This window comes from Ochotona princeps, chromosome 2 (genome assembly GCF_030435755.1).
Source record: "Ochotona princeps isolate mOchPri1 chromosome 2, mOchPri1.hap1, whole genome shotgun sequence".
NCBI lineage: Eukaryota > Metazoa > Chordata > Mammalia > Lagomorpha > Ochotonidae > Ochotona > Ochotona princeps.
The window spans coordinates 86,034,686-86,178,864 of NC_080833.1; the positions used below are offsets into that span (position 1 = coordinate 86,034,686).

At 39.2% G+C, this 144,179-nt stretch overlaps 2 protein-coding genes and 1 non-coding gene across 4 annotated transcripts; 1 reads left to right on the forward strand and 2 right to left on the reverse strand.

Moving 5' to 3' along the window:
• Positions 1–24,100: 24,100 nt before the first annotated feature.
• EXTL2 (exostosin like glycosyltransferase 2) lies at positions 24,101–48,294 on the reverse strand. Its single transcript, XM_004582005.3, has 6 exons — positions 48,034–48,294; positions 47,292–47,450; positions 44,692–44,768; positions 28,540–28,967; positions 27,994–28,064; positions 24,101–25,803 (listed from the first exon to the last, which is right to left on the reverse strand). Exons 3-6 carry the CDS (start codon positions 44,694–44,696, stop codon positions 25,315–25,317), a joined length of 993 nt encoding a protein of 330 aa, XP_004582062.3. The 5' UTR covers positions 44,697–44,768; positions 47,292–47,450; positions 48,034–48,294; the 3' UTR covers positions 24,101–25,314.
• A 119-nt stretch (positions 48,295–48,413) lies between these two features.
• Positions 48,414–118,522, forward strand: SLC30A7 (solute carrier family 30 member 7). Of its 2 annotated transcripts, none has more exons than XM_004582004.4 (11): positions 48,414–48,648; positions 48,896–48,997; positions 57,779–57,892; positions 62,533–62,620; positions 63,216–63,342; positions 68,439–68,582; positions 73,095–73,145; positions 78,574–78,709; positions 102,979–103,069; positions 108,674–108,823; positions 117,936–118,522. In XM_004582004.4, exons 1-11 carry the CDS (start codon positions 48,569–48,571, stop codon positions 117,981–117,983), a joined length of 1,131 nt encoding a protein of 376 aa, XP_004582061.2. In that variant the 5' UTR covers positions 48,414–48,568; the 3' UTR covers positions 117,984–118,522. The 2 variants fall into 2 exon arrangements, with proteins under 2 accessions (XP_004582061.2, XP_058515657.1); XM_058659674.1 differs by lacking the exon at positions 48,414–48,648 and adding an exon at positions 55,490–55,547.
• Positions 85,071–85,171, reverse strand: LOC118758767 (small nucleolar RNA U13). Its single transcript, XR_004995849.2, has one exon. It is a non-coding gene; the product is annotated as a small nucleolar RNA U13 (small nucleolar RNA).
• Positions 118,523–144,179: the final 25,657 nt, after the last annotated feature.

Here is a 144,179-nt window from a genome sequence, read left to right on the forward strand (position 1 = left end):
GGAATTTTTAGAGGCCGTATGTACAAGAAGAAAATCAGAAGCAGTCTTTCATGTGGACATGAACTATAGAATGTATCAGAGAAAGTCAATCTAAATTGTACACAGGATCACCATCAAGTAAAAGAACTCAAGTTGTTGTAGACCACCTAAGCAAGATGCTGTTCCACACACTTCACTTACAGAAACGCAAATCAAAAACTCAGCTTGGTTAGGAAGGAAGTTGGAAACGATGGCAGCATTGATAGGCTACTTGCATTGTTTTGATTTCTCTCTAGTGCAAAAGCTGTTGTGTGCCATCTCCAGGAACTGGACTATTTTTAACAGAAGTGAGTAATTGTGAACAGCTGTGTCTTCAGATAAAGTCAGACCTAATTATTCTGATATCTTCCATCTACCTGCTAGTTTATCCTTGTTAGATTATAATGCACATATGAGGAATTTCAAAAAGCTTATGAATAAAGGAACAAAGTTTATTTTACTGCAAAATAATTTTAAATCCATGCATAGTTTTTTCATAGCACACATTTACCATAAGCTTTTTTTCTTTTCTTTTTTTTATTAATTATATTGTATTATGTGACATAGTTTCATAGGTACTGGGATTCTCCCCACCCCTCCCCAAACCCTCCCCCCATGGTGGATTCCTCCACCTTGTTGTATAACCACAGTTCAAGTTCAGTTGAGATTCCCTCATTGCAAGCATATACCAAACATAGAGTCCAGCATCTTATTGACCAGATAAGTTCAACGGCTTCTTAGGGAGACCTTCTCTGGTCTGAAGGTAGAGCCAGCAGAGTATCATCCCGATCAATTAAAAGCTCCAACCTACCATCAGCAAAAATTTACATTATTATGGAATTAATTGACATAGCAATAAGCTTTTAAAAAAGATTTTATTTTTTTATTAGAACAGCAGATTTACAAAGAGAAGGAGAGACAGAGAAAGATTTTCCATCTGCTGGTTCATTCCCTAAAATGGCTGCAATGGCCAGAGCTAAGGCCAATCCAATTCCACAAACCGGGGCCTCTCTGGGTCTCCCATTTGGTTGTAGTGTCCCAAGGCGATGGGCCATCCTCTACTGCTTTCCCAAGCTGTCAGCAGGGAGCTGGATCAGAAGTGGAGCAGCTGAAACATGAAAACATGAACCGGTGTCCTCATGTCGTGCTGGTGCTTGCAAGGTGGAGGATTGGCCGGCTGCACGATCATGTCAGTCCCTACAGTTAACATTTTGAAGACTACCTGTATGCATGGATGTCAGATTGATTTGCCCTGAAGTAAAAATAAACTTATCTTTCATCTCATCTTCTCAAATTTTTTGAAGTGCTTTCATGTGGTAGCTTCAAATATTTAAGCAACTTTTTCTTGAGTTATGGTTGGATTAATACTTAACTATTTTTTAGCCATATGCATGACCACTGAATGGAAATATTTTGTTAATACAAAGAAGATTGAGAAGAAGTAGCAATTTTAAATCTGTTAAGCTCTTACTAAGTACCAGGGAACTAAAAATCAAAATTTACTGTTTCATGCTTTCTATGATTATATTATTATCCATTTCAGCTGATAGACGATAAGTCTCAGATAAATATGCCTAGGCCCACATTAATAATCGTTGAACAGAAATTCAAACACAGCAAGTATGATTTCAAAATTCTTTCTCTTGAATTTTGATTTTTTTAATAGTGAAAATGTTTGAATATAAAAAACTGGAGTTTATTATAGTAAACATCTGTACCTCAACCACTCAGAACAATCATTGTAGCTCGCTGATTTGAACAATTCTAATTTTTACAAATACATTTTGCACCTTCAGTTATCTTTGTTTCTTTTTTGGGAATCCAATTATATGTATACTAGATCATCTGACAAGTTTCTTCAATTCATGATTTGCTCATTTTCTGAAAAATTTTAGTCTTTTCTTCAATTTAAGTAATTATTTTAGCTATTCTTAGGTTCATTTATTTTGTACAATGACCAGTCTGCTTTTACATATACAATGAAATGTTTATTTCAAACGTTACAATTTTCAGTTTTAGAACTACCCAGTTTTTGTTTCTGGGTTCATTTGTGACTAGTCTAATCATATGCCTTCATACCTCTGCCTTTTTTTAATGTTATCGACTATTGAGCTGGCAGTGAATTATGCTGCATTTTATGACAAGAATGTTTTCTGTTCACTTTCTGAACTTAGTTTGGCAGGGACCTGGATTCTCATTACTATAAGCATCCCAAAGAATGTATTCTCAGTCTCATCAACCTTTACTTCATTTTCAGAAAATATTCCAAGTGGGTTAAAACATTGTCAAGCCAGCAATTTGCTTGGTATTTGGGACTAACTGGAACATTTTGTCTCCTCACACTTATGCTTAACTGACTTATAATCTCTTACACATATTCTCTGTGACAGTGCAGTTTCTCCGTCCATTCACACCTGGGGCAGCCCCTCCTTTGCAGTGCTGAAGCAAGTTGCTTCGAGTGTAGAAGCAACTCCTTTCCCCCTAATCAGCAATTTTGTAACCTTTCATCTTGTCAAACTCCAAATTCTGATTTTTCATTTTTGCTTGAGTTATTTTTTTCCTGTTGTTACTGTAGAAGCAAACTTCTGTCACTTCCAGCTATATCCTAACTGGAGGTGGAAGCCTCTCCTGGAAGTTGTGTAACACTGCATATACAGTGCGCTTGGTTGGCATTTGAGATTATATCTGTTTGCCATTGCCCTTAAGAGAATATACATGGCCTGGAGACTAAAGTCCTCACCTTGAACACACCAAGATCCCAAATGGGCGCCGGTTCTAATCCCGGCAGCTCCACTTCCCATCCAGCTCCCTGCTTGTGGCCTGGGAAGGCAGTCGAGGACAGCCCAAAGCTTTGGGACCCTGCACCCGCGTGGGAGACCGGGAGGAAGTTCCTGGTTCCCGGCTTCGGATTGGCACAGCTCCGGCCGTTGCGCTCACTTGGGGAGTGAATCATCGGACGGAAGATCTTCCTCTCTGTCTCTCGTCTTTGTATATCTGACTTTGTAATAAAAATAAAATTAAAAAAAAAGAGAGAGAGAGAGAGAGAATATACCTAATGTCTGAGCGTTGTGACTGCAGTCAGAACCTTTCTAAGGCACTGTCATCAACAGGTACTGAAAACTTCTCAAATAGGTTTCTAATCATAGGAAGTAATTACATAACATCTGAGACTTCTAGTTTTTAAAATTTGTATCTAACCAGTCTTATTTTACAAAGAATAGGACATATTGATGTATAATACTACTTACCATTTATTAAATTTGTATGTGAAACGCCATGCAAGTTTCTTTATATATTGTTAATTTATATAATCCTGTAATAACCTCATCATCATCATTTTAAGCAGATGAGACTTTTTAAATAGATTGCATTTAAGCTTCTTAAGGTCACAGAGAGCTCAGATTTTAATTCCAGTCTGTTTTAATCACTGTGATAATTTAGGTCACAAAACTTTGTAGAAGGCATAGAGACTCTTTGCCAGGTTACTTGTTCTGGGCCCACACAACCATACACCAGCTACTGGCATGATGGTTTATCCCTGTGTCTCTGGGTACTGCCTTGCCCATGGTTAAGCCCCTCAGGGAGAGACCAATAGCCAAGAACAACCTCTCTGCCTTGATTCCTTGCCTCTCTGAAGGGTTTTCCTGACTCCACAGCCACTCATATCTTTTGCTGAGACTTAAAATTTCAACAAACCCATTTCTGATCAATTTTTCCTTTTGTGCTAGCCTGGCTCTTCTCTTTCTTGCAAGACTGTCTCCTAAGACCACGTGCCAATAAACTGCACATCTCTTACAGACTGAAGGTATGTGTATTTCTAAAATTCCTACATATGGCCCTAACCCTCAATGTGATGGCACTTGCAGGCAGTCTGTGGGAATGTTTAGATGACGGTGGAGCCTCATAGTAGGATTATTGCCCTTGTGAGAAGATACCTAATGTGTTCTCTCTTTCTCTTCCTCCCTGGCTCCCTCTTCCCCCTTCTCTCTCCTCTCACCTGCCTTGTGGGATCAGTGAGAATGTAACCATTTGAAGCCAGAAGCAGCAGCCCTCACCAGAACCGAGGTGTGCCGCCAGCCTGACTGCAGACAATCAGCCTCCAGAACAGCAGGTTTAAAATAAGCCTTGGTTATTTTAGTCCCTTTGGCCTATGGCACTTCATTGCAGAAGCCTAGTAAAGCATCTACATCCAGGCAGTCCAATCCAAGGAATATACATTCATTTGATAATATAAATCTGGTAATTCTATAGAGACTAAACTATTAAAAGTAATGAGTAATCCAATTTCATCTTACCTCAAACAAAGCAGCAATCTAAAGGGACAAAAAGTGTTTTTCTTAGCCATTTTTAATCACATGTGCCAACTTTCTTGGTCCACACGCTTTCCTCTTGACATTATTTTTAAATGATCTTTGCATTAAAATACCACATGAAGAGCCCAGCACAGTGGCTTAGCCAGCTAATCCTTAGCCTGCAGTGCCCTTATCCCATATCAGCGCTGGTTTGTGTCCTGGCTGCTCTGCTTCCCATCCAGCTTCCTGCTAATGCCCTGGAAAAACAGAAGAGGAAGGCCTAACTCCTTGGGACCCTTCTCTCACGTAGAAGCTCCTGGTTTTTGGCTTCAGATCAGTTTAGCTCTGGCCATTGTGGCCATTTGGAACTAGTGGATGAAAAACCTCCCTCTGTCTGCACAATCTGCCTTTTAAATAAAAATAAATGAATCTTTTTAAAAAAAAAAAACTCATGATGTAATATTCCATGTGTACAAAGAAATTTTGTAACTTGTATTTTTCTTATAAAGACAATACAATTAACTCTTGCCAAATCATTATTGTTTCAGAAACTTTATATCAAACTGATATTGCTGAAGCGATCATTTCTTTCTTAGTCTATTGCTGTCCCCCTTCCAGAGATAGCCCCATGTCTTCAGATTGGTGCTCACTTGAAGTCTTCCTAAGGTTTTCCCACAAATTTTTGAAATTCTTAAGAATGGCATCTCACACCCCACAAGAATGCAAGTTCCAAGCACAAATTTTTGTTCACTGATGTATCCCAAGTATATAGCAAGTTGTGGCATATGAGGAGAGTTCAACATAATTTTGCTACCTGAGTGAATGAATAAATACATCTTTTAAATAGTACTGTCCTTCTTCTGAGATATGCAAGCTGGCAGTTAGGCTGAGTTACCTACCCAATTTGTCAAGATTGTGAAATGAAGTTTACGTAGGTTACAACTCCACTGCAGTTATTTCACTGGTCTGTGAACTAAATTGTTGTATATAAATTCAGGAAATGTAATTTTCTTTCTGCTTGACCTCCACCATCTAAGTACAATTAACCCAAGCCAGAATTCTGAAGGAAATTTTTGCACCAATCGTAGATCAGCAAGGATAAAATACAAATGTGCATTTCTTTCTGCTGCTAGATTTAATCTCTTATTTACTTCAGTGATGCATGGGCCTTATCAAACATCATAATTATTGTCTCTTAATGTCTATGCTGTTTTTCTCTATGTAATCACTGGCTTACTTTGCACATTTTTAATGCAATTTCCTTGAGGCAAATGTTTTACTTACACAGAAAAATTTTTGGCAAATTGACTGTTTAAAGTTGTATTTGCTATCTTTATTTTTCCTCTTCCTCTGTACTTAGTATGAACAAATATGCATATATTCTTTATTGGTACCACAGAAGCTTTGTTGAAATTTACAAGTGAAAATATTTCCAAGTTATGGAGTGTTACTAACATCTGCTAAGGCACTAAGTGCTAAAGATACTGGGATGGGATGCTCAGTTTTGTTATGTTTTATTTTCTTAGGAGCTATGCAGTGGAGAACACTGGTTTGTGATTCATGGCAGTTATTTAATGAAAACAAGGGAGGCGGTCTTTGGTGTTCCTCTCATGTTTGCTATGGATTTCTATTCATTAACAAAGCATTCCTCTATATTCTGTTTTGCAAAGCTGGAAATTCCCCGAGAAATATCCAAGAAAGCTGTCATAAAAAGGAAAAGAAAACTGAAAGTAAGGAGAACAAATGTGGCAAAAAAAAAAAAAAAAAAAAAAACAATCTGAGAAAATATAATTGTGCCATTCTTTAAAGTATAACATGTTTGAAAAATATAACAATGTTAACTCTTAGACACAAGCATGCATATTAATCATCCTTGATATTGCTATTTCCTCTTTTCTCAACAATGAAAAGCCATCTATTAAATGCATAACATTTACTTAGCTCTGCTTGAGACACTCCAGGTTATCTTAAAGAATAATTTATGTAATCACTACCTTTCAAGAGTCTACCATTGAGTAGAAGGGGTAAAATCAATAGACTGAGGCCACCAGCAAGGCAAAATGGTACTTAATTACTTCAAAGTGCTAAATTAGAAAGTACTAACTGCTAGTACTATGAAACTCCTTGGAAAGGGACACCTGAGAGAGGGCTCCCAGGGTTCCAGATTCAATATTCTATTTGCTATCTGTGGTAATGACATGAGTAGTCTTCTTACAATCAGTTGTATACCTAAATTTTATTCTCTTGTTTATCTTATAATCCACAGTAATAATGGTAAAGGGAAAAAAAGAGAAGACATGAATAAGGCCTGGAATAAGTAGAGCAAATATCTGTAGAGGAAATAGAACTGAAGTTGGTCCCCACAACTGGCACAGAGGAGAGAGCAGAGCAAAACAAAGGCATACATAGCATAGCTCTGGTGGCTGCAGTAACTGTAGCATGAAAGGAGAGGATGCTGATCAGAGTAGACTTCGTGTTTGCCTTGTTGAATAGGGAGGTGAAACAGTTGAATTAAAGTTGGGTGGGCCCGGCGGCGTGGCCTAGCGGCTAAAGTCCTCGCCTTGAACGCCCCGGGATCCCATATGGGCGCCGGTTCTAATCCCGGCAGCTCCACTTCCCATCCAGTTCCCTGCTTGTGGCCTGGGAAAGCAGTCGAGGACGGCCCAATGCATTGGGACACTGCACCCGCGTGGGAGACCCGGAAGAGGTTCCAGGTTCCCAGCTTCGGATTGGCATGCACCGGCCATTGAGGCTCACTTGGGGAGTAAATCATCTGACGGAAGATCTTCCTCTCTGTTTCTCCTCTTCTCTGTATATCTGACTTTGTAATGAAAAGAAATAAATCTTTTTTAAAAAAAGGAATTAAAGCTGGGTAAGGTGAGAGTTGAAGATTAAAGAGGCTGAAGATGTTGAGATGTAAGTGAACAAAGCAGTTTAGACTGATGCAGTCGGACATTCACACACGGTGAGTTTTACACTACACAATAAACTGAGAATGATGGAATTTAAGATAAATGAATGTAGCTGGCATCGCCTTTTGGATGAAAATAGGATGGACATTAGGTAACAAAGAGAATCAGAGACTGGATTGTGCAGCAGTGATGATCTTCTCTCAAGGCAACGGGAGAGGAAGTGTGTGTAAGAAGCACTGCCGGGGAGGACTTGCTCACGCCCAGGCACTTGACAGCAAGGAGGATTAGCAGGACAAACAAACCTCATTTTTAAAAATAAATCCAAAATGGTGCCAGTAATAGAGAAGCTTGTGGGAGTAGTAGGTTAAGAATCGAAGGCAATTTTGAACTTTCATATGTAGAATCTGAGATGACAATAACACCTAGGCAGTGGCAGTGTGGGAATAGAAAAAAGGAACTTAGAGGAATCCTGATCAGCATCCCCAAATATAAAATATCACAACCAACAAAGAATCCCAAGGTCATGCTAGCTGACATTGGAGTGTTTCCCCTTTTCTTTAATGCACACCTCAATGCACTAATGTCAGCTTCAGAATAAACAGGAACCATCTTGTTATAGCAAATAAGAATTGTCCTCCACTGTGATAACTGATACTATCTTTTAAGAACAGCCAAGCAATAATAGATCTAAGTGGCAACTAGAATAACATGAAGTACCTAAATAATAGTGTTCTAATACAGAGGCAATTTTCCTCCCTGAATTTGTAGCCTGGTTTACTCGTATTCCTGCCTTTCTGTTTCTGACAGATCTGTAAATAACTGAGTTCAAAAATAAGGCCTGTGTATTTTATTGGGAGGTAAAGGGGGAGAGGTAAACATTCCAGCTGATAGTGATCCCAGGAGGACAAACCATTCTTAAATAATTTTGATTTTGTGTCTTTTAAAACAAGCTCAGATAATTATACTATAGAAACAGAAATGTAGAGAAGTCCAAAGGGCAAGATAGAGTCAAGCAGGCAAATTATGTTTCAGTGATAAAAATCACTTTCTAAAAATGTGAGCTACCCATAAATGGAAAAGGCAAGTACATTCCTCTTCTGGAAAGATTTTATCAGAAGCTTAACTCTCTGTAAGGATTCTATATATAGGGTTCCTACTTTGAGTCAGTGATCAGACTAATAAAGCATTTTTATATTTATTCTTTTCCTCTCATTTATCAAGGACAGGTGAGCAAAGATTTGCATAAAACTGATGAATCTGTTCGTTTATTTATTCTAGCTATTCAGAGTTTTGTCCTTTTGTTATGAGCCAGGTACTAGAGATGTGCCAGGAAACATTCTGTTTTGGGTAATCTTGGGTAAACTCTAATTAAAGAGTTAGAGTGGAGAGAATCAAGATGGCGGAATAGGGTAAGGACACGTTTATACAGACAGAAAAACATCTAACCAGGATGAAGCAGAGAGGACATATTTCAGGAAATAGGAAAGGACAGAACAACAGCAGAGGAGTACCTGGAGACTGACAGACACAGGAAAGCAGCGGACACAACGGTATGGTGTTGCAGAGGCTGATACTCCAGCACAGCGATCTGAACTCCACAGCAGCCGGAACTCCACCAGCAGCCAGGTGGGAAGGGACTTTCACTGGGAGCTCGGGTGGTGAACCCTGACAAAGAACTGTCCGTCCGGCTGGTCCATTTGATTTGACCAGGAGGAGAGACAGAGCAGCAGATCTCAGATGGGCAGTGCGAGAGCAGAGTGGATTTCACAGTCCAGTCAGCCCCCTAGAGCTGAATTGGGCGCCATTTTGTGTAAGGAGAAAAGGGCGAGGGAGAGGACTGAGTATGCGCTGAGCTGAGAGTGAGCTCATTTCTGACTCAGTGAACTGCAACGACACGGCATTCTACAGGTTCCACTCAGGGCAGGCCTGGGATAGCACTCGGATCTGACAGCCAGCAAATCAAGAACTTTAGTAGTTGTACGGCAGGCGCCATTTTGGGCACTGTGGCAATGGCTTTGGGACTGCAGGGGATCAGCATGTGCTGATCTCGCGAGAACTTGCTGAGGTCCGTGGATTGCATTGGGCCCTCAGGAAAATAATACTGACTGTGTCATCGTACGGGTCAAAATAGGTCCGTGTGGCACCCAGACCTAATGTCCAACAGCATCAGCACCACCAACAACCTAATTATATAGGACACCTGGTGTCTCTCTAATCCTGGGACCTGCTCCAACCAGAAGTGGGAGAAAGGTTGCAGAGACAATGGTGCAGCCACACCATGGTATCACAGGAGGTGGGGAGTGGTGAGCCAAGAGCTGGGGCTGTGGAGACCACAGTGGAAATCTGACTTAAGAACCCAGACCTGGAACTTGCTGGAGGTTGTGGCACAAGTGGCTGCAAGAAAAGAAGTGTACCAACCGCAATAAGTAAAATCGCATTGTAGACCTGTGGGTGACAAAGCTTAGAAACCTGCCCCAAGGAGAAGACTCTGCTAACCAGAAGTACAATGATCAAGAGCAAAAGAAGATACAGAGGCAAAATGAATATTGCTGAAAACTCTCCTGCAAGGGAGCAAAACCCTATGCCAATCTCAGAGTTCACTGAGGAAGACATCGAGAAAATAGGGCACACAGAATCCATAAAACTCATTTTAAAGCTTCTGATCAACAATGAGAAGCTCATGTAAGAGTTCCAGGAATTTAAGGAAGCAACAAAACAAATCAAGGCTGGTATATCAGAAATTAAGAACACAGTAGAGCAAATTAAGAGTACAGTGGAGAGTCTCCAAAATAGAATGAAGCAAGCAGAAGAAAGAATCTCAGAATTGGAAGGTATTTCCTGTCATCAGGGGGAAGCAAACCAAAAGCTGGAAGAAGAGCTGGATCAGGCCAAAAAAAGTATTTAAGAATTGAAAGACACTATTAAGAGGCCTAATAAAAGAGTTATGGGAGTCCCAGAAGGTGCAGAAAGAGAAGCTGAGTTTGCAAATGTATTTACTGAAATAATAAAGGAAAATTTCCCTAATCTGGAGGAAGAAATGGGAAACAAGATCCAGGAGGGGCACAGAACTCCCAACAGGCTTGATCAAAAGCAATCTTCACCACGACATATGATCATCAAGCTCTCTTCAATTGAACATAAGGAAAAAATCCTTAAATGTGCACGTGCAAAAAATCAGTTGACATATAAAGGAATGCCAATTAAACTCACAGGAGATCTCTCGCAGGAAACTCTACAGGCAAGAAGAGAATGCAGTGACATATTCCAGATTCTAAAAGAAAAAAATATTCAGCCCAGGATAACATATCCAGCAAAGCTTTCTTTTGCCTTTGAAAATGAAATGAAATTCTTCCACAGCAAAGAAAAGTTCAAAGAATTTGCCTCTTCCAAACCTGCCCTACAAATGATACTTCAAGGTGTTCTCTTGACAGAGAAGAGGAATAGCACCTACCAAAACCAAAGGCAAACGGGAAGAACATCCCAGTAAAATGACAACAGAAGACTAAACCAATGAAAAACCCATTTCTAAAATGACAGGACCAACGTAACACCCATGTATATTATTTTTTTTAAAGATTTATTCATTTTATTACAGCCAGATATACACAGAGGAGGAGAGAAAGAGAGGAAGATCTTCCATCCGATGATTCACTCCCCAAGTGAGCCGCAACGGGTCAGTGCACGCCAATCCGAAGCCGGGAGCCAGGAACCTCCTCCGGGTCTCCCACACGGGTGCAGTGTCCCAAGGCATTGGGCCGTCCTCAATTGTTTTCCCAGGCCACAAGCAGGGAGCTGGATGGGAAGTGGAGCTGCCGGGATCAGAACCAGCGCCCATAACATCCATGTATATTAAACTCTGAATGTAAAGGGCTTAAGCTCAATCAAACGTCATAGATTAGTAGAATGGATTAAAAAACAAAACCCATCTGCTTATTGTCTGGAGGAGACACGCTTCAACAAAGATTAGCGGAAACTATATCACATGGGTTTTGTCCTTCTGACTAAATCATTCAATGACTCGTATATAATTCGTAGCATCATTTTCTTCAAGAAGGTTCTTGATTTTCATTTCTTCAGCTACACATTAGTCATTTAATAGCATGTTATATGACTTCTTGGTGTTGTTAATTTCTTTTTTCTTCCTGTTGTTAATTTTGTTTTGTGGCTCTTCATTTAAGGGGATGTACAGTAGCTATGTAATGGAGACTGTCATATCTAGTAACATGTCATTTAACTTCAGGCATTGTAAATTTCTATTTGTTGATTTTGTATCATGACTTTTCATTTAAGGGGATGTACAGTAGCTGTGTAATGGAGACTGTCATATCTAGTAACATGTCATTTAACTTCATGGCATTGTAAATTTCCTCTTTTCTATTGTTGATTTTGAAACGTGACTTTTCATTTAAAGGGATGTACAGTAGCTGTGAAATGGAGACTAACATTCAGATGTGAGGATGTAGTGCGGTATGCATTTCTGCTTCCAGACAAAGATGGACTTACAATGAAACTGTTTACTATATCTTGACAATAGGATTCTGGACTCTCTGCCATTGTCCAGGCCCGCAATGATGGACATATGACTGAGTATGAAGAACTATATGTTAGTAATGATATAGAGGAACTGGGGGGGGGGAGGGAACTGGGGAGGGGATAAGGGAATATGAAACTGTACTATAAAATAATAAGAATAATAATAAAATGTATAAAAAAAGAGTTAGAGTGAACTGAGTGCTAGCTACTGTGACAGACAGGAATACCTGGAAGACAGAAAGAACACTGTTCATTCTGAAGGAGCCATAGACTCTTGGGGATAAATGGCAGATAATCTGAAAGATTATTAAACCAAATATGTTAAGGAGAGAAGAGGGTTAAGTCCTTTCCCTCAGTTCACTTGCTCAATATTGACTGGCTGACTGTAAAAATCCCATATAAAATCTACCAACAACCAACGAAGCCTAAAAGACTTCCAGTATGACACAATGGACCATAGACCCAGAAATGTAGCTTGAGTCTCCAGAAAATTTTAATTCACCTGGGATCAAAATGATTTATAATCGTATTTCAATATTAGTTTACTAAGGAATTTTTGAAGAATCACCAAGAACTGGGGATAACTCAGATGACTAAAAACAACCATAGAGCATCCTATAAGTAAGTATTGTTCATAATTGCTCTTCTTCTATGGATATTATAATCTATCATTGAAGAAATATGTACAAGCATCTTACATGAGCAATGTAGATTTTTAAAAGCACTAGTCATGCCAAATAAGCAACAATCTTCTTAAATTTTAAATTTACAAAGTAAAATGATAAAAGTGACACTGGTATTCATCACCTATCAACTTAATAATAGTGCTGCCCCAAAATATTGATGCAAATTTTATGTGAACTTGGGCAAAAGGCCTACAAATAAATAAATACACACTCAGTGCCTGGCCTAGTAAATATAGTATTTTGAAGACAGAATACAAATGAAAAAGGCTCATTTTCCCCCCTCAACTTTTAATTGTCCTATTTTTCTCATTTGCTAGTTCATTTAAGAAATAAACACTTTTAGAGCCAGATTAATGTAGGAAGTTGGGGTTTAAATTTGATAGTGCTTTATTCTCCTTCCCAAATATTCCTTGGGCTATCATCAAACTTCCAAGAAAGAATTTACAGGGTATACTTCCTATAATTCAATTCTGATGAATGACATACTAGAATTTTCTAAAGCTTTATTTCTAAAGGTTGCACTCTCAAGGCAATCCAACATGATCACGATGCATCATGATTATTTTGGAAATTATGCATTGCTAGCTATAGTTTGATGATTTGGGGGAGGGTTCTTACATCTACATTCATAAGTAAAATTGGCCTATAATTTTCTTTTCTCCTGCAATCCTTGTCTAGTTGTTACCAAAATGATATTAAGCTCACAAAATGTGGTAGGGAACGTTCCTTATTTTCCTGCTTTCATTTAGGAGTTGGCTGAATATGAGTCTTTTTCTTTTTTTTTTCTCTTTTGCAGATGTGGAAGAACAAAGCTATGCAGGGCTGGTGCTTTTTTTTAATGGGAAGATATTCAATTACATTTTATTGTCTTTAATTATGATTAAATTACTTCTATAGACTTGTCTGTGTGTTCAAATGTTGGAATAAAATTAACCAAAAATACTTTCTTACTATCTTTTTTACCTTGATAGGTATAAAATTATTTTCATTGCTAATATTACTTATTTGTCATCTCTTATTTTCTTTACTATTGTTACTACAGGTTTACATATTTCAAGGCTCCAAATAACCAACTTTTAACTTTATATAGCTTCTACTTACCATGTGTTCTGTTTTTTAAACAATTTTGTTCTTATCTTATGAGAGTCTTAAAATTTATTCTGTATCTTTCTTAATTTTTGGGTTGTATATATAGCTCACCTGTTCATTAGCCTAAGCCTTTAAGGTTATATATTTTTCTCTAAAAACCACTTTCGCTCCTTATGTTTGGTGATGTGGTATAGTATGTGAAACCATATTCCATTAGATACCATTTCAATTCCTGGCTGCTAAACCTCCAACCCAGCTCCTTGCAAACAACCTGGGAAAAACATCAGAAAATGGCCCACGTGTTTGGATCCTGTCATCTATGTGGCCGACCCAGATGAAAATCTTAGCTCCTTGTTTAGTCCTGCCTCAGCCCTGGCTGTTGCAGCCATCTGGGGAGTGAATCAGTGGAAGGAAGATTACTTGTGTGTGTGAGTGGGTGTGTATCTCCCACTCTCTGTGATTTTCAATAAGTAAAAATATTTAAATAGAAAGTGATGTTTATTGGTTATTACAACATGCTACTCAATACATCTTGCTACATCATGCTAATTCACATGGTCCTTCAATCTACTCCAAAGCTAATGAGGTAAACAAAATCAGTATTTCCATTTTTATCGATAAGAATACTGAGCAAAAGTAAAGAAACAATATCCTGCCCGAAGCAATCAGGCTGAATGCAGGTCAACTGGGCTGAAGATCTCCACTTCTTAGCCACTGCAAATATTGTCTTTATTTCAGTAGATTTTACATGAAGGATAAAGAAATTTGGGTTTATTGAGGTCAAAAAGATATCTATTGTTAATTATAGCAGAGTTGGGAAAAGTGGAGAGATATTAGATAATCTTGAAAATCACCAAGTAATTTTATATCTGGAAGTAAGGAACAGGAGGAAATGAAACAAACAAAATAGGTATCAGATTTTGAATCTGGGCAGCTTTTTAATTGCAATGTCATTCATCAAAACAGGGACCACAGGAAAAGAAGCAGGGAGAAGATGAGTTTAATTTTGGATATGCTGAGTTTGAGGGATGTCTGATGTTTCCAGAGTCATGTCACAGCTTGGGATCCAGGTTTGGGAAAGAGGTCTGAAGATACAGTCTAGATGGACCTACTCTTGAGAAAAAGTGTATAGAGCGAGTTGAGAATCTGAACACTGATCACACTCTGATGACAAATCTAGAAGCAGAAGAGCAGATAAGATGGAAGGCTGAAAAGAACTTCTAAATAGAGGTAAGCCAGAGCAAGAAAGATTTAAGAAGATGATCGACAAGAAACAGCCACAGGAAAATCAATCAGGGTACGGACAAAGATATACCAACTGGACTATGTAATTTCCTAGACAGATACAGCTAGAAAAAGGCAAAATGGTTAAGTGGAGTGATTAGGTTATACACCTGTTGTAATGGGGTAAAACAAACAAGAGATAAGGGGATAAACATGGTGACTGTGCAGGAATGGAGAGAGGAAGTGGCTCTACATTTAGAAGGAAAATCCTCATGGTCCTTTACTCTTCATGACTGCCAACATCTTAATTTCCTTTTGGATTCATAGGCTCCCTGAGCAGATCAATAATTGGGTTGAAAGAGTCTGTGTATCTAAATAGGAGGAAAAGATTGACCAAAATTGGGTATTTCACGAGCCTGAAATTGAACATTTCCTCCAATTGTGAATTTAGGCAAAACAACAGAAGATTCGTAATAGCTGTGACTGTCAAAAATATTTTTTCATATCATATTAGAATTGTCGCAGATTTCTCAAAATATCATTTACAATTATCTTTTATGAAACAGCAGTAATTTTAAATCTGCTGTGAGATCTTACAAATGTTTAAAATATTTTGATAACTGTATTTGAATGTAATTTATTGTCATTTTGTGTATTTTCTGGTTTTAAAACATTATTCTAAGAAGGAGTCCACAGGTATCCCAAGGTGCTAGATCTTCAGCTTTCTTTAGCACAAAAAAGTTAAGGTTTCTTGCTTGTTCGAATTACATAAGCACTTAAATCGACTCCATTATCTCATGCTTTTGACTGCTATACACTTCTGACATTACTTGTTTCCATAAGACACAATTACCATATATATTCTAATGGGCAAAATAAACAGCATCATGTATCTCTGTGCTTTCCAGTTGCTCATACTTACACCCTTCGCCTGTTCTGGTCTACACTAGATTCAAATATTCATGCACTTGTTTTTTCTCCGCCAACACACAATATTGAGCACAAGGAACTATGCCGCACATTTGGGTATGCAGCATTGATAGCTGCCACGATGTTAATACTAGGGAAATGGCCAAAAAAGAAGGGACACTTTTACATAAATACCTACAAGAAATTGTGGATAATGCTTTATGTGGGATATGCATACATACATACAGTGTTGGAGACCCCAGAGGAAGGATTCAGGCAGGAGGTGACATTGAGAACGAAGAGAATACCATTAAAGCGCTCAGATTGCCAACACAGGGTAGTTTTTGTAAAATCATTAACCTGCTTCCCAAAAGCCACTGAAATATCACGCAAAATGGAGAAGGAGTTCTGTTCGTCTTGGTAGTTAACTAACATAGGTGATTAGAGCTGAGAAAAAAGTTTGAACAGATAGAACGCTTAGCACATCTTTCCTCTTATGGAAGATTTATATGGTTAAATTATGTTCATGATCACTCTAGACAAAAATGTTAGCCACCCAATCATTTCAAAAAGCATTTTGATATTTAAAAAAATAATTGTTTTATTATAAATGCATGCATGACACCTGCTGGTCAAATTGTATCATTTCCTCTCCATAGGTAGAGGGAGTGATAGCTTATTTATTAACTTGATTCTCAACCAAAGATATTTCTTTTCTTTTTTTTTAAAGATCTATTTATTGGAAAGTCAAATATACAGAGAGGAGGAGAGACAGAGAGGAAGATCTTCCATTCGTCAATTCACTCCCCAAGTGGCCACAACAACTGGAGCTGCGTTGATTTGAAGTCAGGAGGCAGGAGCCTCTTCCGGGTCTCCCAGGCTTTGGGTCGTCCGCGGCTGCTTTCCCAGGTCACAAGCAGGGAGCTGGATGGGAAGCAGGACTGCCAGGATTAGAACCAGGGCGCATATGGGATCCCAGCATGTGCAAGGTGAGGCCTTTAGCCGTCAGGCTACCGCACTGGGCCCAACCAAAGACATTTCATGTGTGGCCTAGGCTTTGCCTCAGTAACCAACAAAGGGAGAGATTTTTAAATGATTAAGTTGATTGTTTATTTCATTTTTCTAGTTTGAAAAGCTTGACTTTCAAGGAATCTAAATATATTTTAAAATTTATTTGAAATGGGGAGGGGAATCTCCCATTTAGTGATTTACTCACCAAAAACCAACAACAGCAGGGGCTGAGCCAGGCTGCAGCCAGGAGCCAGGAGTTTAATTCAGGTTTCCAAAGTAGTGGGCAGGACTGAGCCTCTTCGGACATTACCTGCTGCCTCCCAGGTTTCACCGGAGCTGGAAAATGGACTTGGTACTTGGTATTGGAGTCAGTACTCAAACCCATGTATTCCAATATGGAGTGCAGGTACCCCAACCAAAGCTTTACCTGCTTTTCCAAACACTTGTCCCACAGGTGTTTAAAAAGGTGAAGCAATTTCTTTAACAGTAAGTAAACTGAGACTTGTAGAGAGGTTATCCCTCACTCGGAGTCACAGAACAAGTGAGATGGCCAGCTAGTCCTAGAGTCCCTGGCTTCTGTTCTCCTGCAGTTCCAGACTAGGAACAATTCAAGCTAACATCTCCCCTATTTCTTCTCATTGACTCGACTATTTTGAAATTTTATTGCTGGTGCTATCACTCAGGCTTTATGTATGCCTAATGTCTTTCCCTTTTTATTTCTTTAAAGCTTGGTTTCTTGAGATAAAAGAAGCAACACGCATCAATTTTCAGTGTGCAGTTCCAGATTTTGACTAGCGTATAGCTCAGATTTTGAGGCAGTGGGGTAAACACCATCAGGATCTATCATTCCCCAAAGTTCTCTCACACGCCATTTTGTTGTCAATTCCTCCCTTGACCGCTACCCGGCTTCTGTGTCTATAATGCTGCCTTTCCCAGAGCTTCATGCACAGGCAATCATGCAAGCATTCAGTCCTACATGTGTGTCCTCTTTCGTGTTCATTTTAGCATTTTTCAGATTCAGCCATGCTCTTACAAGCATCACTAGTTGGCTTCTTTCGTCTTTCTGAGTACCAGTCTACTGTATGGATAAATCACCGTATGAGGCTATGTTAGCAAGTTTGTGGAAAATGGAATTTAAATGTGAGGAAACAAATGTTGAAACCCAAGCAGTTTTTTTTCTACATATATGTTTTCTGTGGGTTTTTGGAGGTTTCTTTGTATCTTCACTATTTGACTGGTGGAAATTTGGGTTGTTCTCCACTTCGGATAATTCCAAATAAAATCTCAAAAAAATCTGTGGACAGGTCTTTTGCAGATATATATTTGTATGTCTTGCGTAAATGCCTAAGCATGGAATTGTTTTTAGGAAAATGTGGTTTTTGCATTTAAAAGGTAATTTTACATATGTTCCCTTACCATTTAAATTCACTTTTAGTGTGTCTCACATCATTTCATGTCACATTTTACAGAAAATATAGCTTTAAGTCCCAGTGTAACAGAGAAGCAAGGAGAGAAGCCTTTTCAATGGGGGGCTGTGAAACAGCATTTTAAGCCTAATGTGATATTGCAAAAAAGGGCAGGCTGAAGGCGCAGAATCATTTGCAGTCTGTCACTCCGGCTTCCTGTGTAATCTTTATTAAAACTGCCTACCATTTATGAACAATTATTGTATTTGGAAAATGTAGACAATACAAATATGTGTATTACAGGGCTGTTACTTAGCTTATATGGGTGAATGTGAGGTGAGCATATAATAGGTGCTGCTATTACTGTCATCAGACATAAAACTGTGGCAAAAAGGAAAAGGTACCATTCTGTTGATGCTTCAATACTCATTATGTATTAATGAGCTCCTCAAAGTATTGTATGGGTGATTGTCATCAAGAGACAAAATAGTTTAGCTAAGGTTTAGTATCATGATGCATGAGTTTTTAAAATAATGCATTAATTCCAACACTTTCCCACACATTAACATTTGTACTTGAGGTCATGTCTTTTATATGTCACTGCCAAGTACAATTGTCACATAAATTAAGATAACAATGTGTTATTATTACTTATGCAATATGCTTTATCTAGGCAAGAAACTCATTTAATGTTGGAAAGATTGGTATTTTTCTAAACTCCATTTAAGAAGATATTCCTGATCAAAAACATTGACATTAGTGTTTTAACCTTGCTATTTTAAGACAATTTTTTATGCAGTTTGAAACTGCTAAAAATGTTAAGATAGGTTGCACTGACATCTGCTGGCCAAAGAGTATATTTCATAGAAATGATGTTAATAAGCTTAAAACACAACCAGGTCTTTTAAAATCTGTATTTACATTCTGGGTTTAACAAATTAGTCACTGTACATGATCATTTCTGACTCGTAGTTATACTGCTTCAAGCAGTTAGCCTCTGGCAAGTCTTTCTGTCTTCTTCAAAGGGCCAGCGGTACCTTTAAATAGAAGCTATAAAATAGAAGCTGTGAGTAAAATAAATAAATAAATATTTTAAATATTCATCTAATTTTTCTTTGATGCAAAGTAACGGAAGAGACAGAGAAACAGAGGGAGAGATGGGGGGGAGAGAAAGAAAGAAAGAGAGGTCTTCCATCTGCTGGTTCACTCCTCAAATGGCTGTAGCACCGGAGCTGGACCAATCCAAAGTCAGAGGCCAGGAGCTTCTCCCTGGTCTCCCAGGTGGGTGCAGGGGCTCAAGGACATGAGCCATTCTCCACTGCTTTCCCAGGCCATAAGCAGAGAGCTTGATTGGATACAGAGCAGTCAGCACACGAGTTGGGCATCATATGGAATACTGGAACCAACAGCAGAGGCTTAGCCCATTACGGCACAGTGCCAGCCCCAATGAGTAAAATACCTTTCAACACACAAATTCTTCTGGTTGATCTTTATCACTGAATGATGACATCGTAGTTGTTGATGTAGTAGTTGATGTTAATTAACTTACTGACTTAATTGCTTTTTTAAAGATTTTTTTTTTATTGGAAATTCAGACATACAGAGAGTCAGAGAGGAAGATCTTCCATCCGTTGATTCACTCCTCAAGAGGCTGCAATGGTTGGAGTCATGCCGATCCAAAGCCAGGATCCAGGAGCCTCGAGCCTCCTCTGGGTCTCCCACATGGGTGCAGGGTCCCAAGGCTTTGGGCCTCCTTTCCCAGGATTTCCCAGGCCAAAGCAGGGAGCTGCATGAGAAGCAGGGCTGCCAGGATTAGAACTGGTGCCCAAATGGGATCCCGGTGCATGAAATGCGAGGACCTTAGCTGTTAGGCTACCCTGCTGGGCCCCCTTTTTTTCTTAAAGATTATTTTAAAAGAGACAGAGGTTTTCCATCTGCTGGCTTACTACCCAGATGATTACAAGGAAAAAGGGCTAGGCCAGGCCAAAGCCACAAGCCAGAAGCTTCTTCCAAGTTTGCTATAAGGGTGACAGGGGCCAAAATACACGAATGGGCCATTAGCAGGGAGCTAGATCAGAAGCAGAAAAGCTGGGACGTGAACTGGGGCCCATATACAACGGATCAGAAACAAGAGCAGAACAGGCTTGAACTGGGACGCTGTTATGGAATGCCAGCCTTACAAAGGCATCAACTTCTGCTGTGCTGCAACCACAGCCCCAAGTTAGCACTCAGTTTGAGGAAGTGTTCCTGGAAAAAGATTCTTGGGTAGGAGAAGAAGCAAGGCAATAAGAACTGAGTACTAGGGGCTTATTATTATAATTTTCAGTAAGTGTAACATACCTACTTTAAAACCTACTAGCTCAATACTGATTTAATTTTTCCATTTTACAAATGGAAAGAATTCTACTGATTATTTTGTTTGTTCTTTTCTTTTGTACTTGTGGAAATTGAGGCCCAGATAAATTTAAATAGTTTGATCATCCAGCTGATACCAGAAAGAGGTTCTGCGACTCTCCAATTTCAGGATTCTTCATCACTGTTGAAACTGTCTTCATAAGTTGTATTTAGAAGTGTACTGTTTAAACCAAATATATAAAAACATATAAAGTATGCTTATTCAAGAATTTATATTTAGCTTATTTCAACTCAGCTATCACAACTTTCTCTAAGGATGCTATTCAAATATAGGATATTATGTAATGCTGCTCTGTGATGCTTCCGAAACATATATTTATTTATCTGTCCTTCCTAGAAAATCAAGTCCTATTTGTCAATTTTTTTTCCAGATATAGAAATAGGAAGAGGCCTGTGGATCAGAAAAAAAAGTCAAAAATAAACCTGAAATGAAAATATCTGACTCTGATCACAGCTATGATCTCAGAATCATACTTCAATTACCTTAATAATGTAGCCACATATCCCATTTTCTGTTCCAATTCATACCTCTATACAGGATAAAACTTCAGAAATCCAACTTGCCTTTTAATAATGTGTGTGTATAGGGCCCGGCGGCGTGGCCTAGCGGCTAAAGTCCTCGCCTTGAAAGCCCCGGGATCCCATATGGGCGCCGGTTCTAATCCCGGCAGCTCCACTTCCCATCCAGCTCCCTGCTTGTGGCCTGGGAAAGCAGTCGAGGACGGCCCAAAGCTTTGGGACACTGCACCCGCGTGGGAGACCCGGAAGAGGTTCCTGGTTCCCGGCATCGGATCGGCGCGCACCGGTCCGTTGCGGCTCACTTGGGGAGTGAAACATTGGATGGAAGATCTTCCTCTCTGTCTCTCCTCCTCTCTGTATATCCGGCTTTCCAATAACAATAAAAAAATCTTTAAAAAAAAAAATAATGTGTGTGTATAGATAATTAGAAATTAAATCTTCTGTAATACAATGTTAACAACATTTTTTTCTCTACTTCAGCATGACCACCATTTGGGGATGCTAAATGTGCACTGTAGCTCAACATCCTCCCTGGCCTCTCCTCACTAGAGGAAAGCAGCATGAACTCCCCCCACCCTGTCCTGCTGTAACAATCAAAAAGGTCTCCAGACTTCAGACGGGGGGTTAAGGCAGCAGGGCAAATCAGTTATTTTCTTTTCAAATAAAATATGTACATATGAGAGATTCAGGAGTCATCTCTAGATAAATATATCATTTAAATATCCCTTTTGAGCTTAAGTTGATTCCTTAAATTGCTTTCAGTATTTGCATATTTATTCTTGTTTCACATACTTTGAGGCATAGCTGAAATAGTTATTATTCACAATTAAGTTGTTTTTTTTTAACTCTTGGCTAAGCTGATCTTTATTTGTGGCTTTTTTAAAATATTCTTTTATTTTCTTGATAAATGTGAATTTCTGAAAACAGGTTTTTGGAAACATAAGCAATCTAGTAATTTTAGAGCAAGTATTTTTATGCCCAAGCTGCTGACGGGAAAATTAAGCTTCAGGACATCTTTCTAGAATCTCAGTTGCTTTAGTTTTACCCAATGGAAGCAGCTTTTCTTGAGTCTTACAGTGAGAAGCCTTCACGAAAGAATGGGGGGAGGACAGCAGGTCGGGGAAGAGTAGAAGCAGAGAGAAGGAAGAGGACAGTTGGCACAACCTGCGGGCTGGCTGCCGGTGTAGTAACTCTTGCAGCCCGTATCAGAAGGCCGGTTCAAATCTCAGCTGCTCTGCTTTAGACACAGCTCCCTGCAAACGTGCCTGGGAAGGAGGACAGGGACCAAGGCTCCTGTCACCCTCATGGGAGCCCAGGAGGGTGCTCCTGGCTCCTGGCTGTGGCCTGGCCCAGTCCTGGTTTTACAGTCATGCAACAGTTAACAAATAGATGAAGTTCTGTCTCATACTCTATCTGCCTTTCAAATAAATAAATAAGTGTAAACTTTGGCAGAACCCTAGAGTGAAGATCTACAAAAGTGGCATGCGACAGAGATCTAATAGGACCATTTAAGGTGTTGTAACAAAGCTTAACATTCAGCACCTCCACTGCCTTCCTCCATCCTTCCTTTCTTCCCCATGGTAGCTACCTCCTACTCCAAATGCACATGTTTGTATTGGCAATCTAAATATCTCACTTGGTGGAACCCGAATTTACACACCCAGTGGTAACCTGTAGGATTAACTTTGCCCTTTTTCTCAATGACACTATTACACCAAAAACTTCTTTTTTAGATTGATTTTATTTTTATTGGAAAGTCAGATATACAGAAAGGAGGAGAAACAGAGAGAAGAATTTCCATTTGCTGTTTCACTCCCCAAATGGCTGCAATGGCAGGAGCTACGCCGATCTAAAGTCAGGATCCTGAAGCCTCTTCCAGGTCTCACACGCGGGTGTAGGGTCCCAAGGTTTTGGGCCATCCTCGACCGCTGCCCCAGGTCAAAGGTGGGGAGCTGAACGGGAAGCAGGGCCACCGGGATTAGAACTGGTGCCCAAATGGGATTCTAGCATGTATAAGGCGAGGACCCAAGCCGCTAGGCTACTGTGCCAGGCCCATGCCAACAACTTTATTCACTGCATATCTACAATGGGCAAAGCACTACGCTATATATATATGTATATATATATATATATAGAGAGAGAGAGAGAGGATATCTCCTCCATTCCCTAAAACTAACCCCAGGCAGTATCATTCTTTTGCAAGTGAGGAAACTGAGATTTTCTCAGTGGTTTTAAGTGCACACGAGGTCTAGCGAGGATTTGAGATCAAGGAACAATAGCAAAGCCTGCATACTTAACCCTGACACCGTCGCTTCTTTTATGCAGTTTCAAGTCTGAGTATCTTCTTTGAACCATTTGGGCAGAAATGTGTTTAGAAAAAAATAATTTTAGTAGGGGCCTTGCTATAATTCAAAACTCTTTGCAATCTATGTTGAACTGCAGTTTGATTTAGCATTTGCTCTGTAATATCTGCAAATATGCTGTGATTAATTAATGTGATACATAAGACAAGTTTAAAAACACAAGATGGGGGCCCAATGCAGGAGCCTAGTGGTTAAAGTCCTCAACTTGCATCCACTGGAATCCCACTTAGGCACTGGTTTTTGTCCTGGCTGCTCCACTTCCCATACAGCCCCCTGCTTGTGGCCTGGGAAGGCAGTCGAGGATGGCCCAGTGCGTTGGGACCCTGCACCAGCGTGGGAGACATGGAGGAAGCTCCTGGCTCCTGGCGTTGGAATGGCTCAGCTCCAGCCATAGTAGCCACTTGGGGAGTGAACCAACAGATGAAGATCTTTCTCTCTGTCTCTTCCTCCTGGTAAATCTTACTTTCCAATAAAAATAAGTAAATCTTTAAAAAACAAAAAACAAAGTAAAAACACAAGATGGGAAACGAAATCTGGGCATAAGGAATATATGTAATGCCTCTATTTATTCTTAGTCATATATTAGAACATAGAGATCTATAAAAACACTGACCATATAAACATGAATCTCCCTAATAAACACAGAACCTGGATGGTAAAATTTTATTTATCTGCTACTATAATCCCAAGAGGAAAACAAACAAACAAATAAAATCCCAATAACAAACAAACAAACAAAAAAACAACTATTGGTAAGTTTGAAGTTGAACAAAGAAGACAGTCTACATTATTGATCTTTACTGAAGTTCCAAGCTCGTTTTTTTTTCTTAATTTGATTTGCGTTAAGACATGCATATACCAATGTTAAGAAGGTAACATACTCACTACACTAACCTAACTGTACAAATATTTCATTTTTGTAACATTAACTATAATATTCTCACAGCTTTGAAATGCTAAAAGTATACAGAATTATGGGAGGAGATGGAGGAAAAGCAACAGGAAAACCCGGAGGAGAAAGTAGTAGACAGAGGTATAACTGAGCATTCCTTGCCACACATGGGCTGGAACAGACAGTAATTCACATACAGAGTCTCGTTATTAAACTCATGCAGAATTCCTCTGCTGTGACTCAGTTTTAAGTTTTTCCTGGATCTATGTAACTAAAATGTCATGATGACCAATAGCCCAATGTTGCCTTGGACCTTTTCTGGAAAAAAAATTTTTTTGGTTCCACTGTATGTGTATGTATAATACACACTACTTTTAGTATTCATAAGATAACCTGTTTTAACAATAATGATCTTTTGATACTAAAGGTTTTAATTTCTTCCAGATATTACTTAATCATTTCTTATAAAGTGCTTCATACCCATTTCTTAAACAACACACACTTTATATAAAATGTTAGAATTATCATAAATTCTTAAGGTCAGATTCAGTGACAAAATGTCCTATTTAATCTAACAACACAACTACTACTTGCTAAACATTAAGTTGCATATAAGAAACATAGGCTGCAATATTCTGTGACTCATGCAGTAAGTACAAAAGCCAAGCAAACATCCAAACATCCTTCAGCTACTAAAATTGACCTTCTCAGTCACAACAGACTGATATTAACAAATATAAGGGCACTGACAGTTGCATCAAAATCGTGCTGGGATGAATGAGTTTTGGAAGTCTGCGAGAGCCACAAGAGAAGGACTGGCAGCCATCAATTTTCCTCATGTTTTCCTATGGGATTGAGACCCTTCCCTCCCACATGGCTTTTCCCTATACCAACAGGCTTTTGTGAAACAAGCATTTTGGGCTTCAACTAAAAAAAAAAAAATGATGTTGTTTTAATCAGTAACAATCAAACAACAAAGCATACAGCATGGAAGAGCTACTCAACTGCCACCCAGGTTTCAGGTGTGTTTTCGTTTGCTCTACTTTCACAATTTACTTCTATGGTTGGCATATGGAAAACCAAACTGTGAAATCATAATGTTGGAGTACTTTAAAGGCATGCTATCATAGATATTAATTAGCTTATTGATACAATAAGACCTCTGCAGAAAATGTTCAGCTCGATGCCACATTCCAGTATAACCACCATTGGTCTCTTTTTCCAAATTGATGAGATTTATGGGTTTCACAAATATCCCTGATGTCTTCCCAATGTGCTTGGCAATCATAAAATTCATGGCAATATCATCACAGTTTTGAGTTTCATCTATCAAAGCATGGACAGCTGCAGGTTGCCTTTGAAAGAGTTCAAGATATTTGCTATTGAAGAATGAGGCTCCAATCAGCACCATAGAGTACTGGTCACCATTTCCAAACCCTGGAGTTTGTAATTCCATTCCTCCATAGCTATAGATACCTGATGAAGTAGAAACATGCTTTCTGGGAACAAATCCTACAATTTGATCAGGAAATTGCTGAAAAGAGGAAAACAGAACACCTGGATTATACATTTCACTAGAGCACACAACACACTGTGAAACAGGCAGGTTATTACAGAGAAAACCAACTTGGCAATGTTTCCTTTCTCCTGTTTTCTGTATCTTAGCTTCATCTAATTCTAGACAACTTTACAACTTTGAATCTTGGTAAGTTTACAGGCTAGACTGCATCACAACCAAATCACTTAAGAAATTTTTTAACCTCGTAATTGTTCCCTTAATTAAAACACTGCTTTGATATTACCAAATTTCAGTAGCATAAAACTGTAGTCTTTCAAAATTATGTTTACTGAAAAAAGTCTATATGAATGCTATTTATTGTAGAAGATACAATGTGATAATTTGGAAAACTTTCCTAATCTCTCAGGAATATTCTAGAGGTACAAGTCCACATATATGATTTTATTATTTTTCAACACTGACTTCAGTACTCATGAAAGTCTGTTGATTTTAAACACTATATTATTTTATACCTTTTCAGCTTGGGTATTTCCTTTTTTAATGATTATAAATAAACATCAATATAAATTACATATGTATAGGAAATATGTCAGGATCTTTGAAGAAAGAATAGGTATCACAAAACACTTGTTATAAGGATAATGAAAAGAAAAGAAAAGCCTGCAAACACCCAAGCAGTGGAAAGAGGTAACAATTTAGAATTGAAAAATTAAGTTTGCTCTGTAAATAATGTGAGTTCATTTGCTGAATAGACACAGAACTAAGGACACAGATACACATAGAAATGAGGCTGAATGAAATCCAGTCTCAAAGAAATCATAGACTAGGAATGTTATGATTCAGATACTTGAGCAAGACTTAGAGCACTGTGGCAACACTGTAAGTGCACCCAGGCAATCTGATGGCAGCCCTAAGGGCAGAATGACAACTGTGGTGCCGGAGGCAAAGGAAAAGGTTGGGGGTAGGAAAGCGGAAGGTTGGGGGTAGGAAGCTTTAGGGAAGTACCATTCACACAACTTGGAGAAGGGAAAGGCATTTTATTACTAGCCAGGGGAAGAAAGAGAAAGCACTAAACTGAGCAGCCAGCAGGCAAGCCTAAAGTCACAATGAACGCCTGCTCCAGGCTCACCTGCCCATGGGCCCAAATAATCACACCACAAAGGGGCACTAAAAAGCCAAGCTGACAGTCAGATTACCTGGGGACAACAGACACTGGATAAAACATAAAAACATAACTCTTCATCTTTAACTATTGGATTACTTGGGCTCTTTTCATTAACTACAGCCTTGTATGCTCCTTTCCTCCTTATATTCTGAGTAAGCTTTTTTTTTTTTTTTAACAGAAATCTCACATTAGACTTTTTTTGCCTAAGAAGCTTCTGTTTACAGGACTGGAAAAACCTGCTGAGATGGAAAAAAAAATCAATGTGTTGAGCAATGTACTAGGCATGAAGTAAAAACTGAAAGTGGTAGAATGCTAACATCTGCAGACCACTTACCACTAACATCTCCCGCTGTTATGGCCCAAGCAACGAATTCCAGGGCTGCTATTATGAAAATTAGACTATTTATTGGGTAACAGGAGTGTTCAGTTATTTGCCAGGGATTACAAGGTATTTATACATAGTACTGGGCCCAAGAACTGTGGTGCAACTTGCAGAAACAGCTATGATTAGTACATATTCAAGAAAAGAGAGATACTTTTATAGAACATCAAGATGCAAGCTATGCCTGCTTATCCAAGCTAGGATTCAGGAAACAAATCAAACAAAAATCTGCCACCACAATGATAGTATTACAGCAAACCTTCTAACTAACGGTATCATTACTAGAATTATGTTCTGTGAAGGCTGTAAGTGCTATATTGAAAAGCTGCATATACTATCAACACAGAAACTCATTTCTCATTTGATACACAAGTCTGCAACCTGTATAAAACATCTCAACATTGCAGGCTGCAGTTTCTGCTTTTCCCCCCAAAGCACAGCAAAATATAAAAGGAAATAAACATAAAAGTTACCACAGCTTTTAAGCTGACTTATCTAAGCTCAGGAAATTTGAAAAAACTGTAACAATTTTACCTATCTTTTACATAAATATTGCCTACACTGTTATGGGTAATCCCCACAGTAAAGCATGTTGTCTCAGTTAAGCAACAGGTTTAGACCTTATATAGATGTTTTCATAAGGATATATCAACATTACCTGCCAAACTGAGAAGGCAAAAGTGAGGTCCTGTGCACTAATCAGCGTGTCATCATCTACCATTAACACCGCTAAAATGAAAAGGAAAAAAGTTCACACTGAACAGTTCAGAAATGAAATTAAAACAAGTAACATACCGTAATATTTCCAAATAAATAAATCTTTAAAAAAAATTCAGGGCTCTTTAAGGCAAATTAAAGCCTCAACAAACTGAATTTTATGATGTTCTGTAATGCAGTAATATATAACAGTAACATATAATTAGGGCATGCTCACTTTTTTTTTTACAATATTGACTTCGTTGTTATTGTAAGGTGGATGCTATCTTCCCTCTAGGAAACTGTTTCTAGATACTGCTACCTTGGAAACTTCCCTTCAAGCTTTTTAAAGAGCCTTTTTATGATTAACTTTCCCACCAAACACACCCTCCCCATCCTCTACCACTACCTTTTTGCCTCCAGACAGCTAAGACAAGAAGTTCTGACATGCCTGCCCCAACTCTGGTTGGCTGTAGCCCTTCTAGACCATAGGTCGGGTGTATCTTACCATTGGTTTCCACTTCAGGGAAAACCTGGAGTCGATTCCTCATCCTGTTTGTTGTTTGTACTTTGAAAATCACGGGGACTGGGTGAGGCCCTAAAGAATTCCATACTTCATCTGGTCCCTTTTCCCCAACATTATTCCACACTACAATCACTTTATGCAGGTGTGGTATGGCTTGATAATGATTCAAAAGTCTCAATAAGAGATCTGTCCTGTTGTATGTCTGCATTATGACAGTAAAGGAATCCAGGGTGGACTTGCCCTGGGGTTTTATTTCTCTACGTGAAGAGAGCATCTTGTCATCTTTGATGTTGGGGAGTAAATTGGTCAAAGCCCCAGCCACCAGTAGCAACACAAGGATGACCACCAAAGAGAAACGAAGTACTCGAATCCCCATCACTCTCCCAGGAAGCTTGCAGATGTGGCAACACCTGGAGTGGAAGAGGAAATAAAATATGAAATGTCAGCATTTTTATTAATACTGAGCTTTTATTTAGGTTTTTAAAAGAAAAAAGATTAAACTAATTTTAGTCGATTCAAACTTAGTTCTCCTTTTCTCTTTGATAGGCGATTTAGCATAAGAGATTAAAAAGTAGAGTCTAACACTGCCTTCCTTTGATGAGGACAGAGACCTGTAGGCAAGAGTACACATCACATAGAAAGAAGTAAGCCATTTAAAAATTTGTCTTCACTTTACCACTAAAAATCTGAAAGTAAGATTACTTTTGAAATGTAGTTATATTTTCCTTAATGATAAATGAATTTTCAACACGCACTTTGCTAGCAGGTTTTTTGCCCAAATAGATCATATGCACAAAGCAGATCAAAAATGGGGAGCAGCAGAAAATCATTACAACGGGTTTTAATGTTAACCAGACCCTGTATATGTGCTCCATATGCCATGCTCTGTCCTTATGTAGGCAACAAGTACATGGTACTGAGTACTGTGTGTCAAGTACTGTTCCGAGCGCTGTGAATATGGCAATGAGCAAGACAAGGTGATTCTTGGTAGGAGCAGAGGCAGCATCAAGGAAACAGAAACACAGTGAAAGATAATTTGGAACTGCTTACAGTGAGATTTTTTTTTTTAAGATTTATTTTTATTGGAAAGCCGGATATACAGAGAGGAGGAGAGACAGAGAGGAAGATCTTCCATCCGGTGGTTCACTCCCCAAGCGGCCGCAATGGCTGGAGCTGAGCCAATCCAAAGCCAGGAGCTAGGAGCTCTTCCGGGTCTCCCAGGTGGGTGCAGGGTCCCAAAGCTTTGGGCCGTCTTTTACTGCTTTTCCAGGCCACAAGCAGGGAGCTGGATGGTAAGTGGAGCTGCTGGGTTTAGAACTGGCACTCAAATGGGATCCCGCTGCGTGCAAGGTGAGGACTTTAACCACTACGCTATCGCGCCAGGTCCTAGAGATTTTTTTTTAATATTTATTTTTATCAGAAGGGCAGATATACAGTGAGGAGCAGACAAAGAAAGAAAAATCTTTGTCCTGTTGCTTCACTCCCCAAGTGGCTGTAATGGCCGAAGTGGCGCCGATCTGAAGCCAGGAATCAGGAGCCTCTTCCAGGTCTCCCATGTGGGTGCAGAGTCTCAAGCCTTTGGTCATACTCTACTGATTTATCAGACCGCAGGCAGGGAGCTAGAAGGGGAGTGAAGCAGGTGGGACATGAAACTGTGCCCAAATGGGATTCTGGCATGTGCAAGATGAGGATTTAGCCACTAGGCTATGAGTCGGACCAGAGAAATGCTTGTGAAAGAAGAAATTAGAGTAACGTAATAAGCAAGGGTCAAATTGTGTGAGGCCCTGTTAGTCCAAATCAATAAGGTGGATTTTGCTCTAGGCGAGAGGAAATCCTTTACAGTCTTGATTATGAGAGTAATACAATCCAACTTACATTCCATTACTCCCATTTAATAGTTCACAAAATCAAATAACAAAAGTCAAATAACTCCTGCAAGCCTAGTAAACAAGCTAAGTAGTGGACCCAAAACAATCTGCCCCTGGAGCCCAGGATATTCCTGAGCTGTAGGAGCGTACTGCCTGAATCCAAATTCAGGCTCTTTTGTGCCTTCACTCATGACATAAAGTATACACTCTTTCTTAGCTTCTTTATCATCCCTAAAGGATCTTACGAAGATGGTCATGAGGACAGTGGTGAATAAACAACTGAGGAGCGTTGCTTTCCTATTCATTGGTCAGAAGACCATCTTTAATCAAAACTTTCAATCATACATTTTTATAGGGCCTGGTGTGGTAGCCTAGTGGCTAAACTCCTTGCCTTGCAGGTGTCAGTTCATGCCCGGGCTGCTCCATTTCCCATCCAGCTCCCTGCTTGTGGTCTGACAAAGCAGTGGAGGACGGGCACCTGCACCAACGTGGGAGACTGGGAAGATGCTCTGGGCTCCTGACTTTGGATAGGTTCAGCTCCAGCGTTGGGACCACCTGGGGAGTGAACCAGCAGATGAAAGATTTTCTCTCTGTCATCTCTCCTCTCTAATTCTGACTTTTCAGTAAATATATAAAAAATCTTAAAAAACAAAAAAAAAGGTAGATCTCACAAATTGCTATTTCCTGGCTTCCACACAATTTTATTTTTATGCTTGCAGCCTCCTATTACATCACCATTGTCTTTCCATTACTTCTGTTTTGTAATTCTTTCGCTATTTCTGCTTCTGAATCCACAGTGCTTTCTTCTTATGAGCCTACCAAATCTTCTTAGATAAATCCTTATTGTGAATTTTTGGCGACTGAGTGTTCATACTCATTTTAGTATATCGGCAACCTATTTTAGTACTTTATTCAAGTACAAAAGCCAGAAGTTAGAAGAAACAATTGCTCAAATAAATTTACTTACAAAAAGGTTGCAAGCAAAAAAAAACCAAGAACTTTAAACATCTGAAAAAACAGAATGCTCAGATTCAGAAATAATAGGATCTATATTATTTTTGATGATATAATTGATTCATGATCATGTATTTCAGTCTATTGCTTTTTATTCCTTTTGATACAATTTTTATCTTAAGCTACACGGCAGATATCTTTATCTATTACTTAATACAGGCAAATGCAATAAAGCCTGAAAAGACCTGTCACTGCAAACCCTTGGTAGCGGGCCGGGAGGGCTGCTGTTCTTTCTAATACTGCCTTTTAATTTTACGTTGTGTTTTTGGTCCTCCCCATCTTCTTGGAAAACTGCCTTGTGCACTTATATTCACATCTATGGTTGAAGTTAGATATCATGTTACAGGCAATCCTAAGACTGTAGTCTATGTCTTCCTGTCCAGGTAAAACATTATATTCCAAACTACAGTTCATTTTGCTTTCCAATGATGCCCAATCCAATCATTTTTCACAGAGATTTTGCAATGGGTGTGATAGTGACCATTATATTCTGGTGATTTTGTTTAATGAGGCATGTTACATAATTATAGAAATGTTTCTATCTAGTTCAATGACATAAAGAGACCATGCAGGTCACGAATTTAGCATTTTTCTTTGAAGTTTCTGAAGATGGAAAATTCTGAGAGACAGAGGCACACACTCCACGGTGGGATGGTGTGCTGAGGCACCCATGAGCAAAGAGCTTATCTACAAGGACAAGCCAATGCACATGGTCATTGAGCAGCTTTCCCGTTCAACAGTCCAGACTGGAACAGTAGTTCTACCCTCACTGTATATTTTATGAAGAACTTGCAAGCGTATTTTCTACTGGACTTTCTCAGTAGCTTATTCTATGAAAAAGCACAATTTTGTAATTCTGTCACACTTCCACTGCAAGATATGAATAAAGTGAATTATTTTTAAAGTAAATTCAGATTTACCATGATTATGCTTCAAGGACAATTTAAGGCTTTAAAGAACAATGGTTTTATTTTATGTTCTTTGTTACAAAAACAACAATAAAATGTTAGTATGTACAGTCAGCCAAAGGTAAGCCATTATGAATTAACAGCCATGATTTAAAGGAAGTGAAAATTCTTTAAAAAAGCATCAAAGGCAGGTCCCACCAAACACATCTTCAGTTCTATACAAAAATGACCTCGCATATGCACTCAAAAAAGAATCATCTTAATTGGTTAAAATCCGCCTGCATCACTGGCATCCCATACAGTCTGTCCCAGCTGTTCTACTTTCCATCCAACACGCTGCTTTTGGCCTGTGAAAATGGTGGAGAATGGACCAAGCTCTTGGGACCCCGTACGCATGTGGGAGACTCGGAAGAGGCTTGTGGTTCCTGGCTTCGGACAGGCTTGTTTCTGGTTGTTGCAGCCATCTGAGGAATGAACCAGCAGATGGAAGATCTGTCTCTCCTCCTCTCTGTAAGTCTGCCTTCCAATAAAAATAAATATTTTAAAAAATTTTTTAAAGAATAAAGAATCATGTTAACAAGTACATTCAAGTTTACCATGACTAAGATCTTTATACCCATTTTCTTCAGCTGAGTAGGAATAGCATATTCAAAAACTTTCACAGAAGGATTTCTGTTCTGTAAAGTAGAAACTAATAATATGGTCAGTTTTAGTCCTGATAAAACCAATAAAGATTAACTATTAAACTTATTGCAAAAACACAAATGGAAGACACGTGTGACTTTTCACTTTCATCTACACTTTTAAGTTTATCCCTATAGAAATTTTCTCTTCCAGATAACTTCTAATCCCCTATATTATTTGTATCAGAAAGGTCTTTGCATATCTAAATAATTTATACCTTTAGAAATAGAGTATGAATATTTTATGGGGTATTTATCATATAGTGCAGCTCAATAGACTTCGATAAATATTTCAGTTTGTATGACAAAGCAAGAAGAGTCAGAGCTTGCAGACTCAGTGCAGGTGGCATGCAGCACTTTGAGAATGACTGAATTACACAACTCCACTGGGGGCCCAAAAGAAACAAGTTTGTTGCAATGTAGAGTATCCCTGACTTCATTACAACAGGGATTTCAGTTTATGGCTTTCTTCTGAAGTTTTTCAGAGAAAGAACCTAATATCAAATTCACAGCTTTCAGCCCTGAACAGGAGATATGAGAGAGAACACCTGTGGATGACCTAAGTGTTGCATGAACAGAACTAGGAGGTAAACTGTAAGCACCTTCCAGTTCTCTTGCCATCAGTTCTTAAGCTTTCCTTTTAGTTTTGGCTTTTCCATCAAAAAAAATTTTTTCTGTATATTTGTACTGATACCTATCTCATTCCAAATGGTAGCTCATAGTGGATTCTGTTTCTGCCCTTCTTTCATTCCCATGACTACAATAGATTAAATATAACTTTGAAAGCACAGGAAATGTCACGAAAAGAAACCAAATGTCTATCCTGTTCTCATCATTGGAAAATTCAGAGATTGCGAGGAAAATCAAGATGGTGAAATAGGGTAAGGACACGTTTAAACGGACAGCAAAACATTTAATCAGGATGAAGCAGAGAGGACATATTTCAGGAAATAGGAAAGGACAGAACAACAGCAGAGGAGTACCTGAAGACTGAGACGCAGGAAAGCAGCGTACACTAGCGTGTGGTGTTGCAGTGACTGATACTCCAGCACAGCGATCTGAACTCCACCAGCAGCCGGAACTCCACCAGCAACCAGGTGGGAAGGGACTTTCACTGGGAGCTTGGGAGGTAAACCCAGACAAAGAACTGTCCGTCCGGCTGGTCCGTTTGATTTGACCAGGAGCAGAGACAGAGCAGCAGATCTCAGATGGGCAGTGCAGGAACAGAGTGGATTTCATAGCCCAGTCAGCCCCCTAGAGCTGAATAGGGCACCATTTTGCGTAAGGAGGAAAGGGCAAAGGAAAGGACTGAGCATGCATTGACCTGGAGGTGAGCTCATTTCTGACTCAGTGAACTGCATCAACGTGGCATTCTACAGGTTCCACCTGTGGCATTCTACGGGTTCCACCCAAGACAGGTCTGGATGGCCCTCAGATCTGCTGGCCAGCAAATCAAGAACTGTAGTGGTGGTACGTCAGGCGCCATTTTGTACACTGTGGCAAACGCTTTAGGACTGCAGAGACAACAGTGAACTGTGCATGTGCTGAGCTCATGAGAACTCACTGAGGTCCGTGGATTGCACTGGGCCCGCAGGAAAATAATACCGACTGTGGCATTGTATGGGTCAAAATAGGTCCGTATGGCACCCAGACCTAATGTCCAACAGGTTCTGGCAAGATCAGCACCACCAACAACCTAATTATATAGACACCTGGTGTCTCTCTAATCCTGGGACCTGCTCCAACTGAAAGTGGGAGAAAGGTTGCAGAGACAATGGTGCAGCCTCAGCACGGTATCACAGGAGGTGGGAAGTGGTGAGCCAGGAGCTGGGGCTGTGGAGACCACCGTGGAAATCTAACATAAGAACCCAGAACTGGAACTCGCTGGAGGTTGTGGCACAAGTGGCTGCAAGCAAAAAGTTGTGTACCAACTGCAATAAGTAAAATCGCATTATAGACCTGTGGGTGACACAGCTTAGAAACCTGCCCCAAGGAGAAGACTCTGCTAACCAGAAGTACAATGATCAAGAGCAAAAGAAGACGAGAAAAAGGCACAATGAATAGTACTGAGAACTCTCCTGCAAAGGAGCAAAACCCTATGCCAACAAGAGCAAAAGACGAGACAAAGGCACAATGAATAGTACTGAGAACTCCCCTGCAAAGGAGCAAAACCCTATGCCAATCTCAGAGTTCACTGAGGAAGACATCGAGAAAATGGGGCACACAGAATTCAGAAAACTCATTTTAAAGCTTCTGATCAACAATGAGAAGCACAAACAAGAGTTCCAGGAATTTAAGGAAGCAATAAAACAAATCAAGGCTGGTATATCAGAAATTAAGAACACAGTAGAGCAAATTAAAAGTACAGTGGAAAGTCCAAAATAGAATGAAGCAAGCAGAAGAAAGAATCTCAGAATTGGAAGATAGTTCCTGTCACCAGGGGGAAGCAAACAAAAAGCTGGAAGAAGAGCTGGATCAGGCCAAAAAAAGTATTTAAGAATTGAAAGACACTATTAAGAGACCTAATATAAGAGTTAGAGTCCCAAAAGGTGCAGAAAGAGAAGCTGAGTTTGCAAATGTATTTAATGAAATAATAAAGGAAAATTTCCCTAATCTGGAGAAAGAATTGGGAAACAAGATCCAGGAGGTGCACAGAACTCCCAACAGGCTTGACCAAAAGCGATCTTCACCAAGACACATGATCATCAAGCTCTCTTCAATTGAACATATGGAAAACATCCTTAAATGTGCACGTGAAAAAAGTCAATTGACATAAAAAGGAATGCCAATTAAAATCACAGGAGATCTCTCACAGGAAACTCTACAGTCAAGAAGAGAATGGAGTGACATAGTCCAGATTCTAAAAGAATAAAATTGTCGGCCTAGGATAACATATCCAGCAAAGTTTTCTTTTGCCTTTGAAAATGAAATGAAATTCTTCCACAGCAAAGAAAAGTTGAAATAATTTGCCTCTTCCAAACCTGCCCTACAAATGATACTTCAAGATGTTCTCTTGACAGAGAAGAGGAATAGCACCTACCAAAACCAAAGGCAAATGGGAAGAACATCCCAGTAAAAGGACGACAGAAGACTAAAACAATGAACAACCCATTTCTAAAATGACAGGACCAAAGTACCACCCATGTATATTAAACTCTGAATGTAAATGGCTTAAGCTCAATCAAACGTCATAGATTAGTAGACTGAATTAAAAAACAAAACCCATCTGTTTATTGTCTGGAGGAGACAGGCTTCAACAAAGATTAGCGGAAACTATATCACATGGGTTTTGTTGCTTTCTGCTGGTTTCACCTCTTCAAAACACTTTCTTCTGACTAAATCATTCAATGACTCGCAGATCATACAGTAACATCATTTTCTTCAAGAAGGTTCTTGATTTTCACTTCTTCAGCTACACATTAGTCATTTAATAGCATGTTATTTAACTTCTTAGTGTTGTTCATTTCTTTTTTTCCCGGATGTTGATTTTGTTTTGTGGCTCTTCATTTAAGGGGATGTATAGTAGCTATAATGGAGACTGTCATATTTAGAAACATGTCATTTAACTTCAGGACATTTTAAATTTCTATTTTTCTTCCATTGTTGATTTTGTATCATGACGTTTCATTTAAGGGGATGTACAGTAGCTGTGAAATGGAGACTAACATCAGGTTGTGAAGATGTAGTGTGGTATGCATTTCTGCTTCCAGACAAAGATGGACTGAGAATGAAACTGTTTACTATATGTTGACAATAGGATTCTGGACTCTCTGCCATTGACCATGCCCGCAATGATGGACATATGACTGAGTATGAAGAACTATATGTTAGTAATGATATAGAGGAACTAGGTGGTGGGGGAGGTAGTTGGGGAGCGGATAAGGGAATATGGAACTGTATCATAAAATGATAGCAATAATAATAAAATGTCATGAAAAAAGAAAATTCAGAGATTGCTATGGTGACATTTTCTGCATGTGTGTGTGCTGATGTTAACTTTTTAGTTCTTAATACTCTCTTGGTTACTTTATTTTTATTAATTGCTTTTTAAAGATGGATTCATTTTTAATGGAAAGGCAGACCCAAAGACAGAAGAAAGAGAAAGATCTTCCGTCTACTGTTTCACTCCTCAGATTTCCACAATGGCTGGAACTGAGCCAATCCGAAGCGAGGAACCTTTTCCAGGTCTCCCAAGTGCATTCGGGGTGCCAAGGACGTGGCCATTTTCCACTGCCTTCCCAGGCCATAAGCAGGGAGCAGGATGGGAAGAGGAGCAGCTAGGACACAAACCAGCCCGTATGGGATTCTGACACTTGGATGTAGAGGATTAGCCAGTTGATCCATCACACTAGCTCCCATCTTTCTGTTATTTTGATATACTGTTACTCAGCATCTTCAATGCCAGGGGTGTTTTGCCTCCGGCAGACTTTTGGTATACTCTGTAACATTTTTGATTGTCACACCTGGAGTGAAGATGCTAGGTCATATGGTGAGTAGATCTCAGGGATGCTGCTAAACATCATACAGTGCACTGGACCCCAGAGCAACGCATTATCTGCTCCAACCAGCGTCACAGTTGAGGAACCCTGCTCTACCCTTCAGTTGGTAAACTTCCTTATTTTGTATATAAAGAATATAAGGCCCAGGATAGGGAGCTTGCTGAAGGACCAGCAGTGACATGTAACTTAGCAGGAGCAGAGCCAGGGCAAAAGTCTAGATATCTTCACAGCATAGTCCATGACTCTTTCCCCTAGGTTAGGGTACATTCTGGAAAGATGTGTCAAAATATTCACACAGGATTGTCCCTAAGATAACTGCATGATAATGCAGTAAAAGCTGTAATTGGATTTCACATAGCACATATTTCACTCATTTAAAGTACTGGTATACTTCCAAATGCTTAAAACAACTCACTGGGCCAAAATAAAGCAAGAAGCTTGGGACTCAATTTGCCTTTACCAAATAAATGGCAAAGCCTCTAGTCCTTACGCCACCACTTGCTGGCTCCCAGGTTGCACACTACCAGGAAGCTGAAACTGAGAGTAGAGGTGGGACTCAAATCCTGGAACTTTGATATACATCTCAAATGCAGGGCAAATGATCACCTCCAAAAAAATTTTCAAGACCCCTTATCTGTATGTATTTCAAACTTTTCTGCATAAAAGTAACCTTAGCTTTTAGTTTCACTTTCCATGAGCTTTTTAACTATCCCAGTATATTAGAACTTCATTCTTTTCTACTACCAAAAAAATTTTCATTAGGGTCCAGCTCAGTAGCCTAGTGGTTAAAGTCCTCACCTTAAACACGCTGTAATCCTATATGGGCACCAGTTCTAATCCAGCCATCCTGCTTTCCACCCAGCTCCCTGCTTGTGGCCTGGGAAGTCAGTCAAGGACCGCCCAAAGCCTTGGGACCCTGCACCCGCATGCGAGACCTGGAAGAGGCTCCAGGCTCTTGACTTTAGATTGGCGCAGCTCCTGCCATTGCAGCCACTTGGGGAGTGAGTCAGTGGACAGATCTTCCGCTCTGTTTCTCCTCCTCTCTGTATATCTGACATTCCAATAAAAATAAAATAAAAAATTTCATTGTATAGATAAATCAGATTTCATTTCTCTGTTCATCATCTTCTGTACTTTAGAACTGATTTTACATTTTGGCTATTACAGATAATGCTACCAAAAAATTATGAACAAGTTATTTTTGGTTTTGATTTTAGTTATTTGAGAGGGAGGGGAAGTGGAAGACACACACACACACACACACACACACATACACACATGGGGAGAGAGAGAGAGAGAAAGAGAGAGAGAGAGAAAGAAAGAATATCTTTGTATCTTTTCCATCAGCTAGGTCACATTCCCAGCAGCTTGGGTGGGCCAGGCCAAAGGAAGACAGCAAGCCAAGAACCTAGCCTGTGTCCGCCAGGCTGGGATATCAGGACCCTGATCATGACAGCCATTACCTTTCGTGTTAGAAATCAGAATCTTGGGCCCAGTGGCGTGGCCTAGTGGCTAAAGTCCTCGCCTTGAACGCGCCGGGATCCCATATGGGTGCCGGTTCTAATCCTGGCAGCTCCACTTCCCATCCAGCTCCCTGCTTGTGGCCTGGGAAAGCAGTCGAGGACAGCCCAAAGCTTTGGGACCCTGCACCTGCGTGGGAGACCCGAAAGAGGTTCCTGGTTCCCGGCATCGGATCGGCGCGTACCAGCCCGTTGCGGCTCACTTGGGGAGTAAAAACATCGGATGGAAGATCTTCCTCTCTGTCTCTCCTCCTCTCTGTATATCCGGCTTTCCAATAACAATAAAAAAAAATCTAAAAAAAAAAAAAAAGAAATCAGAAATCAGGAGTGGAGCCTAGATTTTAACCTACGGTGCTATGGTGTAAGATACAGATATCTCAACTGGTGTCTTCACTGGTGGGCCATCGGCCCATCCTCATGCACAAGCCTTTCTGTGACTATACACGTTTTCTTTTTCTTGGTTATGTATCTAGGAATAGAATTTCCTGGTTATTACATTATGAATATTCAAATATCTGACAACTAAACTAACTTAGAAGAGCATTATTTGAAATTATACGAGTTTTTAAAATGTGGATATAAGATAGAGGAAGAAAGCAAATAATACAGTCTATAAAGCAATACTAATTTCCTCATGTATATCTTTAAATAGACCAGCAATTGGAGTTTTAAAGATTTGCTATTCATTTATTTACTGCACTAGCTATCAAAGTACCCTAGAAAGAACAATGCAGAACTCTTTCATCAGAGCTATTTGCTTCAGATTGGAAGACCAGCAATTATCCACAGAGAAGCCATAAACCAACATGCCAGAGCGTAGCATGAACAAAAATTAGCTGTGTTTTCTGACGCATAAGGTAGAAGAGCGATGAGCAGTCGGGCATTGTGCGATGGGAAGGTGTCATTTTCATTTTGATGGCACAGATGGTAGAATAGCATAACTATCTGCCATTTCTCCATGAAATGTTGCTCTTACTGTACAGACTGTTTCTCCTCTGGCTCATCCCCCAGACTATGTACTTGCCCTAAACGCGGAAATAGAATCTAGATGCTCAGAAAGGGCCTTTAGTTGCCAAGAGCCAACACCATGGAACAGAGCCTGATTTAGAACAACAGCTTTCCTTTCGTGCAGACTACACAGCTGATGGGCTGTTTCTGGCCAGGTTGGTGGCATGCGCATGAGCATGTGCATTGTTCAAACTGAGGCAAAGGAGCCAAATTCCAAAAAGACTTTTCCCCTCATTGATACCTACATACAGCAAGTTAGTCTATGACCCCAAGTTTTGGTCCAAGCTATTTTCTCCATTTTACAAAGCCCCTTGCTCACTCCATCTGATAAGTTCTGCACCCCTTTCCCAGGATTCTTCCAAATATCACTCTCTCTGTGAGTGACTCCCTCATCACTCTCCATCTTCAAGGCTCTCAAGAACTCTGAATACAGTGCAAACAGATCCTATTTCTGAGTATCACAACTATCAACTGTGCCTCTAGCTCCCTTTCCAGCCCGAATAAGGCAGTCTCTGTCCATCTTTATAATTCACAATAGGGTCTGGCCCAATTTTTTAGTAAGTGTTCACAATTCTTTTAGTGGAGCAAGGGAATCTCTGTTCAAATTGCTTTATGCATCACAATAGATGTCTGAAACTTTAACAGACTACAACCAAAATTAAATGTGAATTAAGGTCCAAAGAAGATTACACAGCATCAAAGAAGACTTTTCCTAGTCGAAGAACTGGGCTATCAGGCATCGGATAGCAGGTCACGAAATGTAGACCACGCGATCAGAACGTCCAGGCAACCTCTCCGCTTGATCCTGGGGCCCAGCTACTGCATAGAAGATGTCTCAGATCTCTGACTTTTCTCACATCTTTTCAAAGACATGTCACATTAAAATATCTTTTAAGATCTTTAATTCTAAGAATAAGCTGGTAACTGAACTGATTTGCCTTGGGGTGAATTATTACTTGTTAATAATATCATCCTCTTGAATTTCTCCAGAGGAGTGTAAGATATAACAGTAAGTACAAACTGCACTACTTCACTCAGCAGCCATACGTGGTTTAAATAGACAAGAAGAGTTTGTTTAAATGATCTTTTTTTTTTTTTTTAAGTTCAGCAAGTAACAAAAACTATAGACTTCAGGATGGAACATGAAGGCATCTAAGTCACTTCAAAACTGTTCCAAACAGCCTCTTCCATTAAACTTTGAAGCAGCACAAGACAATCTGTTTCACAGGATAATACAGAATCTCAGTAGTATACGAAAGGTCACTTTTCTTCACAAGGCTTTCCCAGGTGCTAGTTAGTAATTTAGAGAAGAGTTTTTACTTTAGGATTGTACCCATTTTCAAGAAATTTGTTCTTTTCATCGTTGTTTCAGAAAAGCCATATAGCTCTTCTCATCTTCTATCAAACCTCACCCTACTTTTTAATGGTTTATTATTTTTCACCTAAGGGTATCTCTTATAAGGTACTACACTTCCCTTATGCTTTTTCCCATTTCAAATATAATCATATCAAAATGATTTATTTTGTGTTAATAATAAATACTGTATTATTTATATCTATTTCTAAATAAATACTATATTTATTGTTAATCTAGTAGGAAAGATAAGAACAGATATTTAATAACAATAATAAAAGGGTACATGTAGTGTTAGAGGTTCATCTTGTGATCTTGCTGTGTTGCTATCCAACGACACAGGTTGTGAACAGACTTCGAGAACTAGAATGTGGCCTACCTGTGTTATGGGCTAGTTTTCAGGGTTGAAGAGTTCCCTCTTTTCTTTTTCACTGATTTTGAGAAGCAATCTCACAGTGAGAGAGATACATCATCTGCTGCTGTACCCCCCTCAGACACAGGAGCCAGGCACTCAAGCTGAGTCCCCATGTGGGTGGCACAGACCCAACCACCCGAGTCCCATCACCTGCTGCCACCATTAGCAGCAAGCTGGGAGAACTTAGGCACTCTGATATACGAAACACACGGTGTCTGAAAGGCTTTGCCAAAATGCTCACCCCTGTCTTGGCACTTGACAGTATAACTGACTGTATACATGTATGACCATTGATAACCAATTTAAACCCTGTCATTTAGAAGGCCTGCTGCTCCTGTCTTTAAAACATTTTTGAGACTTGTTTTCAAAGTTGCTAAAACTTTCTGAGAAAGAGCTACAGGTATTACAGTATCACATCTGAATAGATGCCACAGCAACAGGTTATTTTTCACTAAAAGCTGTGAGAAAAATGTTTCTGTACTAATTACATTAAATACAAAATTCTCTTACTGGCAGCCAGATTAAATGAGTCATTTCTGTACAGTTATATCAAGATTGAAGGGAAAAGGACAGCATTTCAAACAGGGCTATTAGACTCTAAGTATCGGAGTCTACTTCATTCTCCCATTTCACTCCTTTATCTTTTGGCAAATGCTGATCAAAAGTCTGGGCAGCTTCTATTTATCCTCTTTCATTTCCTCTGTAAAGTATCATTTCCCTTTTCAGCACTATTTTCATGCAGCTATTATCAATTAAATAGGTTGTTTATCACTGATATAAGGTAAGAAACATAAAAACATTATGTATAGAGTCTTTTTAATGCAGTCCTTGTCTACTTGAAAACAGCCATTTGTTTCTGATGCAAACAATAAAATCCTCTTTATTTTCAAAACACAGAGGTGTGAATTATTCTAGATGATAGTTCTTTCTAGACTAACTCTCTCTTCTGGAGCTGTCAACTAATTGTAGCTATTGATGAAGGTAAGATGATGATGAGTTTGGATATAATCAGTTCAATGGATCTAAATCAGGGCAGGAGTAAGAAAAACTGGCTTTGTTTCTGATAAGAAAATCGTGACTTCTAGTAGTCAATGGATCCTAAAGAAGAAAGCTAGAAATAGAGAAGCATTTTTAGCTCAGTACAGTTCCATGTAAAATTAGTTACAGAAATGGGTCAAAAAGAAAACAAATACATGTGCAAATATATTACTTTTACCATCTCAGCATATCAGAGCTTTTCATTTAAACTCCTGTTTGCTTTAGCCTCATGAAAATGGAGAAAGGCAGGCATGGTGCAATGGCTTGATTGGCTAAATCCTCACATTGCGAACACCAGGATCCCATGTGGGCGCTGGTTCATATCCCTGCTACTCCACTTCCCACTCAGCTTCCTGACTGGGAAAGCAATAGAGGATTACTCAGAGCCTTGGGACGCTGAACCTGTGTGGGAGACCCGGAAGATGTTCCTGGCTCCTGGCTTCCTATTGAGTCAGCTACAACCATTGCAACCACTTGAGCCAGTGGATGGAAAATCTTTCTCTCTGCCTCCTTCTCTCTATAATTCTGCCTTTGAAATAAAAGTAAATAGATCTTAAAAAAAAAAAAGGAAATGGAGAAGGGAGAAAGGCAAGATTATTAGACTAGTTCACAGATCCTTAGAATATTTTATAGAACCTCTTCTATTTTACCCAATTCTGGTTTTCAACAATAAATTCACATTCTACCATGAACTCTCTAAAAGAAACAGATTTCATACATGTGATTTATGTCTTACTAAAACTTTTATAATTCAAACTTGAGATGAAAGCAACCTCAATTCTTGTGAGTTTTCTCATTCTGTAAGGAATGGTTATAATATCGGGGGGGAGGGTCCATCAGTCCACAAACATTCACTGGTGCTACCTGTGCCCAGCATCATGAGGCACCAGATGGTAATGAGTACAAGACCCAGTTCCTGCCTTCTCAGATTAGTAAGAATAATCAAAGTTGCCAGAGTTCTTGTGTCCTTTCATTCCACATAACACCTCAAATTGGTAACATTTCAAATCTTCACAAAGGATATAAAAACAACCATCTCATTTGTAGACAGAATAGTTGAGAACACGAAGTAAATTTCCTGAGTCAGAGCAATGGGTCACAACCAAATTTCCAACTCTCACTTGAGCCACTTGTCATTTTTTGTCTTCTGCATAGTCTCTATTTTCAACTTTGCTCTAATCTACAAAATTTTCAAACTTACGAGCAATATCTTCATTTTATAATCTAATATTTCCATGCATCAGACATACAAAAGCCTTGTATAATTTTCTAACCATCTGGGATTCAACTAAGAACTTTTAATTTTCAGAGTAACAGGATACTTCAATAGGAAATCACTTTTCTCAGAAAAAGAAAACAACAGAACACTGGTAGTTTGTCCATGTTCACAGCAGGATTTGTCAAACTTAAATTCAGACATAACTGAAACATCTAGTGATGGATGAATTGCTATCTATTCAGAAAATGAGACAGACACATAATAAAACATTATTCAGTCTTAAAAAGGAAGAGAATTCTGACACATGCTATAACAAAGATGGGCCCTGTGGACATTATGCTATTTTAAATAGGCCAGTTACCAAAAAAAATGAGGTATCTAGCATTCTCAGATTCATAGACACAAACTGGATAAGTTTGTCAGGGTCTAAAGTTAGAGGCATAAAGTTTTAGTTTTATAAGAAAAGGTTCTCAAGATGTGCTGTACAGATGTGAAAGTACCTAACAATTTTGAAATGCACATTTAAAACTGGTTAAGATAAATATTTTGTTATACATATGTATTTTATCACTTTTTTGATAAAAAGTGAAAAAAATGCTAGTACTCACCTCATGTTAGCAGATTTTTGTGCCTTTTTAAAAAATGTCCTTATGGCTTGAGTAATGAATCGGAACAGGCACTTGCTCTATCAAGGAAAAGCAAAGAATTTCCATAATGTTTTTGTCAATCAGCAAAAAGTTACAAAAGAACTTCAAGGCTTTAATGCCACTGTCCATAGGGCTTGAATTATTTTTGGAAATAAGAATCCGGTATTTCGTGTCCCACAAACTACACTTTGGCAATGAGGCAAGAATGACTCCCCATTCGTTCAGGCTAACACTGCCAACACTAACTTCTTTCTCTTGAAGGTCTAGAAGTAGAGTAAAAGCACAAGATCTCAAGTACCAATGTTCTCTCACTTGAAACTATTGCATATGCCGCAGAAACAACCTCTGGAAACATCAGCAATCTGAACTTGTAAAATTGCTAGATTTACATGTATTTGTGGTCTTACTCATGATTATAAACTCTTTTTTCACTCAAGCTACACAGGACAATCCACTCAAAGCACCTAAAAAAACCATAAAGTCTAAAACAGTGTTGCATGTAACAGCCAGGGTTGACTAATAAGGGCTGACAGACAGCATCATGGCCAGGCCTTACCGACTGTTCTCAGAAAGCAGTTGGAACCACGGCTGGAGACAAGCTTCTGCCCCCTTAACTCTCTGTTTTAGCATCTCATGGTCTTCAATCACATGTTTAGAAAGCTTTTTCCCCCCCTAAAGTATGCATTGGAACTTAATGCAATTAATTTCAGGATAAGATACACATACTTTAAAATTCATGGTACAAATAAATTAGTTTAAAATGTGTATTACTATGTCTACATTATAATTTTATAAATCCATCAAATGTTAAAATATGAAGGAATTAAGAATTCTGGTTGGGGGCCCAGCTCCGTAGCCTAGCAGCCAAAGTCCTTGTTTTGCACATGCTGGGATGCCATATGGGCACCAGTTCTAATCCCAGTGGGCCTACTTTCCATCCAGGGCCCTGCTTATGGACTGGGAAGGCAGTCGAGGACAGTCCAAAGCCTTGGGACCCTGCACCAATGAGGGAGAACCAGAGGAGGCTCCTAACTCCTGGCTTCGGATAGGCTCAAATTCCAGCCGTTGCAGCCTCTTGGGGAGTGAATCATCGGACAGAAGATCTTCCTCTCTGTCTCTCCTCCTCTCTGTACACCTGACTTGCTAATAAATTAAAAAATAAATAAACAAAAAGAATTCAGATTGGAAACTACCAACATATAGCATCTGATTGGAGACTTGCAAGATACTGGCTATCTGAACACAGCTGAGGAACCACTTTGATTTTGCCAATTCGTGTTATTCTATGATGATTGAAGGGGCTAAAGGAATCGTTTGGCATACACCAACTCATTAAATGATAGCATCTCTTCTCATTCTCTAAGGGCATCTCTTTTAAACCTCTTAAACATGACACAGTCTTAAAACACTGATTTGTCTGTTATCACTCATCCCTTCACACCTGTTTCTCCTCTGCATAAAATTCCACCAGAGAAAGAACTCTGACTCTCGGATTGTACTGCCTTGAGCATCTGACACACAGCTGTCCTCCTTGGAGGACTGCTGAATGAATGAGTGAAATGTTAGGAGAAAAGGTTGATGTTTTAAGATGAAGGAACAAGGGAGACACAGTGGAACATTTCCCACTCACAGTACTTTCCTTCATTTAAACAGAGTCTATGTACACTTAATAATGATACTAAAGAGTTAAATTTGGTCATCATGCTGTCCAAGACCAAAAGTAGCTAGCACTGTCAGTTTTTACAAAGAGAAGGTCCTCATAGGAAAACTCAGCGTCTATCTTTTTTGCAAAGTGGGTGGAGGGAAGGAGGAAATTTGGGAGTTTCTGGAAACTGATACACTGAAATGAAACATCAATTCCCAAACATATTTTAAAATTTATTTGAAAAAGGGCAATGCAGGCTTCTCTAGTTAAACACTTTCTCGTTTGTGGCAATATAGCATAAAATACATAACTTGTATTCACAGGAAAACCACAGGTTCTAACTGCAGTCGACCTTGATAATAGAACGCTGGAAATCAGTTCCTGAAATTGAATGATTTCTATATCACACCCAGCCAAGCACATCATACTGAAATAAAGCAGCTTTTAAGGAAAAAAAAATTGCCACGTAAAGATTTCAAAATTAACTAGTTTGCACTGAATTATGGCTTCCCCAACAGTGCAGTAGAGTAACATTCTATCACTAATACAAAATCTTCCTAAACAAACAAAAAAAGTAAATGATACTAATTGCAAGCACTTGCGTATTTAAATAAAAACAATGAGATCTACTGACAAGAAGAAAGGCAAAGTCAAAATATTCTTCCAGAGCTTAATTCCTGGAGCCTTGCTGCTTTTACACTTGTTTTAATTACCATGTGCATTAAGAAAACTGTAAACTAAGCACATTATATTTTCAAAATAATAACTAGTGAATTACGCTTCTACACAAAAGTTCCCTGAACAACAGCAAAAATGCGCATCTCCTCACTGTAAAAAAAAAAAAAAAAAGAAAGAAATAAAAGAAAAAGAAGAAAGAAAAAAAAAAATACACGAGTGCATTTCCCTGCCTCCTTACCGTCAATGCCGAAGATTGCAGGGAGGCCAGCCGAAGTGTTTGCTTGCAGCTCGGGTATCAGAGAACGGAAGGGGCGTCTCGCTGGTTCATCTTTTTTTTTTTTCTCCCTCTCCACCGAGGAGCCTTTCTGCACCCAGCCTCCTCGGCTGGATTGATAACCTGGGAGAAGCGCCGCCCGCCAAGTGAGCGCTGCAGGCAGGGGACAGCCCCCGAGTGGCCACCCCTCCCCTTCGGTGACGCACCACTTCCTGTTCCCCCAAAAGGCATTCCCAACAAGCTCGGTTTTGTAGTTTTCAGTCAGCCGACCTCGGAAAGCCAGCCCTGCTCTCCTCCATTCTCTGCCCCCTAGATAAAAAGTTTCAATCATTCCCGTGACGGACCGCCTGACTGGACCCGACCCTAAGCGTTCCCCTGAAGAGGGGCCTTGTGGGTGCCACTGCCCCGGCTCACACCCACGGGTCAGCTCCGGCTTGCAGGACCACCAAATCGGTCATGAGCGGTCTGCCTGCAACGAAAAGCGGCAGCGGCACCTCGGGCAAGACCTGGAAGCGGGCAGAGATCCTATAGGAAGCAAAACATCAAGCAAACCCTAATCCAAACACTGTCCCCAAGGGCCTCGCTCTGGAGCGCTTCATCTACATCCCCTCAACCGTCTTGCCTCTGAAAAGCGTGCGGTCTCCTCCGGGGGCTGTTTTCAGGGAAGGGGGTGGAGAACTACGATTTGGGCGCCCACTGAATTCACCTAATTAAACCTCCTCTAGGGCTTAAGGGCGGCCTGGCGGCCGGACCACACGCGGTGTGGCCCGCAGCCCCCGGCAGCGCCCCAGCACAGCCTCATGCCCACAGGGGGCTGATGGCGAAGGCGCAGCTGCTGCGCCCCTCCGGAAACAGCAGGGAGGGCGTGAGCAGACGCTCGGCCTCCCGGCACACCGGAATCCAGCCGGCCACCTCAGGGTTTGCTTCGAGAGTCCGGGTGGCAGAACTTCTCTCCGTTCTAGACATCTTCCGCTGCCCACAGCCGCAAGCCCCGCCCCGCGCAGGCCCCGCCCCCTTTCCCGTCCCAGGACCCGTTGCGCGGCCGGGCCGGAAGTCTGCGAGTTCCTGGGTGTGCGTGTATGTGTGCGTGTGTGTGTCTGGGTCTGTGTCTGGCCGCGGCGCGCGGCCGCGGATCAGCGCTGGACATTGCCGTCCGAGGCATCACGACTGTCACTGCCAGCCTAACCCTCCGAAGCCGCTTCTAGAGGGGGCTAGACCTGGCCATTCGCCAGGTGAAGAAGATGTTGCCACTGTCCATCAAAGACGATGAATACAAACCACCCAAGTTCAATCTGTTGGGCAAGATCTCCAGCTGGTTTAGGTGCGGGGTGCTGTGTTTGCGGGTGTCGGGGAGAAGGCCCAGCCAGAAGGCTGGCGCCGGGGAGGGGAGCCCCGCCAGGGACTCCCTGTCAGCCTCCTGTCCACTTTGAGGCCAGGAGCAAGTGGACAGGGGTGTTGTGCGCGCGCGTGGGTGGAGAGAGGGGCAGTCTTGAGCCCAGGGTTCCCAGCTTGGAGGATCCAGCACCCCATTCACTCTCCTGGCTCTTCCCCCACCGTGTCATATCCAGGTCCATCCTGTCGGACAAGACCTCCCGGAACCTGTTTTTCTTCCTGTGCCTGAACCTCTCTTTCGCTTTTGTGGAACTTCTCTACGGCATCTGGAGCAACTGGTAACCAAGAGGGAAAAAGGTTGGGGCGGAAGCAGGGTGGGGGAGACCCAACACTGTTTGCTTAATGCCACGTCGCTCCTCACCAGGAGGTCCAGGTCCGCCCAGGCAGCTACCTTTGCTGCTAAGAGCCACTCACGCTCCCGGACCTGGAAGGGCCATCTTTCCCGGGCCCAGGGCCTCTCACGTGCAGCCGCGCCCCCTCCCTTGGTCCCTGGTCTGCCAGAGCATCACCTCCTCTCTGTGACAATGGGAGAGACCTTCCCTGGGTGACGTTGTGCACCTTGGATCTGCCCGCTCTGCTGTAATTGTCAGAAACCTGTGCCTTGCCTCTCTGGGAAGTGGGGGCAGGGGGAGTGGCATTGGATTTTCCCCTGAAGATTCTAAGTAGGAAAAAGTGAGGTGTCCCACTTTACTAAATTGGTCAAGTTTTGGAATGAGGAAATGGTTTACAAAAGGGAACTGTATTTAGGAATTTGTGTCATTTTCTACCTTCTTTAATGCTGAAGCTGTCTTATGGTTTTCCTCTGGTCTTGACTGTGGTAGATGTTGCCCTGTAGCTTTCTAAAAGTATTCATCTCCTATTGGTTTTTGGTGTCAGCATTGGAGGGTTTTCCAAAACTGCTTTGGGAAGAATGAAAAATCCGGTGTTGCTTTGTAGAAATAAAGTTACTATTATTTAGGTAGTTATTGTTGAGTCTAGTATTATTTAGGTAGTTACTAAGGTCTCCTGAAATTGTTCAGCCCTGAGATCATTTCACATATATATGAATTTTACTGAGAGCTTCAGGAATTTCTGGATTCTCTAAAATAGATCTTGGACCCCTGGCTTGGAACCTGTACCATTTACACTTTCAAACATTTAGATGAACAGAGTCTGTCCTTTGCGGTCTGTTTTTCACAGGAAGCTGTTGCCCTTGATCTTTGGAACTGAGCAGTGATTTTAGATAATATCATCAAGTTTTGTGACATGTGTATTTTAAAATGAAAAATGATCTTTTCAATTCTGTCAACACAGTTGAATTTTATCAAAAGTATCCAGTAGTAAAAAGATGATAAAAGTTACTACTTTAGGAACCAGTTGGGTATAAAACGTGGTGATACAATGAAATCTTACCTGACCATTTGACCTGTCCAGCCACAGGTAAAGTATTGTATGAGAGTTAAATGAGTTTACTCAAAAAAAAGCTTGAAAAATTGGAATTAAAAGGTGAGTTTCTTTTGTTATGAAAGTATCTTGAAATCCATGCATGGTTTCTTTGTCATATGCATTTTCCATGAACTTGTATTTGTAAAGGATGGCCCAGGTAGACTGAGGTATTTTTAATCCCATAATACTAACACCCTTCAATGTACTATAGGTTTTAAAAGCACTACTTGAATCATCATCCTTTGTTACAAATATGTACCATTTGTAACATTTTACGTATTCTTGGTAGTTTATGCTATTAATATAGCATGTATGCTAATTTTATCAAGATTGTATCATGGTTTATATATTGTCCGTTTTGCTAGTTTCTTGTTGTGTTACAGTACTTCATATTTTTTTTAAAGATTTTATTATTATTATTGGAAAGCTGGATATACAGAGAGGAGGAGAGACAGAGAGGAAGATCTTCCATCCTATGTTTCACTCCCCAAATGAGCCGCAACGGGCTGGTACGTGCCAATCTGATGCCGGGAACCAGGAACCTCTTTCGGGTCTCCCACGCAGGTGCAGGGTCCCAAAGCTTTGGGCTGTCCTCGACTGCTTTCCCAGGCCACAAGCAGGGAGCTGGATGGGAAGTGGCGCTGCCAGGATTAGAACCGGCACCCATATGGGATCCCGGGGCGTTAAGGCGAGGACTTTAGCCGCTGGGCCCAGTGCTTCATATTTTAATATGGAATTCTGTTACATTGATCACCACCTGAAATAACTTGTTCAAGGGATTTGAATCGAAAGTACCTAAGCATCTCTTTTGAAAGGCTGGGTATATTGTTGTAACCCTCTTGATCTATCTAGTGAGGAAATTACTGAAACTGTTGTTTTCCAAGTCATTCGTCATATTTATCACTGCATCCTGAAAAGAATGATTTTGGTAAATTTTTCTATACTCTTCCAGTTTATTCTTTCATTGTAATATATCCTCTAGATTTGGAATGTAACCATAGAATTAGTTAACCCTAAGTCATTGAGCAACTATTCATCACCTCTTGCCAGGTATATTGCTTTCAGCTCCATCAAGAACCACTTAATCCCTAATCTTAATTTTAATGAATGGATATGAAGCATAGCTCATCTCTCATGTGTGTTTTGGCAGATTTAAGAAGTACCCTATTCTTTTCACAATTAGCCTTCAAGGCATTATTTACTTATTTTTCATTTGTTTATTTATTTCTAATATTGTTTACATGGTTGAGAGGGATGCATGTCCATGTGGGCCTCTCATTAGGTTGGGGGGATCAAGTATGGAGGACGGTAGGTGGGACAAATGTTTTGTTTATTTATTTTCTTCTGTGTCCCCAGGGACTGAAGGAGAGGGTAAGCGAGGGGGATACTCCTTGCTGTCAAACGATATTAGCACTTGGAGATGGGGGGGTGGTTATTTGATGACATCTTAGCGACCATGATGAAGGGAAGCGTGAGTGTTCCAAGGGTGTCCCATGAGTGGTTTTAATAGTTTTGAGACGTCAACTTTGTTGTACCAGGATTTAGAAAATCTCTTCAAGATCTATTGGTCGACAAAGCCCACCTCATGGTATCCACAGATCCAGGAGTATGTTGCAAAGCTTGGCCAGGAGAGTAGTCCAACTTGTTTTGCTGTCCATTCTCTGGTGAGGCGCTTGACGTCGTCTTCTGTTGGCCTAAAGGAACTGACTGTCACATCCCCCATGTGCATCTGGGCATGCTGTCCAATGCACAAGCATCAGCAACTGAGGATGCCCTGTCCCAGTACGTGGATTCCAAGGCTGGACCACATATATTGTGATTTTCCCTGTGGCTGAATTTGAGTCCAGCCATTTAGCTGGGGAGTCCCCCAAGAAACCTCACCCAGGTGACCTCAGACTTGACTTCTGTATGTTCCAGTAAGTGCAGGGTCAGGTTTGGTCTGTCACCTGCACCATTGGGTGCAGCTGCCTGGTCTGTTCTGCCCCAGCTCTGTATCTCATGAATCAATGGGTGCTGCAGCCTTGCCCAGCCCAACTGCCTCAAACCCAATCCTCACTCATACAAAAGAGTACTGCAGCCTAGCCAGGTTAACCCTGAGTTACTCCCATCATGCCCACCGCAAGACCTGATCTTTGTGTAAGCATGTGCTGTGGCCTACCCCATTTGTCCTGCATTCTAGCTTGCTCAAGCACACCATGGGTGCTGCAGCTTAGTGCATCTGGACCCGCCCCCAGCCCTAGCCCACACATATGCCAATGGGTGTTGTTGCCTTGGTTACCCTTCAGCCCTGGCTCTTGTGCTCACCAGTGGGAGCTGTAGCCCACTGGGGAGTACCCATAGTTCCCCTACCAGGCCTGCTCCCAGCCACAGATTTTGGGCTGGCTGGGGATACTGTGGTCCTACCTGACATGACTCGCACTCAGTCCTAGCATTTGCCAGTGGGTACTGTAGACTGGCCCTACCTAGCCCACACTCAGACCAGCCCACTTCCAGTCACAGCTTTCTGGCTCATCAGTAGAAGTAGCAGCCCAGCAAGGGAATCCCCAAAGCTCCCTCATGAGGCCTGCTTCTAGTCTTGAGTGCCATTCAAGTGCTATAGTCAGTCTGATATTACTCACCCTCTACCTCAGCATTTGCCAGCAGATGCTAAAGCCTGGCTCGGCCTGGCCTTCCTTCAGTCCCAGCTGTCACCTGTTTTTCTTGCCAGATGCAGCAGCAGCCAGGACTGGGGCAGGCCAAGCCAAGAGCAAAGGAACCAATCTCTATCTCCCACATGGAAGGTAGAGACCTAAGTACTTGAACCATCATCACTGCTCCCTGCATACACATTAGCAAGAGGCTGGATTTGGGAATGGAGCTGGGAGTTAAACTTAGATTCTCTGATACCAGATTCAGGTGTTTCAAATGATATCTTACTGCCCACTCCCTGAAGTTGACTTTTAAGTTTAGTTGTAAAATTTCATAAAGTCCACAAAGATATTTTGTTTTACCAGAATATGAGGCTGCTCTTCTGAAACCAAATTTTATCAGCATTTTATCATAGTAATCCTTTATTAAGACTGTATTTTCTTCTGATATCTTTGTTTGAATTGATATCTGTCTGTGAAATTGCCTCTTTTGGGTGTTCTAGATAATATAGGACATTGTGTGATTTTTTCCTGAGACTGATATCTTTCACTTATCGTGATTTTGGAGTTCATCTATGGTTTCTATGGATTAGTGTTCCATTTATTTCTGCTATAAAGTAATATTTTATCACTGTGTCATGGTTTAAGTTGTCTGTATTCACCAATACTTGCTATTAATCTTTTTCTGTTATAGCCTTTTAGTAAGTCCAAAATCGTTGCTCATTGTGGTTTCCATTTACATTTCCTTGTAATTAATGATGTTATTGACCATTTGTATGTCTTTGTAAAGTGTTTACTTAAATCTTACTCCATTTTTTATATTGGGTTATTTTTCTTGGGTTTTAAAAGTTCTTCATGTGTGAAGGTTTAGATCTCTTAGCAGGTGTAGCATTGCCGTTTCATTTGTTTGATAGTATGCTTTTGATGCTGTGGGGGAGTAAGTTTATTTTGATCTATTGATTTTTTAGCTGTAAACTTATGAGTTTGTTTATACTTCTAATAGTTTTTTGTTAGATTACTTAAGGTTTTCTGTATATCGACATTCCCTAACTTAACGATGATTCAACTAAAAGTTTTAGCTTCACAGTGGTAGGAAATATACATACTTTTTAGAAATAGTACTTTGAATTTTGAGCTATTCAATACTTTTTTTTTTTAAAGATTTACTTATTTTTATTGGAAAGTCAGATATACAGAGAGGAGGAGAGACAGAGAGGAACATCTTCCATCCAATGATTCACTCCCCAAGTGACCACAACGGCCGATGCTATGCCGATCCAAAGCCAGGAGCCAGGAACTTCTTCCGGGTCTCCCACATGAGTGCAGGGTCCCAAGGCTTTGGGCCGTCCTCAACTGCTTTCCCAGGCCACAAGCAGAGAGCTGGATGGGAAGTGGAGCTGCCAGGACTAGAACCGGCACCCATATGGCATCCCAGTGCGTTCAAGGCAAGGACTTTTAGCCGCCAGGCCACGCCACCGAGCCCAATACTTTCTTATAAAGTGATCTTTTTGTTAGGTGATTTTGCTCAACTGTACACTAACAAACACTAAGTGTTTGGACATGCTTAAGGTAGGCTAGGCTATGCTATTGTGTTTAGGAGATTACAATATTAGATGCATTTTCAACAATTTAAATTTTTAATGTAGAATGGATTTAACAGATTGTGACCTTATTGTAAATCAAGGACTCTATACCATATCATGTCATTCATAGATAATTTTCTTTCCCTCCCTTTCCCCCAACATGGGTGCCTTTTATTTCTGTTGCTGCTTAATTATTCTGGCTAAGTCCTCTGGCACAGATATAATTGGGAGAGACATCCTTATACCTGATGGTAACCATTTGTGATGTTGTTGTTACCTATGAATTATTGTGAATGCCATTTATCAGGCTAAAGTTCTTCTATTCTAATTTTTTAGTGTCTTCTAATAAGAGTTTGTTAAATTTTTTTCATCAGCTACTGAGGTGCTTGTGTTTCCATTGATAAGGAAGAATATGTTGATCAAGCAATTATTATATGTGAAATCAACTTTGTCCTGGTTTAGTCTTACGAGGTGATAATATAACCTCTTTTGCAGTATTGCTGGATTCCATTTGCTAGTCTTCTGCTGAGGATTTTTCCATGTGTTTTACTAAAGTGTTGTCTGGAGTTTGTTTTCTTGTAATGTCTTTGGTTTTGGTATCAAACTAACACTAGTCTAAGCCTTGGGAATTATTCCTTCACCTTCTATTTCCTGAAATAGTTTGAAAAGGACCATTATTTAGTTGTTCTTTAGCCATTTGGTAGAATTTGTCAGGGAAACCAACATTGCCATTTCTTTTTTCAAAATTTTAACTAATTCAATCCTCATCATAGTTATAGGTCTGTTAGGATATTTTTAAATACAGTTTTTTAGATTGATTTTTAGCTATTGATTTACTTTGTCTGAGTTACCTAATATCTTAGTGTTTCCTTGTAATCTTTTTTATTCCTATAAAGTCAGTGGTAAAATTCCCTCTTTCATTTTTAATTTTTAATAATTTGAGTCCTTTTTACTTGATCTGTTTGCTACAAGTAACCAATTTTGTTGATCTTTTCAAAAAATCAATTTTTAATCTGTTGATTTTTAAAGTTTTTTCCATCCTCAGTTACCTTTAAAACATTGAAGGTAAAGAAAGTTATCTTACATATTGGCTAGCATATTTATCATTTTCAGTACTCTTCATTTGTTTTTACAGATCTGAGCTTCCATGTGGCGTTATCTTACTTGAAGAACTTCTTTATTATCTAACTCAGGTCTGTTGGCAATTAATTCTCTGAGCCTTGGTTGTCTGAAGAAGTCTTTATTTTCGCTTGAAAAAAAAATTTTTAATTTATTTGAAAGGCTGAGATAGAGTGCATGTCCTTACTTGCCAATCTGTTCCTCCTTTTCTTAAAAAGGACCAAAAGCCAAAAGAGCATCAGCCAGGACTGGGCCAAGCCTTTAAGAGTATATTTTGCAGGATATAGAATTTTTAGATTGATAATTTTTTTTCTTTACTTTAAAGATGTTCTTACATTCTGGCTTTAATAATTCCTGATGAAAACTTCATAACTCTTATCTCTTAATCTTTTATATGTAATTTTATTTTACTTATGGTTTTCTAAGAGTTTTCTGATTCTTTGTTGTTTAGCAGTTTGCGAAGTATGCAGGGTTTTGGTTTTTTGTTTTGTTTTGCTTTGTTTCCCATAGTGTGAGATTAATTATGCTTTTGAGAACTGTGGTTGATTTTCTTTCATATATTTTGGAAAATTTGCATGTATTTTGCCTTGAAATACTTTCTCTAATCCATTCTTTCATTCCCCATTTTTGAAACACTGAATACTTGAGTCTCATCTGATACTCTGACAGGTTTTGAATGCTCTGTTTTATTTTGTTTTTCGTTCCATTTTCTCTTTGTTCTCCACCTTGTATGATTTCTTTTGACTGATTCTTGCTGGGTCAGGTTTTTTTTTTCTGTAGCACATGCATGTTATTCATTTTCAGTGCTTAACTTAGAATTTTTATCATTTCCGTTTGATTCTTATATAGTAGCTATCTGATAATTTGTTCATGAGTTTTCCATAGTTTTGTGTCACATATTGTAACATATTTATTAAATATTTTTTCAAGTCCTATGACAATTATAGCATCTGGCCCGTTTCTGGTTCTGATTCTATTGATTGCTTTAGCTCTGAACAGGGACTCTTCTTCTGTCCCTCCACTTTTATTTTGTGTCTTAATATTTATTGAGTGCTAGCTATTATGCTTAATACAACAATAGAGATGGAGGTTGAATGGTGATGTATTTGTATAGAAATAAACCCTCACTGGTTTGATTTTGGTTGTTTTTGTTTGTTTGTTTGCTTGGTCCGCTCTTCTTGGGACAGGAGTTTTAATCCTATTTGATCAAGGTTGGTCTTGAGCTGAGTTTTGTGCTCCTGTGTTTTGTTGTTGGTAGTTAATTTTCAACAAGCTATAGACCTAATTTTTCCAGTATTTCCTGTTACTTTGATTCTGGTATGTGATTTGGAGTGTTAAAGACCTTTTTTTCTCACACACTTCAGCTTTTATCATGTCTGGGGCACCTGCAAGGGGCTTTCTGTCTCCCTCCCTCTGACTGTATGTCTTAAAAGGTTTATCTGGAAAGTGGAATAGCAGAAAGGTAGAAACAAAAGAGGTAGATATTCCAACTAAGGTTTCATTCCCCAAATGGTAGCATCAGTCAGGGCTGGGCCAGGCAGGAGCCAGGAGCCAGCAACTTCATCTGGGTCCCGTATGGGTGGCAGGGCTCCTAGTGCTCAGCATCCTCAGCTGCCTTTTCATGCTCTTAGCAGTAGGCTTTTGTATCTGTTTTATTCAGAATTGGTAAGGGAGAGAAGGGCAGGGGGTTCTCCTGTTAGAGGCAGGAGTATGCTGTATGCTTGAGTGCCAGTGGGGGTGTTCTCAGCGTTCTTGCATTTCCTCCCTGCCTTTTCCTTGTCCCCTTCTCAGCACACACTCTGGTATCCAAGGGATGAGCAGATCAACCAAATTGTACACTTTGGATTTGTCTCAGTGGAAGAGCATGGACCCAAACAGGTCTCAGCTTAGCCACCAATAGGAGGAGATGGTTTTCTTTCTTTCTTTCTTCCTTTCTCTCTTTCTTTCTCTCTTCCTTTCCTTCTTTCTTTCTTTCTTTCTCTCTCTCTTTCTTTCTTTCTTTCTTTTAGTATCATAATTTTTGCTGATGAGCAGGGGTTGTCTAGATTCCTGTCATTTGCCTGTGGCAGATGACTTTTATTTCTACTCCTCTCAACAGCAGTTGGGAATTTTGTTTTCCAAGTAGTCAATGGTTTCCTTTCTAAAAGCTTAAAAATTGTTCTTGACATCTTTCTATATATCATATGTAAATGTTGTCTCTTTAGCAGGTTAATTCCTGATGAACAAAGGCTGAATGTTTCAGAATCCAAGACTAGAATACCTGTTCGGGTTTATTAAAATATGCCAATGTTTTGTTCTTTTCCAGCTTAGGCTTGATTTCCGACTCTTTCCACATGTTTTTCGATAGCACTGCCATTTTGGCTGGATTGGCAGCTTCTGTTATTTCAAAATGGAGAGACAATGATGCCTTCTCTTACGGGTAAGACTTCAAAAAATCTTCTTATTGAAGTATTAGACATATAGAAAACAGTACAACTCATAAGCTCAACAAATTTTGGAAGTTAAACACAATTCTGTAATTTGAATTCTTAAAACTCTCCTGCCTCTTCTAATTCCTTCCCATTCACATCCCCAAGAGGAACCACCTTCATAACGTCATGGATTAGCTTTGCCTATTCTGAACAGTTTATAATCCGACTGAGTAGCATGTGTTTTGTTTCTATCTAGCATTTTTTGTTTGTTTGTTCAAATTGGTAAGGCATTTGATTTTACCAAAAAAAGTTTAGGCAAAATTGTTGCCATATAGGTACGATTCTCAATTTCCCCTCTCCCCTTTTTATTGAGAGGAAAATGTTTTTATTATATAAAAAGTATCAATTTTTTCTTCTTGAAGGGATGCTTTGGTATTTATTTCATTTATTTTATGATATGATTTTATATTATTATGCATTTCAGCTCTGACTCTATGTGAAATACTTCTTCCCATAGTTTTGCTGATTTGGACAATAATTCAAGCATTTGGAAGATATTTTTATACTAAAGGACTAGGTAGAGTTTACTTTTTGCCACCTCTGTCTGGTTGAAGAAAACAGCGGATTTTCTATTTTCCATTATTTATGCTGCCTTTTCTTTCTTCTGCTGCTGCTGCTGCTGCTTCTTCTTCGCCCATAGGTTTTTCTCTCCACCGCACTTCACATTCCTCTTGTCTCTCTCATTCTCCTCTTCCTCTCTCCTTTGCTGTCTTCTTTGGTTTCTTATTACTTGGACCTATGCTCATGATCTCTCACAGTTTCACCGCTTCCCCTTCTTGCTCTAGTTTGCGCTTTCTTTTTGTTCTTTCACTGTGTTCTTCACCACTGTAGTTGTTGGGTCCTTTCTTTTCTCTTCTTTTGTTTCTCTCTTTCCCGATATCTTTCCTTCTTTCACTTTCTTCCTTTCCTGTGCCGTTCTCCTGCTGTATCCTATTGTTTACATACATTTTCGTAAATGTACCATCTCTTAGGCCCATTATTCTTTTCCTTTATTTCTTCCTTTTTCTTTCCAGTTTTGGTTTGCTTTTTAGCAAGCACTCATTGTCTTTTAATGGCTTGTTTCTTTTATGGATAATCGTTGTAGATCCATTGTCAGTTGAATTTTCTGTTGATGCTAAAGATAAAAAAAAAAATGAGTAAAACATGGCTGTTACCCTGGAAGAAGTTATGATCTCATGGGAAAATAGTTTTGTGAAAGTACCACAGTAGCTATAGAATGTACATGTGCAGAAAGAGATAGTGAAGTTTTATAGGAGAACTTGCTGATTTTACTTAGGTAAGACAAAAATACTAAGTATTCTTTTTTATGATAGTATAGAGCAAGAGTTCCTATATATCTATAAATTTAAACAGCTTGAAATCTCAATTAAGAAAATTTTACATGATATGACTATTTTGGTGACAATCAGATAATCTTGAGTATAGCTACTAAAACATTTTTTTAAAGTTATTTATTTGTTTATTTATTTTTATTGAAAATTCAGGTATATAGAGAGGAGAAAAGACAAAGAGGAAGATCTTCTGTCTCTGATTCACTCCCCAAGTGCCTGCAGCAGTAGAGCTAAGCCGATCCGATGCCAGGAGCCTGGAGCTTCTTCCAGGTCTCCCACACAGGTGCAGGGTCCCAAGGCTTTGGGCCGTCCTCTACTGCTTTCCCAGGCCACAAGCAGGGAGCTGGATGGGAAGTGGAACTACCGGGATTAGAACCTGCACCCATATGGCATCCCAGCACGTGCAAGGCAAGGATTTTAGCCAGAAGGCTATCACACCGGGCCCTAAAACATTCTTATAAATAAAGATTATATCTGAAGGTTAATCTAGTTGAAAAATTGGTAATTCATATGTTCAAAAATCTCATTGGAATATCATATTCAATAGTATTTTTATTTTGCTACCTTATTTCTTATCCTGTCTTTCTTTTCCTTTTGGGAAAGAGGGTATAAAAAGCTGGTGTAATATCTGAAACTGAAGAATTGCTATAGCTATAAGCAGCTACAGTAGTAAATTGCTGCTGTCAGTACATCAACATGATACTGAGCGGGCTAAGCATCAAATATATCTTTGCAAACCCCCAATTCAAGATGATCATAATAAAAAACTGGCTTTACAGTAGTACTAGTAGGGAAATCTGAACAAGTAAACATGTTAGCATATACTTAATATAAACTTTGTGACTTTTCATGTTTTTATTTTGAGATGAAAAATCCACCATAAAAGTAATATGATGCTATAGGTGGTCATTGTATATATCCATGCTTATGTACATGTCTGAATATCCTTGCCTTTTTTTTTTGGCCCTGCCCCAAGGCTGCAAACAGCACCTTCTTGAATTGCATGTTCTAATTCCCAGACTCCTTTCAAGTAATCATAGTTATTTGTAAAGGCAAGTGCATCTACTCTCCACTAGTGTTTCAGTTTAGATCTACAACTACATTGAGAAAATATTCTAAAAATAGTATAGGACCTGACGTGGTAGCCAAGTGGCTAAAGTCCTCACCTTGCATACACCAGGATCCCATATGGGCCCTGGTTCTGATCCCAGCAGCCTCTCTTCCCATCCAGCTCCCTGCTTGTGGCCTGGGAAAGCAGTCGCGATGGCACAAAGCCTTGGGACCCTGCACCCGCAGGAAGCCCCTGGCTCCTGGTTTCAGCTCAACATAGCTCCGGCCATTGAGGTCACTTGGGGAATGAATCATTCCTCTCTGTCTCTCTTCCTCTCTATATATCTGACTCTCTAATAAAAATAAAATAAATCTTTTTTTAAAAAAATACTGTCATTATTTGAACATAACAATTTATAAAAATGTATGGAGCATATTCAGTGATCCAAGAATTAAGAACAAGATGAAACTTGAAAAGCAGTTTAAAAAATTTAATTTTTTGAAAGGCATAATGACATGGAAAAGGACAGAGGTGGGGAAAAGAAAGGAGTATTGGAAAATTCTTACATCTTCCGATTCGCTTTCCAGATGTCCTTAGCAGGCGGACTCACACCTAGGCCAGAGTTAAGCCAGGAACTGGCATCTCCATGTTGGTCTTTGTTGGTGGCAGGGGTCCAAGCACATGGACACAAAAGGCATTCTTCCCTTGGATCTTGAACTCTAAGGGAACTCAAGGAACAAAGACTTTCAAAATCAAGCATTCACTATGGGATTAGAGGAGTGGATTACAAGAAAATGCTTTCTATTTTTTTTAGATGAGTAACCCTATTGATTTATTACATAAATCTTTAGGCTTAGACAATAGCATTGTGGCACAGTGGCTTAAGCTATCCACCCCTTGCAATGCTGGCATCCAAACACCAATTCAAGTCCTGGTTGCATTGCTTCTGATCCAGTCCCCCGTGAATACTCCTTGGAAAGCAGTGAAGGATAGATAGCCCAAGTGCTTGAACTCCTCCACCCATGTAGATGGTCTTCCTGTCTCTTCCTTTTTTCTGTCACTGCTTTTCAAATAAATGATCTTTAAAAGTAAATAAATAAATAAATAAAATCTGGCTATAAAATATTGAAATGAAATTTTCTGTAGAACAAAGTTAATATTTAGCAAATAACTTATTTTTCTATGTCAGAAAATGAAAATATTTGTTGAGTATATAAGCACATGCTGTGTTAGAATGCATTTGATAGGGCAAACTTTAGTGTAATTAGATACATTTGAAGAGTTGTTCTTTTTAAAAATATTTTTACACTGAAAATCATGTTATCTGGAAGCTAACATGCAAAGCTTAGACAAAGTGTTAGTTTCAGTGCTCACTTGTATTGTTTAAGGACCAAAGTGATTAGTTGCACCCTTTGAATTATGTTGAACAAATAGTTAAAGTTGTTTCTAAGGACTTTAACTAAACCAAATACACTTTTATGGAAAAAATAAAATGTTTCCCCAATGCTTCACACAGGTAGGAAGCAGAAAGCTTCAGAAGTCCCTGGAGAAAAAGGTATTTTTAAAACAGTTTAATTAGAATTCTATGAAGCTAGAATTGACTCTGAAACTAGGTAACTGAAAGTGTATGCTAAATTTATTAATCTTAGAGAAAGAGCATTAAAAATAAAATCTCAAGTTGTATCTGGGATAATTCAGAAATAATTTTATTTTCTTTCACATCAAAGCTCCATTTTACAAAGCTTTGAAAGCTGAAAGCTACAAAGCAGAAAGCGTGAGGAACTCGTAGAGAAGGAGGCATAATTCATTTTGAGAACACTCTTCCAGTCCTGTTTTTTCTACTGTTTGTCTTTGAAGACTTTCTTCTTGGCCCATATCTCTAATCTTGTTTTATTGTATCCAGTGGCAACTTGAGATTTACCTGTTCTATGAAAGGTTTTTCTAAACCTACTTACTTTCAGAAGGTATCTTGATTGGCTTGTAGAAATCTATGCGCTGTGTGGCATTCTGTTTTAAACTTAATTCATAATTAAATTCATTTTGTCATTAATTGCTACGATGTATGTAAAATAAAATGTTGTACTGTAAATACTAGGAAGTGGCTGGCCACTTATAACCAACTGTTTTGGAATCACTGAACATATGTAAATTGATCATTTGATTTGCAAGGAATAATTTAGTAATTCAGTTGTTTGCTCTCCCTTAGGTATGTTAGAGCAGAAGTTCTGGCTGGCTTTGTCAATGGCCTGTTTTTGATCTTCACTGCTTTTTTTATTTTCTCAGAAGGAGTTGAGGTATAGTAGATAATGATTAGAGTCATTTAATGACTTTACTATATAATAAAAATGCTTATCACCTAAAGCTGCGTGTAATTAACTGTTTAAAATGCTCATTAAGTATCTACTGAGAGCAGTCTTGGATTAAACAAATAATATTATCTGTATACAGGAGGAATTTAAAAAGAATTGAATTTATTAATATTGTTGGAAACTTTAAAATTGAAAATAAATGTCAGTGCTTTACAAGCAATGTATGAGGTGATGACACTGAAAAATCAAGGTTTTATCTGGATAATGAGAGCAATTGGGAATGTTCTTAAAGAGAATAAAACTTGAAAGTTTTGCTAATGAATCTTTAATGTTTGATATTTTTAAAAAAATAATGTAAATATAATGCAAATAATGAGTTTAAAATGGAAGGCAAAGCATTCTTACATATACAGTTGTTACTTTTTCGTCAGTATGTGCGCACTGATTTTGTTTCTGTAGATTATTTTGGCAGATTTTTTGAGCACTTTCAATTCTAATTTACTAGACATTTTAATCATAAGTTTTTATCAGTTGATCCATTAAAAATGTGCCAATACTGTTTGTGTCATGTATTTTCTAGAGAGCGTTAGCACCTCCAGATGTACACCATGAGAGACTGCTACTTGTTTCCGTTCTTGGCTTTGTGGTAAACCTAATAGGAATATTTGTTTTCAAGCATGGAGGTCATGGACATTCTCATGGCTCTGGTATGATGGTTAGAACCCTTTGTTTCTTCATTTCCTACCAGGTTTCTGTCATAATTATTTACTTGATAAAATGTATGGTTTTGAAATAGAAAGTATATTTTTAAGAAAATAAATTCTTACTAATGTCTTCCTGAATCTTTCTTCTTACTTGTGCATGTCCTTCCGTTTCACTGTCTTCTCAGATCTGTGCATTGTATCGTTTCTGGGGAGACTCGTATAGGCTTCTGCAGCTCATGCAGTCAGTGTGTTACTATGTATATGAAACAGATATCAGAAAGCAACAAAATTAATCTAGTTGCTAAAAAGTTGAATGTGTATACATAAAATTGTGTTGTACAGATTCTTTCTGAATCTTTCCATTTGATAATACAGCAAATGAAATACAGCCATATGAAACTCCATGAACTGGGTAACTATGGTTTGTTTAAAAAATGTCCTATGGAAACATCTTAAATTGTTTCCATGTTTTCACTAGTCTTTAGGAGACCTTTCTTTGTGAAAACATGCAAGTGTTGAGCTGTGCTGCTCATCAGTTTAAATTGTAGCTCAAGAAAGTAGAATATAAAGATTCAGTTCCTTCTTTACACTAGTGACATTCAAGTGTGCAGTAAGCAGCACACTGTAGAACATTTCCATCCACGTGGGCAGTTCTTGGCAGTGTGTTAGACTGTAGATAGAATTGCCAAAATATGAGTTACATACATGTTTAGTTCCAGTCGACATTTGAGCATTGCATTTATATTTACTGCCAGGAATAAATGCAAGGACTAGTTTCCTCCTGCTCACTTTGGTGCATGTTGTTGGTTTAACACAGCTGAAGTAGCATTAAATTGGGTTCAACATCTTTTTTATGTTTTTGAAGTAATTCTGACTTTTCTTCTCCTGCCTGTAGTTCTGTTTGCTTTTCTGTTGTCTTGTTAATATATTTATATAATCATTGTTAATATTTTCTGCCTTTATCCTTTGTTCTGCATGTTATAGACATCTTTTTCTAGTCTTGCCTATCTTTAAACTTTATGTAGGAATTCTTGCTTTAGATTAACTTGGTTTTTGTCTTATGCCTTTGTCTACATTTTCTGCTTTGTTTAAGGAATTTCCTATTCCATTCCAGGGTCACAAATCTCTTATATTTTAATGTTTTAGCAACTTTTGGTTTGATGATCTTCCTTCATCTATATGTAATATATTTTGTGACAAGGTGAATTAAGGCTTAATTTTTTTTTCTCCTCAATATAAACAAATAGTTCTTTTGTCACCATTTATTAAAATGTGCTTTATTTTGATGCTATCTACTCTGGGAGTTACAAGTAGCATCTTAAAGCAATATAGTTCCAATCAGTAGTAACTTAATTCAGTATTTCCAGAAAAACTTTACGTCATACTTCTGTTGCCTTCCTCCTCCTTTATTTTTATGTCAAAATATATGTCAATACAAGCCCATTGTAGTTTTCCTTTTTTTTTTTTTTACTACACAAAAATATCCAAGATAGGTTGTTTTATAAAGTGACAGTTTATTTTCCCTCCTGGTTCTGGAGGGACATGGGGTTGTATCTGACAGCGACTGCCTTTTGCTAGTGTAATCCCAAGGTGGCACAGGGTATCACATGGCTAGAGGCAGGGAGCATGGAGAGCTGCTCCTAATTCAGTTATGTAGTCTCTGCCTGGTGATCTTACCTAGTCCTCAAAATCTCCCAAAACCTGTATGTTAGAATCACAGTCAGTCCAGTTTGACAGTCATAGCGAAGATGAACCTTTAACTCATGAATGCTTCCTTGGCTGTACGCTCCAACTGTACCCACGCTATCAACACGAGTTTTATAACTGATTTGTGCAACTGTTTTCTTTAAAACAAATTAGAAATGGAGTTAAGAAAACAAGTGTTCTGTCTTGGTGGTACCTGTGTCTTCTTTCCAATTGTTCAGATTTAACTTACTGTTTAGTGTGTCCTTTCATCTTTTCCAAAACGATTTGCTAATTTTTTCGAGGAGCAAGTGTTTATGTGAAAGTACCTTTAAAGATTTATTTATTTATTTATCATTGGAAAGGTAGATTTATCGAGAGATGGAGAGACAGAGAGAAAGATCTTCCATCCATTGGTTTACTCCCCACGTGGTCCCAGCAGCTGGAGCTGAACCAGGATACGAAGCCAGGAGTCTCCTCTGGGTCTCCCACGCAGGTGCAGGGCCCCCGGGCCTTGGGCTGTCCTTCACTGCTTTCCCAGGACACAAGCGGGGAGCTGGATGGGAAGTGGAGCAGCCGGGATATTGACCATTGCACATAAGGGATCCAGTCCCAGTGCATGCAAGGCAAGGACTTTAGCCACTAGGCTACTGCACCAGGCCACATTATTTCTTTAAATATATTCTGTGCCTTCTTCCTCTTCTCTTTTTTAGACTCTGGTTACCCATAGTTCTCTGAGATGGTTTTCATTTTTGTTCCCTTCAGAGTAGATCTTTATTGACTCATCTTCATATTTGTTATTAATGCAACTTAGATATGTTGTCAAATACGTGAATGAATACTGTAATTCTGTCATTATGGTTTTAGCTCCAGAATTTCTATTTGGTTCCTTTTCAATGTAAATTTTTTCTCTTTATATTATCTATTTGTAAACTCATCATTGTACTACTTTCATTATTTTAAAAAAATGTTTATTTGGTCTATTTGAAGAGCCGAAAAGGAGGAGAAGTTGGTTTATTGCTGGATTGATTTTTTTTCCACTAGTTTATTTCCTAGATAACCTGCAACAGCCAGGTTGGACCAGGCCAAAACCAGGAGCCTGGAACTCCATTTTGGTCTTCCCCTTAAGTGACAGGAATTCAAGGACTTGGGTCATGATCTGCTGCCTTTCTGGGTGCATGCGCAGGAATCAGTAAAGAAGCAGTGTAGCCAGGATTGGAACTGGTACTTGGTGTGCGCCTTGGGTGTCCTAAATGGTGGCTTAACCTCCTGTGCCACTAAGCCTACCCAAGTTTCATTCTTTCGACGTGATTTTCTTGGATCTTGGAGCATGTTTGTAGCAGGTGGTGTAAAATCTGTCTACTCAGACTCAAAAGTGGGGTCTCTTCAGAGACATTGTTAACTGATTTTCTCTGTGTAAATGAATGTTTTACTATTTCATTCCTTGGACTCTGATGGGAACTGAACATTTTAGGTGATGTATTGTAACAATCCTATTATGAGATTGTATCTCACCTCCAAAGTTCATTGTTTGTGATGCATATGGGTGGTGATGGTAATTGTGTTGTTTTTCCTTCTTGTACGTCTTTCCCAGGCCAATTTAGTAGATTTCCTTTGTGACTATTCTGTAAATTTTAAGTTTTCTTATTTTTATTTGGCTCCCTATGAAATCTCATCTGGACGAGTATAATTTAGTGGTCAGTTAGTAATTAGAAGATTTCCTTAAATTCCCTGCCTGTATGTCTTCCACTCTTGCTAAAGGGATATTTGTGAGAGATCATGTTTAGGCGGTTTGCAAAATATCCTTGGGCTTCCTTTCTGCTTTTGCAGGGTTTTCAGTGGGAGGTGAATGGTGAGTTTTCTGTTCTCAAGACTTCCATCAGTGTGTATATACAATGTGTGCGATCTTTTAGACCCCCGGGAGTATGTAGGTTGTATTCACAGTTGCCTATGGTTGTCTAATGTCCTGGGCATTTCTTTTTAATTGTCAAGCCACAACAGAAAGCTGAGCCTTGTGCACATTCCTAGGAATCTGTCATGCCCTGCTCCCAACGTTTGTCTTCTTTAGGCTGATCTGGGCTGTAAGATCCATATAGTTGAAATGAATTTTTGCAGGGAATTGCAAGTTTGTACAAAATACTAATTATGAAATCCTGGAGAGGATACTAGTTTCAAGAAATCCTGGAGAGGCATCCACTGTCTCCTTACCAAGGGATCTGGCTGGATTTTTGCCTACTTTGCCCAGGTGCCAGGAAGGAACAGATACAAGTTTAAATGTCAAAGGTTTTTGCTTCCCTCCATCTTACCCAGGTTCAGTCATTTCTCTGGGAGATATGATTTTCAGTGTGTTGTGCAGCTGTGGTTAGTTGCCAGCTTTCTGGAATGATTATTGATTTGTTTTTCACAATTTTGTTGTTTTAGAGAAGGTAGTTTACTAACATCAGCCTTTCCACCAACCATAGTCATTCATTTTTTTGTTTTGTTTTCTTAAAATGTAACAATGTGTTTTTTCTCGTATTTAAAAATTTTTTTGACCTTGATTTTTCTGATTAAATAATATCCAACATTTTTCTGTGTTTTTGAATAGTCTGAATAAGAAATTTCTTTAAGAACTGATAGCTTTAATATAATTTTATAGGCCCAGCACAATAGCGTAGTGGTTAAAGTCCTTGCCCTGAACATGCCAGGATCCCATATGGGCTCCGGTTCTAATCCCGGCAGCTCCACTTCTCATCCAGCTCCCTGCTTGTGGCCTGGGAAAGCAGTTGAGGACGGCCCAAAGCCTTGGGACCCTGCACCCATGTGGGAGACCTGGAAGAGCTCCTGGTTCCTGGCTTTGGATCGGTGCAGCACCAGCCGTTGCGCTCACTTGGGGAGTGAACAATTGGATGGAAGATGTTCCTCTCTGTCTCTCCTGCTTTGTATATCTGCCTTTCCAATAAAAACTAAATAAATCTTTTTAAATCTGTATATATAATATTTTACGAATCCTTTTGCTGAAGGTAGCTGCTTCCTTGTGCTTGTCTCGTTGTGACCATATGCGCATGATTTGTTTAATCTCTGTTAGTGTGCTCAACAGTATTATTCAAGATTTTTGTCTGTATTTTTACTGCTACATCCTAGGGCCTTTAACATGCTATGTCCTAGATAAATAGTTTTTGAATAAACAAATATCATTATCTTTAAGTATTTCTGAGTATATCCTGTCCATACTGATTTTCATTTTCAGGAAAGTCTTGCTTTAACTTTTTTCCTGTTGTTTATAGTAGGATTATTTAAATTAATCTATAGCACTTTTTCAAGTAAATGTTTAGTGAACTGAGTCTGGATTTAGAGCTGGCTTTTTTTTAGTATGCCACATAATATTGTCAGCTGTTTAAATAGTTTATTTTCCTGTTCTAACACTTGTTTTCTAGGCCATGGACACAGCCATTCCCTCTTTAATGGTGCTCTAGATTCAGCACACGGCCATGGAGACCACTGCCATGGTCACCAAGTGCAGCATAGTCCAGCACACAGCCATGATCATGCGCACGGACATGGACATTTTCATTCTCATGGTGAGTGGAGCCTAAAAATGTTGAGATGGCCTTCCAAGTACACAGAAATTGTGCAATTATTTTTCCTAATAAAAGTAGCCATTACAAGGATGCTGTCGTCAGTTTCTTTAAGAAGTCAGGCTCAGTGTTTCCAGGAATAATTCATTTTTAGTGTATCATGAAATTAACTTTCAGAGTATATCATAATAAAATGCCACCATTTTAAATAAATGCTGGTGAATATTACAGTTGTAATTTAGCAAATCAAAATCATTATTTTTTTAAGTATGATAAGGGTTTTTGTGTTATAAAAATGTCAGAGGGATATTCAGCTTTTTACATTTTTATTTTAATTCTGGATGTTTATTTTCTCATGCTCATTTAAAAAATTCTCAAAATGTTGATTTATATAACAGTATGTACTATTACAAGGTATTCATCAACTTAATATTTTAAATTATAATTTAAGCAGTTTATAAATTTCAGGATTTAGATCAATAGAAACTGCTTGGGAGACACAATTTGATTAATCTTTAAATAGATTACATGCCTAAATTTTATTTTTTACTAACTTTAACAGAATCCTGAAGATTTAGATTTTGAAAAAATGAAGGGGACCTTAGGGAGTGAAAATTCCATTTCAATGTTTGAACTTTTTAACTACCTTACTGCAATATAATTAATACACAGGAAAATACACATGCTTAATGTGTACAACTTGATGAATTTGGAGATAAAAATACCAGTGAACTGTCACCACATTTACATCATAACACCATAAGGGTTCTCTTGAGCTTGATTTGTTCTGATGCTTAATTATTTATTTATATAAAAATACATAAGATGTAACCTGTTGGCAAATTATTAAATACACAGATGGTGTCAACAGTAGGCACCATGTTGTGCAGATCTCTGGGACTTTCAGAAAATTACAAAGGATATAACTGAAACTCTGTGTTTTTACTAGTACTCCTCCTTTCTATTCCCCTCCTGTCCCTGGCAACCACCGTTATAGTCTTTATTTCTACCAGTCTGACTGGTGATATCCTCGTCTAAATACTACAGGTGCAGTATTTGTCATTCTTTTCTAGTCTGTTCTCTTAGCATGATGTTCTCCACATTAACCATGGTTTTTTTTCAAGTAGCAGAATTTTCTTTTGGAAGGCTGAATAATATTCCATTTTGTGTATCTCTGTGTGTGTGTGTGTGTGTGTGTGTGTGTGTGTGTGTATACACACATCACATTTTCTTTAGACATTTGCGTGTTGGTAGAACTTTAGGTTACTTCCATGTACAGACTATGGTGAATAATATTATCATGCACACAGAAGTACAGGTAGGTGTATGAGATCCTACTTTCAGTTTTTTTGCATACGTACCTAGAATAGGATTGCTGGCCTGATGATAGTGTATTTTTAATTTTTTGAGGCAGTTCCATTGTGTTTTTCATATTGGTTACACTAATTTGCATTCTCACTAGGAATGTAGAAAGATTCACTTTTCTCTGCTTTCTCACCAACACTACATAGGTGTGAGGTGATGTACTTCATCCTTTTCACAGCCCTGTCGGCCACCTGGATGTCCTCTTTAGAAAGATTTCTATTGTGAATAAAGGAATGCAACACTTTTTAGTTACTTGTTTTTCTGGCCTTGAGTTGTGTCATTCTGTATGTGTGAGGTATTCTGTATCAGGTGTGTAGTTTACAAGTGTATTGTGCCACTGCTTCAGTTGCCTTTTCCTTTGGTTTATGTTCTTTGCTCTGCAAAAGCTTTTTAGCTTGATGTAATCTCACTGATCTATTTTTGCTATTGCTGCCTGTGTCATTCTCTGAAATTTGTCATTTTTTGTAATGATTACACTGGTTTGCATTTCCAACTCTTTGCTTTATGAATTCCCAGATAAGTTTGAAAAACTGTATGTCCTTTGTACTTCTAAGATGATTAAGTTTTTTAACAAAATGATTTCAAAGAATATGATTTTTGACATTGTAGTTGATAATTTAGAATGAGTACTTCATTATCCTACAGTGGAACCTAAATGCGTTAAGGATATAAGACACTCCATCACTATTTTACAATGTTTCTCATGCATATTAAATTATAAAGTGTGAAAAGTCATATTATGCATAGATTTGGACTTTTTTTGCATCACGTTGCATTTTAAAATTCTATTTACATAAACTTTTTGAAGTTCTCTAATATTTGAAATATGTGTCTTAACTAGATAACTGGATCTCTTTTTCTTTCTTTTTTTTTTGTAGTTATATAACACTGGCCTTAAAAAAGGTTTTTATATCGCTTAATTTCCTGTTTGTCAGCTTTATAAAAACTACAAAATCTTAAATAGAAGGAATACAGTTATAACAATTTTCACAATTCTTTGAATATTTTCATAAATAAATTCTGAAACCGACAGTGTTGTATCATCAAGGATCATTTTTATAGATTTATCAGTTGTGAGTTCGTTAGGCTATCCCCATGTTTTATTCTAAAGTGATTAATTGGGAACCACAGAGCTTATAAAAGGATTTGTTAATCTGTCGTGAGTTATTACTTCCTTTCCCTTCACCAGCATTTTCTGCTGACGCCTTGTTGCTTGGGCCAGAATTTCTTTTATACAGTCAATAGTACTCCTTCTATATAGTAAGATTCAATATAGGTTGAACAGCAGATAATTTTGATAAAGAAGAATAGTAGTTCACCAGGAAGAATTTGAGGGCACTAAGGAATTCTTAGGCAGATAGGTTTTAGAAAAGCTTTTGAAGTTTTATAAATCTAAAAATAGGGCCTGTTACTTGTATTGTTTCTTAGCTCTGGCGCTTCATTTGTCCTTGTCTTGTGCTCTGAATCACTTCATTACTGTGTGTTATCAGTGATTGCTTCACAAAATGTGCAACATGACATAATCCTGTGATGCTGGAGTTAGTACGGAGGTTCAGCTAACTGCTTATGCGATTCAACATTGACCAAATTGAAACAGAAAAGGAGAAGCTATTAACAGATTCTAACACGGAGCCTGGAATGTAGGGACAACGTATTAAACACTCACTAGGTTCGTGAATGTTTAAGTGCTATTTGCATTTGTGCATCGTACTAAATGTCGAAAGATTTTCTCCACATTCAATTCTTCTACTATCTCCAACCACCAATAAAACCAAGTAACATGGGTTAAATATTGCTTATCCAAAAAATGCTTCAGATTTTGATTTTATTCAAATTTTAGAATATTTGCAGAGTCTTTATTACCTGAACATCCCCAGGCTGAAACCTAAATGCTGCATAATCTGAAACTTTTTGAATATCATGTTTGTGTTAAAAAATTGCACACTTTAGACCATTTTTAGATTAGAAAACTGAATGTCACTGTTATGATTACTTGCTGAAGAAATATGCAAAGAGTCTACGGCCATACCACCCTGAACGCGCCCGATCTCGTCTGATCTCGGAAGCTAAGCAGGGTCGGGCCTGGTTAGTACTTGGATGGGAGAAATATGCAAAGAAAAATGTTTTTAAATTCCTAGAGAAGACATGTTTGAGGTTTTAATAACATACCTATTTTGTAGACCTGGGGCAGAAGTTTAAACATTTCATCAGGTATGTTTGTTGCGAGTTAAACAACTTTTTATTGTAACCTGATATTGTATTCCAATTAGCGTCATCATCATTACCGCCCACAGTATTGGTCATTGTTAGTTTTGAATGTTCATTCATGTGCCACGTATGTTCTAAATGATTCACTTCTATTAACTTTTTAAATCCCCCATATAATAAGCTGATGTGGTAGGCAGGGCTGTTGTTCCCGTGTTCTTAACTAGGAACGGAAACACAAAGAGGTCATAATTATTAGTAAGCAGAAAACATCTAAGTCTTGAACTCAGGGTCTGATTTCACGAAAGCAGTGAGAAGGGACCAACCAGCCTGCCAGTCGCCTGATCATCTCAAAATAAACCTCCCTCTGCTTTTACCTCGTCTGCCTGGATCCTCCTTTCACTTGTGGTCATCAACATATTTAAGTGGAAATTACAGCAGTGTTTCATTGTTTCAGCATAAGGACTGCATTTTTGAAGAGAATTTTTTATTCTATGTAAAAGCCTTGACAGAGATAAAAGGTGTTGAAAAAACAAATGTTTGTCAAGATCAAGGTAGCCTAAATTCTTCCCTGCTTTTTCATTTCTTTGACCTCTTATATCAGGCAGTACATATGGTTTTCTTTTAATTTTACACTTGTAAAATTACAGAGGATATTTTAGGAATATTTGAAAATGTTGACAATGTTTTTATTTTTCTGTACTTTCAATTTTGGGGGACAATAATGTCCAAAGTACTGAGTACCAATGATGTATTTTAAGGTTGCCTCCACTGGATTTACCTCTACTTAACTACTTTATTGAATTTTAAAAATAATTTTTTAGGTCTGATATGACTAGTCATTCATCCTTCATGATACATTTGAATGAAAAGGACTCTGAATTGAAAAATTTGACTCAGGAATTGAAGACATGTTTTAAAATAATTTAACTTAATTCTCTACAGATGGTCCCTCTTTAAAAGACACACAAGGACCCAGCAGACAGATTTTACAAGGTATGACAAGCAATTTGTAAGTTTCTCAATTTTCTAAAAGTGGATTCTTAGTTTTGAGGGTTTTTTTTTTTCCTTAAAAAGTACATGGCATAATATTTGTTTAAAATATTAGCTTTCCTAGTGATTATTTTATGTATTCTATGTGGAATTCCAGCAGATCTTCTTAGGTTTAACATAAAAAAATTTAAAATTAAGATATGCTACTTAATGTAGTATTTCTATAATAGAATGCTTGCCTTCATGGATGTATTGAATAATTTTACTTGAATATTCTTGTGTAATTGCAGAGTTTATGAATCTGGCTTTTTCAGCAGCTTCTAGTCCAATATGTATAGCATTATTTCTCCACTATTTCTTAATGAAACTTACTTTTCTATTTTCTTACTCTTAATGGGTTCCTCTGACCTGAAGAATTTATTTTTAGAATGCTTAAATGTATCTTTCAGTTGCAAATATTCTATTCATTAAATATATAAAATTGCTTTAAAACAGCATTTACTTAATTGCCTGCTATCATGCAGATTTGTTTTTTTTTCAAAGATTTATTTATTTTTATTACAAAGTCAGATATATATACAGGAGGAGAGACAGAGAGGAAGATCTTCCGTCCAATGATTCACTCCCCAAGTGACCACAACGACCAGTGCTTTGCCAATTCCGAAGCCAGGAGCCAGGAACTTCCTCCAGGTCTCTCACACAGGTGCAGGCTCCCAAAGCTTTGGGCCGTCCTCGACTGCTTTCCCAGGCCACAAGCAGGGAGCCAGATGGGAAGTGGAGCTGCAGGGATTAGAACTGGTACGCATTCAAGGCGAGGACTTTAGCCACTAGGCCACACTGCTGGGCCCTATCATGAATATTTGATCTATCTGCATTAAGTGATATAAATTATACTAAACTGAAGTTTTGATAATTATGTTGGAGGAAGAAACGATCTGCCTTTTTAACTATTTTTTTTTTAAGATTTATTTTATTTTGATTACAAAGTCAGATATACTGAGAGGAGGAGAGACAGAGAGGAAGCGGAGCTGCCAGGATTAGAACCAGCGGCCATATGGGATCAAGGCGAGGACCTTAGCCACCAGGCCATGCCGCCGAGCCCTTAACTATTTTTTTATAAAAACTTTTATAACATTAAATTTTGGGATGAGTATTTTGGCACAGTGATTGAAATACCACTTGGGCTATCCATATCTGGTACCAGCGTGTCTGGGTTGATATTCTGGTTCTTTCCATTCTGCCTTCCTGCTAATTCTTGCTCGGGGAGGGAACAGAGGATGGCCCAGGTGTTTGGGACTCCATAGGAGAGACTAAGATGAGTTCTGGGCTCCTGGCTTCTGCCTGGCCCAGCCCAGGAGGTGCAGGCATTTGATAAGTGAACCAGCGTCTGCGTCTCTTTCCTCTTGTACAATAAATGGAAATGCCTAGGGCTGGCATTGTCATGGAGTGAGTGATGCCACTGCCTACAGTGCTGACATCCAATATGGGTGATGCTTGGTATCCTGGCTGACCCCACTGCTGATGCTCCGGGAAAAGCCGTGGAGGATGACCTGAGTGGCTGGGCCATTGCCACCCACATAGGAGAATCAGGTGAAACTCCTGGCTCCTGGCTTCAGCTTGGCTCAGCACCACTTGGCTGCCATCATCTCAGGAAAAGTGTACAGAAGCCGTTTCTCACTCGCTCTCTGACTTTGGCTTTTAAAAAATAATAGAACATGGGCCCGGCGGCGTGGCCTAGCGGCTAAAGTCCTCCCCTTGAACGCCCCGGGATCCCATATGGGCGCAGGTTCTAATCCCGGCAGCTCCACTTCCCATCCAGCTCTCTGCTTGTGGCCTGGGAAAGCAGTTGAGGACGGCCCAATGCATTGGGACACTGCACCCGCGTGGGAGACCTGGAAGAGGTTCCTGGTTCCCGGCTTCGGATCGGCGTGCACATCGGCCCGATGGGGCTCACGTGGGGAGTGAATCATCGGACGGAAGATCTTCCTCTCTGTCTCTCCTCCTCTCTGTATATCTGACTGTAATAAAATGAATAAATCTTTAAAAAAAAAAAAAGATTGCAGTTTTTTAAAGAAAAAAAACAAAAATAATAGAACATAATTTTTTTTAAAAAAAGCGCTTAAGATTCTATATTTTTCTGAGTATCTAAGAATATATAGTGAGTGAAGCATCTAAGGAATAGTTGAAGAACAGAGAAAACTGCCTGGTATTAAAACCTGGCCTCATAACAACCATATGGCTACACACACATGCAAAACCATGAGTTAACTGTTTTTTAAAAAAGTACTTGCTATATCTTGATTGTGATCCCTGACTTAAAAAAAAATTGACGAGAATTAGTTTGTCAGCATTGTATAAAATCTTACAAGGCATAAATTATATAAGTAAAATATTAGTTTATATTTTTTGTGTGATTTTTTTTTTGTGTGTGTGTGCAGATACTAGAAAATAAGAAAGATTTAGATGGATAAGGATACTTAAGGGCCCGGCAGCGTGGCCTAGCGCCTAAAGTCCTTGCCTTCAATGCGCTGGGATCCCATATGGGTGCCGGTTCTAATCCCGGCAGCTCCACTTCCCATCCAGCTCCCTGCTTGTGGCCTGGGAAAGCAGTCGAGGACGGCCCAAAGCCTTGGGACCCTGTACCCGTGTGGGAGACCCGGAAGAGGTTCCTGGTTCCTGGCTTCGGATTGGCGTAGTACCGGCCCGTTGGGGCTCACTTGGGGAGTGAATCATCGGACGGAAGATCTTCCTCTCTGTCTCTCCTCCTCTCTGTATATCTGACTTTGTAATAAAAATAAATAACTCTTTAAAAAAAAAGGATACTTAAAAAAAAAGCTTTTTACCTGAAAGTCAGTTATGGGAGGTGGCGGAGGTGGGGGAAGATCTTCTGTCCACTGGTTCACTGCCTGAATGACTGGCCAGATTGGAGCTGATCCAGAGCCAAGCCAGGAGCTTCTTCCGAAGTGCCTCTCTCATGGGTGCAGGGACCCGAATTCTTGGGCCATCTTCCACTACTTTCCCAAGTCAGTAGCAGGAATCCAGATCCCAAGTAACACAGCCAGGATTAGAACTGGTGCCCATGCACAGGATTAGTTTGCCATGCCACCATGCCTGTCCGAGTGATACTTGTTCTTAAAGCAGTTTTCTGCTTAGTGAGTGAGAATCAGCTATGAACTTTCCAATCCAAGGAAAACCAAACACAAATGACTTTTCTCTTTTTCCTTTCAGTATTGAGCTGTATTCATTGCGGATTGTATTAAAATGCCTGTAGCCGTGTGGTGCGGCATCACGGCTGCTGCGTGGGGTGCCCGTGTGGGGGCTGGGTGAGGCGGCGTCCTGCTTCTGAAGCAGTGGATCCTGCCTCGAGCCGGTGAATGTGTGGCTTGCACGGGAGGCCTGCCTGAGTGCCTCCTGGCTGCTGCCTGACCCAGCTCCCAGGGGGCGTCCGGTGAATGAACCTAGGGTGGACAGTGGACAGTTTAGTCTCTATGTCTCTATGTCTCTCCCATGAATTTGAGAATTTATATATTTGACAAATATATAACTGCTGTGAATTGCTTTCCATGTTTTTCTTTAAAAAAATTCAAGTGGTTAAAATACATTAATCTTTAATGCTTTGCTATTTGAAATACCTTACAGTAGAAAATATATTGTCTAAGTATATTCAGGGAAATTCGTTTGTTGTGGAGCCACTTCTCTGAATTGGCCCATCAATGTTTCAAAGAATGATTATGAGTCAAAATGCTATACAAATGAAAAGGTACATGTACATAGTAGGGTATGAGTTATATTTGGTATGATTTAGACAAAAGTTCTACAGTAGCTGATCAATTGAAATATAACTTCCTAGAACACATTAAAATTCTAATGGACATATTAATAGACATCTTTTAAATTTTTTAACTTTAAATCTTTTTTTTTTACTCCTAGGGATAATTATTATTTACTTATTTTTGTCCAGTGGATAATAAAAAAGAAAAAACAATGTACCAAAATAGGTACATTCTTTCTATATTTCAACTCCTTTTCAGATATTGTAGTTGAGAATGTTGAAGAATATTCTATTTTTTTTAAAAGATTTATTATTATTGGAAAGCCGGATATACAGAGAGGAGGAGAGACAGAGAGGAAGATCTTCCATCCGATGTTTCACTCCCCAAGTGAGCTGCAACGGGCCAGTGCGCGCCGATCCGAAGCTGGGAACCTGGAACCTCTTCTGGGTCTCCCACATGGGTGCAGGGTCCCAAAGCTTTGGGCCGTCCTCGACTGCTTTCCCAGGCCACAAGCAGGGAGCTGGATGGGAAGTGGAGCTGCCGGGATTAGAACTGGCGCCCATATGGGATCCCGGGGCTTTCAAGGCGAGGACTTTAGCCGCTAGGCCACGCTGCCGGGCCCAAGAATATTCTATTTTTAATAAGACATTATTAAAGCTTAAATATTATCTATTTAAGTATAAATATTAAAAAATTTATTGCCTTGTCAAGTCTTCAGAACATATTACATATGAAACTTCTGGGTATTTTTAATGGTTTTCAAACACTGCATTTTGCCATTTTGATTCTTAAAAGTTCAACATGTATTTTTCTTTAACATTTATGAATTGATTTGGAAGGCAGACTTACAGAGAGAGACAGGGAGAGACATAGAGAAATCTTCCACCTGCTGTTTCACTGCTCAAATGGCCACAGCAGCCTGGGCTGTGCCAGGCCACACAGGAGCTCGGAGCTTCTCCTGGGTCTTCCACACCTTGGTCCATCTTCCATTGTCTTCCCAGACACATTGGTAGGGATGGATCTGAAACGGAATGGAACCGTTACCCAAATGATGTGCGGGCACTTCCTATAGAGGCTTAAGTTGTTATTCCACAGTGCCTGGGTCAATATGAATTTTACTTTATTTTAAAAATATTCAGATTCTTACCTTTTCTAACATTAAGATTATGTATATAGTGTAGCCAATATATATATATAACAATACTTATTTTATAATAAGTAACAAATAAGTTTGGGTAAGTCAGGATAGGAAATTCTAGTCCTAAATGGTAATAATATTTGTCACCAGCAGAGGGCACTCCGTGTACATTTTTTATAGTTAAAACGTTTTCTTGACCAGTTAGAGCTGCATGCAGTGTCTTTTTTGGAACAAATTAAACTTTAACCTCTTTTAGTCTGCAATAAATTTTGACAAGCAGTATCTTCTCGAATTCTTCCATTATATTATATGATTAAAACAAGAAAAATTTACCAGATCTTTGAACCCCCATTGATTGGAAAAATGAAGACTATTTCAGCTGATAATATTTATATACACTGCATTCTCAGTGATTTTTCAAATTGATATATTTTTTTTATCTGTACATTATAGATTCAAGAGGCTGGTATTTTATGTTAATCAGAACCTGTTTTTTATTTTTATTATGCTGTATTTCTAGGAGTATTTTTACACATTCTAGCAGATACACTTGGAAGTGTTGGTGTCATCGCCTCTGCCATCATGATGCAAAATTTTGGTCTGATGATAGCAGATCCTATCTGTTCAATCCTGATAGCTTTCCTGATAGTTATAAGGTAAGTGTTACTATGTCACTGTCTAGTGGTAAAAGGAGATTTTGGAGGTAAATGTGCTGCCTGAATTACAGATTTAAAATACAAAGTCATAATATTGGCTTTCCTTGATCTTTAAGGGATGCCTATCCAACTTACGTCTTCTTCATGTTTTTTTTCTTTCCTGTTTAAGTTTTGCCAGCTGTTTGATAGTTCTTCTTGGTATTAGAATTGAGCCTTTTGATCATAATCAAGTCAGTAATACTTTCCTTAAAACCACCCTCCTGTTATCGCCAGCGTAAAATGTTTGAGATTTAATATATTATAATGTGTTAATTACAGTTAGAATATCATTCTTTGGTATCTGCATCTTACACTTTCAAATGCATAGCGAATCAAAGTCCCTCTATAATGTTGTATGATTTTCAAGTGTAGATTCACGTTATTACAGAAGTTTATTCAAAATCCTAACTGAAGTTAAGTTTGAAAGTATATGTAAATGAAAGCTTCCTTGAGAAAATATCTGACTAATATCTGTTGGTGTTTGTGTTACTAACCAGAGAATCCATATACATTTATGGATATGGCTGTGTAAGTGTATAGATTTTTATGACTGTTTGTTAAACTATAACGTATGGTTATTATCTCTTCTAGTTCCTCTGAGACAGTTTTATGAATGGTTTAATTTTATCAAAGTAATAAAACAATTCTTACAGACATCACTTATTTAAAAGGTTACATATGTCTTGATTGGACTTTTTATTTTCCTATATCATTTTATTATCAGTAAGACTTTTATAATGTTACCAAAATCATACTTGAGGTCAGGCAGTGATTACTTTCCTAGAACGTAATTTGCCAGAAAAGATTTAATGGATAACAATGGAAGTACATTATGTTAAGATTTATCCCAAATGGATATTTTAAAATTCTTGACAAAAGTAGACCAGCAGTTTGTACAAGGAGGTTAACGGTAAGTGCACCTGTTTACGGGATGCAGTGTGTCCTTTCAGCACGTGTACTGGATAACTGATCCAACATGGGTCACCATTAATCATTCTTCAACATTACATTATGATCGGAGGCTTGGAGTTTCTTCTGTTTGTAAACTGTATCCCGGTTTCTTTGTTGCTTCCTGAGAGTAGGATCTTAATGTTCCATTTTTCTGATTTCCACCATTACTCTGTCTTGCAGAAAGCCTTTAACAGTCTGCAGCTCGACCTCTTTATCCCTCTAAACTCTTCACACTAGCTAAGAGTATCTTACTTTAATGAGGATTGTGTTACATGTAAAAATTGCCTGGCTTTAGATTTTGCTCAGTGACACTTTATTCATAGGATGGTCTGAAGTTCCTGGCAGGTGTAGGTGATGTTATCCCTGTATGCCCTGCAGTCTTAGTACCTCTCAGTTCATGCAGTGCTGTCCAACCAACTGCATTGTTTTCAGTTCCCCAAGCATGCTATGAGCTCTGCATTCTGGATTTGCTCATATTTCTTCTGTCGAAAATACTCGAACATTGTGTGCTTTATTTCCTATTTCCTTCCCCGCAAACACACACAAACACACACACATTTGAGTGTGTACCTCTCACACCTATTGCATGTGCTTTCATGGCATTTACTTGCAGTGATAACGTTTTATGATCTCTAGCTCTATGAAGCATAAATTCTATTCGCATTGTTTTACAGTCAGCCTCTAATTCTGCATAGGAAAAATGCTGGAATATTTTGAATTTGTATCCAAGGAAGTTCGTTTTCTTTAGCCTCAGAATTATCATCTCTAATCCCAAGAAGAAATGCTTACTTGATTCTGTTATCATTCATTTATTCTACAAATATGAATAAACAAACATATACAAATTTTATTACTAAGGTATATTTTAAAACAGCACAAAGCATCCTCAGCAAATATTTATTAGGTAAGCCCTCTCGTTAAGGTGGTACAAAGACAAGATTCCAGTCGTTTTCATAATGGTGAATGAGACAAGAATATATAATTTATGTATTTTATAATAGTAAATGAACTGTTCAAAAACTGAGGAATTATTTGGATTATACAGAGTAAAGATAGGATTATATAAGGGCCGAGTTGCCTCTTTCAGTTGAGTGATAAGCGAAGCCTTTTGAGAGGGGGCCTTTAGATGAAGTCTGACTAAAGAGAGCTTATCAGAGAAGGAACATTTTCCTCCAGAGACCAGCTGCTACAGAAGCCCTGGAGGGAAAAACAACTTTGGGGCTCAAAAGAAATCAGTGTGGCGGAATCACGGGGAATCAGAGGAGAACGGTTTGCAATATAGTTGGAGAAATAGGCTGGGGAAATTACCCAGGATTAGGAGTTGGATTTTATTCCAAGGAAAATGGGAAATGATTAGAGAATAATAAAATTTGATTCTTGCTTTTAAAAGTCATCTTGACTGCTGTGTAGATAATAGATTGTGAAGGGGCACAAATACAAACGGACTGACCGACCAGCGAGCTATTACAGGGACCAAGTGCGAGGCCGTGCTGGCGTGGTCTAGGCTATGAATGTTGGCAATAAAAAGATGTGGATAAAGCTTTAAAAAATGCTGTGCAGGTAAAACTAACAAGGTATGCTTGTGGAGTGAATGGGTGAAGATTGTGTGAAAGATGGGACCCACGGTTAATTCCCAGAGTTTGTGCCTGAGCAGCTGAGCGAATGAAGATAGTGAGCAGTCATGTTTCGCCTTGTTTGTGAAAATCAGAAAATCTGTCTCAGTTATTCCATGTCTGAGCTCTCTAAGCATCGAAGTGGTACGACTCTCTTATGCTTGATTTTACATTCCATGATTTCAGTTAAATGTGTCAAGCTCAGACAATATATATATATATATATAGAAAGTTTCAGAAATAAGTAATCTGTAAGTTTTAAGTTGCATACTGTTCTGAGTAACATAATGAAGTTTTGTGACCAATTCCATCCAACCAGAATGGGAATCGTCACTTTGACCAGTACATCCAAACTTCCATACGCTGCTACTGAATAGCTGTTCACCTGTCGTGATATTGCAGCGCTACTCTTCAGTAACCCTTATTTTATAGATAATAGTTGGTTCCAAAATGCAAAGAGTGGCAATGCTGGTTATTTTATTATATTCTTAGAGTATTGTATTTTATTATTCATCTTTGATGTTAGCTCTCATTGCACTTAATTATAACTTAAATTTTGTCATGTGTAGATAAGAGCATTTTTATGAAAAAGTTACATGTGTGTAAGAATTGATGGTATCCTTAGTTTAGTCTTCCTCTGGGGGACCCTTATCTATGGAAATCTTAAATAAGTATGTGTGTGTATATATATATATATATATATATATATATATATATATATATATATATATGGATTTCTTGGAAGCAGTTAGCTGAACATAAAAATCTTAAAGATGTAAAGGCATAGATTTAAAGGCATGGAGTGTCTCACCCCTTCCTTGTGGAGAATACCCCTCAATATGTTAGCCTTTCCTGTTGAAACTGCTTTAGCTTTAGGATCCCTTTCAATATTATACTGTAAACAGTCACCCCAGCTTCCAGCATAGTTCTGTTTGTCTTTCCCATCTAGGTCACACTGACCTACATATAAAAGTATTTTTTATTCATTCTTATAAATATATTGCTTCAGACTAATTGTATTTCCTTGCATTATTGTTAAGCTGATTTGCTTGTGTGTTCTTTTCTTCTGATAGCCAAAATGATGTCAAGAATTCCTGTATAACTGACATGTATAATTTGCCTATACCTGTTATAATCCCAAAGAGAAAACTTCAGGATAGCTTAAAGTCATTCAACAAATGTCTTAGAACCTAGTCTTTGCCAATAAGTAAACACAATAGTCAAATACCTTATACTCATGGAGATTTATATTTCAATGGGAGAAACAATCCATAAGGCAAATGAATATGCAAGTAGGTAATGCGATGTCAGCTAGTAACAAGTGCTAGAAAGAAGATCAGGAAGAGTGCTACTGTAGAAGGGCTTGCAAAGCCAACTGCATATGGTGATATTTGAGCAGAGACCTCCATGGATAAGGGAAGGACATAGGTCTGTTCAGAGAAAGGGTACTCAGGGTAGATGATATCTCAAATATAGGCACAGTGAGGCAGGGGCATGTCTGACATTTTGGAGACAAACCAAGAAAAGGGTAGTGCAGCTGGAGTCCAGCGAGCTAGCTCTGGAGGAATATGTAGATGTATGTGTGGGAGAGGGAGTGTGTGCATGTTCCTGGGAGATCGGGGGGAAGACAGAAAGTGAGTATCATCAGTTGATTCTATTTAGAGCCATAGGGTTGGATGGCTCGATGAGTATTTCCCAGTGAGTACTGAGAAAGAGAAGAGGTCAGAGGTCTGACCCCTAAGAGGAGGTGAGGAACAGGAGGCCTGGGAGGTGGGAGAGCACACAGTGCTTTAGAAGCCATGTAAGGAAGTGATCTCAAGCAGAAAGGAGGTGCTTCTGGGGCTGTTGGTTGGTAACTTAGTGCAGACACTCAGAAAGGGAGAAGGAAAGCCTAAACAGAATATTTTTAAGAGAAAAAAAAAAAACGGAGGGGAGGAAATAAAGATAGCAACTGCAGTCAACTCTTTTTCAAAGCCTTTTGCTGTAAAGGGGAGCATTGTGATTGCTTGGCAGCGCCAAGCGCCCACTTTGAGGTTTGTGGTCATAAATTTAAAGTGAAAACAACCAGCACAATTGCATGTTTTTCTTTGGTCTTGATTAGCTACTTGGTCAAACAAACAAACAAACAAAAAAGTAGGGAATAGACACAGACAGAATGAATAGTTTGGGGAATTTGTCAGGTGAGTACTGACAGTGAGAAGGAGGCAAGGCAAGAATTGTATTGATAAGAAGTTAATATTTAAAGGTACTCGTATATGCCTTTGAAAGATGATATCAAGGAGAAGAGGCTCTGTTTGGGGAAAAATGTTAGAATGGAAGTAATGAAAAAAAAAAGTGATCCCGAAGTAGGAAGGGTTGTTAGATTGCAGATGCTTCAAGTGGAGTTGTGAAAGTGTTATTATAGAGCCAGTGGATAATATCCGCATGTAGAGGTCAAATAGGATGGACTGTCTACATGGATATATTTAATGCAAGAGTAATGAGTAGGGTAGAGTTGGAAAGGCCATAAATCTGTTGCTAAACTCTAAAGTGACTGAAGGGTACCATCAGGAGTGGTAACACTGATAACCAATGAGTGGAGGAGAGAATAAATAATCTGATAGCAGGGGCCTCGGGAAAACTTTCCCTGGGAGGTAGGAGGAGCATTAATCTGGAACTAGTGTCAATCAGAATTGTAAAATTCAGAGGCCACATAGCCATTAGCAATGTTCCCTTATAATCATTTTAGGGAAACACATATATTTTAGTTATTGGGCTTCACTATGCCCTTATTTGATAAGAGTGGCCAGTGTCAGAGTATTTGTAAGTTCCACATAACAGATAATAATATGGCTATTATTTTAATAATGTTTGAAGATCACTAAGGTAGCAAAGGAACAATTCAGTTACAAAAACTAGAAGGTACAGAATAAATGGATTCATTCTTGTAAAAAAATCAAAATGTCAACATTTCTTTTTAACTGTTAGAGGGGAAAATGTCTGCATACACTTGAGTAAATGTCAGTTTTGGGTATTTGAGTAGTGATTTTTAAATTTTGATTTCCTAATTCCGTCAAATGGACCTACATTTATAATTTATTCCTTAAAAAGTGAAAGGTTTCTGTATAGACTACACTTAAAAGAACAGTAGAGTTTATTTTCTAATTAAGAAAACAAACAATTCACATTTGTTTACATAATAAAATATTTGCAAGGAGATCATTGTGAAGTAGTCTTTGGGTTTGTTAAATTTTCCTGATTGACCAAAACTGATTTTAGGAAATAAATGCAATCTCTTCAAAGGCTTAACAAAATAGAGTAGAAAGAAGCTATTTTCCCGTTTTTAATTCATATGTCCAAATCCAGTTTACCCAAAGCAAGAGATACTGGCATTCGTTATAAATTCTCTGAGTCAAGGATTGTTCAGTTGAAAATGTGTCATGGATATATATCTGTCCCTTCTCTGCTGCCGAGTGTTCCATTTGCACTTTCAAGAGGAAAATGATTTCTTACAAAAAGCTAGCTTTTTTTCTCAACATTTTCTAAGATGGCAATGGTTAATAGTAAATTTCTGAGTAAAAACTGGGTTAAAGTGACAAATTTATTCCCCAGTGAAAAGTAAAGAGAGTATAGTAGTGAGAGTATAATATTTTATTTTCTAAAAGTATACATCTCATAAGAAATTTCAGAATCGTTTTTGCTTTTTTCCCCATTAAAAGGTAAATTTTAATTAAATGTGGATTTGTATCCTTTTTTTTTTTTTTTTTTTTTTTTTTGCATATCAGAAGGGTAATTGCCAATGTTGTAGCAAGTTTTGGAGGGAGGCCCATGTCACACAACTATGTCAACCCAATCAGCACACTTATGAACCACAAAGGATCCAGTTGGTATCTTTTAATGCTGAAACCTGAGCAGTTTAATTTTGAATCCTAGCACAGTTTAAAAACAATGCCATTTATATAGATTGGGATTTTTAAAATTCACTTAAATAAAAGGGTTACCTGTGCATGATAGAATCACAGAGTATAATCAGGATATGTAAATGTATTGATGTTACATTTTTGAAGCTTTTCTTCTTTTTTTTTTTTCCTTCTTTTTCTTTTTTTTTTTTAAGGTTTAGTTATGTGAAAGTCAGAGTTGGGGAAGTATGGGTTGGTTGCAGAGAGTGAGAGAGAGAGAGAGGGGGGGAGAGAGAGAGAGAGAGAGAGAGAGAGAGAGAGAGAGAGAGAGAAACTGTCCGGTAGCTGGTTCACTCCTCAAATTGCTGCAACCTCTGAAACTAGGCCAGGTGGAAGCCAGGAGCCCACAGCCTTCTGGGTCTCCCAGACATGAAGGTTGAGGCCCCAAAACGTAGTCAATCCACTGCTGCTTTTCCAGGAACATTAGCAGGAAAATAGATCAGAAATGGAGTGATCAGGAGTGGAACCAGTGTCAAAAGGGATGCTGGCACTGCCGTGTTGGTGGCTCCACCCTCTATCACAGGGCCAGCCTCTGGATTTCCTTTCAATTAGTTTTCACCAGTTACTATCCCGTATATTTTAGTATAATCATTTGTAAATGTAAAGAGAAATTTTGGGGGCATATCTTTTTGTTAGACACAAATTTATTTATTTATTTGTTATTTATTTCTTATATTGAAGATAAAAATAATTTCTAGATGCAAACTGAGGTATACCCTTCAGAAGTTGCAAGTATGGTCATAACCAACAGTATGAGACAGAACAGGCAAAAAGAACAAAAGTAGGAACATGGTATTTTAAATCATAAGTGATCATCATTACTGTTGAATACAAAGTCTGAGCCTTTTTGATCCATCTTGTTGATTTCATGATTAAGCATATAATTATTTGTGGCCTATATATTAAGTAAAAAGTAAACCTTTTTTAAAAAGATATGTAGGAAGTTTTACTGTGTCTTCAGATAGTAAGTCTTATATGAGAAATTATAGAGTTCTTTTTTCAAAAATGTTTCTGGGTGTTCCCTAACAATTTCCTTTGTGGTTTGCCTTTGAAGTGGTTATAATTTATGAACTACAGCTTTGGGGACTAAGAGAAAGTTAACTAGTTAGACAAGATTTTAACTTGCTGTTTACATATGCTGCCATGATTATGAAGTTGAATATCCTGAAACATTAGTGAAAAGCAGCTGAATTATTAAAATAAAGTAAATCCATCACAGTGAACGCATTGTAAATACTGACTGTGTAGAATGTCTTTTGTCAACTGGTGTTCTAGGCGAGAATGCCCCGATTTCTTTGATCTTATTTTATTCTCACCTGTGCATCTGGGGAGGGACTGGTTATATATTATCTTCAGGGGAATTGAGAAATAGTCATTCAAATCATCTTGTGCAGTTTGATGGTTAAAGATGAGGAGAAACAGTGCAGTGGTATTTTGTACTTCAGAACCTAATTATGTGAGAACAGTATTTAACAAAAATTCAGTTGTTTCTATTGAACCAGTTGCCTTCTTCCCTATATTTTCTTAGATTTTGAAGAAGATATAGTACCAGGCATTGATTTACTTCTTAACAAGCACCCATAAATCACCTGTAAATGTATTTGAAAGTCTCTTACTCAAGAAAAACACCCATTCTATCCTCTCCTCTGTTATCACACACATCTCCCCCCATGCACAACTTCACACATGCACAATTCATAAATATGCTGTAATTGTCAGTGCTGATGAAGGATTACAATAGCTAGTTTTAGAGTCGTTTATTTCAGGGTTGGAGTTATTTCATAGCCAATAGAGGAGGCTATCATTTGAAACTGACTGACTTAAAAGAAAAAAGTGGTGCAAGCACAGTTTGCTACACTTCAAAGACAGGGTTTATTATTATGCTAGTATGCTCTGATTAAAATATCCATTATAGAACTACATTTTGCACTGCTTCTCATTGAAAATCATGATCTTTCAAACAGCTGATTTAAAAGTACCTAAAACACATCCGTACGGAGATTATCACTTGCTTTTATTCCCATATGAAATGTTTATTCGTAACTGAAGGAGCACTCTATCACAAGTCTGAAATAGTTATATGGTTGTAAAATGAAAAGAGGCCTCTGGGATAACGTCTTCTAATTTGTTCAGAAATTCATTGTTGAAATCATTTCTTTCCTTCCAGTCATCAAGCATACTGTATTTTTTCCACTTATCCTAAAGCCACAAACTATTAAAAAAAAACTCAGTAGTTATTTCATTTGATTAAGAAAAATAGAACCATAGCCTCAGTCTTTAAATACTTTTGATTTCTTACAGAAAAATAGATAACCATTATGAAAATGATCAGTAATTTAGATTTGCTTGTTTTATTAAAGGAAAATGTTATGGGCCTGGCGGCGTGACCTAGTGGCTAAGGTCCTCGCCTTGAACTTGCCAGGATCCGATATGGGCGCCGGTTCTAATCCCGGCAGCTCCACTTCCTCTCTCTCTCTCCTCCTCTGCATATCTGACTTTGTAATAAAAATAAAATTAACTTTAAAAAAAAAAAAGGAAAATGTTATGAGCCAGCAGCAGAATTTGCTATTTCTTTTGTCTAACTCTACCATTTTTTGGTTTTTGTTAAATTTAAACTATAACTTCCTTAATGAAATATTGTGTATGCATCAAGAATAAAAACTAAAATGAAGGAAGAAAACAAATAAGACTATTATTCTTTTACCCATGAAAGTTTCAAAATTGTTCAATAAATAGCAATTTAACATAGCTATTTTGACATCTGCAACTTATATTTCCATTACAAGAAGAAAAACAAATTAATGGTGCAAAGGTAGCATCACTAGACTTACGTCAGTATTTTAAAGTTTAGCAATGGTGTACATGTGCGGTTTTGATTAAAAAACCAAAACATTTTTTCCTTTTTCTCCACTCCACTTGTGCTTTATCATCATGTAGTACAGAACTGCTTGTTTTGTGTAGGTTCAGTTTTGACTTAAGCAAACTACTGTGAGTGTGGTACAGTGATCCGGAGAAAGGGAGACTAAGATAAGAACTAGACCTGTACATAAACAAAAAACAATACAGAGCTAGACTAGAGAAACAAACAAGGTGCAAATAAGCATTAAAGATAATCTTATCCAGGGCCCTCTTTCTAAAAACTGTTGGCGCCTTACTGGTGCTTCTGTAATAAATATGTTTTGATTAAAGTCCCTTTTATACTTATAATCTGTCCTTTTAGCCTTGTTTCTCATAATAGTTTCCAATGATTTGTCTATCTTCATTTTAGATTTTTCACTCACTACTAATAGATATAAAATTAATCAATGTTAAAAGTAAATAAAAATCTATTACTGCCTACAAGATATGACTGTATGACCATTGTTAGATGCTGTTCATTTGCAAATTTATGCTTATAGTAAGCATCCAGTGCCATGACATTTTTTATTTGAAGCTCATCCTTTTTTTTTTTTTTTTTTAAGATTTATTTTATATTTATTGGAAAGTCAGATTTACAGAGAGAAGAAGAGAAAGATCTTCATCTGCTGGTTCACTCCACAAGTGGCTGCAATGGCTGGAGCTAGGCTGATCTGAAGCCAGGAGCCAGGAGCTTCTTTGGGATTTCCCCTGTAGGTGCAGGGTCCCAAGGCTTTGGGCTGTCCTTGACTGCCTCCCCAGGCCACAAGCAGGGAGCTGGATGGAAAATGGAGCAGCTGGGATGCAAACTGGTGCTCATATGGGATCCCAGATCATACAAGACAAGCACATTAGCCACTAGGCTATCTCTCCAGGTCCAGAAGCTTATACTTTTAGACTATTTGTGTTTTAATATATGTTTTTATTTTTATTTTTTTTTAAAGATTTATTTTTATTACAAAGTCAGATATACAGAGAGGAGGAGAGACAGAGAGGAAGATCTTCCATCCGATGTTTCACTCCCCAAGTGAGTCGCAACGGGCCTATGCGCGCCGATCCGAAGCCGGGAACCAGGAACCTCTTGCAGGTCTCCCACGCGGGTGCAGGGTCCCAAAGCTCTGGGCCGTCCTCGACTGCTTTCCCAGGCCACAAGCAGGGAGCTGGATGGGAAGGGGAGCTGCCGGGATTAGAACCGGCGCCCATATGGGATCCCGGGGCTTTCAAGGGGAGGACTTTAGCCGCTAGGCCACGCCGCCGGGCCCCTTAATATATGTTTTTAAAAGACATATTTTGTTTGAAAGATAGAGCTATAAAGAGAGGCAGAGACACAGAGAGGGAGTTCTTCCATCCAGAGGTTCATTCCCCAAATAGACCCAACTTTTTAATAACTAGGGCTGGACCAGGCCGCAGTCAGAAACCAGGAGCTTCCCCTGGGTTTCCTACACGCCTGTAAGGGCCCAAGGACTTGGGCCATTTTCTGCTTCCTTCCCAGGTGCATTAGCAGGCAGCTGGATCCAAAGCAGAGCAGCCAGGACTTGAACTGACACCCATATGAATGCAGGCATTGCAGAAGGTTGCCTAACTTGCTATGCCATAATTGCTGGTTTCATGTGTTTTTTATTTGTTTTCGTCAAAATGCTCACACTGCAAATTTAGTTCATTTGATTTGTGGAAATATTCTTTAGATAATCTAGTTGTTGAAGATAATTGTCATATGGGTCCATCAAATGAACTATCACAAAGGAAAGTCTTCATTTTTCCATTAAGTAATTTAATTCCCTTCCTGATGATAAATGTTGTTTTTTTTTCAAGAGTCATTGCTTTTTGAGGCTGTAAGCTGGAAGTTGAAAGAGAAGTGAGGCAGCCAGGACAGGAACCAGTGCTCAAGTGGGATTCTGGTGTTTTTTAAAGCGAAGACTTTAGCCACTAGTCTACCAAGCAGGACCCCAACATTTTCCTTTCGAATGTAGCAAAAGGTCGGTTTTGCTTGTTTGTTTTTCCTTTTCAAAGATTTATGTTTATTGGAAAGTCAGATATACAGAGAGGAGGAGAGACAGAGAGGAAGATCTTCCGTCCAATGATTCCCTCCCCAAGTTACTGCAACGGCCGGTGCTGCGCCGATCCGAAGGCAGGAACCGGAGCTTCTTCCAGAACTTCTTCTGGGTCTCCCATGCGGGTCCCAAGGCGTTGGGCCATCCTCAGCTGCTGTCCCAGGCCACAAGCAGGGAGCTGAATGGGAAGCGGGGCCACCAGGATTAGAACTGGCCCCCATATGGGATCCCTGCACATTCAAGGCAGGACTTTAGCCGCTAGGCCACGACACGGGGCCTGGAAAGGTAGTTTTTCACAAAGCCCTTTCTAAAGGCCTGCATTTTGTTGCCTTGTTTTTATACAAATGTGTTTAAACTTCTGAAAATAAGCCTGGTTGTTTTTTTGGATTTTGTTTGTTAGTTTTTTAAAATTTTATTTTTAGGTATTTGAAAGGCAGAGCAAAGGAGGGAGAGACTTTCCATCCGAAAATCATTTCTCATATGCTCATAACAGCGGGAGTTAGGTGGCAAAGCCAGCCCGAGGCTCAGTTTGTGTGCAGGTCTCCTGCAGGGCTAGGGGCACAGGCACTTGGGCTTCCACCTGGTGTCTCCCAAGGTAGTCATTAGCACAAAGCTGTAGTTACAAGTGGAAATAGCACTCAAGCCATGGAACTCTGATCCAGAATGAAGGCCTCCCAAGTGCTGTCTTAGCCTCTGCACCAAATGCCATATGTTAGTTTTTTGTTTGTGTGTTTTAAATAAATAAAGCAGTGCTTTCAAATTAAAAATAAGACTTGAAGCATTGACATGAACAATAAGCCTATTTTTATGCCAAGTCACTTCAACTTCTTGTTGTTTCACAAATCACAGAAAAAAAGTATCCAAAGTTTTGAAAATATCTTTGAGATATTGATAGGCAAGTTTTTATAGAACTGTTTTATTATTGTTGTTTCTATAATAACTAATGCAAGTAATTTACCAGAAATGATTGGAAACATTTATGGATTCATCAGTATGTCAAGGACTTATTTTGTGTGTTGTAATTTTTGCCACAATTTGGTAAAATATGTCTTCTACCATTTTATGAATTTTCTTAAGTACAGTGGTATTACAAATAGATAACTTAATAAAATTATAGATGAATCAGTACCATTTATGAGTCAAAAATCATTTGAATTATCCAGCTGAAGAGATAATTCTGTTCAGTAGCATTGACAATATAGTTATAAAAATTAAATGAAAATTTTATGAATTTTAAAACACAAAAGTAGACTTTAAGCATTTTTAAATACATCAATGAATCAACAGTTCATGTTTATAAATTTAAACTAATAATACCTTTTCTCTGGAGAGGGAGTAATAAAACTGATTTTAAAATGTAAAAGGAAAAACAAACAGGAGGAGCAGCCAAAAAAAAAATTGAAAAGGGAAGATGTGAAAGACAAAGCCTCTATGATTAAAATGGTGAAACACCTAAAAAAGTAAGCAGTAAATGGAGCAGATTAAGAAGCCAATAATTGACTTGTGCGCATATTCAAATGGAGTAGCAGCAAAGGCTACATCTGAAATCAGACAGGGAGAAGATGGCCCTTCTAATAAGTAGATAGCTTTTTAGAAAAATAATTTTGACAGTGTGACTCACCGTGCATATCTGGAAAAATTCTTGGTTTTAAACTCTGAGAGTAAAATATAAAACCATGCAGCACCAGAAGAAAAGATGGCAATAAAGGCCGATATCCTGACAGTGAAATGAACAGGAGCGTTTGTTCATTTGCTTCATTGGCAAAGAAATACAGATATCTCTGAAACACTATACGTCCTCTCTGTTCATATAAAAAGAAATTGCAACTTAAAATGCCTAACAAGTTGATAATTATTCACAAGTTTGCGTGATCTTTTTACAAAGCTGTGATGAAGTAGCGCTCTGGCTCCTTGCTGATAGCAATGAGAATGGTATTATCCTGGGGGAGAAATTTGTCAGTCTCTGGCAATATTAAGTGAACGTTTACTTTTGATTAAGCAATTTTACTTCAGAAATATATCCCAATTGTCTAAGAAAATATAAAGAGAACATATTTATAAGTCATTGTTTGTGGCTTTCTTTGTAATAGAATTGGGAAAACACGGTGTCAATCAATAAGAGAATTCCGGCCAACTCTAAGAAGAATGATCTTTGTATTGTATTGTGATTTTCAAGATATATCATTAAAGCAAAATAATATTTGGCATGGCACACAATTCAGAGTTGCATAGCACAAGGTCCATGAAAGCACTGATACATTCTGTAAGAGAAGAAGGAATTTACAAGTGATCTACATGTGTGCATTTAATTTTGAAAATAATCAGAGGAATGCTTATATTATAAAAAGCGTAAGTACTTCCAGGCTAAACAAAAGGAAGAGATCAAAAGTGAGGCGTTAAATATATATATTTTTAAAATACACATTTAACTTCATGACGGTTAAGATTTTTAGCCCTTAAAAAATAAAAATAAATCATAAAAAGTGGAAAAGATACTAAGATTTTCTTAACTGTTAATTCACTTGCTGCCAAAAATTACTCCCTTTTTCTTTAACATTAATTGTCTTACTTATATGTAATTAACTTCAAGCTCTGTACCACTGGATAGAACCTATGAATTAACCTTTTGAACTTTTGAAAACATTTCTATTTGTACCTTAGCAACTATTTTAACATATTTAGCATCCAAGTTATATTGCAATTAGAAATCGGCTTTGAATCACTCAGCAACAACAACAAAATATGTGTGTGTGTGTGTGTGTATTCTCATTGAGATGCTTTAAAAAACTCAATTTGTGTAAATGCAGAATCTTTCCTTTTGATTTTTTTTTATGCTAGACTTCCTCAGAGCGAACATGGCTTTGAAAGTCAGCACTTAAAGAAAAAAAAAACTATTATTTAAAAATAAAATTATTAGCCCACCTTAAAAAGAGAGAGAACAAAAAGCAAGCACTGAGTATGGTCCCCGAATGGAAATTAAGTGTTAGGGATTTATCTCTGATCATGTTTTGACCATACCAGTGAACTATCAGATGGTGGAAAACTTGCACATTGTTAGCCATCACTGCCTCTTGCCAAGGTCCTCATGGGTTGTTTTTGCTGTTCAGATTGTCCTGAGACTTTTCTGTTCTTTCTGTGGTGCAAGCTTTCTGTAACACTTTGAAAATCAGGATTTCCTACCTAACCTTAGGACTTTCCTGTAGGCAAAAACGCTTTGGGAAAACTAGCAAAAGCGTTTTCCTGACTTCACTGGAGGCAGAAATGCAAACTGGGGAAGCACATTCAATCAGGCTCTTTATGCCACCATTTGTCATCTTTAAAATAGGAATGATACCTTTGATAATATGTATTATTGAGTGTCACCTGTGACATGAGAAATATGTTGAATTGCCTGTTGGCCCATTTGTCTTCCTTCTCCAAGGAGGGCTGTTGCACAGCTGACTCCATCTGCTTAAATGTAATCTTACCATACTAAATGGGTTGCATTCCTTTTTAATGTTACTTGACTCTTATTCAGATATCATTAGATGGGAAAAGTGGGAGAATGGAAGAAAACAAAAAATGTGCACTTCATTGGAACTAGTTCCCTGGTTACTTTAGAAATACTAAATCTTGGCTACTTTTTTGTAAGAATTTTTTTTTTTTTAAAATCAGATTTTACAGAGAAAAAAGGTGAAATAGAGAAGTTCTTCTTTCTCCTGGTTCATTCCCCGATGGCTGCAGTGGCTACAACTCAGCCAATCTGAAACCAGGAGCCAGGAGCTTTCTGCCAGTCTCCCATGTGGGTGCAGGGTCTCACGGACCTGGACCATCCTAAACTGCTTTCCTAGACAATAAGCAAAAAACTGTATCTGGAGTACAGCAGCAGCCAGGGCATGAACCAGCTCCCAACTTGGTTAGTTCAAAAGGTGAATTGCACCACTGCTACCAAGTCCTAAATAGCCTAATACCAAACCCTAAAATAAACATCATTTTGGGGAGTAATTATTCTATTTTATTTATTTACTTATTTTTTAAAGATGTATTTAGTTTTATTGGAAAGGCAGATTTACCCAGAGAGGGAAGAATGGAGAGAAATATCTTCCATTTGCTTGTTCACTCCCCAGATGGCCTCAAAGGCCAGAGATGAGCTGGTTCGAAGCCAGGAGCCAGGAGTTTCTTCCGGGTCTACTATGCAGGTGCAGGGTCCCAAGTACTTGGGCAATCCTCCATGGCTTTCCCAGGCCACAATCAAAAAGCTGAATCAGAACTAGAGCAGCCAAAACACAAGTAGAATGCTGGCACATAGAGGGAGAGGATTAGCCAATTGGTCCAACACGCTAGCTCAACTATTTTATTTTACTAAGTTATTATTGTTCATCTCTATCTCTATCTGTGTTTTTTTAATGATGTGGTTCCATAGGCACAGATTCCCCCAGTGCACCTTCCTGTTGCCCGATCCCACTGTATTCCCCCTTATTATTACAATAACATAGTCTTTCAGTAACAGTCACAGGTACAGCATTCTGCTATCTAAGTGTATCATGACATTGTGTGTATAGGCAAAGGTAGAAAGCATAGTATCCTATTGTAAAGATATAATTACCAGTTTTATTAGGAGTCCTTCTTTTATTCAGGAGCTGCATACAACAGTGTATCTTCACTTCCTTGTATGCTAGTCACCGTTATACAGTTCATCTATGAGAATGTATGTATGTACATGTTTACCTGTGTATCTATTGACCTTGTATTTTATGTGAAGTTAGCCTTATATCAAAGAGAACATGGTATTTGTGCTTTGGGGATTGGCTTATTTCATTGTATATAATGATATCTAATTGGGACCTTTTTGTTGCAAATGAAATTTCATTCTTTTAATGGCAGAGTAGTATTCCATGGAGCAGCTATACCAGTTTCTTTATCCATTTGTCTTTCCGTGGGCTGATGAATTGTTTCCATGTCTTCACCATCATCTATTGCACTGCTGTAAATACAGGCTTGCAGCTTACTTTCTCATATACAAATTTCACTTCCTCTGGATACATTGCCAGGAGTGGGATAACTGTCAGATCTGTTTTTAGTTGTCTGAGCAATCTTCATACTGACTTCCATGGTGGTTGCACTAGGCTACATTCCCACCATCAGTGGAATAGGGTACCATTTTTCCTTTCAAGAGGCACCCAATTTTCCATCCCTCTCCCAGGAAGTGCTTTCCCCTCCCCTCTTCTTTCCATGTTCACTAGGTCACTTTGTAAATAAAACTTCTCTGTGGAGTTCAGCGCAGAAGCCTAGCAACTGAAATGCTCACCTTGAATGTCCCAGGATCCCATATGGGTGCCAGTTCTAGTCCCAGCAGCCCTGCTTCCCATCCAGCTCCCTGCTTGTGGCCTGGGAAAGTAGTTAAGGACAGCCCAAAGCCTTGGAACCCTGCACCCACATGGGAACCTAGAAGAGGATCTGGGCTCTTGGCTTCGGATCAGCACAGCACCGGCCGTTTCAGCCGCATGGGGAGTGAATCATCAGACAGAAAATCTTCCTCTCTGTCTCTCCTCCTCTCTGTATATCTGACTTTGCAATAAAAATAAATAAATCTTTAAAAAAAGGCTTCTCTATATAAAAAAGAAAAATAAGATTGCAAAACATTAAAATAGGACATTAAAAGTGGAGAAATTTACCATCTTCCTGGGTCAGTAGAATCAACATCATCAAAATATTTATATTACCAAAAGTCATGCAGATTCAGTGTGATTCCAATCAAAATCCCAACAACATTTTTAGAAATAGACAAGATGATACAAAAAATTCATCTGGAAGTGCAAGGATAGCCAAAGCTATCCTGAAAAATAAAAACAAAGCTGGAGGAATCACATTTCCAGAGCTCTAGACATACTGCAGGCAGTGCATCAAAACAGTCTGGTACTGGTACAGGAGTAAAGATTCATGGAATTGAGTAGAAACCCCAGAAGTGAGCCCCTGTATGTACAGCGAGCTAATCTTCAAAAAGGCTGGAGCTTTCAACAAATAATATTGGGACTGTTGGGTAGCTGCCTGCATCTCAGAGGGCAAAGTCGGGACTACAGGTTGAATGATGCTCTTTTCTCCAGTACTCCTCCTGGATACTAATGACACAATCAGTCATTAAACTGTGAGGCTCTTTAACTTCATTATAAAGAAATGATGAGGTTTGAACACCATGGAGATCGATCCAGTTAAAAGTATGCCAAATTTTAATTTAAGCTAGGTAAACATGGTTTTGCTCAGATTCTTAGCAGCTTTTTGGAACTAGATATTAGCACTATAGTCCTACTGATTCTCCATTGTTCTTACAACCTATGAAGACTTTTTTTGAATGTAATCTTGTGGTAGCAGAGGCTCTCCAGATGATAATTAATTTGATTTTGAGATTGGTAATGAGTGCTTCTGCTGTTTTTCTAAATGAGATCTTGCTTAGCTACTTGTGTGCTTTTATATGCGGATTTGCTGCAGAGCCCTCTCCTGTGGTTCTCATTTTAGCCCTAGACTGCTTTCAACCATTGACAGAGATAGGAAAAGATCCCTCCACATCTAATAATTTGTTCAGTACAAATGTTACCTCCGTTGACACAAGCAACAAGAGTTTATTGCTGCCCAACTTTAAAGCTATGTATATTTTGTAGAGTTCTTTTTCCTCTTATTGATTTCAAGCTTACCATTTGAAGAACCTTTTTGATTTATATGATTGAGTTTAATAAAAGTGGGAAAAGACTGTATAAGGTGACAAAATGCACATCGACATTTGAGAATGCTGATTGTTCCTTCCCAAGTGTTACTCTTTTCCTATCTGTGTTTGAATAGAGGATAAGATTCGTTCCCTTCTTGTTTCCTTTGTGTAGGTGACTGAATTGAACCGCTCTTACTGTTTTACTAAATTTAGCTGTTACTGTGAAGAGTTGAAAGTCAAGTCAAATGAAAGCTGTTCTACATTCCAACATTTTTCCACTAAGATTACTGAATAAGGAATGCATTAGCAGATAGATGTTAAGTGCTTACTCAGTAGTTTGATACAATATGCACTGTGTTGGACACTGGAAAAGAGGAAACCATGACCTGGCTACCATGTCATGTAAGGCTTAATGCAGCAGGCTCCCATTCCATTTTGTCACACCCAGTTCTTCCTCTTACCCCTGTGCAACAAAGTAAAAGTCACCTTAACTTGCGAGTCAGCTTTTTTAAAAAAATATATGCAAAATAAGAGTGTGTCTATATGATCTCTTGTAGTCTTAATCTTCATCTGACCCTTTTCTCAAGGGTCTTTATCTTGTTATGAAGATTAAATTATTAAAATTTTATGAAAGTACTTTTAAAACTATTCCATGCTACCTGAATGAAGATGTTACAATTTATTTATTAATCTGACATTATAAACTGATGCTTTTGGCTGAAAGACCAGATGCATTAGATTGTTATAACCAGATTGCAGAAGCTTAAGGAATAGGGTGACCGTTTCCTGGTTTTTGCTCCAAGTTCTTTGGGTACCATAGAATATCCTCTTAGCCCCATCATTGAGTAACATGTAGAAATTTCATCCATAGGTTACAGAAACTCAGTAAAATTATAAAGTAAACTATAACCCCAGGTGGTTTAAGTTTGGATTATGTGCTCCACATTAGGCCTATGGAACTTGGGATTCACATCAATCCATCACCATGGATTTATGTTGGTGTGTATGTGACATAGATGATGTATACCAGGTCTTCAAATGTATGAACTCCCTTAAAAAGCAGTTTTCTTCCTGTTTATTTTTAGGTTATCAGAAGCAGTGGTTTTCTGGAGCAGGACTTAGCCCATGGCCCAGTTCAAAAAGTAGAATCATAGTAGTGTTTTAGTGATCATTTCTGGATGTTTATTCCTAAATCTAAATAAATTGTTTTAACACTTTGAAGTAGATTGTTCTTCAAAAGCTCTCATAATATAGATCCTTTTGTTTGATTTATTTATAATTAGTCTTAGAAATTTATTTCCTGTAGAAATGGTAAGGTTAATTCACTAAAAGGCTTATTAAGTAGGATTTTATTAAATTTTCCTTTGCAAAGTAACTGGCTTTTAAAACTAACTTTTGATCACTTAGTTTGTTATGATTTTTTATTATAAATTTTATTTGTTTTGAGCTTTTGAAGAACTTAAACCTAATGACTCATCCCTTTTTACATATGATAGGAAGATAGTATTTCATTGTGAAAACTAGAATTGGGTTAGTCAACCAGAAGTGAACCTCTAATTGTTTCCAAATGCTTCCTTTTGGGGTTTGGCTGGAGCTCTAAGTCTTAGCTCAGTCAGGAATCTGCTGTGCTGGTCTTTTTCCACATATCCTGTCATTATGGCTGGATAGATCCGTGCTAAGATCTGTTTTATGATTCCTCAATGCTACAGTAAGTCAGAAAAATATGAGCACAAACTCCTGAGCTAAACACAATTTTAAAAGGCAAAACCTAGGGTTTCTGCAGGTTTCTCTTGCACCTTTATGATCTTTGAAATAATCATAGAAATTGAACTTGATTCTCAACTGCGTAGCACCATGTGATTTAGCAATTACCTTTTCCCTCTACCAGTTTCATGACCTCATTAGAGCTTTGTAGCTGCAACACTATGTTAAAACTGCTATTGGAGAAAATTGGTGTGGCATATCAAGTGTGCTTTTGTCACATGCTTGCTGCTGTTAAATGCAAACCTTTCAGTAAAATTCTCATCTAAGAAGACAGTTCTAAATTTCATACTATAGCCAAGTAAGGACAAGCTCATTTTAAAAAGAAATTGCTATTTTAATTCATTTTATCTATTTTTAGGTCTTTAGTTATTTTTTAAAAGAAATTTATTTATTTGGGCCTGGTGTGGTAGCATAGTGGCTAAAGTCCTCACCTTGCATGCAACGGGATCCCATATGGGCATTGGGTCATATCCTGGCTGCTCCACTTCCCTGCTTCCGGCCTGGGAAAGCAGTGAGGATGCTTCAAAGCCGTAAGACCTGTACCCACATGGGAGACCAGGAAGAAGCAAGCCCCTAACTCCTGGCTTCAGATTGGCTCAGTTCTGGCCATTGTGGTTACTTGGGGAGTAAACCAGTGGATATAAGATCTTTCTGTATCTGCTTCTCTCTGTAAATGTGACTTTCCAATATAAATCAAAAAATATCAGATTTATTTATCTCAGATAAATCTGAAATAGAGAGAGAGGGGGGAAAGAGAGAAGTCCAGAATGTCCTTACTCGTTAACTCTTCAAATGGTCACATTTGCGAGACAGATGAAATGAGCAACCAGGTTCTTCATGCGAGTCTCAATGTGAGTGTCAGGATCCCAAGTGCTTGGGCCCATCTTTGCTGTGTCACAGGTGCTTTCTCAATCCACCATGCCACAACACTAATCTGTTATTATTTTAAAATAGATGTTTACGTCTAATATTCATTTCACTAGAAAGCCCTTTTTTCTGTTTTAGTTTGACTTTTTTAGTAATAGTGAAAAGTGTGAGCATAACATGTACTGTGAGACTGTGGAACTAAAGTAAGAGCTAAGTAGTTCGAAAGTGTACTGAGTGATAGATAAATCAAGAAAATAGTGTGTTAAGCAGTAGGTAAATAGTATTAGAATGATAGTAATAAGAAACTCAGGGAGTAGTATTAAGAAATAGTTCAATAATGAATGTCTAGCAATGAAGAAAATAAAACTAAGTTTGGCTTCTGTAATGAAAGCTTTGCTTCCTACAAGGGGGACCAAAGTAAAGCCATGACAGGCCTTGGGAAGGCCTCAGACTGGGTAGGTCCAAGTTTCAGTCCCTAGAATTGAAGCACTCACTTCCCCTAGTGGGCCACCACACACCCTAGACTGAACCAACCAATCAGAGGATACTTGAAAGGTCTCTAGTTATCAGGTGGTCGCGGTGATAGAGGCTGACCACTGGGATGGGCACAGATAAGAGAGACTAACCACCAGAGTGGTCATGGGTGATAGAAACTGACCAATTACAATCTAGCCAATGCCTGTTCGTAGAATCAATGGTCCATTCCTAGAATTGCAGCCAAAAACTCATATGAACTATGTGAAATGTATGGTTGGGGTCCTTGTCAAGACTCCACTGTGCTGGATGAGACTTGGACCCTAGCACACTAGCAATAAAGTTCCTTTGCTTTTGCATTATGCCATGTGGAACTCTTCTGTTCAAGGCAGTGGGATAAATTCCAGACCCAGCAGTACTGAAGACTGTTTAAAAAAAATTAGACCATTTCCTAAAGTTCAAAGTCCAGAGTGCTAACCATTACACTATGGGACCTGCTGATTTCCTAAAGTTCAAAGTAATTGAGGTCTCGGTTCATTTGACAGAGGGACTGTTAGACATTTCATTCAGTTGCTTAATACAAGACTGTAATCTGTAGTATGAGCCACTCAACCATCACCAAGATGTGGTGTGTATTACCTACTTCTGATGTTTTAAAAATATTACTATTTAAAGTATACTACAATGCTGAGAGCTTTGTCTGCATATGGTTCTTGAACTGAGTGTCAAATGAGTGATTTCTAAAGAGGAAAGGAATTGTACTGTATTTTTTTTGTAAACCCAGAGATTTTTCATTTCTTTAATAAAGTACAATTGTACAAAAATACTCTCTTCATTTGAAATAAATTAATATTATTCTTCAGTGTCAGGGTCTTCATGATTATTTTCCACCCGTTTTTCCTTTAACTTCCCCACCTTGACCCTCATTCCTTATTCCTTTCTGAGGCCTCATCAGGAATGCAGCAGTGAACCAAACAAGCTTGTCTCTTTGTGGTCTTCATTTGAATCTTGTTCTCCGTCTGTCAAAAACAGAACTGATCTTAGTGTATGCTTCAACTTTAAATTCTCTTCCTGGGAGAACTTCCAGGTTTGGTATATGTTCCTTTTATTTCTACCACCTGTGTCATTATCTGGCAAAGTTTTGCTTTGGGAACTTTGAGATTCTCTAAGCATAAACATGGGCACTGTCTACATCTGACCTCAGTAAACCGAGAGAACAGTCAGCTCCCTGGCGTGTCGGCAGCACCTGGAGAGATTTCTAAGCTTTTTTTCCTAATGATTAAGTAATCACCTAACATATAAAAGTAGTTCATCTTTATGGGGTAACGTGATATTTTGGTGTACGTATATACATTGTGTAACATACGTTATACCAGTATCGATCTTTTCTTGATGACAAAACATTCAAAACTCCTCCTAGCTTTTTGTTTTAAAGAAAAACACCCAGCGCTTGTGATTACTTATAGTCACATTACAGCAGCATTTACTCCTATTTTTCATAGCCCTCCTTCCCAGCTACTCTGCAGCCATCACTGTTGTGATCTGACCCACTGTGAGGCCAGCTTAAAAAAGTTTCCACATATGCGTGAGATCATACAATACTTTCTTTCCTGTGTTGGTTTATTTTACATAGCCTCTGGTTCTATCTATGCTGTTACATATGAAGATATTTTGTTATTTATAGTAGCTGAATAGAATTATGCTTCTGTACCACACTTCCTTTATCTAGTCTTCAGTTAAGACACATAAATTGTTTCCATTTCTTGGTCATTGCAGTGTTGAAATAAACATACAAGTTCAAATTTCTATTTGACAACTGATTTCAATTACCTTTGAATATAAATACAGTAATGGGATTGCTGAGTCTTGTGGTAGTTCCATATTTTGTTTTATGAGGAACCTCTGTTCTGTTTTTCCACATGGCCATACTATTTATATTTCCACCAATGATATTGAAGGTGGAGAGCTTACTAAATACATAAATTGGGAGTTAAAATTTAGGTTAAGTCTCTGCCCACAGTGCCAGCATCCCTTATGGGTGCTGATTCAAGTCCTGGCTGTCCATTTCTGTTGCACCTTTCTGCTGATGTGGCTGGGAAATCAGCAAAGGCTGACTCAAGTCCTTGGGCCCTGCACCGATATGAGAAACCTGGGAGAAGCTCAAGGCTCCTGGCTTCAGACCAAGTCAGCTTGGGCTGTTTCAGCCATTTGGCTCCTGAGCCAGTGGATGGAAGATCTTACTTTGTCTCTTTTCTCTCTGTGTAAATCACCTTTCAAATACAAGTAAATACATCTTTTTTAAAAAAAGGTAGATTTCTAGACCATCCTTTCAATGATTCCTACTTAGTATGTGAGAAACTAAAATGAAAGAAGACTCTAAGGTGTATTTGATGACCAGTTGGGTTAGAAAATTATTACATTAGTCACTCTCATTTTATATTATTAATTGGTTTGTATAGATTTAATCATCTAAATAACCTGAAGCATCTGCTGGCTGAAGACTAGCTATGTCTCAGAGGTTTGGGGCGCCATCCTTAAAGGCACTGAGTTTACAAATAGTAACATGCAAACTGTTGAATTACCAAATTTGAACAACAGTGAACTGACAAACCAATATTAATGTTTTCATTTCTCTTAACTTTGCTATGAAGGTATCCAATAATATTTAATTTCTAGTTGGTCTGATGGATTATCTCTCTTGGAAGATTGTTACCACATGGAGTCTTAGTGTAAATAACAGTTGAATATTTGCTACATTTAGATTTTAGATGATCCAACATTCAATTGTACAAGCTTAATTTTCTGTGTATTGATAGTTTTTTCCACAGTTTTTAGTAGTTTGGTGATTATATGAAGAGTTTGGAACAATGACTGTGGCTTGGTTTTTTTCTTGCTGTTATTCTTATAAATCTTATATTCTATAGTAAGCAGATATAATTTTGCTGTCATGAAAGATGGAATTGTCACTTTAATAAACAAATTTGTTTTCTTACTTTAGTGTCATTCCTCTCTTAAAAGAATCTGTTGGGATATTAATGCAGAGAACTCCTCCCTTGTTGGAAAATGCATTACCTCAGTGCTATCAGAGGGTGAGTTTTAAAGCTTCCAAACCTTTGAGTTTTATGTTGTTTCCAAACAGTTAAAGGTTTTCAGTTTTCATAAATATGGGTGCACTATATGCCTAACCTATTGATGAAGATTGCCATTTATCCAAACCAGAATAAAATCACCTGAAAAAAATTGAGCTTTATTAAGAAAATAGTATAGAATTTTTCCTCATTGAAAAATTGAACAATTCTTTTAAAGTACAATATGAACACCAGATGACATTTATTCAGCATACACTTTTTTTTTTTTTTTTAACTTTTAATTAATATTTAGCATTATATGACAGTTTCATAGGCTTTGGGAATCCCCCTCCCCCTCCCCCCCTCCCCTCCCCCCTGGTGGATTCCTCCACCTTGATGCAGCATTACAGTTCAAATTCAATCAAGATTCTTTCCTTGCAAACATATATTAAGCATGGAGTCCAGCTACTTATTGTCCAGATGGGTTGAACAGTTTCTTGGGGAGACCATTTCTGGTCCGAAGTCAGAGCTGGTATAATATCATCACAGTCAATTAAGAGTCCCAATATAACATCAACAGCAATTTGCAATATTATGGAATTGACATAGTTTTGAGTAACCAGTATGTTAAAGAAAAAAAAAAAAAAAAAAAACAAAGAACAAAATAACAAAAAAAACAAGTCCTAACCACAACCTATGATTAGCTCATTGACATCTCAATTTTAGTTTATATACAGGACCGGACTGGCTGCTATATACCCCGAAAAGGCCACAGGGTACCATTCAGCTGTCTCATGTCTATTTCATTTTAGTATTTAGCCATTTGTTGTGTTGAAGTATAATTTTGTTGATCTTGGCAGATTTTGGGATAATCCAGACTGGCCTGTAACTCTAACAAGATATTTGTCGACATTTAAGGTGCAGAACATTTTTTTTTTTGGGGGGGGGGTGTGCAGGGAAATCCTCAACACCATGGTGAGGAGTGACCAATCTTTGTGTCCCACCCAGCAAGGCATGAGCCAATCCATGCCATCAGCATACACTTTTTAAATATTTTATTTATTTGAGAAGCCAAGAGAAAGAGAGCCCCCATTTATAGGTTCGCTCTTTAAATGCTCACAATGGCCAAACCTAGACCAAGGAGAGACGGGTGCCAGGAACTGGGTCTGCTTCTCTCCTACAGAAACAACAGGAGCCTCACAACTGGAGCCATGGGTGTTGCCTCTGTGTCTGCGTTAGTGGGAAGCCAGAATCAAGAGCTAAACATGGATGTCACACCTAGACATTCCAGTGACAGGAAAATCCCAACCAGTCAGTTCTTAAATTCTAGCTAAATGTCATTCCCCAAGTATACTTTTTTATTTCTCATTTTGTACCATATACTTTTCTAAGATTCAGAGGACATGGTGGTAAGCAAGTTCTCGCTTAGCGTATCATCTGGTGGAAAACACAGACACTACGGGTTAGCCTAGTGGCCAACAGTCATACCTGTGAAGCCAGCACCCCATATAGGTGCCGGTTCATTTCCCGGCTGCTCCACTTCCAATCCAGCTCTCAGTTGATGACCTGAGAGAGCAGTAGAGGATGGTCCGAGTCTTTGGGACCCTATACCCAAGTGGGAGACCAAATGCAGCCCTAGTTCCTGGCTTCAGATGGGCTCAGCCACAAACATTATAGCCATTTGGAGAGTGAACCAGCAGGACCAAGGTATCTCTCTTGGTCCCTCTCTCTCTGTGTCTCTCCTCCTATTTGTGAATCTTCCTTTCAAATAAGAACAACAACAAAAAAGACACTAAACCTTAAATCAATAAAGAACACATCAGTGATAATTGCTATTATAGAAATAAAATAATGTGAAAAAACAGCCATGTTGTAATCTAATTTACATTAGATTCACTGAAGAAGTTATTTTCAAGGAAACCAAAACCTGGATGATAACATTTAGCCATATGAAAATCCTGGTGATAGAAATTTTAATACAACAGTGTTATGGTTGGAATTATTTTAATGGATTTGAAGAACAGGAAAAAAAGCCATTATGGCTAGAGCATAATAAATAATAAATAAATGGAAGAGCTACTTGAAATGTTGCAAAGAATGGCATTAACCAGATCCTGTAGAGATTTTCATCCTGAGAGCCTCAGATTTGACTCTTAGTCACTGGCAAACATTGGAAAATTTTTAGACATTAGAATTATCATGAATCTCATATTTTATATGATTGTCCTGGCTGTTATATAAAAAAACAGCTCTAGGAAAAATAAACACAGAAAAACTAGTTATGAAGTTATTGTTATCTTAAAAAAAAAATGCAGTGGTTTAGGGCCAGTGTGGTAGCTTAATAGGCTAATTCTCTTCCTGCAGTACCAGCATCCCGTATGGGTTCTCGTTCTGGTCCTGGCTGCTCCATTTCCCATTCAGCTCTCTGCTTATGACCTGGAAGAACAGTAGAGTATATTCAGGTCCTTTAGCCCTTGCACCCACATGGGAGGCCTGGAGGAAGATCCCGGCTTTAGATTGGCTCATTCCAGACATTGTGACCATTTGGGGAGTGAAAGAGCAGGTGGAAGATCTCTCTCTCTTTCCTGTGAATCTGCTTTTTTTCTTTTCTTTTTTTTTAATGGCATAGACTATTATTGCATTGAAAGTGGAGATAAATATATATTTGGGATGTTTGTGCAGGTGAATTATATTAACACAAAGGAAAAGTATTGACTCAACTTGACAGATGGTACTGGCGCTTCTGAGTTTCAGGCTGGGCTGGTAGGGTTCTGAAGATGGAAATTCTACCCTCTGCATACATACACATTGAGTTATTTTAATATGTTAAAACTAAAGTGCCTATTATACCTATAGCGAATATGTTTGTTAAATACTTGAATGTGCAGATTTAGCATGTCAAGGATATATTAATAACATCTAAAGCATGAAGATTCTACATATTTATCTTGGCAGAGGTTGTAGTTTTATTCTATCAGCTCTGCCTTCATCTTTAGACTTAGCATACAGGTGGAAAAGCCAGGAAGCGAAGTGATTAGTAAAGGAGCTAGAAACCAGAAGTGTTGAGTACCACAGCGTTGAAGTTGGAACAAGTAATCAACTGTGCCAACTAATTCTGGAGAGATCAGTTAAGGTAAGAATGATTGTTAACTGGCATCATGAACATCACTACTGTTTCAGAGACATGTAGAAAGGAAAGCATGATTTGAGTGGATAAAAGGAGAAGGAGAGACAATTGCTACAAATAACTGTTTTCAATACTGTTATTATTAAAGGAAGCAGAGAAACAAATTGAAAGCTTGGATTTGGATTTGAGTTCATTAGAGTTTTTGCTTTTGAAATGGGATATTTTAGAACAGTTTTGTCCCATGGAACCTTCCGAGATAACGCATGGAAATATTCTAAACTCTGCATTGTTGAATAGAGAAACCCTGGATTTGTTAAACTTGCTTTAATTTTCACCTCTCTCTCTCCTTTTCTCTTTTTAAAGATTTATTTATTCACTTCAAAGGCAGAGTAACAGAGAGAGAAAGAGAAAAAGAGAGAGTAATCTCTCTACTGGAAAACTCCCCAAGTGCCCACACACAACCTGGACTAAACCAGGTTGATGCCACGAACAAGGAACTCCTGTAGGTTCTCTCATGTGGGAGGCAGAAGCCCAAATGTTTGGGTCACCATGTGCTGCCATATTCATTAGGAGGAAGCTGAACTGGAAGTAGGGGAGCTAGAGCTCTATCTAGCGCTCTTGTGGGGCAGTGGGCATGGTAAATGGCATTTAATCCACTGCACCGCAGTACCTGCCCCAAGCTGATGCATGTGAATAGGCACATGTGTCCAGTGATTTTTGCATTGTACAACAAAGTTCAATAACATGTGATTACCGATGGGAACTATCCATTGTAGAAAAACAAGGTAATGTTACAGTAGTGAAAGATTATTCAGGAATGAAATTCTTGAGAAGGTGAACAAGAATACAACCCAAAGCAAAATGGAGGGATTAATTGTAGAGAGGAATACTATGTCTCCTGAGGCCATCGGTGACAGTTGACTGGTACAGGTAAGGGGTTTCTGTGTGTTTCTGTTTTCTCCATGATTCATGAAACTATGTAATCATGCAGAGATTAAAAGGGTAGCAACAACAAAAAATAAAGGTATAGAGTGATCTTCAGTGGTATTTTTGAGTTATAGAAAGAGAAGTATTGCCAAGTTAAAAAATGTGGTCGTGATATGAAGTTTAGACTAATTACCATAATTGTGCAGGAGAAAGGGCTAATTTATTAAACTGAAGTTTCTATACTTTTAGATTATTTTATATGTATTTTTTTAATTTTTAAAAAAGATTTATTTATGTTTATTACAAAGTCAGATATACAGAGAGGAGGATAGACAGAGAGGAAAATCTTCTGTCCAATGATTCACTCCCCAAGTGACCACAACGGCCAGTGCTTTGCTGATTCGAAGCCGGGAGCCAGGAACCTCTTCCTGGTCTCCCGTGCAGGTTCAGGGTCCCAAAGTCTTGGGCCGTGTTTGACTGCTTTCCCAGGCCACAAGCAGGGAGCTGGATGGGAAGGGGAGCTGCCGGGATTAGAACTGGCGCCCATATGGGATCCCGGGTGCATTCAAGGCGAGGATTTTAGCCACTAGGCCACGCTGCCAGGCCCATATGTATCTATTTTAGATGAATTTTCTAAATTATGTTTTTATACATGTAATATACACTATTTCCTGAGCACCACTTGGACCAGGCACAGTTCTAGTTCCTGAAGTTACAAAGCAGTCTCCAACTTTATTGAAATTAAGTTTTTTTTTTTTCTAGAGAAAACAGACAATAAACTGTATATTACTATATAACTATGTATGGTTTTAAGCCAAAAAGTGTAAACTAACCAGGAAATGAAGAAATAAAAAAATTGAAGTTTCTGGTAGAGTAACAAGAAAAGGACTTTTACTATGAAGACTTCAGTACACACCCAAACAAAGTAGATCATGTAAAAATCTGGGAGAAATAGCAACAACGAAGGCAGATGAAAATAGTAAGAATTCTGAGACAGCAGAATGCCTGGCTTTGAAAGACTACCAAGGAGGTGTGCTGGTGAAAAGGGACTTTAAGAGGGGGAAGAAGCACAAAAATTCAGGCCCATGGAGTTATCCTGAAAGTAATTAGAGGCCCTGCATGGTAGCCTAGCTGCTAAAGTCCTCACCTTACACGCACTGGAATTCCATAAGGGGGGGAGATTCAAATCCCAGCGGCCCCGCTTTCCATCCAGCTCCGTGCCAGGGCCTGGGAAAGCAGTTGAGGACAGCCCAAAGTCTTGAGACCCAGTGCCCACATGGGAGACCGGATGAGGCTCCTGGCTCCTGACTTTTGATAGGCTCAGCTCTTGCTGTTGAGGTCACTTGGGGAATGAAGTAGGCCCAGCTCCGGCCGTTGTAGCTGCTTGAGGAGTGAATCAGCAGATGGAAGATCTTCCTCTCTTTTCTCCTCTCTATATATCTGATTTTCCAATAAAAATAAATCTTAAAAAAACGTATTTGGTGGAATCCAGGTTTACTGATATGCTATATAGTAATTTCAGTGGGAGGGACACTTCAAGCATGATGTTATATCTGTCCTTTGTATTTCAGGTGCAGCAGTTACAAGGAGTTTACAGTTTACAAGAGCAGCACTTCTGGACTTTATGTTCTGATGTCTATGTTGGGACCCTGAAATTAGTAGTAGCTCCTGATGCTGATGCCAGGTGGATTTTAAGCCAAACACATAATATTTTCACTCAGGTATTACTTTACTGCTAACTTCTTTTTAAATGTCTTAAAATTCATTGTGCATCTACTGGCTTTAAAAATAATTGCTGTTTAGCATACTAAGTATGTATGTTACTGAGCTCTGAAATAAGCATGAAATTAACTTTTTTTAACCACAAAATAAAATTTGGGAGATTTTAATTCATATTATTAAGAAAGATCATTCCAGTTTGCTCATTGTTGTACTGATTTGATTTCATTCAAGAAAGAGTAAATCCCCCTTCACTGTAAGGCATGTTAAATGCCATTTGAAGCCAAGAATTCTAAAATAGAATTTGAAATGAGAATATTACCTTACTGAGTTTTTCTTGATACAGATTGAATATCTTTTAAGTGAAATGTTTAGACCAGAATAGTTTCAGATGTCAGGGGTGTGTGTGTGTGTGTGTGTGTGTGTGTGACATTTGCATAGACCTTACAAGTTGAGCATCCCTAATCTGAAGAAAAAATTATGGATTATTGTAAATTTCTGATTTTCAGATTAAAGATACTCAGCCCAAGTATAGTTAGAACTGAATTGTGAATTCGTGTGTTTGTGTGTGTGTGTGCTCATACATATGTATATGTATGTATAGCAGTTACTGCTTGCATAGCAGTTATACCATAAGATTCAAGGAGATTACAATGGTAGTAATTGACAGGAAGATCATGTGAATAACACTTAAGGAAAGCACACAAGTTATCTTAGCAGTCTGGTTTGCTGAAAATATTTGGAAAAAAAAAACCCTGGATATTGACACTTCTGTCAAAATTATTTAAGACAGAACTCTAATTGAAGAATCTGTTTCTATCCTTTGAAAACATTTGATTGAAAACTAACATTATATAATATCAAGGGAAGTATAGGATGTGTTCTGTGGTACTCTTGCCAAATGTGTTTTAGCTTGAAACTATCATGAGCAAACAACCCTAACAACTTCTGCAAAACAGCTTAGATTCTTTAAAAAAAAATCAACGTCAAAAGGAAACAGTAGGCAAAGGATAGTTACAGATGCAAGGAGCCTTCACAGTTAAATGTACGCTGTGATCCTCATTTGGTTCTTGGACCGAGAGGGGAAAACAGCCAAAGGGGAATGAATGTAATTAAGAAAATTTAGAACTAATTGTATGTTAATTTCTTAGATGTGCTAATAGCATTGTGACTATAGAAAAATGTTCTTACTCTTTGGAATTAATGTACTGAGGGATTTCATGCTAAATTGTCTAATGTTCAAATATTTTCACAAAAAAATGACAAATATGTGGAGGAATGAAACACGCGGCAAGATGTTAATGATTATTAAATGTAGGTTAAAAGTACATAGGTATTGTACTATTGGTTTTAAGCATTTTAAAAATAACAAGTTGAAAATTTTAAAAAATCCATGTCCCACATTGTACATACTTGCACTGCCCTCTGTCCCTTCCTCTCCCCTGCTCTCCCCCCACCGCCTCTGCCCTGCTTCCCCCTTTTCCAGGGCGAGAAAGAGATCACTTCATTCATGGGCAGAAGAGCATAGGATGTTACTTAGTTGCATTCAGGGCCTTAGAAATGAATGTTGGTCTCTCTTCTCTAAGAAAGAAAAAATATGGTTGGATTCCTTTGGAGATAAAATATAAAACAGTTTTGCATGTAAGTAGGATCACAACCAGGTGTCTTTCTTAGCAGATGCTTAACACTTTGGCTTTCATAATGAAGCATACAAGGTCTTCAAAGCATGCTTTAGTCCTTTATGTGCCTCTTTCATGTTTCAGGAGAAAAAGGAAACAATGCTAGCCTTAATCTTTCTCCCTCCACCCCCACCCTTGTAGTTTCCAGATCATTTTTCTTTTACCCTGGATTTTCTTCCTCGTCATGTGCTTGTAGCCTTACAGGGAGAGCTTCTGTTGACCTCTAGTGTGTCTCCTACGTTCCCATGACCCTGCCACTGTATTCCACTGTATTCCACTGTATTCCACTGTATTGCCACTGTGTTCCCTCTGGAAGGGAATGGCATTTCTAGGTTTGGAAATGTTGGAGCAAGTGTATCTGTGCTTAAACACTGCTCAGGTTGTAACTGAAGTAAGGTGGAGGAGGGTCTTTGGGTGACTTTAAAAATCTTGGCTTATAAAAATGACTGAAATTGAAAGTTCAGCTGCTTCTTTGGTTTTATATACTGCATTTGAGGTTTGAATATTTTAACCCTGAAAAATATTTTAAGCCTTTTTATCAGCTAACATCAAGTCAGCTTTATTTATTTATTTGCAACAACCAGGGACTCTTTGGGCTTGTGATGAAGATAATTCAATAGGTTTATATATTATATGGGGGAAGGGGCAGTCAGCCTACTGATAACCTTCAATGCTGCACTTAATGATTTTTCAGGTGTTTTAGTCCTGACATTGGCAAAATTACAATTTTTAATGCATAGACTCCTTATCTGTGAGTAGTTGGATATAGACAGACATGGATATGCATTTTCATTTGTTGAAATTTAGTATAAATCCTTTTTTTTGCTTTAAATATAACTTTTACTTATCAAAATAACAAAACTCAGATTATTCTGCTTTTTACTTAAAATCATACTGTTTCTGTAGATCTATTTCTTATAGAAAAATTTAAATTCCTGGTTGACGTAGTTCCAAAAAACCAAAAGAGTCATTCAACAATAAGTTTTACCTCTCAGTTTATCATTCTGTAAGGTATTTTTCTTGCAGATGATCTAAAGTTAGAACTTAGCTCATATTTTTTGTTTAAAAACTGTTAGTTAAAACTTACATGAGAGTAATTTAAATTTATAAGAACACCATCATCAAACCTTTGAGTATCATAACTATGTTTTACATATGAGGCTAATTTGTGACTTTTTACAACTATATATTAGGTGTTGTCATTTCTCAACTCATTTTCTCAAGTTATCAGTTAATGTTTAAAATAAAAATGTTATTGGACAGGCAGATATACAGAGAGAAGGAGAGACAGAAAGAAAGATGTCTCATGAGTTGATTCACTCCCAGATTGTCATAACAGCTTGTCCAGGTCAGCAGCAGGGATCAGGACTGGAAGTGGAGTAGCTGGGACATGAGTCAGCATCCATATGACCTGCTGGCACTTGAATAAGGAAGATTAGCCCGTTGAGCCATCATGCCAACCTCAAGTAATTTTTCATACTCCTTTGTTAAATGTGATATTGTTTGAAAGAACACATCAAAGAAAAATTCTGGAATGTGTTTGAAGGGAATTGTAGACTTTAGTTGATGAAAAATCAATGGTATGCTTTCAGCTGATTATCCTCCTCAGTTCCACACAGCACAAAAGACAGTTAAGGATATTATTTATTCCTTAATACAACTGTGGTGTGCCCTCTCAAGTGCTAAGTCTCCAGCTTCCTGCTTCAACTCTGTGCCCTATTCTCTGGTCTCAAAATAGAAGTTAACATTAATGCTCAGGAAGGAACCCAAAATACTTCGCACACCACACACCCAGATCGGGGTGTTCCAAAGTTTAGAAACCTTCCCCCTCTTATAATCTCTGCTGGGCTCATAATCTCTTCCTGGCTGAGAGAAGACCTGTTATCCAGACCTATTCGTGGGAGCAGACAGAGTCAGAGCATCTACCCCTAATGTGGGTTGCTATTTTCCCCTGGGTTTTTTACATTTCTGTTTTTGGGGTGTGTGTGTATGTGTGTATATGTTTGTTTGTTTGGTCAGATGCTTTAATTTTTTTAGATCTTTTATTTGGCTTGCCTATTCTAATTTTTCCTTATCTATCTTTCCATTGTCTTTGCTCACCACTTGTAGTTGAAGTCTGGCAGAACTCATCCTCCTGGGGAGGTTGGAGTAAATAACCATAGGATATAAAAGCCAAATGCACCCCTAGGTCTACTGTTTTAATTGTGTGCTGTAAGTGTGCAGTGGTACAGTAATATTGATGGAAATAGTAGCAGCAGCTGCTAGCATTTATAGAGTCCACCATGTGCCAGGCTGAAATATACTTAAGAAAACAGTTGATCCTCACAAAACGATTAAAGAAACCAAGACCTAAGTTAATCTTGACTTGACATGTAGTCACCCTCACTCCCTGAATATGATTTAGCACATGGAAAGTAAGGCCATTTATAAAGACTTTACCTTGAAGGGATAAATAATATTGTGCTTGTGTGTTAAATCATGAACTTACAGAAAATTTCTGATTGTTCTATTACTTTCTATTGCATATTCTAACTTAAATTTCTTTCTTCTGAGTTGTTCTCTTTTCCACAACATGGAATATATGTGGAGGAGAGTATTAAGCATTTGTCATCAGATTTACATTTATTTTCTTAGTAGCATATATATATATACTCTAAGTATCTAGCCATCTTTCTCATTTTAAAAAGTGTTGACTGTGTGTGGCTTACCAGTTCTCAGGACACAATAAGTACATTGTAACTCTCAGTGTTTAAGTGCAGCCTCTCAGTACCTCTGCCTTTGGTGGAGCATTGCTGTGCTGTGAGGCAGTATAGGCCGCGTCACTAGGGAATGGGTAAACTGTAGAAAAGCTTTGCATTCTGTGAGTAAGGGACATCTTAGAACTCGTTGGAGATCCCATGTTTCTCCCTACTTTGAAGGAAATTGAAATATGAAAATGGAAAGCTGGAAAACTTGAAGCTGTCCCATTGGGACAGATGGATAGAGTAAAAAAAAAAAGAAATTCCCCTCTTGTTAGACTGAGCTTTTATGGAGAAAACAGTCCCTTAGGGAAAGGATATCAGCTTGAGTAATTAACTCATGATTATGCAAAGATAATTTATCTAACCTCTTTGTTTTTCCTCTTTCTTTTTCATTGCCTTGGGCTACTTCAATTCATATTACCATCCTCACATTGTTAAAGATAAGGATAGGGAAAATGGCCAACAATGAAAGGAGCCTGATTTTTTTTTTTTTTTTGCCATTTTACTTTCATTAATATTTTTGTTAAAAGAGAAAGTTTACGACTATGGGGCAATAGCTGTTTTCTCTTAAGGTTAGATATGTAAGAATTCTGTAACAGCGTGCCTCCGCACATTTATTTCAAGAGTGATCTGGGGGCTTGGCAGCGTGGCCTAGTGGCTAAGGTCCTCGCCTTGATCCCATATGGCCGCTGGTTCTAATCCCGGCGGCTCCACTTCCTCTCTGTCTCTTGTCCTCTCAGTATATCTGACTTTGTAATAAAAATAAAATAAATCTTTAAAAAAAAAAAAAGAGTGATCTGGGTTGAGTAAATCAAACTAGGTATTTACAATCGTAACAATTTGTGATGGTGTTTATAACATATAAAATCTTTTCTCATGTATTCATGTGTGATCCTTTATAGTAATGTATGTTCTAAAGATTTCCTAAACATTTGTTACTATTGCATGAATGAATAACAGTTCTGTGAGATAGGTAGGGTTGATATTTATCAAGACTATTTTAAAATGAGAAAAACACATTTGGTTTTAATTTGCTCTTAAAGATTATATAAAGCTATTGCCCTTTTCCAGCCACCTGCTGCTCACCTAAGGAGAAGGTACTATTACATGTATTATCTGTAAATTAGATAACAGATAGCTTTAACCTAACCTAGGATAGCTCTTTGTTTTTTGTTTTTTAGTGAGGCAGAAAAGCTGACTACACATTTTTTCCTCTCATACAAGTTCCAAGGGTCTCTTGTTTTGTTTTTGTCTTTGTTAGTATTTCTGACTGTCAGCATTCCTAAGTGCGAGTCCTACTACCTGAATGTCTGAATAAAGCCATGATAAGAAGCAGTGCTTCTTGGAGCACACAAATAACTGTAAGAAAGTAGTGCTACAGACTTTTCATCTGCAATCTGGTTTTCTCCTTCCTGTTAAATAGTACAGTTTACCTTTTTTTTCTAAAGTATTGCCAAGAAAGACCTTGTTGTGAATTTTAATCATTGTTTAATCATGTTTTATTGAAAGAAGGAAATTGGTAGAATTGCAGCTCATTCAACAAATGCTCATTGAGCATTTATTGTGTGCTGGCTGTCCTTGTGGTTCTGAGAGTTGGCAGTTAAAAACAAATGGTGCAGGACAGAAATTGGTAAGAAACTTTGATTTTTCTGTTTTGTTCACTATCATAGTCCTATAGAACAAAATTGTCTGGAATTAGATGCACTGAACGCATTTAACCATGTGCTTAGGGTAGGCCTCACTAACATCTGAATACAGAGCAGGAATATGGCATCTGTCTATCTTTAGGAACATGTCCCAGGCAGAAGGGCCAGTATGGCAGAGTGAACCGAGGGAAGGTCATTGAGGGGCCAGACCATGCTGGATCTATATGAACTACTATTAGCAGACTGAACGTGAAGTCCTAAGGGAGTCCTATCAGTCCATTTGCTGTCTTCGGAACAGACCAGTGCAAGGCAAAAGCAAAAGCAGGAAAACCAAAGCAGGCTGTTGGAAAATCTAGGCAAGAAATGACAGTGGCTAGGACAGGCTGCCAGTGGATATGCAAAATGGCCATATTCTGGCTTTTGCATGATTTTAGAAATAAGACAAATAGATTTTACTCATGGATTAGATATTTGGTATGAGATGAGAAAAGGTTTATAAAAAGAGCAATTTTAAGGAGAGAATAAGTGGAAGACTACAGGAGGAACATTTTAGAGGAGGGGGATGGAGTTCAGTTAGATTGTGTTCTGGTGGATATCAGATATCCGAAGAGAAATGTGAAGTATGTGATAGATTCCAGACTATAAATAGAAATTTGAAATATGCATCCCACATGAGAGCGTGTAAGTAAGAAGTGTAGGAAGACAGGATGGGCCTTTGGGTGTTTCAGTGTTTAGTGTTCAAAGACAGGAGGAAGAACTGACCAGGAGAGTCGGATTGACCAGTGAGATAAAAGGGCAACCATGAGAGCCGACACGTGGGGAAACATTTAGTAGAAGGGAATAATCAACCTTATTATTGATAAGATGCTAAGTAGTAAAGGGAACACAGAGATGTGTAAGCAACTTGAAGGTAACCTTGACAGTTGGGGGATGTGGTGAGAAACTAAGTTGAGTGGAAGTAAATTCAAAAGAAGAAGAGAATACGCATTGAAATGGTAAATGCAGACAATCACTTTTGAGGATTTTTTCGGTGAAAAAGCAGATATTGGGACTATAACTAGAAGGTAATGTGGACCAAGGGAAGTTTTTTGTTTGTTTTTACAGATAGACAATACTGCAGTGTGTTTGCATGGTAATTGAAAGGATCCATTGGAGAGGGAGAAAATGACGACATAGAAGAGATAGGGCACAATTTTAGAACAGTATTCCTATGGAACAAGTTCATATCCACAATTGCAGAGAGGAGTTAGAGTGTAAGATAATTAAGTGGCCAATACATAGTTACTCTTATTGGAGTGTTTGCAATTATTTATCATGGAAGGATGGTGACTGAATTGATTTGTACGTGTTAATTTGTACATGTTAATTAGACTTCCTCTAGTAGTAATGGTATGTGGGAAACCACACTCTTCTAATGTCACTGAGAAAAGGCAGTGACTACCTTTTGTGTGCTGTGGTGGTAGTGGTAAATGAAGACTCTTTTTCAACTTATGAACATGTTTGTAGTTTTTTGTTGACTTATGATTTTTTTTTAAAAAAAAGAATTATATCCCAGAATCAAGAAGAAAAACAGTTCTTTTTTAAAAACTGAGCTGTGGGGCTGGCACAGAGCGACAGAAGTCCTAGCCTTGCACAAACCAGGTTCCCGTATGGGCACCGGTTTATGTCCCAGCAGACCTGCTTCCCAACCGGCTTCCTGTTTGTGGCCTGGGAAAGCAGTCGAAGACAGCCCAAACCTTGGGATCCTGCACTCATGTGAGAGACCCAGAAGCTCCTGGCTTCTGTCTTTGGATCGGCTCAGTTCCGGCTATTGCGGCCACTTGGGGAGTGAATCAGTGCACAGAAGATCTTTCTCTCTGTTTCTCCTCCTCTCTGTATATCTGACTTCGCAATGAAAGTAAATAAATCTTTAAAAAAAAGAAGAAAAAAGTGAGTTGGAGTGCTAGCATTGTGGTACAGCAGGTTAACACCAGCATCTATATCACAGTGCCACTTCAAGTTCTGGCTACTCTTTTTCCAATGCAGCTTCCTGCTAATGTGTCTGAGAAAACAGCAGAAGATAACCCAATAATACATGGGCCCTTGCCACAGATTTGGGAGACCAGAATGAAGTTAGTGACTTCTAGTTTCAGCCAGATATGGCTGCTGTGGCTAATGGCGGGGGTGGGTCATGGGGGGTAGGTTACCCAGTATATAGATTCATATTTATTCTCTCTGACTTTCTCCTCTCTCTCTCTTCTTTTTCTTCTTCTTGCTGTTCTCCTTCTCTTTTTCCTCCTCTTCCCTTATCCCCTCCCTCTTTTTGGGCTTTCAACTAAATAAATCTTTTTAAAGAACAAGTTGTGTGACAGCATTTGACACAGTGTGTAACGCTGCTCGGGACCTCGGCACAGTAGCCTAGTGGCTGAAGTCCTTACTTTGCATGCGTCAGGATCCCATATGGGTAAAGTTTCATGGCCCAGCAGCTCCACTTCCCATCCAGCTCCCTGCCTGTGGCCTAGGAAAGCAGTAGAGGCTAACCAAAAGCCTTGGGACCCTGCACCCACTTGGGAGACTCAGAGGAAGCTCCTGGCTCTTGGCTCCAGATCAGCTTAGCTGCAGCCATTGTGGCTACTTGTGAAGTGAACCAGCAGTGGAAGATCTTCCTTTCTGCCTTTCCTTCTGTCTGTATTTCTGCCTTTCCAATAAATAAATAAATCTCTAAAAAAAACTCTGCTTGGGATGTACCCGCAGCCTTGTTATCAAAAGTGCCTAGTGTTAGGCTTTGCTCTTCTCCACTTCAATCCAGCTCCCTGGTAATGTGCACCCTGCGAAGCAACAGCTGATGACACAAGTACTTGAGTTCTGGCTGCCCATGTGGGAAACCCAGTCTGACCCCAGCTTTTAAGGGCATTAGGGTAGTAAGCCAGTGATTTAATATTTCTTTCAAATAAAATGAAAATAAAAATTAATAATTAATGAGGGTGTATTCCTTGACTCTTTTGTAATATGTATAGATGATTATTGGCTTGTTTGATTTTCTAATTTTTTTCCTTTTTAATTTTTCAGGCTGGAGTGAGGCAGCTTTATGTACAGATTGACTTTGCGGCCATGTAATGACTGAAATTATGGTGTACTTTTCTTTTGGACCAAATTATTCTGGTACTGTACAATCCAAAACATTGTACCCAGCTTCTTAAAAATAGAGGAAACATCACTACAGCTCCCTGGCATCAAGCAGACCAGGTAGTGTCAGGTGTTCGTGTTCTGCCGGGAGTTCACAGCTAAGGGATAAGAACTAAGAGGATATTTCCTGGACTTTTAGTCTTGTCTTTTGTGCCCCTCCGTTGTAAACCATTTTGATTTCTGACATTTCTGGTTGTGTTTCAGAGTGTTGGTTTGTGTGTTTTTAGTTCTTTGGGTTTTCATTTTTCTGTTTTTTAATTCCTTCCTTTCTTTTTTTCACTTGTTGTTTTGTTTTTGTTTCTTGTTGAATGTCCTCCTTCCTATTCCCTCACCCAAGTCAGTAAGAAATTCAGGATGGGCTTCCAATCATCTGGAACGTCTTTACAGAAGCTGCTGGAAACCACTACTTTCATTTCCACAAAACCAGTGTTAGTTTAAAAAAACAAAAAAAAAAAAAAGAAAGAAAGAAATTGTTTTATATGCAGTGTCACAGTTGTTGACATTCATTGGTATAATCATATGTTTGTTAAATCGTTTGTTCCTCGCAAACTTATGAACCAAACCATATTGGGTTTTCAAAGTGCCTTTGTATCAGAAAATGTTTGCCAGCATAGAATTGTAACATCAAAGGTCCCATGTATTTTTTTTAATGGATATTGTGTAATCTGTACAAAACAAGACTCTTATTAGCAATGTATACAGATTATCTTTTTGTGTACTTCCAACATAGATTTAGATATATAAAAAAAGTTTCCATTTTTGTCTTATCTCAACAAAAAATAAAAGGTTCTATTTTGCTTTTTAAACAAACTCTATTATCACATTAAATTACTTTGTGGACTATGTATGCAAAACTTTGCAAATACATCTGTTAAACAGAAAGTTGTTTTGACACAAAGCAGCTGCTAAATTCCAAATTTCTTTAAATCTGTGCTTTTGGCAAACTGTCCTATATCTCTTCTTGCCATTTTTACGGATTTTATTCATGGAAGGAAAAGGCAGTGTAGACTAAAGGAAAGAGTAGCTGTGATGGTGTTTTGTTTGCTTTTCATTCCTCACATGCCAAGTTACATCATTGTTTTCCTGTTTAAGCTTTGCACAAATACAACTGCTTTCCAGAATCCTATAGCAGCATTTGATTGTGTTTGAACTATTAAAGGTACGGAGCAAATGTGGTGATGCAGAACTCTGCCTAAGCAGGTATCGTAGGGGTGAATAATAAATAAATAAGAATATTTCATAGATTCTTATGTATTTGAAAAATAAAATTACAATTTGAGATGATAAATGCTTGAATACACTACTTAAGTATTCTGCGTTTTCATAAAGATGTATTGATCTGGATAAACATTTTTCCCATGTACTTCTTTTTATGACAATATATATTCACTTTTAACTTTAAAAAATTGAGAGTATTGGAGAAAAAACACTGCAGGGCAGAAATGATTGTTAGTAGTCTGAGCCAATAATAAGCACTTTTCAATGCCGTGGCAGAAATCACAGTTGATCTTATCAGTCTTAATGTTATTCCTTCTTTTATTCTTGCCCACAACTTATGAACTGTTAGTAAAATTAGACCATTTTCTTCATGCTTCTCTAAACCTTCAGATTTCCAAGGACCTTTTTTTTTTGTCAATAGTCAAACTGACAGATAAAGTAAGTTTCTACAACATGTTTGCTTAATGGCACTTCTAGAACAAAGAATTCCTGCAGTCAGGTATATGTGACTGAAACAATTGTTTTCACATCTTCTAGAAAAGAAAGCACTAGAAGAAATGTCTCGAGAATGGTAGTGTTTTCTCTGGAGGTTTGCAACCTCACCTACCACATCCTATAAACTAGAATATTCTGTTGGTTTGGCATATTATAGGAAATGATAGATCTGGAAAAGGCAGTGGTTTTGCTCTGTCAGTTTTACCAGTGTATTTTGAAAATCTAATTCTGCTTTTAACTGAGCCCTCCAATCCAAGTTTTTGTCAAAATGAATATGCACACTTTGGTTATACTCTCAATGCATAAAGGCATTTTTTTCTTTGATAAGGAATGTTAGACACATGAAACCACTTTGCACTGGTTGCAAGAAGTTAACAGCTTATAATGATTTCATAGGTTGACATTAACATTCATGCTTTAATTAAATGTTAGCATACCCACGTGCACAGCCCTAAAAATTTTATTGGGGGGGAAGGTTTATTCCTGGAAATTCTTCATTTTATCAGTGTTATTGGCACAGATGTATTATTAAAGTAGATAAGTTCACTGAGAAGTACCTGATTGCTCTTAAACTTAGATAACCCTTATGTTGGGTTTAATCTTGCTCTGAGAAATTTTACTTTGCCAGCTAAACTGTACCAAAGAGGAATATACTTATACTAATTTCTAAAAAAAATCCATATTAAATTGTTCAAGATAAAGGGTTTAGCATTTGCATAACTGTCTCATTTTGCTAACACCCTCTGCATTTTTTGTCAAGGACAGTATCTAGTATACCTATAGGTCATGGTCCACCATGCTTTCATATCATTCTTGTGTTTTGGAAGGATAAAGAAGGCTTACCACATGTCACTCACATCATGGGATCCCCTGGACCTGGAAGGTTTCCATAGTCTTTAAAGTCTACATATAATTATCAGTAACCAAAGTACTGTGACTTGTGCACTTTTATAAAGCAGCCAGATCATTCATTGAAAATGTAATTGATCAAAGTTCTATGATGTTTTTACCTACTATGAAATAAGCAGTTTTTACACATATTCTTCATATGGTGTCACCTGTTATATAATGTTGGAATTAAAGAATGAGAATATCGTAACCTAGAATTTTACCCCTAAGCAAGGACCATCTTTAGAAGCAATCTAGCTCTACCTCTGATTTTTCTTATGAGGAAATTGAAGCCCAGAGAGGCGCCCATTGATTTAAGACCACAGATAATTAGTTGCAAAGTCAGACCTTTGGACTCCAAGTTCTTGATTGTAGATTGTGGTATCTTTTCAGTATAGAATCTGCCTTTCTATATATATTATGTGATCAAATATCATTTGTAAAAAGGGATATCTGACCTCCATTTTTGATACATTAAGGCACTTTATAAATGGAGTTTTAGTCTTTTTATATGTAATTATGAAATTTAAAATATTATTTCCATCATATTCTTTATGGAACATGTTATGATTGGTTTTTCTATCTGTTTTTCACTTGTGTGAAACTTGTCCTAACTTTAAAAATCATGGCATTTGTAAATGGACACCTCTAATTTGGGAGTGGACTTCTCTTTAAAGTGCCCAAGGCTAAGCCCAAATTAAATGTTGCTTAGTTTGTAGATTTCATTTATTCGATGTTAGTCTTGCATATTTTTAAAACTATGTTAATTCACAGGTCATACCATTTCAGTCTTTCTACTTTGCTTTTTATTCACAACAACTTTTTACATTTTAAAATTTTTGAGTCATGCAGAATTGCACATTAAATATTGTATAGAATGAACCTTTTAATTCAGTGGGATAAAATTCTGAAGTCTTATCAGGATTATATAGACCAACTGACTACTTCCAAGTCATCATGAAAACAGAAGTTAAACTTCTGTTTTGTTTTATGAAAACTCACTATCTTTGAAAAATACTATTTTTCAATTCACAAGAACTTGATTTTACAAAAACTATTTCATCCTTTGAGGAACATTTTTAAGAGCTTGATTACAAGATTATTTCAAGACATGATTCCCTGGAAACTGTAGTGATTGAGATCTTAATCACAGAATCAAGAAAGAGATTCAGTGAAAAATTATGTATTCAAAAGTATCTGCAGAAAAGGAACAGAGAAATATAATTCTCAAAAGTCAAATAGATATGAGTCTGTTTTGATGAGGGTGTCTTTGGTTTATATTTAACTACTTCCCATCTGTAAATTATACAGAAAGCAAGAGTCAGGAATAACCTTTTTCTATATTTATGTTCCAGTGACTTCTTAGGGCCCTTTACATGTTACTGTATGTATGTGTCACTTTTCTTCACAGAAATAATTTTATATGACTTAATTATGATTGACAAAACATTGCCAAATATACCTTTAGTTCAGATTTTTTTAATATCCTTGTGAGGAAGGAATTCTAATCCTCATTTTACAGATGATGAAGCTGTTTCTAGAAAATTTACATGGATTAAAACAAATCTAAATAGATAGCCAAAGACCAGTGGGCACTGATTTTAACAAAATTGCTATGGGAGAACACTTAATATCCCTTGTTTAGGATTTCCTCTTTCAATATTTTCTTACACTTATTTCCTGGCCTTGGCATTGATCTAAAACCACTGAGTAAAATACACCTTCAGAACTCTGTCAAGTGCTTTTATTAAGATCACTAAAAAAACAAAAACATTAGAAGCTTTTATTTTATTTTTTTTTAAAGATTTATTCATTTTATTACAGCCAGATAAACACAGAGGAGGAGAGACAGAGAGGAAGATCTTCCATCCGATGAGTCACTCCCCAAGTGAGCCGCAACGGACAGATGCACGCCGATCCGAAGCCGGGTATCTGGAACCTCTTCCAGGTCTCCCACGCAAGTGCTGAGTCCCAATGCATTGGGCCATCCTCAACTGCTTTCCCAGGCCACAAGCAGGGAGCTGGATGGGAAGTGGAGCTGCCGGGATTAGAACCGGCGCCCATATAGGATCCCGGGGCTCTCAAGGCGAGGACTTTAGCCGCTAGGCCATGGCGCCGGGCCCCATTAGAAGCTTTTATTTGACAGTCAAAAGAGGCAGCTGCTTAAGGAGCTGACACAGAAGATAGTTCCCTCCACACCAATATGAGCAGAGAAGTTGACCTTATACATAGGAGACCCTACCTCAGGTTATGGGTTATTAGCTATAAGGTTTGATAATCACATGTCATACATACCTTTTTGTAAAGAAGGAACTCAGTTTTATAGACAGTAAAAGTTTTGTTTAAAACTGTTATTTAACTTTGAACTCCTGCCACAGCTTTGAAATTTTATTATTTGTAATTTTGGTCATGACGTAGAAAATTTCTGAAGGACTTTTGCCTTGTGCACCCCATCTTTCCCCAAGTTAGCATGAAAGTACACTTACATACTCAGCAAATGTTGATTAGCTCCTGAGTAAATACTGTAGACAGTGGTAGATACAAAAGTGAAGGGCTAGGGGCGGTCAAATGTATAACTTTATTATGGAGGGCCTCTCAGCATTTATTTGGCAATTCTGCAAAAGCAAGTGAGTTTATTTTTATTTTTCCTGGTTTTCTTTTTCAAGTAGCCCCATGAGCTGCTTCTAATTTTTACTATACAAACAGTGACAATTTAAAGATGCTAAGCCTTTGTTCATATGCTGGACAGGAATTGGCAGAACTGGGGCAGCGGAACCTGGGTCACTTGAATTTTTATACCTGTCTTAAGAGCCAAACTGGGAACTGTGTCATCTACTTGCTTCTTACCTAAAATTGCCATATTTCCATTACTTTAAGGACCTATATATGTCTTCAATTTCATTTGTCCCTTATGTGTTTCTAGAAACTCTTTGAGGTAACTTCTTGAAGGTGCTTCTATAAAAATAGTCAAACATTAGTTCACTACGTGATTTAAATATTCCTGCAATGTCTGCCATTTTTTCTTTTCCCTTCTATATAATAAATTGTAGCAGCTTCTTTGTATTTTTATTTTCATTGTTGCTTTCACTATAAATCTTTTACCATTAAAAAATACATGTTTTAGGTTTTAATATTTGCATGTGATCCCTCCTAGATTGTGCATCACTCACTGAAGAGTCCATCTTGAACTAGTTGTATCCTGTCCGTCGTCTGCCACATAATTTCATTGTTTCCGCTATTAGCCACAAACATTTTTTTCCCAAATGATATTTCCCCGCCAATTTTTTGTGTGTTGATAAATGAATAAAATGTACGTTTTTATATTGGAAATACTGTGAATGATAAGTTGCCAAATCCCCTTTCTGGTATATCCTAAACACTCCTAAAACATGTTACCTCCCTGCCTTTAGTGGTTTTTAAACATATGGCCAATATTGTATTTGGGTATAATCCCTTTGGTGAAGATTAAGGTATCAAAACTTTTCTAAAAATGAGTGCAAGGCTAAATTGGAATGTCAGATTTCGAAGACTGTATTGTAATTTGGTTTACATATGTTAAAGCAAGCAATTATGATTTGCCTAAGTGCAATACAACAAATCTATTATGTATATTTCACATTTTTCTACTTGAACACATTCACATTTTGTTCAACCTCAGATGTACTTAAAAAGCATCAAACAATTGTGTCAAAATTCTTTCAATAAAATTTCTGTTTAAAAAATCTTTACCTGAATTGTGTCTATTGGTTTGATGGGCTGAAAGGAACACTGTGAACTGAACTGTTATTCAGATAGATTCTAGAAGACTTCAGGAATGAAAAAGAGAATAATTCTGACAGTTCTCTCTGTGGGTGATATAGTAAGAGATAAAGACCCAAAAATACCTGACATGGACCTCCATTGTCCTTACAAAGGTCTGTATCCAATCAGAATTTCCATTTTATAACATTTGGGGGAGGGGCTTTCATACCATGCTTCAAATGTTTGCAACATTTAGTGGTGTCTGGTCATGTCACAACTTGCCCACTTTGGATCCAGCTTCCTGCTAACCTGTACCCTGGTACTTCAATTCCTACCTTGTACCTGGGAGACTGAATGGAACTGTAGGCTCCTGGCTTCAGCCTGGCCTTGCACTGGCTGTTGTATCTTTCCAGTGAATGGAAGTTTTCTGTCTCTGTGCCTTTCGGGTAAAGTGAAATTTTCAAAAGAAAAAAAAAGGTTAAATGTTGACAAATAACTTCTCACAAATCCCCAGACTCCTGTGACCCCCATCTTCCCAAAGTTCCTTACCCCAGCAGCCCACCTTTGATATGAATCTGCCACTCAGAGGGCTCTATCTGCAGGTGTCTTTTATCAAATGCCTCCTGTGGGCAACATGCGCTTCCTGCTTTCTTCTCTTCCCCATACTTTCTAATAATACAGCTTCCAGCTTTCCTATTTTGTGTAAGTTTTTTTTTTTAAGACCCTCAGTGAGTGGTTTCACTTCCAGTCACTTCCATTACTAAACCACCAACATCTCAAATTCAACAGAAACTGAATTTATCTTTCCCATTTAAATTTCTTAACTACTGGGCCCGGCGCCATGGCCTAGCGGCTAAGGTCCTTGCCTTGAGCGCCGGGATCCCATATGGGCACCGGTTCTAATCCCGGCAGCCCCGCTTCCCATCCAGCTCCCTGCTTGTGGCCTGGGAAAGCAGTCGAGGACAGCCCAAAGCCTTGGGACCCTGCACCCGCGTGGGAGACCTGGATCCTGGCTTTGGATCGGCGGCATAGCACCAGCCGTTGTGGTGACTTAGTGAGTGAATCATCGGACAGAAGATCCTCCTCTCTGTGTATCTGACTTTGTAATGAAAATAAAATAAATCTTAAAAAATATTTTCCTAACTACCAATTTCTGTCAGAATTCCTTACAGTTTTTAGGAACCGTAACCTCTACCTCTGCCACCCCCATTTTCTGAATCTCCGACCACCAAGGCCTTCCACTCTTTTCCATTGAAATATTTTAGACTGACCTTTTATGTCCGCGCTTCTCCAATCCAGGATGTCACTGATGACTACACTGCCTGTGCTGTCTATCCTGTGCTCGTCTCTAGCCTCCTCCATTGCAGCCTCCTGTCCCTCCTCCACTCCTGCATACCCAAGAAACTATCTGGTTTGGGCAAAAAGTAAAGCAATTTTTGCTGAATCTGACTCTTGCCCAATCTTTGAAAACCTGTGCCTTGTCCTAGCTTCCTGGTTACCTTGTGCTGACCATTCTGTGTGCTGCCCCTCGATCTGCTGGATCGACCGCACCTGCCAAGGGCTCCCTGCCCTTCCTGTGTTGTCTAAAGTCAGCCTCTACCTGTGTCTGCAGTGGCCTATCAAAGCCCCGAGAGCAGTCCCTCTTGAGGGCTCACAGGCTTACCCACCAATCCTGCTTTATCCCCACGCCCAAGGTGGCAGCCTAGGCTACATTGAAAGAGAAAATAAACTTTTCCACTCTGAAATTTCCACTTCAGATTTCCTGCTTAGGGATGAGTGGCTCCCGAGGTTTAACAAATACAAATTTCTCAGAACAACACTGGAAACTCAAAATGTTTTTCTTTGCTTCCTAATTCAGTTCATTACTCATGCTATGGCCATAAGCAAACTTCATTAACCTAGAGAAACAACAAACCTATAGAGAGCAAATAGATTCAAGATACAGATAGAATGACAGCAATTTTCAGGTTTTTTTTTAAAGCACTTCAGTTGGGTCTGGTTCATTCATATATTCTTTTTAAGATTTATTTATTTTTATTGGAAAGGCAGATATACAGAGAGGAGAGGCAGAGAGGAAGATCTTCCGTCCAATGGTTGAATCCCCAAGTGGCTACGACGGCTGGAGCTAAGTCAATCCGAAGCCAGGAGCCAGGAGCTCCTCCAGGTCTCCCACACAGGTGCAGGGTTCCCAAGGCATTGGGCTGTCCTTGACTGCTTTCCCAGGCCACAAGCATGGAGCTGGATGGGAAGCGGGGCTGCCGGGATTAGAACTGGCACCCATATGGGATCCCGGGCACATTCAAGGAGAGGACTTTAGGTGCTACGCTATCGCGCTGGGCCCCTCAAATGCTTTTTAAGTAACAGGCAAGAGCCTAGAAAGAAATATTATTCCCAAAACTCACCCCATGACCCTTCCAATCCAGTTCCCTTGCTTATGCATCTGTCCTCTCCCTGTCATTCTGCCATTCAAATAAATCTTTAAAAAAAATAAGTAAATAAATGAAGAGGAAGTTACTGCATTTGTAATTAAGCTAAGTGAGGCCAAGCTTTGGCCCAGCAGTCCTGAGGTGGCAGTGGTGAGCAGCTCTGATCCAAGGCAACTACAACTTCAGGATTGGATAGAGGCTTGTTTTCCTGTTTGGGAGAGCTTTGGTTTCAACGGGGGAGAGCAAAACCCTTGTGTGCCATTCCTTCACGTGGCTGAGGATGCAAACCCCATCACAAAGGTATAACATATAGAACAGGGTCAGAGGCCGGGAAGGGGGAAATCAGGGAGAGAGGGGTAGTAGGGAAATCGTGGAGACACAGGATCCTAGGAAAGCGTCTGCACACTGACTATGAGGCCCAAGGAGCACCATCAGATCACTGGTGATTAAAAATGGCCTAGAGGACCAAACTGTCCAACAGACAACCTCCTCAAATGCAGGCTGTGTCACAAATCTGAGACTGATCCAAAAAGAGCCGCACTCTTTGAAAACTGAACTGACGCTGGAACCAGAGGCCGCAGAAAGCAGATATATAATTTTATCCTGCATTTATCTAGGTTGGTTGCCTCCTAAAATAAAAAGACTAACATTTTGCATAGAATCTCCTCATGACCCCAGAATTCCATAACATAAAATTTAAAATGTCCAAGCTACAATCCAAAATACTTCACAGAATACCACAAAAAATTCAAATCAGCTAAAGAAAAAAAAAATCAACAGATGTCAAGATCAAAGTGATAGCAATGTTACAATTATCTAACAAAGATCTTAAAGCTATTCTATAGAAATGTTTAGACAGAGCACACATAAATAAGACAACAAATGTTAAAACAGGAATTAGAATATATAAAAAGGACCCAAATGCAACCTTAGGAAAAAATGTTAACCAAAATTATAAACGTATAGGTTGCACTCAGCAACAAAATGGAGAAAAAGAATGAGGCAATGAATTTCAAAGGTAAATCAGTAGAAAATATGCACCCTCGGTGATTGAAAAAATACATTCAAAACAGCAATGAATAGAGCTCATGAAACTGTGGGACAACAAAACGTCTTACATTCATTGGACAGTTCCAGAAGACAGAATAAAGTATTCACTGCCTCAAACTACACCAGGAAGGAGTGTTTTTCCTGTTCCCAAACTGCATTGCCAGGTTTGAAGGCCCTTGACCCCAGCAGAACCTGGAAGGTGGCAGTGATGCTCATTTCATTTGGTACTTGCCATCTATGTAGGAGACCACACCCAGCCATACGCAGAGCAGACCAGCAGAGCTTTCTCTCCCTATGCTACTATTACTATGATAAATAATAACTGTACGAAATAAATTTTGAGGAAATAATTGCTGCAAACTTAACCAACCCACAGATTCTGAAAGCTGACTAAACCCACAATGGGTTAAATCCCAAAACATTCAAACAAACATCAAACCATTCCAACCAACATCTCAGGCTCTTATACAGAGAACAAGCTGAATGTAAGTTTTACGTGGAAAGACAAAGGAATAAGAATAGTTGCAATAATTAAAAAAAATTAAGTTAGAGGCATCATTCTACTTGTTTTTTAGGATATATCATAAAGGTAAAATAATGAAGACAAGCGTGGGACAGAACATACAGGTCAACGGGCCACAAGAAACACACACCCACAAGGGAAAGAAATGAGCCTTGCCAGTGCTCCAGACAGAATCCACAGCAGGAAGTACAAGCTTTTTAACAGTGTTGGAGTAAGTGAACACCAACAGTTTATGTGAATAAATGAGCCATGAAATAAAACTTCATACAAAAACTGCATTCAAAACTATCACAGCACTAAATACAAAAGTATGGACAAAAATAGGGGAAACATGTCTGTATTCTTGGTTTGGAGATGGATTTATTTCTACGGTAAGTGAAACAGATCCGTACAAGAAAAGGCATTCACAAACTGAATTTAAGCAAAATTAAACATTTCTCATGTATCAAACATATTGTTAAGGGAATAAAATTTAAGAGAAAGAACGTACAAAGAAATGTATATCCAGAATACATAATGAACATTCAAAACTTAGCCATAAAAATTTTAAAGTGGATATGAACTTCATCAAATAGACTAAAAATGGCTAATACGCACATGCACAGATGTTCAACATGACCAGCCATTAAGGAATCACAAATTAAAACCATGATGAAGACACACTGTAAGCCTATTAGAATACCGAGAATTAGAAACACTGCCATCATGAAGATACCAAGCAATGAAAGCTCACACAGTATAGGTAGGAATAAAAAATGATGCAGTGACTTGGGAAGTCATTTTGGCAGTTTCTTAGGAAATGATCTGTACATCTGGCATGTGATCTAACAGACCTACTCCTAGATATTCATGCTTAAGAAATAACAATTTGAAGTTAGTGCTGTGATGTACACGTTAAGCTATCCTTTGGGGTGCTGATATCCCCGTTGGTGTACTGGTAGTCCTGGTTACTCTTCTGATCCAGCTGCCAGCTAAGGCATCCCCTGGGAGGCAGCTGATGATGGCTCAAGTTCTTGGGACCCTGCCACCAACAGTGTTAGCTTGGATAGGTTAGAGGCTCCTGGATTTAGCTTGGCTCAGCATTGGCTAGTGTGGAAATCTGGGGAGTGAAGCAATGAATGGAGGCTTTCTCTCTCTGTCTCTTACTCTTTCAAGTAGATGGAAATAAATAAACCTAAAAAATTACAACTGCATGAAAAACCTATAGGTGAATGTTTTAACAATTCTGTACATTACTGCTAAGAACTGGAGGGCCCGGTACATTAGCCTAGTGGCTAATGTCCTAGATTTGAATGAGCTGGGATCCCATATGGGTGCCGGTTCAAACCCTGGCAGCCCTGCTTCCCCCGGCACCCGTGTGGGAGACTCGGAAGAAGCTCCTGGCTTCAGATTGGCTCAGCTCTGGCTGTTGTGGCCACTTGGGGAATGAATCAATGGATGCAAGATCTTCCTCTCTGTATCTCCCCTTTTCTGTAGATCTGACTTTCCAATTAAAAAAAAAAAACTTCTTAAATAAAGAACTGAAAAAAAAACAAATATCTCAAATCATGCATAAATCCTTCTATTCTTATAAGAGCAATATTTCATATAACAATAAAAAGAAATAAACTTTTTTAAAAAGATTTGTTTATTTTTACTGGAAAGGTAGATATACAGAGAGGAGGAGAGACAGAGAGCAAGCTTCTTCCGGGTCTACCAAGTGAGTATACATGGTTCCAAAGCTTTGGGCCATCCTCAACTGCTTTCCCAAGCCACAAGCAGGGAGCTGGATGGGAAGAGCAGCTGCCGGGATTAGAACCAGCGCCCATATGAGATCCTAGTGTGTTCAAGGCGAGGACTTTAGCCGCTAGGCTACGCTATCGCGCCAGGCCCAGAAATGAACTGTTGATACATCCAATTTAGATGACTCTCAAAAGCATCACATTGAAAGAAGCCACTTTCATTTCTGACTATCTCAAAAATGCCAAACTACAGACAGAACGGATCAACAGTGGCCTGGAGAGGAGTAGATGAAGCAAAGGGAACAGTGTTATTGGTTCTACACTTGATTCATCGCTTGGTTAAAGAGTAGTTTTACTATATAAGAAGTTATATTAAAGGAGCCTGGGGTTGTTATGCAGCAGGGGAATCCTGGATGCTCTACTTTGGACCCTGCTCCCTATTAGTGTGCTTAGAAAGCCCAAAGACGGTCCCACAAAGAAAGCCCAAAGTGGTCCACATACTTGGACCACTGCCACCCACGGAGCAGTAGGGCCAGGTCTCCTGACTTCCCTCTGGACTAGCCGCGTCATTGTGGCCATGTGGAGAGTGCCACTGCTCTTTCTGTCTCTCCCTGTGTCACTCTATTTGTCAAATAAGTAAATAAATCTTTTAAAAAGTAATAAATTCGATTAAAAACCTAAAAATGACAGAAATCCATGTAGTTCCAAGTATTTCTATATTAAATGTCAAATATTGGGATTTCAGGATAGTAAGCTGAAAATATTTTTATCCATTTCTTCTTGACAAAGCAGTTTTTATAATTTTATTTAAATCAAATTCACATATTTAATAATATCATAAAATTTTCATTTAAAGTTTTAAAATAAGAAAAAGTTTAGCAGCAAAAGGAATAAATTTTAATTTCAAATAAAAGCTTGGTAGACTCCCTATTACCCTTGGTGGTTTTTAAGATTTTCTCTTACAAAAATTCTCTTACTTCTGATTTTAAGTTCTTTTGTTGTTTTTCTCATTTACTGATTTCATTTGAAAGGCAGAGGTACTGAGAGGAAGAACCTCTTACACGGTCTTGTCTGCAGGACCAGAAGATGAGCCATTGGGATCCAAACGTGGTGCTTGGTGGCATGTTGGTGCCACAGATGGAGACTTAGTGTACTATGCCACGGCGCCAGCCCTTACCTCTGGTTTTAAGCTGCTTTAATTGATGTTGGATGTGGGATTCACTGAGCTTACTGGAGCTAGGCTGGTATTTCTTCAAATGTGGGATGATTCTGGCCCTTATTCATATTTTTTGCCACCCTACTTTTTCAGGAAATCAGATTATGTATAATCTTAAGTAGACAGACACTGTCTCCCCATGATCTTGAAGCTATGTGCTTCAACCTGTTTTTTTTTCTTAGTTGAGAGGATTTCTCTTCATCTGTCATCTATACCCTACGACCAAACTGGTCATTTTCTGCCCATTCTTGGCTGAGAAGGCCTATCTGCATTCAATCATAATCCCCTTCCCTTTTCATTCCAGAAAGTTTCAAAATCTGCTTGAAAACATTCTTTTCTATTAACCTATTTAGTTATGTTATAATTGCCTATCTCCTAATTTTTAACAAGCCCTATCTTCTTCTTTCCTTGTATGCCTAATAAGATTTTTTTGTAGTCTGGTAATTTTTGATTAAAAATTTCCATAATAAAACTCATTTTATTTGTGATGATGTTTACGTAGTTGAGAGTGCAGCACGATTAGGATGGGAAGGATCGAGGAATTGGCGAAAGTAGATGAAACAATTGCCTCCAATCTCCTTTCTTCTTCCCGTATCTGGGGAAAGTGCGAGAGAAGGGGAGAGGGTTACTCCCAGCAGACCAACCACGTAAGTGCCCAGCGATGGGGATGGCCACCCAGTGTCATCCCAAGGTCCCCAATGTGAGGCATGTTCCAAGGATACTGCTCAAGTGAGTCTGATAGTTCTGAGATGCTATTCATTTGATTGCTCCACATTTAAAAAAAAAAAAAAAAAGCCTTTCAAGTTCCATTAGCTGATATAGTTCACCTTATAGTCTTGATTCTCCCAGATACTCACTGTGAAAGCTTGACCAGGAGAACTGTCCAATTTCTTTTGTCCTGCATGGTACCAGATGTCCTCTGCAGGACTCAGTGAACAAGCTGTTATGTCCCCATGAGCATCTGAGCACACTGTCTGCTGCACAGGTCTCAGCAACCAGGGAGGTCCATTCTGACAGATGTAATACTCTATGGTCAGACTACAGGTCCTGTGATTTTCACTGTAGTTGGAGATCTGTAGAGATCTGAAACCAGTGTACAAGTTGGGGAGGGGTCCCCAAAGAAACCTTGCTAGAGGTGACCCCAACCTGACTCCCGTGTGTGCTAGCCATGGCAGGGTCCAGCTCAGTCCATCACCTACCTCAGCCTATACCCACACCAGCGATTACAGTAACCTGGTCAGTTCTATCCCCAGCCCCATTTCAAATGCAAACCAAAAGATGTTGTGGTCCAGCCTAATGCTGCCCACCACATACGTGGTTCTCACATATACCAACAGGAACTGCAGCATAGTCAGGGTGATCCCCAATAACCGCTACTTAGCCCATGCCCAGTTCCCACTTCCTGTGCATGCCCAGGTATGCCAGAGACTGGGCAAGTCTGTCCTGTATCCCATTCAGCTCTCATACACATCAATGAGCACTGGAGCCTAGCTCAGCCCAACCAACCACACTATCCAGCCCACACTCATGCTGTCAGATGCCACTACCTGTCCAGTCAGCCTACCCCCAGCCCTGGGTTTCATGCTCACCAGTGGGAGCTACAGCCCTTCAGAGGAGTGTCCTCAATCTCCTTACTAGGCTCACTGCCAGATATTTCATTTTACAGGTGGTACTGTGGTTTAGCCTGACAGGACTTGCCCCAAGTCCCAGCACCTGCTAGCCAATGCTGCAGGAAGGCACAATCAGCCTGAACTTACTCTGGCTCTTATATGCAACAGTGGATATGGTCGCTAAGCAGAGCCTTGCTTTCCCCTAACCCAGATCACATGTAAGCCAATGGGCTTTGTAGCCCTGCGCAGTCTGGTCTACCCCGAGTCCCAACTCTCAGGATCACTAATGGGAGCTGTGGCCCAGCAGGGGAGACCCTGTAGTGCCTCTACTGGGCTTGTCCTCCGTCCTGGTTTTATGTGTGCAGGTGGGAGCTGTGGCCCAGCCTGGCATGGCTTGCTTTACCTCGGCATTCATCAGCGCGTGCTGCAGCCTGACTTGGCCCAGCATGCCTGCAGTTCCGGCTCAAGCTGGTGGGTGCTGCAGCCTAGCCCAGCCCAGCAGCCTTGGGTTCCTATGCTCCCCTGCAGGGAGTGCATCCTGACAGAGTTCCCCAAATTCCTCTGTCAGGTCACCTCCCAGTGGCCAGACCTCCCACACACCAGTGAGTCCTTGGCCTAACCAAACTTAGCTCAACTCTTGTCCTAGCAGATATAGCATCCTTGCTTGATCACCCCACATCCACTCTGGCTTTTACTGTTGAGTGCTACAGCCCAATTCTGTTTGGTCTACCCCTAGGCCCAGCTCTCACATGGTTCATTGGGTGCCAAGACCTAGCCCAACCTGTCCTACACTCATTCTGGCTCTTGTAAGTACCAGCAGGTGCTAGAGCCTAGCCCTGACTGGCACACAACAGACCCAGTCCACACCCATGCCAAGGAATACAGTAGCTATGTCCAGCCCAGTTCATTGCCCCTATTCCAGCTTCCACTCAACACCAGTGGGAACAGCAGCCTAGCTGGGACATCCCCTTAGTTCCCCGACCACATGCACTCCTAGCCACAGATCTTGCACATGCTTGAGGTTGTGCCAACCCAGCTAAGGATAACCCATCCTGTCTTGGCCTTTGCCATCAGATGCTACAGCCTGGCCTGGACTGCCCCCATTCCCAGCTCTCACTGATGGGTGCTGCAGCCTATCCCTGCCCAGCCTGCTCCTATCTCTGGCTTTCATGCAAACCAGTAGGTGTAATAGCCTAGCCTAACCCAGTCCAGCACGGCCCACACCCCATCCTGGCTCCCATGCATGCCAATGTGCTATAGTTTGGCCTGGTCCTGCCTGGCCCACCCCCACCGGAATCCACCCACATACCTGCCAACAAGTGGAGCAGCCCTGTGTGGCCGACCCAACACCCAGCCCTGACTTACATGCTCACCAGTGAGAGTGACAGCCCACCAGGGGAGTTCTTCCAAGAGGTCCACTCCCTATCAAAATCTCATGCATGCTAGCAGGTGCTAGACCCTTACCCAGTAGTCGTCCCCCCAGTCTCAGTCTTTCTGTGTGCTGATGGATGTTACGGCTCAGTCCACCCCACATCCAAATTTTGTGTGCACCTATGGGTGCTACAGCCTGGACCATCCCAGCCTGTTTCCAACACCAGTACACATGAGTGTTGGGGTACGTGGTTACGTCTAGCTCAGCCTATCACCACTCCAGCCCTCAAGCAAACCAAACTGGTATGGCAGTTCCACAGGGGTGAGCCCACAATTCACAAGGCAGAATCTGCTCCCCGACTCAGTTCTCTCATTAGCTGGTATCATCACCAAGCCTAACATGGTCCACTCCCTGCCCCTACACTCACTGGCAGGTACTATGGTCGAGTCCAGCCATGGCTTTCATGTACACCAGTAAGAAAATAGTTCATACCAACAAGCCCAGCTCAGATCTCCCACACTGGTCGGTGTATTGGTCTGTCCCCTAAAAGTCCTCAGGTTTCCCTCCTCTAAAAGTAACCACCTCGTTTACTTGCAAGTGCAGTAGCCTGGTTGGTGAAAGTCCCCCGGAAGTCATTCTCTACCTGTCACATTCTCCCTCAGTATTCCTCCCTCACAGACATTCCAGACTCCCTTCCCTGAGCAATCCACAGCCCCCCAGGCCTGCAGGCATGTAGATCTCCAAGCCTGTTCCTCCAGTGGTGCACTGTGCCAGCCTGGGGCCCTGCCTGCCTATCCAGGGCCCATGCACACTGTGGCACAGGCCCCCAACCCTGTCAGTTAGCATGCAAGCATCTGTCCCTCTTCCCCAACAGATCTATAAAACAAAACAAAAGAACAGAACAGGCATCTACGTTGTCACACTGGTATAGCTGACACAAATTTGGCATTAACCAGGCGCAGGATGCCCGCTAGCTATTCGCTGCTTTTCTCTCAGCAGTGCAGCACTTGCCTACATACAATGCAACCTAGGAAGTTGCCTACAGCTGGGGGATAAACTCTTTGTTAGCTCAATCTGAGGAATATAAAATTTTGCTTCTAATAGGCATTTTTTATTTGTTTATTTTTTTTATTGGAAAGTCAGATATACAGAGAGGAGGAGAGACAGAGGGGAAGAGCTTCCGTCCGATGATTCACTCCCCAAGTGGCTGCAACGACCTGAACCAATCCAAAGCCAGGAGTTTCTTCCAGGACTCCCACAGGGGTGCAGGGTCCTAAGGTTTTGGGCTGTCCTCGACTGCTTTCCCAGGCCACAAGCAGGGAGCTGGATGGGAAGCGGGGCTGCCGGGATTAGAACTGGCGCCCATGTGGGATCCAGGTGTGCAAGGCAAGGACCTTAACCACTACGCTATAGCTCCGGGCCCCTCTAAAAGGCTTTTAAAAAGTATTGGCCAATCACTTCAATCCCACAGGGCTCAGTCTTATGTAAGAAGTTTACATCTTTAGTCCTGGACATAATCTTTTTTAATACTCAGTTAATTGTAAGTTTGGGGAGAAAAAATAATGTGCTTATCAAGTTCATTTAACGAGCTAGAATTCAAAGCTAAACCTCACCCTTCTCCAGCAATAGAGCTGCAATCGCTGTACAGCTTCCTCTGCCTTCCAGCTGTGGATTCCGCCCAGGTTACTTGGAGTTTCTCTATGCATGTCTAAGTCAGGGGTCAGCCAAGGATTTGTGGAGAGATTTTATGGTTGACTAGAAGCCCCTCTTCTTGTTTGGTGCCTTCAAATCTGAGCTCTCCTATTTTGATTTCCTGTCCTTAATACTATCCTTTAACAACTCAAGTTCATTAGAGAAGACAACTTTCCTTTTAGTTCTGACCTCCCATCATCAGAAAGTCTTAGAATATTCTGTGAGGAAATGGCCTATAATTCTCAGACTGATTTCAGTAACAACCTAGTACCTTTGGACAAGTATTTATTCTGCCCAAATTGCATAATTGGAAGGGCAGGTACATTACAAGTGATTTTACCAGTTCCAAGATTGGAAATCTTTTGTTTAAAGTGCTTAATATGGGCCTAGCACGGTGGCCTAGCGCCGGTTAAAGTCCTCCCCTTGAATGCTCTGGGATCCCACATGGCAGCCAGTTCTAATTCCGGCAGCTCCACTTCCCATCCTGCTCCCTGCTTGTGGCCTGGGAAAGCAGTCGAGGACAGCCCAAAGCCTTGGGTTCATGCATCCGCGTGGGAGACCTGAAGGAGATTCCTGGCTCCTGGCTTTGGATCGACACAGCACCAGCCACTGTGGTCACTTGGAGAGAGAATTATCAGATGGAAGATCTTCCTTTCTGTCTCTCCTCCTCTCTGTATATCTGGCCTTGCAATTAAAAAAATAAATCTAAAAAAAATGAAAAGATAAAAAAGATAAAGTGCTTAATATTTGGTTTAACAGCTTAGATGAAAATCACAGAAAATTGTATTTAAATGTATGTGGTTCTTTCCTGTCTTGTGTTCAAAGTGCTGAAAGTGAGCTGCCATATATATTACAATATTTTTAATCTCAAATTAAATAAGTCAAAAATTGTCACTAGCTAACTTATAATCCCAGGAAAAGGAGAAATCTTTATTTAATTTCAAACAAATTTATGAGTCAAAGAAGTCAGATAAGCTGATCAAATCATAGGAATTCTAATTGAACTAACTGGCTTTTTTTAAAAGCCATTTCTATTTTGAAGTGATAAAAAGCATTCCTGCCAACGGACTTGAGAAGGTATCAGAAGGTGGCCCAGGAGCTGGGCTCCTGCCCACCCATGCAGGACACCAGGATATTTAGGAGTGAACCAGCCAAAGGAAGATCTCTGTCTCTCCCACTCTCTTTGTAAAGCTGAATTTCAGATGAATTAAAAAAAAAAAATAAAATCAGTGAGAGCAAGACTAAATGCATAATATATAATGGCATATTAACTGAATCAAATGATACAATGAATCTTGATTAATCCATTGTTGTCCCCAAACAAACATTTTAAAATTTTATTTTCTAGTCAGAAAGCTATTCATTTGTCTGCTTGGATGTGAAAGATGCCATTTAAAACCCAAATGCGAGACTCGCAAGATGGCCGACATAGGAGGAAGACTGTGAGAGAGCTCACAGACAGAGAGGGCTAGAATGCGACAAAAGCGTAAGTGGAGCAGCATAGAACTACACGGAGAAGAACGTGAAGTTCCCTGGACAGTGTGGAACCAAAAAAATCCACACAACTCGGAAGAGCAACCAGGGAAAAACAAAACGAAGGGCAGGGAAGACGACTTTCCGCTCCTGACCTGCTGAGTCACCTTTGAATGCAGACGCTGAAAGCCGCCGACCGACCAGCACACGCTGAAAGCCGCTGACCGACCAGCACACGCTGTGGCCGTGAGGACCGGCGGTGATCGGGACCTGCTGGCATCTGCTCACCCTGGTCACCAGGACCCGCCAGGACTCCCCCCGCTGCGTACACCAGGACCCTGAGTCACTGGGACCCGCTGGCATCCGCCCACCCTGGTTGCCAAGCCCCGCCGGGACACCGCAGCCTCCAGGTTCCACCCGCCTACACCCGCCGCGACCAGCAACAGACACAGTAGCTGAGAGACGCATCCGCAGCGAGGGTTCCCACCAGAGGAAGAGGCAAACTGCAAGAACCTGAGGTTTGAGTGAGTTGGGTGGGGACAGTGGTGGGTTGGAGGCTTCGGGAGTTGGCCCCCCAGGGGCATGCACAGAGCCTGAACACAATTGGTGCTCGTCTCCCCGCCCCTCCCCCCCCCAAGACTCCAGCGTCTAGAGACACCGGGAGAGTGCCTTGAAACTGCCAAAGCTGTGTCTGGGAGAAAGGCAAAAGGCACACTGAATACTCCCCCGTGCCTTTGCGGTGTGGCACTCAGCTGGGCGGTGCTATCCCACAGGAACCCAAGCACGCCTCTGGGCTGGGCAGTCCCGTGCTAGCGCTGGGGCAGTCAGTCCCCTGCAAGCGCTGGGGTGGGCAGGCCTGCGCAGGAGGCGCCTCCAGAGAGCACCTGGAATACCCCACGCCCTATAGTCCCTTGCTCCGAGCCTTGTGATCCTGCACACAGGGGGCGCACACAGAGAGTGCCTTCACTCCCCCACGCCCTGTGGTAGCATACCTGTAGGGGACGAGCTGAGAGTGCGCTTTGAATCCGCTGGACCCTGGAAGTGGCGCCCTGAAGTCCAGTGTTCTGGAGACGCACCAAAAGTGCCTTGAAAATTCCCACACCCTGCTACTCCACGCCTGCAGACTCCGATCTCTACAGGATAGTGCTTGGAGACCCCTCAGCACACTGGTGCCTAGGTCTCTCAAAAAAGAAACACTAACACAATGGGAAGAAATACCAGAAAAGGTAATGATCCAGATGAGAGTGCCAACACCCTACCAATAAAGAATCAAAAGCCAATGTCTATTTCGGAGATGCGAGATGAAGACATAGAAGATCTACCAGACAAGGAATTCAAAAAAATAATGTTAAAATATGTCAGAGACAATGAGAAGAACTGGGAGGACTTCAAGGAATTCAAGAACCATATAACCTCAGAAATACAACAAATGAAAAGTAAAATCCTTGACTTAGAGCACAAAATTGAGAGCCTAACCAACAGAACAAATACAGCAGAAGAGAGGATCTCTGAAACGGAAGACACACAAAACGAACATACCCAGTTCATTAAACAGCTGGAGACAAGTCTGAACAAAGCCAATAAGACCATACAAGAAATGAAAGACAACCTCAGAAAATCAAATATTAGGATTATTGGCCTTCCTGAAGGAGCGGAAAAAGAGTCAGGAATGCAAATGGTGCTCGACGAAATTATACAGGAAAACTTCCAAAACACTTGGAACATGAACCCAGCCCAAATCCAGGACGGTCAGAGGACTCCCAGCAGATATGACCCAAAGCGATCTTCACCCAGACATATGGTGCTCAAGTTCCACTCCAATGAAGACAAAGAAAGAATCCTGAGACAAGTACGAAGCAGAGAAAAGATCACATTCCGGGGAAAACCAATCAGGATCACTGCTGACTTCTCTGAAGAGACTTTACAAGCAAGAAGAGAATGGACAAAGATCTTCCAAATCCTGAATCAGAACAACTGTCAACCAAGAATATTGTACCCAGCAAAGATCTCATTCGTATTTGAGAACGAAATCAAATACTTTCACAGCAAAGAGAAATTAGAAGAATATGCCAGCACAAAACCAGCTCTACAAAATCTCCTTAGAAATGCACTAAATCCAGAAAAAAAGGAGGTGAATCATAAGCAAAGATGGCAAACAGGAAGATCTCCCCACTAAAGTCCACACAAGGAAGGGCAATTACACAGATATCAACACCCACAAAAACAAGTATGGCAGGGCAAAATCACAACCTCTCAATTTTAACTTTTAACACAAATGGCCTGAACTCACCAATCAAAAGACATAGATTAACAGAATGGATTATCAAACAGCACCCAACTATCTGTTGCCTACAAGAGAAACATCTAACCAGAAGAGATTCGAAGAAGCTGAAAGTGAAAGGTTGGAAACACATATTTCATGCCAGTGGACGAGAAAAAAAGGCCGGGGTAGCTGTCTTAATTTCAGATGATGTGGACTTCAATCTGACACACATCAAAAAGGACAGGGAAGGACATTATATATTGGTGAAGGGACTGATCCATCAGGAAGTAATTACCATTGTGAACATATATGCACCAAATTCAAACGCACCTAGCTACGTGAAGCAATTACTCACGGACTTAAGGGGAGACATAGATATGCACACAATAATAGTGGGTGATCTTAACACCCCACTAACAACAATAGACAGATCAACAAAACAAAAACTCAACAAAGAAACAACAGAGCTCATACAAACAATAGAACAACTGGACTTGGTTGACATCTATAGAATTTTTTACCCTAAGGCCACAGATTATACATTTTTTTCAGCAGTGCATGGCACCTTCTCCAGGATCGACCACATGATAGGACACAAAGCAAACCTAAACAACTTCAAGAAGATAGGAATCATACCATGTACCCTCTCAGACCACCATGGAATGAAACTGGAAATCAGCAATTCAAAATGTCCCAGGAAATACAGAAACTCTTGGAAGCTGAACAATATGCTATTAAATGAACAATGGATCAGAGAAGAAATTAAAGATGAGATCAAAAAATTTATGGAAACCAATGAAAACTCTGACACAACATTCCAAAATTTGTGGGACACTGCCAAAGCAGTGCTACGGGGTAAACTCATCGCAATTGGAGCTCATGTCAAGGCCCAAGAGAGGCGCCAAATACAAGAACTAAACACACACCTCCAGGAATTGGAAAAACAACAGCAGAAGTGCCCCACACACAATAGGAAACAAGAAATCATCAAAACAAGGGAGGAAATCAACCAGATAGAAATAAAAAAAAACCATACACAAAATCAATGAATCAAAAAGCTGGTTTTTTGAGAAGATAAACAAGATAGACACCCCACTGGCCCGACTGACAAAGAAAAAACAAGAGAAGGCAAGAATTAACAGCATCAAAGATGAAAAAGGCAACATAACAACAGACACCGCATCCATTAAGGCCATAATTAGAAATTACTACAAAGCACTGTACTCCAACAAATCAGAAGATCACCAAGAAATGGAAAAGTTCTTAGACTTCTACCACCTGCCAAAACTTAGCCCAGAGGCAACAAACGACCTGAACAAACCCATAACTGAAGTAGAGATTGAATCAGTGATTAAAGACCTCCCAACAAAGAAAAGCCCAGGCCCAGACGGCTTCACTCCAGAATTCTACAAAACATTCCGAACAGAACTGACCCCAATCCTCTACAAACTCTTCAAAACAATAGAAAAAGAGGCAACCCTTCCAAACTCATTCTATGAAGCCAACATTACCTTAATCCCAAAACCAGACAGAGAACTAACAGAGAAGGAAAACTACAGACCTATCTCTTTGATGAACATTGATGCTAAGATTCTCAACAAAATCCTAGCCAACAGAATTCAAAAACACATCAGACAGATCGTTCATCCAGATCAAGTAGGATTCATCCCTGGAATGCAGGGATGGTTCAACATTCGCAAATCCATAAATGTGATACACTACATCCAAAAACTGAAAAACAAGAATCACATGATAGTATCAATAGATGCAGAAAAAGCTTTCGACAAAATGCAACACCACTTCCTACTAAAAACCCTAACCAAGGTAGGCATAGATGGAAAAATCCACAACATAATTAAAGCCATATATGAAAAACCCAACGCCAGCATCATACTGAATGGAGAAAAGCTGGAACCCTTCCCACTGAGATCTGGAACAAGACAGGGATGTCCACTTTCTCCACTACTATTCAACATAGTCCTAGAGGTACTCGCTGAGGCCATAAGACAAGAAAAAGAAATCAGAGGAATCCAAATGGGAAACGAAGAAGTCAAACTCTCACTATATGCAGATGATATGATTCTTTATGTAGAAGAGCCAAGAGACTCAATACAGAGACTGCTAGAACTTGTACGAGAGTTTGGTAGAGTGGCAGGGTACAAAATTAATGAACAAAAATCAACAGCCATAGTGTATGCGAACAGCCCCAAGATGGAAAAAGACTTAACCAGCAAGATACCATTCAAAATAACAGAGAAAAGTATGAAATATCTGGGAATAAATCTAACCAAAAATGTAGGAGACTTATTTGAAGAAAACTACAAACTACTTAAAAAAGAAATTGAACAAGACCTCAGAAGATGGAGTAACATCCCATGCTCCTGGATAGGTAAAATCAATATCATTAAAATGTCTATACTGCCAAAAGCAATATATACATTCAACGCAATCCCAATCAAATTGCCCAAAACATTCTTCATGGAACTGGAAACAATGATCCAAAAGTTCATCTGGAAGCACAAAAAGCCACGGATAGCTAGAACCATCCTGAAGAACAGGAAGTTAGCAGGGGGAATCACAGTTCCGGACCTCTGGACATACTATAGGGCAGTGGTTATCAAAACAGCGTGGTACTGGCACAAAGATAGAGAGGAAGATCAATGGAGCAGAACAGAAACACCAGAAGGAAACCCACACAGATACAGCCAAATAATCTTTGACAAAAAGACAAACGACAATCCAGGCAAATGGGAAGGTCTGTTCAATAAATGCTGTTGGGACAACTGGTTGATAGCCTGCAGAAACAAAAAAATAGATCCACATCTCTCACCATACACTAAGATCAGATCTAAATGGATAACAGATCTAAACCTACATCCAGAAACCTTCAAACTTTTGGAAGAAAATGTTGGAAACACACTGGAACACTTAGGGGTAGGCCCTCACTTCCTAAAAAAGACTTCAAATGCAGTAGAAATCGAGACCAAAATAAACAATTGGGACCTCATCAAACTAAGAAGCTTCTGTACAGCTAGAGAAACAATCAACAAAGTAAAAAGGCAACCCACAGAATGGGAGAAGATCTTTGCACACGACATAGGTGATAGAGGGCTGATCTCCAGAATATACAAAGAGCTACAAAACAACCAAAATGTCAAAACAAACAAGCCACTCAAGAAATGGGCACGGGAAAAGGGCAAACACTTCACAAAGGAACAAACCCAAATGGCAAATAAACATATGAAAAAATGCTCAAGTTCCCTGGCAATAAGGGAAATCCAAATTAAAACATCAATGAGGTACCACCTAACGCCAGTAAGACTGGCCCACATGAATAAAAGCACCAACAACACTTGTTGGCGAGGTTGCGGGGAAAAGGGATCCCTACTCCACTGCTGGTGGGGCTGCAGGCTGGTACAGCCTCTATGGAAATCAGTATGGAGAATATTCAAACAACTCAAATTCAACATACCGTATGATCCAGCAATAGCACTCCTAGGAATATATCCAGAACAATTGTTTTATGAGAAACCAACATGCACTCCTATGCTCATAGCAGCACAATCAGTAATTGCAAAAACATGGAAGCAACCAAAATGCCCATCAACAGAGGATTGGATAAGAAAGCTATGGTTCATCTACTCCATGGAATACTACTCAGCTATTAAAAAAAACAAAATGCAGTTCTTTGTGGCCAAATGGGCCAAACTGGAAACCATAATGCTAAGGGAAATGAGCCAATCCCAAAAGGTTAAATACCACATGTTTGCCTTAATTTAAGATGATATGATGTTATGTATAACATGTTATGTTTTGAATGTTATATGTTGTGTATAAACTAAATTGAAGTATAGGTGAGGTGGTCACAGAAGGTGGCTGGGAACTCGTATTTACTTTCAACATGTTGGTTACTCATTACTATGTCAATTAATTCCATAATGATGTAAATTTTTGCTGATGGTATGATGGAGCTTTCAATTGACTGGGATAATACTCTGCTAGCTCTGTCTTCAGACCAGAGAGGGTATACCTAAGAAGCCGTTGAACTTGACTGGACAATAAGATGCTGGACTCTATGTTTGGTGTATGCTTGCAATGGGGGAATCTCAACTGAACTTGAGCTGTGGTTATGCAACAAGGTGGAGGAATCCACCATGGTGGGAGGGTTTGGGCAGGGGTGGGAGAACCCAAGTATCTATGTAACTGTGTCACATAATACAATGTAATTAATGAAGTTAAATAAAAAAAAAATAAATAAATAAAACCCAAATGCAACTGTTTATGGCTGGCTAAACATTTAGAATTAAATAATTATATAACCTCCAAACTAGAGCAGAACACAGGCCACACAACTAGGGTGTCAGCTAAGACGGCCAGTACAGAATGTGGTTCATGGCACGTGTGCAGCTCAACTATTTAAATATGTGAGATTGCTGGGT

Bases quoted from the DNA above. Each gene is read 5' to 3' on its own strand.
- EXTL2 (XM_004582005.3), bottom strand. The intron at 28,065-28,539 runs GTAAGATACACC...TTTTCATTTTAG, and splicing joins CCCTGAAGTGGAAACCAATG to CGGTGTTAATGGTAGATGAT. The intron at 25,804-27,993 runs GTAATGTTGATA...TCCTCTTTTCAG, and splicing joins TTGCCTTCTCAGTTTGGCAG to CAATTTCCTGATCAAATTGT.
- SLC30A7 (XM_004582004.4), top strand. From the start codon at position 48,569: ATGTTGCCACTGTCCATCAAAGACGATGAATACAAACCACCCAAGTTC. The intron at 57,893-62,532 runs GTAAGACTTCAA...GCTCTCCCTTAG, and splicing joins AATGATGCCTTCTCTTACGG to GTATGTTAGAGCAGAAGTTC. The intron at 63,343-68,438 runs GTATGATGGTTA...CTTGTTTTCTAG, and splicing joins TGGACATTCTCATGGCTCTG to GCCATGGACACAGCCATTCC.